Genomic DNA, 144,179 nt, shown 5'->3' with positions numbered 1-144,179 from the left:
AAATTGAACACTTAGGAAAACACTAATAAACTTAATTACTAGGCTTTTGCCAAGTAAATATAAAGAATTCAAGGAAGATAGGTGCATGCTCATTCATTCCTGAATCCTCTCTCCAATTTCCATGTAATATAGATTAACATTGTAGTTGGGGACACAAAAACCATGGCTGAGCTTCAGTCATTCAGGCCCTCACTGAGTATTCCAGCAAGAAAGAACACAACTCTACTCACTGTCTTTGATGCTCAGAGAGGGTGGAGAGGTCAGTTACTCCTAATGGAAACTGGCTTTCTTTTTCTTGAAAATACATTTCTGTGGAAAATAAATAGTTGCTGCTGTACCTAGGAGCCATCACTTTGAATTGCGCTAAGACTCTAGCAAGTTTTATGCACTATTTTTTTTCCTGCACGGTCTGTTCCAAAGTCAGCTCAATGCTTGCAGCAAGGTCCCGAAAACAATGAGATCTAACAGTGTCTCAAGACTGAATACTTAGTGCCTTCTGTTCTTGCTGTCAAGCATTCATATAAAACACAATCTGGGATGTGGCTTACTTGGTGCTGGTAACAGAGGAAAGCCATCAATTGAGCTAACCCAGCTGCACATAGAGTGCCATCAATTTGTAAGGAAAAAAAAAACAGTTCTGTAGATGAGATGCTATCTCACTCTTTATGTGGCAGGATTGTAAACATGTGCAGCCACTATGGAAAACAGTATGGAAGAGTCTAAAAAAATTGAAGGTAGAACTACCAGATGATATAGCTATGCTACTCCTGAACATGTGCCCAAAAGACCTTTATCCTACCACAGAGATACTCACCCATTCATGCTTATTGCTGCTGTATTTACAATAGTATCACAATAGGATTAGTGTACATGCCTTGAGTAGACGAAAGAATAATGAAATATGGTATAGAGCTAGGAGGAAGGTTCAGTTAATAAACTGCTTATAATACAAGTATGAGGACCTGCACCCTCATTCGATTACTAGCACCCATAAAATTTAGACACAGTGGGAAACACTTGTAATCCTTTGTAGGCACAGACAAGCAGAACCATGGAACTCCTTGGCTATCTGGCCTAACTGAATTGGTGAGTACCAGGTCCCATGGAGTGACTCTGTCTTATAAAATAAGATGGATGGGTACTGAGGAATGAGGTTGAACTCTGGGCTCCATATGGATACACAACCACATATACATTCATTCACATGAATGTGCATACACAAATGCAAAGAAAATGTGATATATACACATAAGAGGATTTTATTCAGCTGATAAGAAAAATGAAGTTGTAAGATTTCCAGGACAATGGGTGGAATTTGAAAATATTATATTAGAGGTATGGGGAGATGGGAAAGAAGAGTGTGCATGTGGAAAGGATCATACACAACTATGATTATGTAAAAAGATCATATGGAAACCTGTTGTTTTATATGCTAATTCAAAAGGAAATTAGTAAGGAAAACAGAAACATGTCAAAAACATATAACAAATATTTGTAATATGTCTATCTGCCAAAGGGTTTTTATGCACAGTCCAAAAAAATAGAATAAAATACAGAAATGATAATTTTTACTGACTTTACACAAAAAGATAAAGTAATGACTATGGACCAAGAAAATATTTTGACTCCACATCTTCAAGGAATGTACAAAAATGTAAACTATGCATACACTACTATACATGCATTTGGCTGTCTGAAATTGAAAATACTAAAAGGAACAAATTTGTGAAGATGAAGAGGAGTTCTTGTACACTGATAGCCAGTTTGGGGAAGTAATTTGCAATGTTAAAATGTTAGATATATGACTGACCTAACCTGTTTTCTACTCTTAAGTATTTACCTAAGAATAATGAAAATAGATATCTGAAAAACTTGTACGTGCATGTTCACAGCAGATTTAATTGCAATAAATTAAAACTAGAAATAACCCTGATGTCCATCAGCAGGTGCCAGATTAAAAACAAAATCATTACCACTTGGAATGAAGGAACTACTGATGCGTGCAACCGCATACATGAGTCGCCAAAGTTATTATTTCAAATGAGTAAGAGCAGACATGAAAGAGGATGTGCCGTGTAATCTGTTTGCACAAATACACACTCCTTTATGTTGACAGAAAACAGACCAAGAGTCGTCTGGAGTGGAAACAGAGGAAAGGAATGGCTGCAGAGGCACCTCAGGCATCCGCTGGAGGTGAAGAAAATGCTCTGCCCTTGGATTACATTGCTGCTTTCACGGTGTGTGCACCAATCAAAACTCATATAACTGTGTTCTCAAATACATTTACTTTGTTATACATTAACTACACTTTAATGTACTTGATAAAATAGAATGTAGTGTGTCCATCAAGATAGAAATTACCTTAGAGATCACATAGTGATCTGGTGTGATTTGTCCCGAAACTGTAAACAGTTTCTGCATCTAAAGAAGAAAGAGAGACAAGTTAGAATCTGGGTTAATTATTTTACTTTCTATTCTATGTTTTTTTTTTTTTTTTTTTTTTTTTTTTTTTTTTTTTTTTTTTTTTTTTTTTTTTTTTGGTTTTTCGAGACAGGGTTTCTCTGTGTAGTTTTGCGCCTTTCCTGGAGCTCACTTGGTAGCCCAGGCTGGCCTCGAACTCACAGCGATTCGCCTGGCTCTGCCTCCCGAGTGCTGGGATTAAAGGCGTGCGCCACCACCGCCCGGCTTCTATTCTATGTTTTAAGTAGCAAACACAACTACATTGATGTATACATGCACATACACATCCAGATGCAACTATTCAAGTTTAAGGGAGAATTCGGAATTTTGTGAGATTTTCTATAACACTTTTTCTGCTCTAATATTTTAAGTTCTGAAACTGACTTATTTTTTTAACAAGGCTGCCTAAACTGTCTGTTTTGTCTCTCATGCTAGAAAGGGAGTTGGGTTCTCAGAACATCTTGGTTTGCCTGGCTTTTCCAGAAATGATAGGAATTCCTATTCGGATATATTTCCAAGGCCTGGAAATGTTTTCAATAAGCCATCAGGAGTTTTGGCTCAAACTCCTGTTCAGTTCATGCTTTTTGGGCTTCACAGAACACTCAATCTACAACATGTGCTAGAAAGCTGGACGGCACTGAGATTGAAAACTTCTGCTGTCTGTCATCTGCCCCTCTGCTTTCTCTTTCATTCAGTAGTGCATTTCCACCTGCTTGGGAAAGTAAACCATTGAGCATCAGAAGAAATGGTAAGTGAAGCTCAATTTATCCATCTGTCCATGTTGGTGCTCACTGCCTTCCTGGTAATCAGCATGCTGCTCTCAGAATTGCCATCTTGTCCTTTGCAACACCACTAAGAAGGAAAAGTGTTTGAATGCTATTTTACTTGGCACACTCTAGCATTCAGCTAGTACAGAATGAGTTCAATCCAGTTCAAGCATGCAACAGGAGCAGTGGAAGTTGCTGAGGACTAGTGAACATTGATGGGGTGCGGAGGGCAGATGTAGGACTTGACCATTATCACTACATGCACCAACATATTAATATATGTTGAATATTCACAGAGTAAATTCTTATCTCTCACTGTCAGAACAAATGATGCAAAACAACAAAGAAATTTTGACAAAGAAAGTTGTTTTTCTCCTTTTTTTTTTTTTTTTTTGGTTTTTCGAGACAGGGTTTCTCTGTGTAGCTTTGTGCCTTTTCCTGGAACTCACTTGGTATCCCAGGCTGGCCTCTAACTCACAGAGATCTGCCTGGCTCTGCCTCCTGAGTGCTGGGATTAAAGGTGTGCGCCACCACCACCTGGAGACAAAGAAAGTTTTAAGCATCACCTTTAAAAAAAAACAACAAACAAACAAGCAACAAAAAAAACCCCACGAGTATGAATTGGTTGTGAGTTTCCTTATTTGTCAAGTGTTTGGATAGCCCTAGAAACAAAGCTGATCCTTTTGTGTCTGTTCAATCAGAAGCTGGAATGACTAGGTCCCCTTTGAAGGTCAAGTCTTGAAAATAACTCCATCTTTATCAGCCTTACATCCTGCTATCCTTCTTGAGGTCTCCAGGATCTAACAAGAGCACTTGGCTCTCCAGTCAGAACTTTCTATCATCTTGTGCATGGCGGTGTCCTTTCACAAATGTTTGGTCCATCCTGCCAGGTCTACTACAAAGATGCAGATGTTTCTTGAAAGTGGCAAAAAGATCAAAGAGACTGTTTGTGCCTGATGTGCTGGAACAAGCCTGAATTCTGCTAAATCTGATTTGAACATATTAAATAAAACCAGAAACCAATGTTTTGCAAAATGTTGCTGTGGAATTATGGAGCTTCATGGGTCAAAACTGTAGCAAAAAATGTAGACTTAATGACTTTAAAAATTCTTATCTAGAAATTAAAAAAAAAACTGAATAGGTGCTTCTACACATTATGACTGAACTGTTTCAGAACTTAATACTTCTGCATTAAATTAGTACAGGTCAATGAACAGTTGCTTGCTTCTTTTTTTTTAATTTTAAGCATTAACAAATAGTCTAATTATTAACTTTAATGACAGCTCTAAGCAAAATTTGATACACAAAAACAAAATGGGCATTTGTCTCATTAAACAACACACTGAATAGGAACTAGACACAAACAAAAATGTTACGTATTAACAAGTGACACTTGTTAAAGGATGGTGCTAAGCACTGGGATAAGTGCATTATAAGTAAGTCCTGCGAATGTGTACAAACAGTGATTCTCAAGAAGGAGCTAAAGGACAGTTGTCTTTGCTGTGTGTTTGGTACAAAGCTCTCAGATTGGGGTAAACGGATGATTAGTTGTTGGGGAATATTATTTTAAAGTGTGTTGCTTTTGTTTATGTTGCACTTGTTTAACTCTGTGCAACTGTGATACTTTACCTGTCTAGAACACATGATGGTCCAATAAAGAGCTAAATGACAATGGCAAGCCAGGACAAAGGATCGGTAGGGCTGACAGGCAGAGAGAATACATAGAAGGAGAAGTCTGGAGGAAAAAAAGAGGTGGAAGGAATAAGAGAGGAAGTAGGAAGACATCAGGGGGCCAGCCACCCAGCTAAATAGCCAGCCATGGAATAAGAGTGAAAGTAAGATCACAGAAGTAAGAGAAGGAAAAAGCCCAGAAGCAAACAGTAGAAGGAATAATTTAAAGTTAAGAAAAGCTGGCTAGAAACAAGCCAAGCTAAGGTTGGGCATTTATAATTAAGAATAAGCCTCTGTGTGTGATTTATTTGGGAGCTGGGTTGTGGGCCCCCAAAAGAACAAATAAACAAACACAACAACAATTAGTAATCATGATAAGGTGTCACATGATCATTCATGTAGTTGTATGTAGAACTTTTTAAAGTCTTTTGCATTTTAAAGCTTGTAAAAAAAAAAAGGAATGAAAACTAAGTGCAACTGACAAAGGCTGACATATTTGCCCGAACTCTTGGCTGTCAGGCTGACATCTCTTCAGATAGACCATGACAATTCAAGATAACAGCAGTAGGCTAAGCTAGGTGGCTTTCTAGATATGTACATAGTCCTCTATTTAAATACTTCTAGAATTATTTACTACCTATGATGCAAATATTTGGCTGAAATTTGCACATTCCTATTGCTTTGGAGCTATAATTGCTTTCATTGAGGATACTGAGTTTTTATGTTAAGTATGGAAATTAAGAACAGGAAGCAGTCCCTCACAAGAGGTGGTCATTCCCATGGGCGTCGTGTGGTCCCTCACCATAGATGGTAACTCCTGGATATCATCGGCAGTGTCTGGTAAGCAGACAGTGGTGTCATTCCAACAAGAAGAGAAGAGAGTCTGAATTTTAAAATTTCAAAAAAAAAATAAATGCACAGAAGTGAAAAAATAAGGCAATAGCTCACAGACTAGTTTTGATTCTTTTTGAGCGTATTTTGCTCCAAAACCTAAAACTATGGTAGATACTAAGGAAAAAAAACCTCATAAGTGTATTTGGACAAAATTTGCATATTTTTTGCCACCACATACAACTAAAGCACTGTATTTGAGAGAAAAAGAAACTATTATTTATTTGATTTGAGAAAGATTTATGAAGCCACTTTTGTGTTTCAGATAGGTGTCTAAGGCAGAAGACATGGAGTGTGTGGCCAGCTTAGCAGTTCATTCTCCTCAAACTCTGGTTACTTTAAGTATACATAGAAAAAGCAGAAAATATATTGTATATGACACACAGATAGGTATTTAATACCCACTGTATCATTTTACACAACAATTTTAATCTCTTTCTATTATTTAGAATAAAAATTTTATTCAGGAATTGAGTTTGCAGTTCAGTCTTTAAAGGATCTAAGATATTTTTAAATATGAAGACAATTTATTGATACCAGAATTATATTTCTTCTAAAATAGTGTCATTTTTTGTTTGCTTGGTATTTTTGAGACAGCATCTCACTGGGTAGCCCTTGACTGGCTTGCCTTGAACTCAAGGAGATCTTTCTGCCAATGCCTCCTGAGTGCTAGGATTAAAGGCTTGATCTAATTTTATATTTCCTCCTTCCTGAGGACTAACATTCATTGTACCAGATGGTGTCATGCAAGCTCCAAAAGAAGGGAAACAGCCGACAGTCCTACAGAGCTGTGATGCCTATGAACCACAGCAATGACCACCTGAACACTTATGGAGCATTAGTGGCGTGTATACCTTAGCTGTAACCAGCTGCTCTTTAACTGGACTTAAGACCAATTCAATAAGAGGGAAATCATATTTGGTACTGGAAACTTAGCCAAGTATCCAGGCTAGTTAAGTCATGACTCTTGGATAACCTACAAAGGCTACTTTACTAAATCAGCATCATTCATAAATACATTCTAAATATTTGTCCTTATACCCACAGATAGGTGTACTTACCCCTTATACAGAAAAATTACCTTTATAATAGATGGAGACAATTAACTAAAACAACAAGCAAACAAAATGCAGCTATGGAGTCCAGTTCCAATGGATATATCCAACTACAACACAACTCCTGAACCTAAGGCTCAGAGGACATTGCAGAAGAGGGGGAGGAAAGATTGCAGGAACCAGAGGACAGAGGAGATTGTCGTGAGATTGTGTCTTCTAGTAATGTCAGATGCTACGCCCATAAAGTCCCACCAACATGGCTGCATAGATGAGAGATGAACAAGAACAACCTTAGACAGGATAATGTAGATAGGATTGAGAGAGAAGTCCACAAGGCCTCAACCCTACACAAAAACTACATGGGACAAAGGAATGCTGAGAAAGATAGAAAATGTCTTCCTCAGGGAAGAGAACACAAATTGTTTATCCAATACGACACAATCAGCCATGAAAACAGACAAAGAAGAAGTAACAATATACAGGGTGAGCAGGTTGTATTTTGCATTTAGGAATATCTATCTATCTATCTATCTATCTATCTATCTATCTATCTACCTATAGATACAGATATATAGATATTTTATTTGTGCTGACATGTGATTTTATTTGCATGTTAATAAATAAAGTTACCTGGAGGTCAGAGCTAATAGTAAACCCAAGCCATTTAGCAGAAGTCTGGCAGTGGTAGCACATGCCCTTAATCCAATCACATGGCAGGCAGAATCTGTGTGTTTAAGGACATAGCCAGCTTGGAGACACATGCCCTTAAATTCAATACCAACCATAGAGACCTGGAGGTCTGTTTGAACAGTGACAAGGAGGTCATGTGGTTGGGTTTACAACCAATGAGAAGGCAGAACAGAAAGTCAATAAAAAGACAGACACACAGAGTAGGTCTCTTTCTGAGGGGAAGGACGACAGCATAAGTCTTAGCTCTTGGCTGCTGCTCTGACCTCTTGGGCTTTTAACTCTGCATTTGGCTCTGTGTTTCTTATTTAATAAAACCGTTCAGAATTACATCTACATATATATAGTTACAAGCATATATTAATTATTTAATTGTTTATATAATTAAACTATTTGTACATCGAATTGTTGGAAATTTATAAATTTAATAAAGATAAAGGACATGAATTTGAAAGAGAACAAAGAAGAGTGTATGGGAAGGTTTGAAAGGAGAGAATAGAAAGGAGATAAATTATATAATTATATTGGTAATGTAATTATATTTTATTGGTAAAATTCATGGTTAAATTTCTGAATGTTGCTTAATTTTTGTCTAAGTATGTCTTAAGAAATTGAGACATCTAGAGCCAAATACAGTAACACTTGCTTATAATCCTAGCAATTAGAAGATGGAGGCAGGAAAACAAATTATTCCTGATCATCCTCAGCTGCACCGTAAGTTATTTTCAATTAAAATCTTGTATAACTTCCTCCTTCTCTTGTCCTTTCTACAACCCCTTCTATGCCCCCTCCATCCATATCTTTCATGTACCATCTCAACTCCCTCTCAAACTGATATAATACACACACACACACACACACACACACACACACACACACACACACACTCTTATGCATCTGATTTCAAGGGAAATGCTTATACACTCACCTCGTTCTGCATTTGGACATTACTGAATTTCACAATTCCTGAATTGTGAAGTGTTGAGGGAAGAACATTGGAAGCAGATCCTAACTTTAATATTTGTTAGCTATATGTGTTTAGAAAAATTAATCACCTTTATTCTTCAGATTGTTCATCTATAACATGTAACTAATGACTTCACTCTTACGGTTTTTCTGATGATTAACTAGAGGGAATTTTTTTTTAATCTTAAAGTACAACCATGTGTTTTAATATACACTAGTGCATTTTCCCCTAATACCGTGTTCAATATTTTTATGTCCAAGAATTTTATTATATCTAACAAGACAGGACAGACATGAATCCTTCTACATCTCATTTCTCATTTTTTCTTTTATAATGAGTCTGATTCAACATATTCTTTTCTTCTTTTCTGTTTTCCTTTTTCTTTTTGTTATTTTCTACCTTTGTGGGACAGGAACTCATGAAGCACAGACTGATCTCACTTGAACTATGTAGTTCAGGCTGGCTTTGAAGCCCTGTGTCTCCTATCTCCACCAGATCCACCAGAGTGATAGAGTGCTGGGATTATCGGCTTGTGTCATCATGACCAGCTCAGATTCAGTAACGTCTTTTTTTTTTTTTTTTTGCTTAAAATTAGAGACATTTTGTATCATCATGAACTCTATAGACAATTATGTCACTGATAACCATGAACTTTAGCAAACAGGTGAGTCAGAAAACAGCAACCCTTCATGTAAGAGCCGTAGGCATAGCATTTTGATATTTGGAATGAACTCATCATCTCTTTGTGGTGCTTGCTCCGCATAAGCCCCTTTTATATTTAGCAGACTTTCTTTTGGCCACCAACCAGCTCCCAAATAAAGACACAGAGACTTATCATTAGTTATCAATGCTCATCCTTATCTTACTCTTATCCCACTAGCTCCTATAATTTAATTTAACCTGTTTCTCTTTATCTATGTTTTGCCTTGGGCCTTTTTACCTTTGTATATGTCCCGCTCCATGTCTGGCTGGTGGCTGCCTGGCTGCCTGGCCCTGGGTGTCTCCCTTTTTTTTCTCCTTCACTTTTTTTTCTCTCTCTCACCTAGATTCCTCCTCTTACTTATTATGTCTGCCTGCTAGCCCTGCGTACACATCCTCTCCCTAGCTATTGGTCAATCAGCTTTTTATTAGACCAATCAGGTGCCTTAGGCAGGCAAGGTAAAACAGTAACACATCTTTACATAATTAAACAAATGCAGCATAAACAAATGTAACACATCTTTGCCTAATAAAACAAATATTCCACAATATTTCCCCTTTTTGTCTAAATAAAAAGAAAGGTTTTAACTTTAACATAGTTAAACTATATACAATAAGAACTGTTATCAAATAAAAATTACATTTACAATATCCAGTCCAGTGCATTTGGCAAATTCTGAGAAATTGCTATATTTTCTGTCTAATCCTGATGACTCTAAAGCTCTGTACCTAATTTACCTTTTATCACAACTAAGGAAAACTGTAACAAAACTATTTAATATTTGACTCCATTAAAGACCCCAGAAGGATATAATATTACCTGACTAAATAGGAAGAGCAGAGCAAGCAACTTCTGAAATTATAGACATGACAGAGACATTTGACTGCCTGGATAGTTACCCAAAGTTCCTCTGCAGGGTTGGGCATCTATCTTCAGTCCACAGGCCTAGAATATCTGGCAGACTTTTCTATGAAGAAGGGATTTTGAAGGACTGTTCTGCCTTGTTTTGGCAAAGTGTTTGGCAGTTGTTTTCTTTGTGTCCTGCTGGTCCAGTTTGGACAGCATACTGTCAGCAGTTGAGGCAACGACAGTTCCTTGCCCAAATGGCTAGTTTCGCCATAATGAAAGCAAACTCCATATGGAGGTTTTTCAATGCCCATCATCCTTTTATGAGGTAGATTGGTGCTGCCAAGAGCAGATGTGTCTCACTGTCATGAAAAGCCCTATGTTAACAAAATATTTTAAATGCCATATTCTGTAGGTCTTTGAAGTATCTTAAGACCATCTATCTATCTAAAATATATCTGTGCTTAACCTTGAAAACAAGCCTGACATAACTATAAGTTTGACTATAATAGATGACTAACTACTAACCTGTATTTCTTAATTATACATCTTACTTTTAAATGAGCTGCATAGATATAATACCTTAAACAAGAGTAGAAACATACATGCAGCATAACAAAAATAACTTTAAATCTGTATCAATATATCAAAATCCATACCAATATAAAATATTTGACATTAATAGTTGTCTTATTATCCTACATTCCTATATCCCCACTAAATGATAGCAAACATATATAACCCACTGAATGACCAAACACTACTCACCCCACCTCTTGGGAATGTGGGTGTTGTGTTCTCTAGACTACTTCTTGTTGTCTGGGGGTGATGGCATATTTATGAGATCATGAGAAAATTGATATAATGGTCAAGTTCTGAGAAAACCAGTTGTAACATTTTTTGCCTGGTCTCAGAATTGTTTCCATGTAGAGAGACCAGTATATATATATCATATGTCTTGTAGTTTTATTTGTTTTTTTATTTATGTCTGTAGCCAAAATTTTCAGGTGGTATCCTCAAATCACACCTGATCTCTGTTAGCCTTGAAGGAACCCACAGTCTTTCATTTCCCATGGAATGAAAAGTATAACCTCTCTTTCAACAAAATAAGCATTCCATTTTAAAGTTAAGACATTCTTAAAGTATCTAGGCTGGCTGAATTCAGCAGTTCCTCTTACAATCCCATGTGTCACAGCACCTGTCATTCCTCAGCATTCAAAACATTCAAAGTCAGCACAACACCATACAGGATCCAGACTTCTTGTGTATTTCCCATCTTTATGTGGCTTTTCCCTTTATATTACTTTACTCTCTCTTTAAAGACTTTATTATTTTTAAGCTATTTATATTTTCCTATGACTGTCTGTATACATTTTCTTTTCTTTCTTAAGTGCCTATACATAGAGAGCTGAGCTCTACACCCTGAGAGCCTGGCCAAGAGCTGCATTCAGCTGGGAGCTGTATATAACCAGGAGCTGCATTCAACCACACCAGCTCTAGGGAGTTAGTGCCCCTACTGTGGCAGGTGTTCTTGTTGTTGTTGTTGTTTTGTCAATTTATTTTACATCTTGGCTATGGCTTCCCCTACATCCTCCCCTCCCAGTCCTTCTCCCTCATTCTTCCCCTACTCCCACCACAAATCCCTTCTTCCTTTGTCTGCATCCAGGGCAGGTCTCTTAGGAGTATCAATAAAACATGGCACATCAAGTTGTAGTAAAACTAAGCACCTCCCCATATATTAAGGAAGTGGAAGGTGACCCAGTATGATGAGTAGGGTCCCCAAAGCCAGAAGGGTCTCACAAAGAACACAGAAGAGTTGGAGAGAGCCCTTGTTCCCACTGTTAGGAGTTCCACAAGAGGACCAAGCTACAGTTATGGCAGGCATTTTTACTTAGCTTGCTGTTTCTACTTAATGTGTCATCTGCCCCAGTGCTTGCTGTATGGCAGAGACTCTTGAAGGAGTCATATCCACTTTCTTTTTTTTTTTCCAGCTTTCTTAGGCTCTATATGGAAATAAGGGCCTCACGTTGGAACACCAAATATAGCAGGCTTTCTTGGACAGCCAGACCCCAAATCATGACACAGAGACTAATTACTAGTTATGAATGCTCAACCTTATCTTATGTTTGTCCCACTAGCTCTTCTAACTTAATTTAACCAGTTTCTCTTCATCTATATTTTGCCTCATGGCTTTTTACCTTTCTTTCATTCTGTATGTCTTACTCCACGTCTGATTAGTGTTTGCCTGGCTGGCCCTGGGCATCTCCCTTTCTTTTTTTCTCTCTCTCTATGTCTCTAACTCTCTCTCCCTCACTGAGATTTCTCCTTCTCCTTATTCTCTCTGCCCACCAGCCCCACCTACCCCTCCTCTGCCTAGCTATTGGCCATTCAGCTTTTTATTAGACCAATCAGTTGCCTTAGGCAGGCAAGGTCAAACAGCATCACATCTTTAAATAATTAAACAAACAAATGCAGCATAAACAACTGTAACACATCTTTGCCTAGTTAAACAAAATTAGGCAACACTTATATTTCACAGGCATTTTCTAGATTACTTTGCTGTTCATATGTTTAAACTTTCATTAATAAGTAAATGCAAGCCACGATGTTTAGAGATGAGACTATCAGAATCAGTACGACAGTTTTCTCACTGAGATGATAATGGGTTTTTATGAGAAATCTCTGCTTTGCTGAGTTAACTGCTGAAAGTGGTTATGCCTCACTATTGGATTAGAGAGTTTACATGCCCAGAGACAACTCAATGCTGGAGAAAGTAAATGTCTTCCCCCATTGCACGGGTTGTTTTCAAAATGTCTCCAAAGTAGAAGGGGTAGATGCCTCCATATAAAGCTGAAAAGCTTCTTTGGGCCTATGTACACCAGGTGACCAGATTTGTTTTTATAAAGAAACAAGTCAAATATAACTTGCTTATTCTGGGTATAATAATGAAAGAGATAAATAAGTCATGTACTGCAAAGACATTTTTAGTTTTATGCTTTTTATTTATACTTGCAAAAGATGATAGAACTGTAAACAATGGGTAAAGCTGTTAGGTTAAAAATTTAGGCTGTAAATTTGTAAGCACATTTTTATTTTCTCTACTTATCTTATATAACAATTGATTTATTTCTATCCATTGAGAGAGATGAGCTGCATGTATACTTTGGAGGAATCCTACTGGGTATTTATGTTATGAACAATACCACATAGAAAATAAAGACATTCTAGTCCTTACAACCTTTCTAGTTAAATTTTTATAGAGTAGTTTGCAAAATAGGATTTTTGAGAAGGGGGCAGGGGTGAGAAATAAATGTTGTTATCTTTCTAGGTTTTCATTTACAATGCTGTGAGTGTTGTACCTCAGAACCTGAAATTACTCGAAAAGCATTGCAGAACAGCAGCTTAGAATACTGTATTATGATGGTTTCTATCTCCTCACTGTTCATAAACTTGTTGGCAAATTTGTTAGAGTCAAGATGGCTATCTATCTATCTATCTATCTATCTATCTATCTATCTACCTACCTACATATTTATCTATGTATCTGTCTCATCCCTTTATTTCTCTATCTCTCTTACACACAGAGGAGTTAGGAGTGGTATATATCTGTTTTTTGTTCTAAGTTGTTACTACTCCAAATTCAAGTACTGTAGCTTACTAGAGTGTTAATTCTAAGTCTGTTACTTTTTAAAAACTGGACTATGCAACTCAAAGAATTATAATATTTAAGTGTCACAGTTTCACTGGTAGTTATATTATTTCCCAATAATTGAATTCATTCACTTTCTCTTGAATTTAAACTTTCTTAGAAGATTTTTTTTAAAATTTATTTATTTATTTAAGAAAATTTTTTAGTCATTTTACATACCAACCACAGATCTACCTCTTATCCCTCCTCCCTCTTCTACCAGGCTCTCCCCTACCCCTATCCCAGCCTCCAAAAGTGTAAGGGCTCCCATGGGGAGTCAGCAAAGCCTGGTACATTAAGTTGAGTCAGGACCAAGCCCCTCCCCCCTGCATCAAGGCTGAACAAGGCATCCCACCATAGGTAATGGGCTCCAGAAAGCCAGCTCATGTACCAGGGATAGATCCTGATCCCACTGCCAGGGCCCCTCAAACAGACCAAGGTACACAACTGTCTCCCAAATGCAGAGGGACCTAGTTCGGGCACATATAGGTTCCACAGCTGTCTCTGTACATTTCTTCATGATCTTGACGCCCCTTGCTCATACAATCCCTCTTCCCTCTTTTCGATTGGACTCCTGGAGTTCGTGTCTGGTACTTGGCTGTGGATCTCTTCATCTTTTTATGTGTATGAGTGCCTGAAGGTCTATTTGTGCACTCATGCATGTAGTACACACAGGGGCCAGAAGAGGGCATTTTATCGCTTGGGACTATTCATAGACAATTGTTAGCTGCTAAGTTGATGCTGGGAACTGAACCAAATCCCTGTAGAAGAGCTGAGAGTGCTTTTGTTTGCTGAACCATCTCTCTCGCCCCTCTCTCAAATTTCGAACACCTCATTTCGATAACTGAGAACAGAGCCCTAGTCCCTGTGTTTTAGCAGTGTTTACCTCCCAAAGAGAAAGACATCCAATAAGCTGTGGTTTTATTATTATTTTTAGAGTCATGATTTATGATTTATTCTAATTTTTAGAGGAAGATTATAAAAAAGAAGAGTAAATAATGTCTCTGTGACTGGACTCCAAGAATCTTGAAAAACTTTGATGATAATCAAAGCCAAAGTTCACCACAGCTTCGTGAGTGTCTATTTGTAGTAATCCTTCTGATAGACATTTCATTTGTTTCTTTGTTGCATATGCAGGATACTTGTGGCTTCCCCTTTACATTTTTATAAATTGTGTGCTTAGTAATTTTCTCTGTGTCACAAAAAGTGCATTGCAATGGCAAAAGCCCAGGATTTACAATGAGGCAGTGACATGGTGAGTTCTCTAGTTTGTCCTGGTTCTTTGCCACTCTCATAGAATATATACATTTGGGATACAGCAATATCCATGCAAAGGGAGCAGTCACTGACTACTAGTAGCTACTTCAGTGTTTATACATTCAGTCATTTCCAATAAACCTTCACTACTGGAAGTTCTGCTTTAGGCAGCAGCTACTGATGCCACCTCCCACAGAGCTTGCTGACTGAACTGTGGAGTGGCATGCCAGGCTTGCTTTAGTTTAAATATAGAATGCCTCCCTGTATAGATGACTAAACCCTCCTCCCTTCAGTTAAGCTTTGGGCATGTACCTCTTTTCAGCCTGTCTGCTTTTTTTTAGTTAAAGGAAGGAGAAGGGTACTGTTGTACTCATTGAGTCTAACTTGAATCTATCAGAGTAAGGAAAACCAAAGTACTGTTGTAGCAGCAGATATTACTGTGATGGCACCAGATTTCACTACTGTTTGAGTCCATGAGAGGAGATCTTGCTGGATGTAGTTTGAGCTGATAGGCTGCAATTATCTATTCTAACCTATGGATTATGCAGCTGCACTTGCCAGTCTATGGACCCAACACAGACACGATATATGTGATGAGTGTAACTAGTTGCTACAAGATTAATACTGATGGATTTTGCTTTTTTTTTGTTTTGTTAAAGAACAACTGAATATACATTTCATGAGACTCTTAAAGTACAGGTGTGTCATCAGGATGATGTACTTGCTTTCACAACATTTCTAACATAAGTGCTTATCATTGTGGTGACTTGGTAATGATCACATCATATTCCATCAAATGGGCATGAGAATATTAGTCAGAATTTTCTTGAGGAACTGAACTTACAGAGTGCAGAAGTGATATGGAAAGGGATTTATTAGATGAGCTTATGCAATATAGCTGACTAGTCCAACAATGGTTACCTGTACATTAGAAAGCCTGAAAACGCAGTAGCTGCTCAGTCCACAAAGCTGTATGCCTTAGCAGCCCTAAACTGGTGCTGAAGGCCTGGAGGATGACTGGAGATCCATTGGTGAATCTCAGAAGGCTGAAGGAGGTGGACTCTGTTTTCAGTGAATGATAAGAACAAGAGCAACACTGAGTTGATATATTCAGCAAGAAGTGAAGGTGGGCAGGCGACCTGAATAGCTTTTTCCTCTGACATCTTTCTAGATGGGTTACCACAGGTGCTACCCATTCTGGTGGAGGGTCTTCTGTTCTCTGCTCTGTTGATCTTTCCTAGAAATTTGTTCACAGATTCACCAAGAGGCTGGTCACTTAGTTGATTCCAGATCTAAGCAATCAAGAATAACAACACACTAAATACTACAGCTAAAATTGACACCTCTATATCAGCTGCATGCTAAGTTATATTTCTAAGCACTTTCATCTTTTCCATCTCCCTCCAAAATCTGCTTTCTGGTTCTCTCTTCACAAGTTCTTGACAACCCAGGTGCTGACTATGGGACTCAGTCTATTACAGGCAAGGTGCTTGTGAAATGATGGGCACATTAGGTTGACAAGGCTGGAGGCTCAAGTTTTAATTGAATGGGTGTCAATAATCAATTGTGTTGCCTTGAGTAATTCATCTGATTTCTTCAGACAGTGTTCTCATCTAAAAAGAAAAAAAATGAGGTTCAGGTAGTTGACAGAATTCAATACAAATGGGGAGGAAATGCCTATGATTAATTCTCAAAACCCAGAGTAGAGAGATTACTCAGACATAATTTAGGAGTGAAAGAACAACTAAAGGAACGAACTCTCAAACAGGATGCCATGAAATACACTCTGAAGAATGAGAGGCGAGCAGGGCCCCTCCTATCCTTCCACCTCTGCCTGAAAAATCTCTGTCATCATCACTTCTTACTTCCATCCCCGTATTTTGACCTTCTTCCAATATCTTGCCTGGGATGCCCTTCCTACCTCTTTTCAACAAGGATACTCTGCTGCAGGCTGTTTTATGAGTCTTGTCCATGCAGCTTATATCTATAGGTCTGTATTTCCCAAGTCTGATATATTCTATAGACTTCTTTCAAAGCCAGGGTCAATGAATCAAAACTCATCCATTTCATCACTCTATCAAAACCAACCTGAGTAGAAGCATGGCGGGTGAACACCTACTGAAAGTAGAGATCTTCAAGTTAGACTACTTTCACAATTTAACTCAAATATTGTTTTCTAAAAATGACTACCATTAACTATTCAAGGGATAATTTTTAGAAAACTGGCTCTGTGGAGTTCTATATATGATGCACTGATAACATTAACATTTCTACCAAAGATTGTTTCTAGAATTTTGAACTGTATCTCTTGGAAATCTATGTCCACTATATTCCATAATATCCATACCCTAAGTACCAGATAGTTCTTTTAGAGTTGTCTGGAACTGTTCTTTGTATAATATGCTACCTCATACTCATTAAACTCATGTTTTCATTTTGCTCTTTTGACATTTAATTTTATATCTATGCATTTTTATGCTGAATCTGAACAGGATTCTCTTCATTCTTATATATTGCTTTAATTGTCATTGTTCTGCGTATACTTAACAAATAGATAGTCAGAGGTGAGCCATCTACTCAAACCATATAGTGATTCTAAATAAACTTGGAAGCAAAAGTCAGGAAGAATGTATTAGGATACTTGGAGATTTTAAATATCATGTTTTAAGTTTCTATTGTTTTGATGCATTGTGACCAAGGTAGTCAGCTATTTTTGAAACTCTTAACTAGACAGTTAGAATCTAAGAAGGAGTTTGGTGTATTTATGCAAATTATTTGCAGGCTTAGAAATTAAATGGGATTTGCTTTCAGATATGAAGCAGGCAAATGTCTCTTCTGTGAGGACTATCACCTGATCAAAAGCAACATAGGATTTCATTCTGCCTTGGATGAATGAAATTTTTGTCTTTCTGTGTATATGTAGCCAACTGTCTTATTAAATAAGAAACACAGAACCACTGTAAAAGAGAAAGCCAAGAGGTCAGAGCTCAGAGCTAAAACCTTATCCTTCCTCCTGCGGTGGTCCTTCCTCTCCGAAAGAGACCTACTTCCTGTGTGTATGTCTTTACATAGTCTTTCTGTTCTGCCTTCTCATTGGTTGTAAACCCAAACACGTGACTGCCTCGTCACTGCCTGTATGTACAACCCTCCAGGTCTTAAAGGCGTGTGTCTCCAATGCTGGTCGTATCCCTGAATATACAGAGATATACCTAGCTCTTCTACCAAGTGCTGGGATTAAAGGTGTGTGCCACCACCACCATGCTCTTGCTATGGCTCTAATAGCTCTGACCCCCGGGGAACTTTATTTATTAACATACAATTAAAATCACATTTCAGTACAAATAAAATACCACCATATTTCTGTAATCATAGTATGCTTTCTTTATCCACAGTTTTACTCTCTGAACTCTTATTTACTCTCATTCAACCACAGTCAAAAATATTAAATGGAAAATTCCAGAAATACATAATTTATTCATAAATTTGACATTGCAGGCTGTTGTGACTAGCTTAATGAAATCTTACACTGGCCACTCCATCTTGCGCAGGACATGAATCATCCTTTTGTCCAATGCATCCACTCTGTATTCTTCCTGGCCATTAATCACCTAATACCCATTTTGGTTCTCAGAGCCATTGCCATGGTGTCACAGTGCCTCTGTCCAAGATACCCCACTTAATATCGCTCAAGAGTGAGGCTGGCCATTCAGTTGTACTAGAAGAAGCCATAGAGTTTTCTTTAGGTGAGATGATAAATATAAAAAAAATTAAAGGGATAAAGTATATTTTATAACTTTGTTACAGAACACTGTTATATCTTTTCATTTTTTTGTTATTGTTACTAACCTCTTCTCAAATGTGCCAGAGTTATATATGTATAAGAAAACCCTAATTACTATATATAGAAGGTTTAACACTACTTGCATTTCATACATCACTAGGGGTCTTGGAATATATATGCCGTGGATAAAGGGAGACTATTATATGTTAACATATTCTGCCTAATATTCCAGAATGTAATGGTTTTATTCCCTTATTCCCTATTATATTTCTTTTTTATTCACCTTTTTCACCCATTAGCCTAAAATTCTTTGCACAGAGTAATATTGTAATTTATCAGTTTGCTTTATACATAAATACACACATATGTGTATACATTTGATTCACACATTATTTATTTTATTTCGTGTTTATGTGTCTTGCTTGTGGTTATGTATGTGTGCCATATGCATATCTGGTTCTAATGGAGGCCAGAAGAGGGCACTGGATCCCAAGAGACTAAAATTGATGTGAACTGTGTGACAGCTGAGAACTGAACCCAGACCCTCTGGAAGAGCCACAAGTGCTCTGAACTGCTGAGCTACCTCTCTAGCCCCATGACTTATACATTTTAAAAGAAGTTTAATTTGTTATCTTAAGACTTTGAGATCTTGATTAGATGTTGTAGCTTGAGAATTTCCCTTTGTTAATGAAAAATTATTTTACCACTAATTATTTCTGTCCAGCTGGATTGTCTTTTACATTTGTCTTCAGACAGCTCCTGTGTTTCTTATATGGTGTGTATTTCTATTTACAACTCAGTACACTGATTTGATTACCCAGTCCATATAGCTTATGTATAAATGATTCCATCCAAACTCATCTGTTACACTTGTGGTCTAGTTTAATGTTTCTTTATAAGCAAATAATCTATTACACATATCTGGTGGAGCTTCAGGATAAAGGTACAGATTTTTTAAATAGCTAACTTACATTTTAAAATTCTGTGACCAAGCCTCTTGTTTCATAATACCTCTAAAAATCATTCTTTGATATCATGACTTGCAAATCTGTTAGTTAAGACGAGACTCTATCAGATGCCACTTGTCTGAGCATGTCATTAACTCTGTTTCCTCAAAGGGTGATTCATTTTTTCCTAAGGAAATTTATTTTGTTTCTTTGCAATTAAAATTTTCTTGTTATGAGAACAATAAAAATGCACACCAGTTAAAAGGAAAGCTGTTACTAATATAAATTGTATTTAGAGACTAAAATGAGATTTAAAGTATTTTTAATGTAATTTTTTATTTAAAAAATTCAATATTTTTTAACCACATATTATTAGTGATTTCAAGTTTTATATAATAATTCCACTTGAATTGAAGAAAATTGTAAGGGAGAACTTTCTTTTAAACTTGACAAATGTATGTAATATTTTTCATGTTTTTCATGAATGGAACTGAGATCAAAATATCTGTAAAAGATTTGTTTCCTTGCTATTCATAAAGAAATACATGAAGATTGTATATATCATTTGTACCACTTATAAAATGGAAAAAATTGCATGTTTAAAATTTATTTCTATAACAACCACACCCTTTAGCAGAACACTCACATTTTATTTTACTCCACAGGTATTTGGTGGACTTTGCTTGGAGGTTTTCCGACCAACAGTATGCAGTATCTGTCATATTTGCCACCTCTGCCTCCAGAGCTTGTTGACTCTAAATTTGAAGTCTCCCCTTGGCATTGCTGATGATGCCTACTGTGAGAACAGTAAGATCCTTACCAATGTTACAGTGACTACATTTGCTTTGCAAACCACAGAAACTTCAGAATCTCTGTACCTCAGGAGGTCTTGTTTGCCATCTAGTCAGTTAGGTAGATGTTATGTTATGTGCAGGTAGTCATGGACTCCTGAATGATATCTGTTTCTAGATCTTAGCCTTTTGTCAGAATTCCAAAGTCTCTGTGTAAAGATTTCTTTCAGTCTTTGTTTTGTGCTTTTCCCTTTAGGATGAATTGTAGAAGATGGACCTGTTGCCGTACGGCACAGCCACGTGGACATCATGGCCCTGCAGGCTTTCCAACAGAGTAAGATTTGGAGGAAGAAGACAGGGATAGTGATGAACCTTGGCCTGTGCAGGGCTATGCCAATGTTTGTTTGTGTATTAGTTTTTAATAAACAATTTGAAACATGTTTTAATCATCTATTTGAAATGTGTAAAATAAAAACAATTAAAAATGCAGAAGAGGTCATAGAATAAAATGAAAAAGAAGATAGTTTATGGTGTTAATCTTTTAAGCTAAGTGCTATTGCAATAGTAAAAAGTTTAAAAATATACTTTCAAAAGTTTGTAAAGTAAAAGCTGCATTGACCTAAGATTAATTCATTATTAAGGAAACAAAATATCTTCCTATAAATTGTGCGTGGCTTAAGTATATATTATTTATAAAGAATACAGAAATAAACAATAAGGCCCTTACTTGCTTTCTACTTTACTAATACCATGGAGTAATTAACTGCCAGTCCTATAAGCTTCCTTCTTGGTACTGTATCTTCAGATACACTACTTCATAAATCATTTATAATACACTATTATTGTCCCTTTTGTATATTAGACTTGTTTACCTATACAAAGTAACATTAATTTTATATTAAATTTCCCAAAGTATTATATAAGGTCACATGCTATTTAGATTATAGCATAGTTGCAATAGGCTAGACCATACAGCCTAGATGTGTGGTGGTCTGTTCCACTAATATTCATGTGCATATGTTCTACGATATTTGCACAATGACAAAATTACCTGAAGATGTGTTCTATTTGTATTACTCTTCCCAGATATAAAATTATTTTCTTCCTTTTCTTTCCACATACCACACCAATCGAACAACTCATCAGTGTTTTCTAACCCTAAATCATGCTGTGGTGGTATTGTGTTCCCCAAAATATTGTGCACCCTAATAAACTTATCTGGGGTCAGAGACAGAACAGCTACTAGATACAAAGGCTAGAAAATGGTGGTACTCACACCTTTAATCTTAGCATTCCAGAGGCAGGAATCCATCTGTTCAAGGATACAGCCAGACATGGTGACACATGCCTTTAATCCCAGGGAGTGAACCTTTAATCCCAGAGAGTGATAGTAGAAAGCAGAAAGATATATAAGGCGGGGAGACCCGAAACTAGAAGCATTTGGCTGGTTAAGCATTTGGCTGGTTAAGCTTTTAGGTTTTGAGCAGCACAGTTCAGCTGAGAGTCATTCGGAGATGAGGACACAGAGGCTTCCAGTCTGAGGAAACAAGATCAGCTGAGAAGTTGGCCAGGTGAGGTTAGCTGTGGCTTGTTCTGTCTCTCTGATCTTCCAGTGTTCACCCCAATACCTGGCTCTGGGTTTGATTTAATTAATAAGACCTTCTAAGATTCATGCTACATCATGCCACTTATTTTTCTATTTAGAATGGACAACCACATGTGCTACTTGATTTAAATTCTATCTAAATAGAACTTCCCTTCACCATGAAGTTTCACATTCACCCTTAAGTAGATAACCTGTAATGTAGCCATTATGTCATGTCCAGATTCATTTAGAGAAAGTATTTTTAATTCCTGTAATCATATATAACTCCATATGAAGGTTTAGTTTGTGAGCTCATGAAAAGTCATCAACACTGTAAGTGTAGTTTTATAAGAATATCAATACATGCTTAAATAACATATTGTGCCTTTTGACCAATAAAATATAATATTATATGTCATTTCCACACATTAAGGAACTCAAAATGTGAATTCAGTCTCATGGCATCTTAGATCCACTAACCCTCACTTTAGTGTAAGAAGTTCAATTTATGTAGCCACATAGTGATTTTCCATCATGTTTTCAGTGTCTACAAGAGTTTAGTAGCAAAAAAACCCAGTGACTTCCCCAAGGACAGAACTTACTCATATAAAAGAAAATAGCTTCATTGCATATACTTTGAGATTTGTACTGATTCTTCAACAAAGGTTTTATGAGCAAGTAACTTTGCTTACTATAGGAATCTTGATTAGTTCTACCAGACTGCAAAACATAGGTGTGAAAACTAATCACATCATAAGTTAAACATTTTGCAAAGACATCCCCTGTTCTGGGGACAACTTAAAATGTTCTAACTTTTATGTTAAGTAAGACCATATCATCAAAATGTAGGTTGTGTTGCTTTCCAAGTTTAAAGAGGTCCACCATATGTTGCACACATTCTGGTAGATATTGTATGCAGAAACCAGATTATTCTTTAGAGTGATTATTTATCTCAGACCATCAAATCTCTTCAATTTCACATAAGTGCTAATATCTCTCTGGCATAAAACATGTAGGTATCTGGAACTTACTAGTCTCAGGCAGAATCATATACTTTCAGTGCTGTGGTTCATCACATCTCAGACAAGTAGAGTTTCTGTGAACCTTTTTATGATATACAGCAAAAGTAACCTAGCCCTGGGGTAGGACAATAAAGGTATATTGGTTTTCCTGCCAGGTAAACTCAATTGCTTCAAGTAAGCCCTACTAATGGAAAAAAAGTTTACTTGCCTGTGGTGATATTTTATTTGTGCTCTAACAAATAAAACTTACCTGGGGATCACAGGACAGAGCCAGCCATTAGATTAGTCATAGAGGCAAGATGGTGGTGACATACACCTTTAATCCTATCACTCAGGAGGCAGAGATTCATCTCGATCTCTGTGAGTTCGAGGCCACACTGGGAACAGAGCCAGGTATGGTGGCACACACCTTTAATCATAGCACTAGTTAACCACAGAGGTCTGTAGGTCTGTAGACAGACAGGAAGTGATAGAGCTGGGCAGAAAGAGGAAGTTATGTAGCTGGGCAGAGAGAGGAAGTAAGATGGCAGGGCATAGAAGGGTATATAAGGCATGAGTATACAGGAAGGAGCTCTCTCTTGGGCTGAGGATTTCCTAGTGGTAAGAACTTGTGGCTGGTTTGTTCTATGCCTCTGATCTTTGAACTTTCACCCCAATATCTGGCTCTGGGTTTTTATTTTATTTTATTTTTTATTAATAAGACCTTTTAAGATTCATGTTACACCAGTCAGACCAAGGCTGGATACCTGTGTGTTGACATGTGCCAATTCAGATGCCTAGCTCAAGCTAGACATAATGCCAGGATTGGGGGAGTAGGCATGAAATGTCACAACTAGCTGTGGAACCATTTACAGGGAGAGTCCATTTTCTTTAATGATATGATCCCTGGTAGCTGCACTACACTCCAAGACAGGCCCTACTCCCAAGAGTATATAGGGAACACAAACTAGAGGCATGGGTTGTAAAGAAAACTCAAAGTGGTTTGGGTACTCAGTTGAGGGTGGACATGAAAGAAGCTGTGTTTGTGTGACTAGGACCAAAATACATTGCATGAAATTCTCAAAGAACTAATAAAATATTATTTTAAAACTTGTACATATAAAAGGAGCAAATGCCCTTAGCCCTAGTTATTGTCTTTAAAATAGGCATCGTACCTTACAGGAACATGTTGTAGACATATTTATGCTATTTTTTTTTCTCTTGTTGGTGAGGCAAATCTCCACACACCTAACGATTTAAACCAACGTCAATGTACTGTCTTATATTTCTGGAGATTAGAAGTCTTATACACTAGGCTCAAGCCAAGGTGTACATGAAGCTGTTTTTTGTTTGTTTTGTTTTGTTTTTGTTTTTTAAGGGGAATATTTTCCCTTGTCTTTTCTGGTTCTACAGGACACTATCATCCCTAGACTCCCTCCCTGGACTATGGAGACAGCAACATTGTATCTCTATGACCTTTATTTTTTGACCAATTTCCCATTCCATTTCTTCCTCCCCTCTCCCTTCCTCTCTTTTTCTCTTCTTTCTTTCCTTTCCTAGAGGTGGCTGAGCTTCCTCTAGTCAGCTTTGTTTTCACTAGATTATTTTTGAGAACGTAGTTTAATTACAATTCTCTCTTCCCTCTCCTTTCTCTTTCCTCCCTGCAAGCCCTCCCATATATCCCTTCTTTCTCTCCTTCAAATTCATGGTCTCTGTAGATGTAACCAACCGTCTCATTAAATAAGAAACACAGAAACAATGTAAAAGAGAGAGCCGAGAAGTCAGAGCTCAGAGCTAAAATCTCACCCTTCCTCCTGCTGTCCCAGCTTCGTGAAAAAAGAGACCTACTTCCTGTCGGTTCGTTTTTTTATAGTATGTTGTTCTGCCTTCTCATTGGTTGTAAACCCAAACACATGACTGCCTCGTCACTGTCTGAATGTACAGCCCCCTAGGTCTTAAAGGCATATGTCTCCAATGCTGACTGTATCCCTGAACACACAGAGATCTGATGGGATTAAAGGCGTGTGCCACCACCGCCACACTCTTGCTATGGCTCTAATAGCTCTGACTCCCAGACAACTTTATTTATTAACATACAATCAAAATAATAATTCAGTACAATTAGATTACCACCACATTTCCCCTTTTCTATTTTAATAAAAAGAAAAAAAGCAAAAGGTTATAACTAACAAAAGAAAAACTATATACAAAAGTACAATAACTATATACAATATATACAAGTAATAAATACCTAAACAGGTATTTGACAAATCAGAGAAAATAATTCCATTATCTATCCTATTTTGGTAAATCCAAGATGTATCTAATGCACTTTCTATCCTAATTAATTTTCAACTATAACTAACTAATCTTCAACCATAACTAACTAATCTTCAACTCCCTCAGAGACCCAAGAAGGGAATAATATTAGCTAACAAAAATAAAAACAGGAAGTGCATGCAAGCAACTTCCAAAAAATTTTTGTGAGTTGACAGAAACAGCCAGCTGCCTGGGCAGTCACCTGAGGTTTCTCCGCAGTGTTGGGGCATCATCTTCAGCCTATAGGCTTAGTGTATCTGACAGACTCATTTGTGAAGTAGGATGTACACAAGGTCAACAGTTTAACCTCACATTGGGTGAGAGCAGTCCACGTACCAGAAACACCTGAATTCCACTAGTGTCCTGTCATGATTCAGGATTTTAAATTCTGGAAATTGTTGACAGTTTTTTAATTCAGCTGTCCATTCTTCTTGGCTGTGTATATATGGCTTCATCTCAGCATCCCCTTCTTCTCCACATCCCTCTATTAAATGCCAGTCTACTTTTGAGAGGCATGAGCTTTCAGCTGCTGTTCCATTGTACAACAGAATCCATCGGCCCTCTGCCTGTTAAGCTGCCTTGGAAGAAAAGGGCACCGTACCTTTTCCGGATGCGAAGGCCACTTCAGGGATGGGGCCATATTGTCCTGGCCTCAGAAGATGCCTTTTGATAAAGCCATAACCACACTTGTTTTGGCAAGAATCAGTAGTCCCTTGTTTCGTGATCTGTCTGTCCATTTTGTCCTGTTGATTCGAGGATACTTTGTTGTCCAGTGGCTAACTTTTGCCAGAATGAAAGTTGACTCCATATGCAGTTTCTTCAATGCCCATATTTTCTCTAAAGTAGATTGGTACTGCCAGGAGCCGACATGTCTCAAAAAGGAAAATTTTCTAAGTTATTAAAACATTGTAAATGCCATATTCTGTAGATCTCTGAAGGGTTTGAAGATGACCTGTCTAAAACATCTCTGCTCAATTTTTAAAACATATCTAATATGACTACAAGTTCTATTGTAATGTCTAACTATTAACTTTCATTTCTTTATATCCTAATAGTTGATAATAATAACATTCAAGGATCAGAAATTTGCATTACATTGTTAAATGAATGGTATAAATACAATTAGAAATATACATATAGCATTTTCTAACAATATCAATTTCAAATTTGTATACAATATAAAACAATCCAATCCAATGTAAAGTATTTAAAATTAGTAATTGTCTTTTTCTTTTCTTTCTTTCTTTTTCTTTCTTTTTTTTAAACAAGAACCTTAAATCTAATCTCCTTTGCTTAGCCTTTTTCCTAACCCTTGACAATAACTTGTAACCAACCCCCCTAAACACTGAAAATTATCCCAGACCCAAAACCCATTAAAAAGACCAAAAAACCACCCGCCCCACACCACCTCTTTGGGAATGTGGGCGTCGTATTCTTAAAATTGCTTCCTGCTGGGTATGGGCGAAGTTTTCTTTATCCTGAAAGAAAAATTTTAGGTTAATTGTCAAATTCTAGGAGAGGTAACTATATCCTTCATTATCCAGTCTGTGTATAATGCCAAAGTTCAGGGTTTATCTCAAGTCCTTATTCAAGTAGTCTTTGAGACTGGATCATCTCAGCTAGTCATCTCAAAATTGCTCTGAGCACCTTGTAGTTCAAAGCTGATCTATGGATGATGTTTGTCAGCTTAATGATATTATTATTGTCCAAGTGGAATTGTTGTTGTTGTGGGGCCCCATCTTCTTTCTGGAGACTTCAGTTGATGTTAGGCCTGGCCATGATTTCCTGCAGAAAACTGATAAGAGACTCGAACACAAAAACATATAAATGCAGCTAGCCTTTTTTCTAGAATTAGTTAGTACTCTATGTGACCATATATATCTTAACAAAGTTTAAAATGTATATATATATTAATCTTGTAAATTTTGATATAAAATTTATACTTTGAGAAAAGTTTAAAGAATCAGAATAGAATCAAAGAGTTGAGATTAGTAATAGAATAGTCCCTTAATTAATTTTGCTTTTGTCCTGTACCATAGCAGAAGATGGCTCTTATTCTGGCATGATACAGGGAGTTTGCATTTTCCTTTTAACAACATGCTTGAGTTTAAAGAAGGAGAGAGCCATTCTCCAACTCCAAAGTCAGCTTTAAATTTTAATTGAACTGGGACTATTAGAAAACCAATAGTGTTAAATCTTTAGAGAAAAGCAGAAACAAACATTTAGGAAGACATAAAATTTTTTAGATAATATATACCCATACACCGTTTCACTCTGTTACTTGGGATAGATGATTTGTCACTTTTCTTCAGTTGTCTCATTTGTCCAGTGTTCTTCAGATTCCTTAACCTTCATTCTCCTAAAAGACAAAAACAAAAACCTTTCCCCAAGACTAATTTTGGGGATGTTTCCTTTTGACAAGTTATTATCTGATTAAATGAAAAGGCATGTGTTATTGATACAAGTTAGTTTAAATTGGATGTTCATGCTGGTTAATGAACTATCACCTCCTCAATTAAGAGGTCTCTCTTGTTCAAATCGAACCTTTATCAATTTTGACGGTACCCACAGCTTATCTTCTCCTGTAGAAACAAAAGCAAAACCTCGTCCCCAATGTAATACATACCCTGGTTTCCATTCTGAGGTCAGCACATCCTTAAAGTATATAGGCTGATTTAATTCTGTAGTTTTTTCTATTATCCAATGTCTCTCTGCAGCTGTTGTTCCTTTCTCATTGGCATTCAGAAAATTCAAAGTTAGAAGAGCATTATGCAGTCTATTTCTGGGGGTTTATGTTACCCATTTCTGTTTATTTAGCATATCCTTTAGAGTTCTGTTTGATCTTTCTATAACTGTTTGACCTGTAGGATTATGTGGTATGCCTGTAATATGCTTTATATTGTAATAAGCAAAAAACTGTTTCATTTTAACAGAGACATATGATGGAGCATTGTCAGTTTTGATTTGTGCAGGTATACCCATGATGGCCATAACTTCTAGCAAATGAGTGATTACAGAATCAGCTTTTTCAGAACTCAAAGCAGTTGCCCATTGAAATCCTGAATAAGTATCGATAGTGTGGTGTACATATTTCAATTTTCCAAATTCTGCAAAGTGAAACACGTCCATCTGCCAGATTTCATTTCTCTGAGTACCCTTTGGGTTACATCCTGCTGGTAATGGCATTTGATTGTAGAAGGAACAAGTAGGACATTTCTTTATTATTTCTTTGGCTTGTTGCCAGGTTATGGAAAAATCCTTTTTTAAACCTTTACTATTGACGTGATGTTTTTTATGAAATTCTGAGGCCTCCAGCACATTTCCTATCAATAATTTATCAATCTCATCATTGCCTTGTGCTAGAGGGCCTGGCAGACCAGTATGGGATCGAATGTGAGTTATATATAAAGGATGATTCCTTTTCCTGATTGTATCTTGTAATTGAATAAATAGTGAAGTTAATTCTGAAGCATCAGGGATAAATTCTGCAGTCTCAATATGTAACACCACTCTTTCAGCATACTGAGAGTCAGTTACTATGTTGAGAGGTTCTAAAAAATCCATTAATACCAACAGAATAGCATACAATTCTGATTTTTGAACTGAATTATACGGACTTTGAACCACTTTACTTAAATTTTCTGATTTGTAACCTGCCTTTCCTTCTTTGTTGGCATCTGTATAAAATGTACGAACTCCAGATATGGGTTTTTGCCGTACAATTCGAGGCAAGATCCAATCAGCTCTCTTTATAAGATCAATTCTATTGCTTTTGGGATATTTGCTGTTAATTTCTCCCAAAAAATTACTGCAAGCTCTTTGCCAAGGTTCACTTTCTGTCCATAATTTTTCAATGTCCTCCTTAGTTAATGGTACGACAATTTCTGCTGGGTCTATGCCTGCTAATTGACGAAGTCTCAGTTTTCCTTTGTAAATCAAGTCAGAGATTTTTTCCACATAAGTTTTTAATTTTTATTTGGTTTATTTGGTAAAAATATCCATTCCAATATAATATCTTCCCTCTGCATTAATATTCCAGTAGGAGAACGCCTAGAAGGTAAAATAACCAAAATGCAATCCAGCTTTGGATCAATACGATTCATGTGTCCTTCATGCACTTTCTTTTCTACCAAGGCTAATTCTTTCTCAGCTTCAGGTGATAATTCTCTTGGACTATTTAAGTCCTTGTCACCTTCTAAGGTTTTGAACAAATTAGTCAGTTCATCATTTTTTACCCCAACAATAGTTCGTAGATGAGAAATATCTCCAAATAATCTTTGAAAGTCATTAAGAGTCTGTAGTCTATCTCTCCGAATTTGAACCTTTTGGGGTCTAATTTTTTGTAGCTCTATTTTATATCCTAAATAATTAATAGAATCTCCTCTTTGTATCTTTTCAGGAGCAATTTGTAATCCCCAGCAAGGCAAAATTTTCTTTACTTCTTCAAATATTATTTCTAAAGTATCTGCATTTGAGTCAGCTAGTAAAATATCATCCATATAATGATAAATTATAGATTTAGGAAATTTTTTACGTATCACTTCCAATGGTTGCTGTACAAAATATTGGCACAGAGTTGGGCTATTCAACATTCCCTGTGGGAGGATCCTCCATTGAAATCTTTTAACCGGTTGAGAATTATTATAAGTAGGCACTGTAAAAGCAAATCTTTCTCTGTCTTTTTCTTGTAAGGGTATTGAAAAGAAACAGTCTTTTAAATCAATAACTATGAGAGGCCATCCTTTTGGTAACAGAGTAGGCAAAGGCATCCCAGATTGTAGAGAACCCATTGGCTGAATTACTTTGTTAATTGCCCTAAGGTCTGTTACCATTCTCCATTTACCAGATTTCTTTTTAATAACAAATACAGGAGAATCCCAAGGGCTGGTTGATTCTTCAATATGCTGAGCATTTAACTGTTCTTCTACCAGCTCTTCTAAAGCCTGGAGTTTCTCTGTTGTTAAAGGCCATTGCTGGACCCATACAGGCTTGTCTGTTAACCATTTTAAAGGTAGAGCTGTTGGTGTCTTCGGAAGATCATCAGTTATTGTGCCCTGTTCTTGTATAATATGGATGGCTGGTGACCACTCATTAGAACAATATCTTCTAATATTTCTCTCAGTAACATGTGCTAGTTTATGATTTGTTTCTGAGATTGGAGGGATGTTAATCTGAGTATTCCATTGTTGCAACAAGTCTCGACCCCACAGGTTCATAGTTATGTTAGCCACATATGGTTTTAATTTTCCTCTCTGTCCTTCTGGACCTATACATTCCAGCCATCTTGCACTCTGTTTCACCTGAGATAATGTCCCAATTCCTAACAGTTGAACATTTACCTCCTGAAGAGGCCAAGTTGGATGCCAAAATTCTGGTGCAATTATGGTAACGTCCGCACCTGTGTCTACCAGACCAGACAACAAAACACCATTTATTTTTATTGTTAATTTTGGTCTTTGTTCATTAATAGAAGTTTGCCAAAAAATTTTCTTTATGTTTTCTCCTGAATTTTCTATTCTCTCTGTTTCATCATCCTGACCAGCATGATTTATTCCAATAGGCATTTGGTTATTTAATCGCTCTCCAGAGCAGGCATTTCCTCTATGGCTGCAGGAAAGGTTTGAACTGGATTTGCACTGGGGGCCTGCCTGAGGCCCCTCTGGGAGTTTCCCGAAGACTGAGGCAAAGGATTACCCTGTCTGTCCTTTGTTGATCTACATTCGTTGGTCCAGTGTTTTCCCTTACCACACCTTCTGCATACTCCAGAAGGAAGGGGCATTCTGTTGCCATTGTTCCTTGAAGAAACATTGTTTCTGGGAATGACCTGTCTATAGTCCCTTTTCAAATGTCCTTGCTTTCCACATCCAAAACATCTAACACTCCTCAAACCTTTTGAAATTACTTCTCCTACCCATGTATCATCATGCTCATCAGCTTCAACATTAATTGTTTCTCTAATCCAATCTTCCATAGGTGCAGATCTTGCCCTTAATGGCCTGATTATTCTTTTGCATGCTGCATTCGCATTCTCAAAGGCCAAAGATTCAATTATTGCCTTACTAGCTTCTGAATCCGAGACCATTCTCTTTACTGCTGAAGCCAGTCTTTGTAAAAAATCTGTAAAAGACTCTTTTGGGCCTTGCATCACCTTTGTAAATGACTCAGATTTTTTTCCTGGTTCCTCAACTCTGTCCCATGCATTCAAGGCTGCCGTTCGACATAAAATTAGGGTTTGGACATCATATAAACATTGTGTTTGTGCTGAAGCATATTGGCCTTCGCCCATAAGCTGATCCTGGCAAACTTGTATTCCTTTATCCCTCCATTGTTTTTCTATGTTTTTAGCCTCCTCCTTAAACCAAGTCAGAAATTGAAGTCTCTGGCTGGGTTCCAGAACACCTTGTGCAAGGTCCCGCCAGTCCTGTGGTACTATCCTATTATATGTTGACCAAGTGTTTAACATTTGCTTTACATATGGGGAATGCATGCCATAAGATACTATTGCCTCCTTAAACCTTTTTAAATCCAACATTTCAATTGGAGCCCAAGTATTTTGTGTAGCCATTTGATCAGGCATCTGCTGTACGGTTACAGGATAAATTAAGGGTGACTGCGTAAAAACAGGCTTTCTTTCTGCAACCTTATGATCCCGACTTGAAACAACTTCACTGTTAATTTCTTCTGTCTGAATTTTTACAGGTTTAACAAGTTCTTCTAAAGCTGTTATCCTGGCACTTAAATTGACTATCTTTTTAAATATTAAAATGTGGATTATTATAGTGATAAGGTGCATAATTCCACCAATACTAATATTATATAGTTGTTCCATTGCCAGACTGCCTAAAATTTCGAACAAAAACCAATTTTCTTCCAATGTACACATAAAACCCATTTGTTTTTTAATGTGGAAAAAAATTCTCTTTTAGATAGTTTCCTTTAAAATATCTGATATACTATGACTTACCAAATCTGCGTAGAACAGTAGAAATTCGAGGGGATTTTCAAAGCAGCCACCTAGTGTCCCAGGTGTAAATCCAAAGAGAAAGGGAGAGAGAGAGAGAGAGAGAGAGAGAGAGAGAGAGAGAGAGAGAACAAGAAAGCGTAGCTGGCTAAAGTTTAAATGCAGCCACGTGTTCCCTCTTGTGCCGAGTCAAGGCTTGGGTCTGACTTCCTTAAGCTCCGACCACGTGCATTGGCTTTACAGGCAGGGCCCTGTTCGGCAGGGCAGGTCTGAGTTGTTTGTAGCACCGGCTTTAAGCAAGCAGGATTTAAGCAAGCAGCTCACCGATAGTCCAGCCTGAGGTCAAGCAGAACTAGACCCAGGCTAAGAAGCCGCTGCTCGGACTAAGAAGCCGATCGCCGCCGGCCGCCGCGTGCCGCCGCCGCCGCCGCCGCCGCCGCCGCGGGCCGCCTGCCGCCCTCGCGGGAAAGCAGACCTGCCGCCAAGCCAAACAGTTTTTAATGGATTCTTGTCACGTTGGGCGCCAGATGTAGATGTAACCAACCGTCTTATTAAATAAGAAACACAGAAACAATGTAAAAGAGAGAGCCGAGAAGTCAGAGCTCAGAGCTAAAATCTCACCCTTCCTCCTGCTGTCCCAGCTTCGTGAAAAAAGAGACCTACTTCCTGTCGGTTCGTTTTTTTATAGTATGTTGTTCTGCCTTCTCATTGGTTGTAAACCCAAACACATGACTGCCTCGTCACTGTCTGAATGTACAGCCCCCTAGGTCTTAAAGGCATATGTCTCCAATGCTGACTGTATCCCTGAACACACAGAGATCTGATGGGATTAAAGGCGTGTGCCACCACCGCCACACTCTTGCTATGGCTCTAATAGCTCTGACTCCCAGACAACTTTATTTATTAACATACAATCAAAATAATAATTCAGTACAATTAGATTACCACCACAGGTCTCCTGTTTTTAATGAGTGTTACTGTATCCAGTAAAGTATGTGTTTATACATATATTATTTTATTTTGGGTTGTGAGCCAAGCTTTTAATGGCTAAGCCTTCTCTCTAGCCCTATGCATATATATTCTTAAATATAATCTGTAAAGTCTATATAGTGCTACCCGTATGTATGTTTTCAGGCTGACTGCCACTGGATAACCAATTGGTATACTTTTCCATAGGCAAGGCCACCTTTCCCACTCTCAGCTTTCCTCATTTGCCTGTAGCTGTTTGTGTAGGGTTGAGATCTAATGGGCTTTTCCCAATCCAGTTGGGCATGTTCATTGATATCACTCTTTAGCCTACATTTGGTCAGTCATGTTGGTGAGCCCTTATGCGGAATCTAGGCTTCACAACTCTGCATTACAGAAAACTACAACCAATCAAAATGCAGAATTGTGGAGTCTAGCCCTAGAAGACACATCTACAAACCACTCTTTGCACCTAAGACTCAGGGAGCACTTCCGAAGAAGGGGTGGAAAGAGTTTAAGAGAGAGAGGATCATAGAGTTTCTTGTGAGATTGCTTCTCCTAATAATATCTATTTCACTTTATGACTCTATAGTCTGTCTTCTCTTCAACTTTATGGGGTCTTATATTTCTATTCAATTCCTGTAGAGTATGAATTATTGAAAAGAATAAATAAATTAATGAAAACACAAGCAGAAACGTGTTCTTGCTTTAAGGTCAGCCAATGAGCCACTGTAATCCCATCTATAATCTTAATTTTATTTTTGTCATGTAACTGAACCCAGGTCTCATAGCCTAGAACAAGGACATGTTGGAGGAAAGCCATTTAGTAGCATGACCTCAGTGCAGAGCATTGCAGGAAGGTACATTCACCTCCAATAAAGGAGGAATATCTACATCAGATGCTGTGACTTGATGTTAACAATTCAGATAATGTGGCAGCTCATGCCTAGGAGTTTAGAGTTATACAGGTGATGCCACATTTTAGTAAAGAGATCATATGTTGAAGATGGCAGTAGACAGTGGCAGCAGAGCACAGAGACCCATGGAGACTTTGAGGGGAGACATGGAGGCTGAGGAGGAGTCTGCAGAACATTGAATATCTCCAGAACAACTGAAAAAAAAGCAGGTCTTATGGAAAGATGCTTTTAAAAAGTGGACTCATGAATTTGGCAGGAAAGATGGTATAGCAGAGTGGAGAATGGTGAAATTAGAGGGACAGCAGAGAAGGGTAAGGGATGGGAGTGCAGCCACAGTGGATGAGGATAAAGAATGTCATTGCTGAACTGGACCAGTCCTCAGCCCACTAGGCCAGTGGGGCCCAGCCTGAAGCATGAAGCCATTGCTGCTGCAGTCTGCCCTGCTCCCCCTGCTTGGAGGAGAAGAGCCCTGACCCACAGTGCGGTCCATGCTGCAAGCACAATCAGGCAGCCTGAACAAAGGGCAGGGAGCTGTGTAGCCCGGAGCTAGCAAGGATCCTGTTTCCATATGCCCTGTGCAGCCCCAAGATCACTCTGACTCTGGGCAACAACAGGATATCCTAGAGGAATCTCAGCAATAGTCCAGTATTTGCAGTGCTTCAAAAACCAGAAACCTTGAACCCGACCAATGACTCAGTGCAATAAGTGTTTGCATGTAAAGCTATTTGGTCAATATATATCTCTACCTATATATATCTATATATATCATCTATATCTACATCTATCTATCTGTCTGTCTGTCTGTCTGTATACTGTATGACACACTGTGGTTTGCCTTGCCACTTCAATGAATAAATGTGCAATGGAGAGGTGGGAAAGATGGCTGGAAGAATGGAGTGAAGCAGAGAAGGGTGGAACTAGAGACACAACAGCTGAGACAGGTGTGAGAGCACAGATAGAGTGGACAGGGGAGCATGTCTTTGCTGAATAGGGCCAGATGGTGGTGTGCAGCAGCCTGGAGCTCAAGCAGGCTCTGCCCCTGAACATGCTGCCTAGTTGGGCGATTATCCTGGATCTGAACAACAAGATATCCAAGATGGAGAATGGTTTATTATCTGGATCAGGCCTTCTCAAAATTCCTCTATGGTCCACCAGAGGCTGTGTCTATGTCCCTGGTTCATGCTGCTGCTGGAGGTCATGTTGATGTTCCTGGTCCATATTACCACCAGAGACCACATTGGTGCCTGTGGTCCATGTTGCCACCAGGGGCCACGTAGATGTTTGTGATCCATACTGCCACCTCAGTCCATGTTGATGTCCATGTTGAGTGCTGCTGCCTGAGGCTGTGTTGAGGTCTGTAGTCTGTATTACCACAGGAGGACATATGGATGTCTGTGATCTGTGCTCCTGCTAGAGGCCATGTTGAGGTCCAAGATCTGTCCTGCCGTTGGGGATCATGTTGTAGTCTATGTTCTATGCTGCCTCTGGAGGCCTTGTAAATATCCATGGTCTTTGCTGCCCCACAGGAAATCATGTGGAAGTTTATGATCTGTGCTGCTGCTTCTTGTTATGACCAAGAAAGCTTCTTTAGCAGTGGTATTGGTAACTGCAGACTCACAGCTGAGAATGAGAGACATTGAAGGCTTCTGTGACAACCTTCCCCTCCCCCCAAAAAGAAACAGTCTAGATCGGAAGTCATTGCAGAGAACCCTTAAAACTTGTGATAGGGATGCTCAAGTGTAGCTCTCCACAGCCAGTGGCTTCTGTCAGAGGACTGGGGTGGGAAATGGCTCAGTTATCTTTAAGGGGGTGGCCACTGGGAGTTTGACCATACTCCCATGAGTATAATGACAACAGGAATTGGACTTGGTGTATTTTTCCTAAGCTTTTTGGGGGAGGGTACAAGGGTTGGGAGGCTGGACCTGGGATGAATGGGAAGCAAGTATGATCATAGTACATTATGTGAAATTCCCAATTAGTCAAAAAAATATTTTGTTGGAACAAAAGGAAGAAATAAGAGATCATATGATTAATTCCTTCTCTCGCTATAAAAGTATTCTCCCCAACTCCATAGTTCAATTGCTCTGATTTCCGTTCCATCTGAGACACTTGCTGTGGTGCTGTAATTTATTTAACAATCTCTGATGATTGGTCACTTGTCATCTATATTTCTTCACTCCAAAATGTTATCATTTCTATTCAATTCAGGGAGCCCAATCTTAAAAGCAGAATATCTAACCATTTTTCCTCACTTACAAATGGTATTCATTGTGAAGACTTCATAGAAATTTATCCATCTTTTATCATTTATTTTTCTTAATTCTTGAGAAGGAAGTTTCAGTTAGGTCACCTTGATGGCGATAGTCAAATATTGGAGCATGCATTTTTACAAAATAGCTACATTTTCTCTCTCTCTCTCTCTCTCTCTCTCTCTCTCTCTCTCTCTCTCTCTCTCTCTTCTCAACCTTCAGTTTCCTATAAACCATAGCAAGTGTGTTCAATAATCTAAATTGCATTTAATGAAAGTCACTATTGAAACCAAGTTTCATCCTACTAACGTAAAAACATGTAAAGTCACATTCAGCCATGCATATTAATATATCAAATCAAGAATTGTAACTATATTGAAAAATTTAATCTTTTCCTTTGGTATAACAGTCTGACTGCACCAACTTTTTACATTCCAGCTTCTACAAATCAGAAAATATCAAAAAACATTCGGTTTATCTCTTTCAAGATTAGATTACGAACTTCTCCCCCTGGAACACACTAACCAGTGGGATGCTAAGAGAATAGGCTAATGCATTTGGCTCAGGTAAAGACACTGAAGACAGGGCTTTCAGAATGGAGAGTCTGACCATTTATACCAAAGAGGAGAATCCTCTGTGGGCAAGAGAGCTCAGACTCCTTAAGAGGTTCAAATTTCACCATCATCTGTAAAATATTGATTACAAAACTCAAAGTTTCATTCATTACAAATATTGTCCTGAATTCAGGAAAAATAGGTTCAGTTTTAATTGCCAATTGTGTATATTAAATATTAAAAAATATAATCTTAAACCACAAAATTTCAGATGGACCACTAAAGAACAGTTAGACATTAAAATAGTTCAAATGAAGAAAAATTAAAAAGGAGTATATATGATGAGGAAGTATATAGCCTGTAGGTCCTCTTTCATTTATTATCTGATACTTTATAGGAAAATAGGTTTTCAAACACTCTGTTAGAAAAAAATGATTATTTTAGATTTATATAAATTATATTACATATTCCATAAGGCTGGTAATGGTTTAATATGTGAGTAACAAATTCAGTGATTTTTCTGTAAACTGTCACAGTTGCAAATATTCCTTTCAATATCATGATTTTATAGTCATTATTACATTGTTTGTAATTGTTTTTATACCCAAATGAAGACTTAAATCCAAGTATTGATAGTTTATCAAGCTATAAAGCCACACATCACAACTCCATTTCACCAGAAAAATTATCATGCAAATGTTTAATGAAATTAATAAAATAGATTTAAATGCAGTTGTTGAACTGAACAAGTCAATCCCAAATGCCATACCAAGTCTCAGTACCAAGTACTGTCAATAAGAATCTGGCTAGAAAATGGAAATCACTGTATATATTCAAAACATAAGAAATTGATCACTTGCATATTATGAGGATAGAAAAACCAAACATGAGGTAACTCAGGAAATCTCCACAATGGGAATGTAGGGCTTGAAATTAAAATGGAAGACATGGTGTTACTAGAGCCTGGGAACACATCTGCCACACAGAAGCTGGACTGTATAGGTACATACAGTGCATAGATCTGGGTGACTGACAGTGGAGGATGGAAGGAGGGTTTTAGTTGCACCCACAGGGGCTGCTTCAAATAGGTCTCTCACTTCCGTCTGTTGTGCAATCTGTGGCTGTACCTTCATAGAATAAAGCTAAAGGCAAATAAATCTGCTATATACATCAAAATAAGAAAGCACAGATATTGAACATGCACAATAAGAACAAAAACATTCTTCTTAGATATTCAGAAATAGGCTAATCTAGGTACTTACTTCTAAAAATTTATCTGTAATTTTTATTATGAATGTGTAACATACCAGTGGTTAATACTTATTTCCAATGCATATAGGATTATTTCTTTCTCTTTACTCACTGTATATTTTAAAACAAACCATAAATATTAAATAAAAATACTAGCAATGGACACTCTCATAATTTCTCTCTTGTAAAGGGAATGTTTTAAGCATTTCATCAGTAAGCACAATGTTCACACTGGGTTCCCTGTAGGCTCTCAGTGCCTTCATGGCTAAACACAGCAGAGACTTTTCAGGTCACGATTCACTTCACTGACATCTGTCATTACTACTGCTATTGATGTTCTTCAGTGTTCTTTAAAAATTATTTGACTGAGGCTTGATTTACATATTAAAATCTATTAAGTATATAATAGTTTGCATAATTTCACAAGTTTGGAAACAAGTGTACAGCCTTGAATGTATCAATACCATCTATGCCATGGTGATTCACACATCTCCAAGAGCACACTCATCACTTGTGGACTAGGAAGGAAGTGCCACTCAGAGGAGGCTGTGAGAGTTTACACCAGTGGTTCTCAACCTTCCTACTGCTTTGACCCTTGAATACAGTTCCTCATGTTGTGGTGACCCCCAACCATAAAATTATTTTTGCTGTTACTTCACAATTGTAATTTTGTTACTGTTATGAATCATAATATAGATATATTTGGAGATGGAAGTTTGCTGAAAGAGTCATGACCTACAGATGGAGAACTGCTAGTTTGTAGCCTTACCCTGCTTCCAGTTGGCTCTCTCTGCTTCATGTTTGAGTTTAGAATATGATCTTTCATCTTACTACTTCTGTAGCTGTGCTTCCCTGAAACGATGAACTCTTTCCCTCTGGAATAATAAGCCAAAATAAACTCTTCAATATGTTACTTCCACATGTTACTTATATGGCTATGGTGTTTTATCACAGTAATTGAAAAACAGTACATACATCAATTCCTACTAATACGTGAGAGAACATTTAATTTGTTCTTATTTAAAGCACTTTAACACAAAAATATCAATTTCTAATCAATCTTAAGTTTATACATGCATATACATTACTTTGTGTTCCAGTAATGTAGGAAAAATGCTCATACTAGCTACAAAACAGAACATGGTTTGGAAATAAGTTGAAAAAAATTCTTTGATTTGCAATAAAATTGACAGACAAAGAATACTTTGTGCTAAATAAACTAGGCCAGACATAAAATACAGCAGGAATTTACTTACATGTGGAATTTAAAAAAGTGATCTCATAAATGAGATTGGGGATAGGGTGGGAGTAACCATGGAAGGGTGTTGATTGACTGAATTAAGTAACAATCATAAGAAGGCACAGCTTTTGTTCTATAAAAAACTAGTTTTTCTAGTTCTTAGTAAGATGACTAACTATACATGTTGTGTAGTTTATGTATTTTGAATGTGCAATCAGACAAATAATGCATGGTTTTAGTGTAATAAATCACTATTTACTCTGGTTTGATCATTAAAAAAATATATGTATTAAATTTTTCACTCTACCTCACAAATTAGCATAATTTCTATCAATTAATGAATGCTCATAAGGATAGCTACCCATTTTTATTTCTAGAACTTTTTGTTAATATTGTTAGCATACCATCTTGTATAAACCTTTTCCTGTCTTACCAGTCACCTCCCAAAAATGTGACATGGAGACTTCTTATTAATTATGTAAGTTTGGCCTGTTGCTTAGACTTGTTTCTAACTAGCTCTTATAACTTAAATTAACACATTTATATTAATCGATGTTCTATCATGTGGCATTACCTCTCTTTCATCTTGAATCTCCTGTTTCCTATCCATCTGTTGGTGACTCCCCTGTGCCTGGATTCATCTTCTTTTCCTCTCTCTCTCTGCCTGGAAGACCTGCCTAATTTCTTCCTGCCTAGCTCTTGCCATTTCAGCTCTTTATTAAACCAATCATAAGGCGCCTTGGCAAAGATACGTCTTCATAGTGTACAAAAAGATTATCTACAATACCATTTTGTTAAAGTACGCAATAAGAAAAGATAATAAATATATAGCACAATTAAAAATACTCATTTACACAAAACTGACCACATTTTTCTCACACAAGTTTTATTATTTTATTTTCAAATGCACCTGGCTTACTACTCACAAGATTTTTGGAGAAATGTTAAGGTAGAGAGCTGAGAAAGCCCTTGGTGTATGTGTAAAGAGCAGATAAAGTCCTGGGAATCTCATCTGACATGGGCACAACCATGTCAAGGATGCAATGATCAGGTTCATGGCAATGGTAAAGCCTTCCCAACCCTAGAGTAAGGCTCAGAGGGATGGCAAAGCCTTCTTCTGGTCTGAGTGCAAATGTTGGCTTTGTGTGTGTAAAAACTAGCATCTGCAGCTCCCACCCTGCTCTCAGATGTTTACAGTCAGAGGCTGCTCAACTACAAACACCTCCTACCAAGACCAGCTAACTCCTTTCCTCTGTGCTGTACACAATAAATGCCCTGAGGTTCCAGGTCGTGGTATAGTAAGTGGAGCTCCATCAGAGTGTGCACGATCCCAGCTTTTCTGTGTACTTGTCCTTGTGTCTATTCTTTCTTTGTTCCCTCATCATCCCAGTCAGGTTTCCTGAACCAAGTGGTGCAGCATGAGGGATACTATAAAGACTTCTTCAGAAGTCTATGTTATAGATTGCTGCAGGCATAGCTGGAAGAAAGATGAAGGACTTTGTTGCCAGTCCTCTTTGTATATCATCTAATTCTCTGCTATACAACCTTAAGTATGTTGGAATCAATGTAACATATAAACATACTGAGAGTCAGCCAGAGAAAAACAAAAACTCTTTGCCTCGAGGTTTTTGCTACATGAATACAAGTTTGATTATGTCTGAAAGGTCAGTAGGAAAGTCTTCTCTACGCTTGAACGGTTGAATGCCTGTCAGTTTTCTTGCTGAGCTATGACCTGATTTTCTCTTCTACCGAGGCTAGGGAACTGTTCAGCTTACCTGGAAATAAGTGTTAAAGAAGATAAGAGAGTTAAAAAAATGAAACTCAAAATTTATTCATTAGTTTCATGAAAAGATTATTGCTTACGGTGAGTCAGACATTGTGGTATTCTCTGAGAGATCTAAGGGTGTCTGTAGACCTCTTTAAATTCATGATGCTTCCAGCCCTTGGGTGAAGAAAATATAGTTCTTAGTACAGGTGCATAAATATCAACTATGTGTCTTCTAATTACTTCAGTCAAATTTACAAAAAGGAACGTCCAAGAAAAGTGAGTAAAATAATACGATTTTAACTTTGTAATGAAATTATATTATTTCTTTCCCCTTTCATTCTCCCCCATTTTTTATATCTCCCTATAAAATCAAACTAACAGATAAGCCAAGAAAAAGGATTAACTTATTATATTCTACATCATTTGAAGAGATAACTGTCTTATATAGACACTGAGATAATATTAGAAGCCTATTGAAGTTCTTTTTTTAATTTAATTTTATTTTATTTTACAATACTATTCAGTTCTACATAACAGCCACAGATTCCCTTGTTCTTCCCCTTCCTGCCCCCTCCCCTTCCCCCCCAGTCCACCTCCCATTCCCACCTCCTCTAGATCAAGGCCTCCCCCGAGGACTGAGATCCACCTGGTAGACTCAGTCCAGGCAGGTCCAGTCCCCTCCTCCCAGATTGAGCCAAGCATCCCTGCATAAGTCCCAGGTTTCAAACAGCTTACTCATGCAATGAGCCCAGGGCCTGGTGCCACTGCCTAGATGCCTCCCAAACAGATCAAGCCAATCATACACTTCATCAAGTAAATAGGAAGTGCTACTTTGCCAAGTACAGTAATTTTGCATTAAGGTCAAGTCTGATCTAAAAAGAATTCAAATACAAAAAAAAAGAAGCAAAATAAGAGCAAATTAAATTTAGTTTAAATTTCCCTGAAAAAAATGTGGGAAATGGGTAAAAATATAAGGTGTCTCATTTTTTGTCTCTCTAATCTTTCTTGCCTGTATTAAAGTGAATTTTTAGTCATCTTGGAAACACAATGAATGTCTTCAAAAATTATTTTGAATTCATAAAGCAGATAACTGTATTTTATCCGATGAACCATGAAATGAGCGCTGGAAGAGCACACACACTCTGCAGGATCACATCTGTTTTATTTCAGCATGAGTTGGTTCCTCTCCCTAAAAGTCACCATTGAGAGTAACATTTGATTATCCATGTCCAGTTTCAGAGACATTTTCTTCATGACATGTGATTCATGTATCATTATTATGTAGTTCATGTATTAAATGAGCACTTAAATTTGGATGATGCATTGCATATTGGGATTTACCTTCACAAATGTAACACCGTTTTTAATAGCACTCAACTAAGTTCTTTTGAGGTCCACTTAAGCAGAAGGTACTTTTGTACAGCAGACAGAGCAAGCTCTTCCCGTAAGTGGCTTTGTGTAGAAGTGATTCCAACCACAGGTAACAATTGTCATTAGAGACTATAACATAATATTTAAAAATAAGGATTAGTGAGCATTTGAAAATAGAAGAATGAGAAACTGTAAAATGTTTATGTTTGAGAAAACTGCTGTATGAGCTAAGAACTTAAAATGCATGGCTTCTTACCAGAGGGTGCCCCTTCTCTCATTTAGACAGTGATACTATGCAACCTCATTGGTTGAAGAGGAGGATGGTAGAGCTGATGAGAGAAAATACGGTTCATTTATGAGACACCTCAGGAAGCACCCCACACAAATACACAGAAATTAAAGAGTGCCTGCCTTTGAGAGAGAATTGGTCCATGTGACACTCATTTGTGCACTTTAAAAGTGTGCACAGCTTGAGAGGATCATGGATATAACTTGGGGCTCATATTGAGATTTTAAGACAAGTTCAAAGTAAGCTATATATAAATTCTAATCAATCCTTAAATTGTCAATCCATGGACAAAGAGAAGAGTCCACCAGGATCAACATGATAAATAAAACCAGCCAGCAGTGATGCAGAAAACAAAAAGCAGGTAAAACTATCAGAAGACACCTTAGAAAGATTTCTGAGTTTATGGTTTAGAAAGGTGAGTGTTTTCTATAACAGGATCAGTAAAACTCAGTAGAAAAAAAACATAATTAAAAACTATTAAAAATTACCAGTTGAAGATGAAATGAGTAGATAAAGAGAATGTGGTGTGTAAACTGAAATTCCTAGAACAAAATTCCCCACAGGGTTCCGCAAGTGTTATTTTTAGCTGGGAGGACAGACACCCTGATCCAAGGTAGTTTTTCCAAGGTAAGGATTGTCCTTTACACCTTGGCTTTGCTAACACCTACAGCATCCTACATATGGGAAACCCAGATTCAGAATTTGTGGTAGTGAGAGAAGGGTGGTGCTCATGCTTCTTACTGGGCAGGGCAGGAGTTTGCAGGGAGGATTTTGCAAGGCTAATTAGCTGATTAGAACTTTCTGTTTGTGTACAGTGGAAACACTACCAGCCCATAGCCAAATTTCCTCGGACGGTCTTTAATCACTTAAATAACTATGAATTGCTACTCTGTGATACTTTTCCTGCGGAGAAGATGAACAAGTATCTGCTAGCTCCATATAGGCAACTAATAACAGACTGAAGTATAATTTGGTGAACCAATGAGTTTATTGGTGTTGCATGCAGAGGTATAGGTGAGTTAGTGAGAGAGGCGGGGACAGTTCAAAGGCATTTGCATTACTCCCAATCCCGTTCTACCCTAGATGATGGCTCACTTCAAGGCAGCAGTCCTTGAGCTTCCTGAACCATTTCTAGGAAGTGAACTAGTGGGTGACTTTTCTCAGCCACTGCTTACAGTTTCTGTCATTTATGGAGGAGGCCCACGGATCTTAGCGGATCTTACCAGTATCAGCATTTCCAGACTGGTCGTGTTTGTTTACTTTCAGAATCTCTTCCTTCTGGGGCGGAAAGAGTTTCAATTCAATGCTCACCTCTGTGTATTGCCTAACATGGTTTTGACTATGAGATAAACATTTCAGAGATAAGCTTTGTAGAATACTAACTCCCACCAATCCAAAAGCTAAGAATGTGATCAGACAACATCTGAGACTAATGACAGAGATATTTTTTTTTTCTATAACCCTCTTGCTTGCTTATTGTTCCTGCCAATAAAATTGGAAAACGTCCTGATTTGTTTTTTTCCTTTGTTCTTTAACTATGCAAGTTTGTGCAAGCACTTCCAAGTTGGAATATATTGTTGGGAAGAAACAGAACCAATGTCCTTATGGCATGGTCACATATTTGGCAAATAATAAATTATCTCTTATTCCTTTTGAGGTGAGACTGCTTTTCGTGTTGGCTGTGTTACAGCTCCAAGGAGGAGACATTTTCAGCAGAGGTGTCACCCGGATCAGCACCAAGTTCCAGCTTGGGTCTTTAGTGTTCAACATTCTCAGTTACTGTTGGTGGGTTATGAAGCCTGACTCTCCTTTGCTTTGCTTGATGGTCTGGTGGTTCATTCTAAACTAGTTGTTTTGACATTCTGCTTTGTTTCAGAGCATTTATTTAGAACATTTGTTTAGTTTGTTGTATGCATGTTTCCAGAACATTCTTTGAAAGAATTGGTTTGCCAGCAGTTGGGCTTCCTACTGTGCTTCTGATGTCTAATTCTGCCTCCTCTGTAGATGGCTGCAAGCTGGCTCCTGTTAAGTGAGTGCCTCACATAATGGTGCTGAGTAGTGTGAGGGTCCTGGAGAAGTCCCACCAAAGACCATCATTCATGTAGGCAATCAGCAAGAACATTTTTTATTCTAGCATGCTGGGGCCTGCCACCCCACACAAAGGCAAAATGGCGAAGACCTTGTGAGGGAAGTGGGATCCTCTTAAGCACAGCCAAGGGGAGGTCCTAAGGCAGTTAGATCATCTTAGGTAGGATTTGGCTCAAGCATCTGGCAATCATATTAATATATTTTAATTGGCCAGGGCTAGTCAGGGACTGGTAAAGGCTACAGTTTTGTATTTTGGGGCAGGCCTGGACAAGTCCCAGGCTTTGTCCTTATTTGATTATCATCTTGAGTTGTTTATGGCTTAGACAACCAGGCCTCCTTGTCCTTGCTGTCGGGGGTACTGGACATTGATGGTTCTTTTTTTTTTTTTTTCTCCTGGCTCTTCCTCAAAATTTACTTGCTCCGTTCCAAAAAGCAGGGACCAAGGCCTAGTTATTAACTGAGTTATTAGGGCAGGTTGTCATGATATTTGCCTGGCCCTTTCAAGTAGAAGAGTCACTTCTTTCCTCATCTCAGCAGGGGTACCACTGTCAGTGGGGCTCTCCCCAGGCCCTGCAATGTCCTCACAGGGACTGCTTATTTGGAAGATTCACAAAGGAATAATCATGCAGTGTCTGAACCACTTTATATTTCTGTAAATTGAAGAATAAACTTAAGAGATGATGGGAATGGATCTTGGCATCAGAGCCAACGGGGCCCCCTGCTCATAAGCTACAAATACATCTGATCCAAAGTATCAGGTCCTCTAGCTCATATATTAATAGAAGATTGAACTTTTCAGGAAAAATCCAAGACTTCTTTTTTTTTTGTGAAAGCACTGACATGATATGATAGCTGGCTTTATGTTCAGTAATATGGTGATTTAACTTGTTAAAAAATAAGGAATATTTCATATTCCTTGTGTGTGTGCATGTGGGTGTGCTCATGCTAAAAGTCCTAAGTACAATACTAAAAGTCATGAAAGAAAAATCTACTTTAATTGAAATTTTAAAACTACCAAGGAAAAAATGAATTTTTTTGACAAAAATGTAAGCTTTAGAAGTGCATCATTTCTTTTAAAAATATGTTTATTTTATAATTAGTTTAATTTTACATATCAGCCACGGATTCCCCTGTCCATAAAATAAATAATTAAAATGTACTGTATTCAGCTTTCTAAGGTGTATACACCTTAGAAAGCTGTAAAACAGGTAAATTACATCCAAAGATAAATGACTAAAATAATAATGATCAAAGCATAAATTGGTGAAAGTAAAAGCAAACAATATAGAAAATTCAAGGAAACTAAGTGTATTTGTAAAGACTGTAAAATTGGAAAAGCCTCTCAGATGATCAGAAAAGGAGAGTGTAAACGCACCAATCCAGAGTCATTTCTAAAAGAGAAGCCATCACTGTGGAGCTGTCAACCAATAATGAGAAAGTGAACACTACAAATCTACTTCCATAAATTTGACAACTTAGATCTAGCGTTTGAGACACATGGTTAAGGAAATAATGTACAATCTAAAAAATTCCTAAGATTATTTCCAAAAAAGCATTTCTGTTGCTAGAGTTTTCCTGCCTGGCCCACAGTCAGGACAAATCTTTGTCACTTGCCAGTCCCAGAGCCGCTCAGACCCAACCAAGTAAACACAGAGACTTATATTGCTTGCAAACTGTATGGCCGTGGCAGGCTTTTTGCTAACTGTTCTTTTATCTTAAATTAACCATTTCCATAAATCTATACCTTGTCACATGGCTGGTGGCTTACCGGCGTCTTCACATGCTGCTGGTCATGGCGGCGGCTGCAGTGTCTCTCCGCCTCAGCCTTCTGCTTCCCATAATTCTCCTCTTTCCTTGTCCCACCTACTTCCTGCCTGGCCACTGGCCAATCAGTGTTTTATTTATTGACCAATCAGAGCAATTTGACATACAGACCGTCCCACAGCACATTTCTAAGTAAATATCAATATGTAGTTAATTCCTATGGGTCAGTGATCAGAAGTGTTTGTGAAAAGACATGAAGAGAAAGCCCACAAAGGAGCCATAATGAACTCCATACTTACGTCGTTCTTCAAAGAGAAGTGAGCAATGTAACATCCATTGATTACTACTACATGTAGGTAGGCTAGAAAAGCCGGAGTGCTCTGTTTCAAGAGAGACAGCATGGGAGTGGGCTTCTGAGATGGGTGGAGAGAAAGGGAGATAATGGAGGGAAATATACGAATAACAGATATCACATGTTTTCTCTCATGCAGAAAATAGATACCCATATCCTACATGGAGGCAGAAGAGGGACTATTTCAGAGGAGAATGAGAAAACAAATGCTGAGGGAAAAGAGAAAAGGTAATGGTGAGTAAATGCACTGTGTACTAGCACACCACATACTGAACTGTCACAATGAAACTCATTATTCTGTAAGTTAATTAGAGGGGAATAATAATGGCTTAGATTTTGAACTATTATTTTTCCCTTTGCCTTGTATCATATGGTATGAATTAATATTTTTATTTTGACTCATTTTGATTTTGTTTAACATTACTTTAATAAGTGAGTCTTAGTTTCCTTCTTTCTTAAATTGTGCACTAGTAAAAATCATGTAATTAATTAAAACATACAGTTCTGCTTAACACATAGAAAAGTATTTAAATTTTAATAAACATTGATATCTCCAACTCAATACATCCTAAAACATTAAATACTGTAGAAATAACCACCATCATTTTCATCTAGCATAAGACCAAATTGTTTTCAGTTTTCAACCAGCATGACTTTTTCTGTATACTGAGAGTCAGGTAAGCAAAGGTCTCTACTCACTGGAGCTACAGCAATGACCATTCACTCTGATTCCAGTCCACTGCTACTGCAGTACCTGTATCTTAGTTTTCTGTTGAATTATTTAATTCGCTATTATTTTTCTAGTATAATCTTTTCCTCTTATTCTTTAAATAATCTTTCCATAATTTGATGTCTGTCTTATTTATTATATTCCGTTAAGGGGATTTTATTTTCTGATTTTTATTTCCTAGTTCCATCATATACAATTATTTTCTTCCCCAAAATTGTGGTTGATATTTCTCTGATTATACCCAAAGTACTGTCTATAACTTTAGTACTTATGTATCAAAATTGTTTGATTTCAGCCCTCTCAATGAACCTTCTTCTGCAATTGCATATGGTGATGAACATCTCTGTTTTAGCCTTTGTACTTTTTGTTTTATGAAGCTTGAGGAGAGAGACATAAGAAGCCAGGAGTATAAGTTAGAGTCATGATTGGAGGTTCATTTTCTTCAGCTTTTAGAACCCAGCAGTGAAGCCATAGCCAAACCATTTGGTGATTGCGAAGATCAAACACCCAAGTTTATGTAGCAACCCATTGAGAAGTGTGGAAGTCTTAATACAACAATCATAACTTAGTGTTCAATGTGTGGTATAGTCATCTTTGCACCCTATGATTACCTCACTCCTGAAGAACAGCCAGCACATTCAACAAGTGTGGCCGGTAAATAAATACCTTAGAAGCCATTCTTAGAGATGGAGCTTGATTCAAGTGTGTGTGTGTGTGTGTGTGTGTGTGTGTGTGTGTGTGTGTGTGTGTGTATAAGGATAAAATTTCATTATGATATCAAGATGGCATTTATAATTCCCACTATACCATTATATGCCACTATAATATTAATATGTAGATGAAAATTTCAAGATGTCTTCATTTTGTATTTCAAACATAAATTTTACTTATGCAGATTACATTTTTATAAATGTAACTGTTAATGTTTTGGTGCAACACATGAATTGTTTTTATGAGCTCATGAACAATATTTGTCTTTTATCAAATGTATTAGCTTCTATATTTTAACTGAATTTTCTGTCTTCTAATGAGCTAAAAATAAGAGCCAGGGCCACAGGGGCTTCCACACAGATCTATCAAAGCTCACCCTGCTTTTTTCCCCTTTGTTATCAATGATCATAAAATGAAGGTCAAAATCTCTGTTGGTAATGTTTTTCTGTTACTAATTAAAATGTGACCCACATACAGCTCTACATATAACACCATAGCAACATGATAGGATCTATATTTCACTGTCCAGCTGCATGCACTTTGCATGTGTGATTTATCTTAATCCACATTCAATGTTATGAAATAATTGCTTTTTAAAAAATTGATAAATGAGGAAGTTCTAGCAGCAAGAACTACAAACTTTCTAAGGTCATATGCTTAATTCATATTGGAGCCAATTCTTAGCCCAGACACTCTGAGCATATGATTAGCATCATTAGGGAAAGCAGCTTATTATGGAAGATTCAATAGGTCACATATACACCTAAGATATTAAACCATATACTCCCATCTTTCTGAGTATGGCATAAGGAAGAAGTAGTGGTTAAAAATGTGGTTTGAAAGGGTTAGATGTTTGTGCCAGGCTGAAAAATTATTTCCATATATATATATATATATATTGGGAAATAATTTTTATATTATATATATATTTTATATTATATATATATTATATATATATGTGTGTGTGTGTGTGTGTGTGTGTGTGTGTGTGTGTGTGTTCCCATTCTGATCATCTGTGAGGGTTTCACTGTATTATAAAAATTGTAGATGTGATTAAGCAATCTTGAGACAGCATAATATTATAAATTTTTCAAGAGATCACTAAATTCCAATATTACTGTTTTTATTTCTATAAAAAATATGGGAAGGGGGATTTGACACATGAGAGGAGGGGGCAACTTGTCACAGTAGCTGAGGCTAGAGTGGTGTAGCTTGCTGAATCTTGTCTTTTTAGCTTATTCTTTGTCGTTGATGAGTCATATGAATCCACTGCAGTTGATTCTCATATCCTGAAAGTTAAATGCCACATGTTGTTTATCTGATGCAAACAGTGCTGCTGTTGAGCATTATACATATTGACAGGAACGCATACACACACACACACACACACACACACACACACACACACATATACACAGAGAGAGACATTTTACAAGCACGTACAGCCTATACTGCAAGATTATGTTCCACTTTTCTAGTTACATTATTACTGAACTACTTTCCAACATACTTGTGCAGATTTACAAGCCAATAAGTGTGAGAAAACATTTATTGTGCTATTACTTCATTTATAGTACTACTGTGGGACTTAAATCTTCCCACAAATAGATATACACCATCTCCTGTAGCTTCTGTCTGTTTTCTCATTACTAGTGAGGTTGAGCAGCTGTTTGTGCATATTGATTGCCTTTATGTCTTCTTCTCTGAAATTGTATTGACCTTAGTTTTCTGCAAGTAGTAGGTTTTTGTTAAGTATTCTGTAGCAGCAAACTTGGAGAGTCTCGCCAGTTCCTCAGCTGATACTGGACTGGAAGCTTCTGTGTCCTCAGCCCAATAGCATGAATCTTAAAAGTTCTTATTAATAAAATCAAACCTGAGCCAGGTATTGGGGTGAACTGGAAGAACAGAGAACCAGAACAAGCCATAGCTGCCTCACCTCGCCAGATCCTCAGCTGGTCTTGTTTCCTCAGACTGGAGGCCTCTGAGTCCTCATCCAGAATGGGTCTCAGCTGAACTGCTTTAAAGCCTGAAGCTTAACCAGCTAAATGCTTCTAGTTTCTGGTCCTCATGCCCTATATACCTTTCTGCTTTCTACCACTACTCCCTGGGGTTAAAGGCTCGCTTTCTGGGATTAAAGGCGTGAGTCACCATGCTTGCCTGTATCCTTGAACACATGGATTTCTGCCTCTGGAATGCTAGGATTAAAGTTGTGTACTACCACTGCCTATTCTAAGTATCTAGTGGCTTTTCTGTTCTCTAACCCCAGATAAGTTTATTATGGTACACAATATTTTGGGGAACACAAGACCACCACAGTATTCTGCTTACCCTTTCTTTATATGCAATAATTTTCAAGTAAAATTTTCATGCCTTTTGGCATGGATGTTTTAAATTTAGCATAGCAAATTTATTTCCTTTTTCTCTTAATTTGAGCCCTTTTATCTTTTTCAGGCATATTTATATTAGTTACTATATTAGTCTTGTCACTGTGACCACATATCAGACAAGAAGCAACGTAATGGGGAGAGGTTTATTCTGCCTCGCAGTTTGAGAGGACAAGAGTCCATTCTGGTTTGGTAGGTATAGAAGCTGTGGTATCTTGTGGCTGTGTAGCAGGGAGAAAAAAGATTATACCACTTCTGTAGTCAGGAAGCAGGGTGCTGCCTTTCTTGTTTCCCTGTTTTTTGTTTTGTTTTTGAAAATGTCTTTTATGAATAAGTACTGCAATTACATAATTTCTCACTCTCTCTTTCATCCCTCCAACTCCTCCCATGTTTATCCCATACTCTCACTCTCATGAATTAATGAACACTCTTGTTTAATCATTGTTGTTTTTACGGCACACACACATCTACTGAGTCCTATTAATGTTGTTTATATGCACATCTGTTTTAGCGATTGAGTGAATAACCTATCAGCAAACTTATCTTTAAAGAAAAGTGATTCTCTATGTTACAGCAGCCATTGATTTCCTGTGGCTCTACAAATTAATATGGGGCTTTGTGAAATTCCACATTCCCAATTGCCATGTCAACTGGTGTGGTCATTATGGAAATCTTGTTTATGCAACTTTTCGTGTTTCAAAGGGACTCTCACATAGTCGGCATGCTGGTCCTCTGGCTCCTTTTGTACAAATTCAGGCTAGTCTTTCCCACAGCCATTTATTCTGGATATTTGACCAGTTTTGGCTATGTATAGTGGCCTCTGTCTGCTTCAAAAAGAAGCTTCTTTGGTGAGAGATGAAAGCTATACTTACCATTTTGGTATAAGGATAACAGTTTAGAATATAGGAACAAACCATTCTGATATTTGAAAAATGGCAGTAATAGTTTCTCCTCTAGAGCCCCTGATTTCTCTGGCCATGGGCATTTGGCTAGGTTTACAGTGCCAGGAACAAATTCCCAGGTTGTAAGTCCAATCAGATAGTGATTGGTTAGCCCCCAAGCTATAAGTCACTATTGCACCAATGAGGATATCTTGCCAGGCCAGTCTTTGCTGTGGCTCACAGGCTGTATAGCTGGGTAGTACTACAATTGCATTTTTCTCTTGGTAGATCATTTAGAACTTTCCTATATTTATCAGTGATTGTCCTTTAGGAAGAGATTTTAAATTCAGTTCCAGCTCAGTTTCTCCCAGTCCTATGTCTGAAGTATCTTCAGCAATAATGTTTTATGCTTAAGTTCCAGGAAGGGGTGGCAACCAAGGTCGATGGCAAGGAAATAACCTTTATTGCTCAGGGACACTCTTAAACCTTCCTCTGACCGACAATCGTAGGGAGGTTTTGCTTGCATGGCACCTGGACTTTTAGACAGTCTATGGATCTTAGGGGATCATAGTCCTCAAGTTTGGGAGACAGTAAAAATTTTCACCCAACAGAATTTGGCTAGAAAGTCATATCAGACACATAGCAGTGAAAAAAGACCACATGCTGATGTCATATCACAAAACCACAAATAATATGAAAGGTCAAGACAATAACCCCTCCCACATACAAAAACCCATAAAGTCATCCTGTAGAATTGTGTTCCAATAAGAAACAGGTAGATGAGACACAGGGCATAGACTTTTAAATAATTATGTACATGATTGAAGAATACAATTAATTCAAAGAGGATACAAATAAATATCTGAAAGATCATAAAAAGGCTAGGAATGAACTATTAATTGAAGTCCAGTAAAACATGAAATGATGAAGACAATTCAGGATTTTGAATAGAATAAAGAGATATAAATACTGAAGAAAACTCAGCTTGAAATAAAGATGAATTTGAAAAAGTCAACAACCCAAATAAATCTCAGGGGAAAGCCTTACCAGTAGAATGAGATGGTAAAACAGGAAAGAGTTGGGAAGCGGTGACTATTATATATGTATCACACACACACACACACACACACACACACACACACACACACACGTTTGAAAAAAGTATACATTACAAAAAGAATACATAGGAACTTTGGAACATCATGATAGAACCAAATATACTAATTATAGTAGAAGAATCCTAGGTCAATGACATAGACCAGCTCTTCTACAAGATCATAGAAGAAACTTTCCCCAGATTAGGGAAAGTCTTATACAAAACCACACAAGACTTCAACTAGACAGGGCCAGAAAAGAAACTCCCCACAGCATATTATAGATAAACACTAAATATGCAGAACAAAGAAAAGGTATTGGAAGCTAAAAGAGAAATGTCACATGTCATGTATAAAGTCAAACAGGTCAAAATAATGGGTAACTTCTCAGTGGAAATTTAGTAGCCAGAAGAGTCTGGAGCAATGTATTCTGATTATACTCTAAAAGACCATAGATGCCAATTTAAGCCATGGTTCTCAAGAAAACAATCTAGTAATTGAATGGGGGAAGAAAAGACTACATGACATAAACAAGCTAAAAGAAGTCATGCCAGTCCAACCAGACCTACAGAGAAGACAGGAGGCAATATTTCAAATTGAAAAGAACAAGTGCAATCAAGAGACTATAGAAAGAAAACCAATGAAGCCATAACTACAGAATCAGCCAAAATGAGCCTAAGAACACAAACACCAAAGATAACAATACAGTAGAGCAATCAATACACACCTTTCTATAACAACTGTAAACACTGATGTCCTCAGTTTCCCATTCAAAAGATACAACTTTGGTTGAGTGGATTAAGAGACAAAATGCAATGTTTCTGTTGTCTTCAAAAGACTCATCTTATCTTCTTGAATAGGTACTACCTTAGAGTTGATGAGATAGAAAATAATTTCCCAAGCAATTGGAGCAGGAAACAAGCAGACATCAATAGCCCATTATCTGTCAAAATAGACTTCAAATCAAAATGAATAAGGAAAGATAGAGAAGGGCACTTCATGGTTAGCAAGGAACAGTTAACCAAGACGACATTATAAACCTATAGATGCACACACCAAATTCTGGCAGACCAAATTTCACACAGCTTTTACTATTGTGTTTCTTTTTATTTTTGGTATTTTCACTATTATTTTGCTCATAATTTCTTCTCTAGTCATATCTTTTGGGATCCCATGTGTCCTTTGTGTTTGAGTATCTATTTTGTTTGCCTACTTTTGGGGGAATTTTAGTCTATAATTCCTTTTCATAGATTATTTATGCTATGAGTGTTTACCATAGCTCATCCCTTTGGTTCTCCTTGTTTCTTGATCATATCCCAGAGTTCTATGATGGTGTGGTCATGTTCACTTAGTAAATCTTATTTTCATGGGGCAGTCTGCTGTTTTAGGCTTGTACTCAACTAGCACTGAGTGCGGAGAAAATAAACTGTGATAGCAGAAACAAGGTGCAGAAATACACTTAAAATCAGATCAAAATAATAATTTTACAATAACCTCATCTCTCCAGTTAATTTTTATCTAATAATTTCATAAAAGACAAAATGGTGCTTCCTAATCAAAGTTGAAATTCCATACACTGCATTTGACTGAGAAACTTTCCCTGACTTTGCCTTCTATTCATCAGACTCCTCAGTGTTTTCTCCTTGCTCTGATTTTCACACACCCATGCTAGTCAGGATACCTAAAGTGTTCTAACTGTCACATAGTATACTTACCCTTTTGCAGTTCAGGTTTTTGAATAGTCTTCCTTAATTTGCTAACTCATTCTTCCACTCTGGTAAAGAATCTCATTTTGTAGCAATGAGTATTTCCTGGGAATTTCTTTCCTTTTTAAAAGGTTTACTTCTTTCTTTCTTTCTTTCTTTCTTTCTTTCTTTCTTTCTTTCTTTCTTTCTTTCTTTCTTTCTTTCTTTCTTTCTTTCTCTCTCTCTCTCTCTCTCTCTCTCTCTTTCTTTCCTTCTTTCTTTCTTTCCTTACTTTCCTTACTTACGTACTTCTTTCTTTCTTTCTCTTTCTTCCTTCCTTCCTTCCTTCCTTCCTTCCTTCCTTCCTTCCTTCCTTCCTTCCTTCCTTCCTTTCTTTCTTTCTTTCTTTCTTTCTTTCTTTCTTTCTTTCTTTATTATGCATACAGTGTTCTGCCTACATGTGTCCCTGCAAGTCAGAAGAGGGTACCAGATCTCATTATAGATTGTTGTGAGCCACCATGTGGTTGCTGGGAATTGAACTCAGGACCTCTGGAAGAGCAGTCAGTGCTCTTAACTGTTGAGCCATCTCTCCAGCTCTTCTGAGAATTTCTATTTTTCTGCATCTAAGGTCTACTAGATACTATTGCTTGCCCAAGTGAAGCTTCTTTTGCTGCATTTGGGTTGGTCTGGCCTGTTTGGACTACAGGGTTCCTGGAGATAGTCTTCTCGGAAGACATTCTTTTTGTTCTAAGCATTCTATCCTCCTTTTTTTTTTTTTTTGAAATATTGTGAAAGTTACATGAATGTGTTGGTGTTAGCATTAATCTTGCATTCCAACTAACTAAATTCAAAGCAAACAACAGTAATTAAATGTAACAAATCACATACAACATAATTAAACATTACAATACAGAAGAATGATTTTAAAAGTTCCTTTGGACAAACAATGCACAGATCACAAAGGAAGCTGTGAAATTTTAAGTGAAAAAAAAAATAGAACAATTTTCTTGTTTGAAAGATGTGTAGCATCACAGTCCAGAAGTACAGTTGTGGAGAACGTGGGAAATCTTGGAGATACTTATTAAAAATGAAAGGTAAGAGTTGTAGCTGCTCCATCTATGACCTGCTGGAGTACATGAAGAAAGGGTCCTGAGGAATGATAGCCACAGAATCTCCATGACTCAGGGCAACAGAGGGATATTAGAGAGGGGTTTCCATGAGGGCCCAGTGATGATGGTGAGCCAGAGGCCTTGAGCCAGACAAATGACTCATTGCAGTGAACATTTTGGGGATGGAGCTGATTATACAAACAAGTACTCTTCCTGACACCCTGCAGCTCCCACTGCCACTAGGATGAATGAATGAAGAGGTGTTGGAAAGATGGAGGAGTAAGGTTTTTGTTTGTTTGTTTGTTTGTTTCCTTGTTTGTTTTGTTTTGTTTTGTTTTGTTTTTAATTCATTTGGGAGGGATTACTCCAGGAGTGTGGGGCAGATGTGGAGGGACTGGAAGGTGAGCAGGATTGGGGTGCATGATGTGAAATTTCCAAATAAGGAATTATGTTTTTTAAAAAAGGAAAGTTAAGAGTTTCTAGTCAAAAGTAGCAAGGCAGCAATCTTAGGTTGAAGGAATAGCAGATGCTAGAAGTGTAGTACACACAATAAGAACATTTCCATGATAGTAGAGTATATAAATTAAAATTCATGATATTAAAACAGTCTGTCAAAATCCAATGCCTAAATGAACCTGAAAGTTGTTAGTATGTGAGTAATTCTCTTAGTCTCAAATTCTATATGTCGATCCTGTTGTGTCTATGTCTCTGCAGTGAGGTCAGGCATTCTCACGTCTATGCTTTTGTAAGGCCCATGTCCAGAAAAGGAAAGCAACTTCCATATAACTGGTATTGAAACTGTCCTGTTATGAGCTGCATACCTCTGGTGGCTGCTCCTGTCACTGGTTTGTGGAGATTTCACCTAGGTTTGTATTTCTGTGCTTCTTTAGATCAGAAAATTATTGTGAGGTTTATTTTGGTTTTGTCATTTTTAAAGTAATCTTCAAATAATTGCTAAAATTCATACTTGCATACAGTGCATTTTGTTAACACACACACACCCTACTTCCCCTCTCCAACTTTGCCCAAGATCCTTAGGCCATCTCTCTCCCAACTTAATGGTCTTTTTTATTGTTAATTTGATATATCACTATTATTATTTTAAAAAAACCCTGAATATAATTATTTTACATGGTGTGGGGCAATCTGTCCACTGCCACTGTGGCATGGACAACCTAACATGGACATATTCCTAAAGAAAAGTGACTCCTCCTCCCTCAGCAGCCATTAAACTGCCAATAGTTACTCCTCTAGAGATGGACTGTTGAGAGCCTTCTCATACAACATTGATGGAATATTTTTACTGGCTTGATTTTGTGAAGCTTTTGTGCAGTCAACCACAGCTGCTATGAGCTGATATGTTCAATAGCCATGTCAAGTCCAGAAAACAGAGTTTCACAACTTTTCTCCCCATGCCCTAGCTCTTACATTGTTTCTATCCCCTTTATCATGATATTCCATGAACCTTAAATGAGATGGGGTAGGGGATTGCTATAGATATCGCACTGAGGGTTAAGTACTCACAATTATTTATTTTCAGGATTTTTATCAACGTTCAGTCTCTGTACTAATCATTACCTGCTGCAGAAAGAAACTTCTCTGACCAAAATTAAAAGAAGCACAAGTCTGTGTATAATCACAAATATTTAGAACAACATTTGACAATATAACCATTGAATGAAAGAACTACTTTATGTTCTCTCCTAGGGCCTACGATAATTGAAATCATGGGATTTGACCAGGTTTATCATAACAGGCCTTATATATCTCCTATAGAGCAGCTTCAAATCCAATCAAAATTGCTGATAACTCCTATAACTGTCCTGCCACTATTGAACCAGTGACCACAGCTTGTTATTGTTTAGGTATTGTAGCAGGCAAAACCAAGTGAAAAATAAGACAGTTGATGTTTGTTTATCCTAAGCAGCCTGCATAGCATGATCCAGGGCTATGAAAGCTAATTATCAGGGAGAGTGTTTCCTAGTCAGTTTGAGATATATTTATTTAGGTCCTATGACAAAAGAGAGTGATATTTTCAGCAATAAGGTCTTACCACTAGTTAGGGTTGACAGTAAGAGCAATTACAGCAGCATGAATTATTTAGTGGCCTCTTGAATTTCTTGACCAATAACTAGTAGGGAAGTATCCTATGCTTTTCACTGAGATTTTCCTTTAATAACCCGTGTCTTCTGGAAACAGCATTGTCCACCTCTGCAAGGTGGACACCTCTTTAAGCCCTGTTTTTATATTACGTTTATTAAATTAGTTTATATGCCAATGGATTTTCATAAGGCTTCTTCATCCATCCTTAGTTTTTAAGATACCTCTTCCTCCCTTCTCACTGCTATGCCCTTATTGAAATTTTCAGTTAAACAATGAACCTCAAGTAAATTCTCATCCTGTCCTTTTATGTCACCTATGTTCTACAATTACCTCTCATTAAAGATTTACTTGGGTTTCAACATCAGAGATTTTTACAGGACTTTTTCATACAAACTTTATTTTGTTAAGTCTTCCCCACTCTTGTTTTCCCTGACATCTCTTTGTATGAGGTTACTTAAAGATAGTTTCTATTCTGCTATCCTACCCAGAAGTTCACAGCTCATAAATGTCTTCATCTTCTTAACACATTCCCCAATGCTGTCTACACAAGTCGTCTTCATAAATCTCATCGTATTTATTGGAGCTGATAAGGAGCAAAGGAATTCACTTTAGATGCCTCAACAAAACTTACTCAGACTAGATGGTGGAAGATAAATCCATAGAAGTCAATGGACTTTCTCTGTCAGAGCAAATGTTCAAAAGAATGTCGAGACAATCTTCTAAATGTCAATGAACTTTGCACCATCTGCCCATGTCAGAGATTCACGCATCTAAAAGTCACTGTAGAGCAGCAGTTTCTGCTGAGAAACAGAACAAGAAAACCTTTTTAGGATGTTCATACTTCATTACAAATCCCTGCTATTTGGCCCTGAGCTACAGCATGTCCAAGCATAAAAATGTCATCGTAGAAACTAGGGATGCTGCATGATGTTTGTCACTTAATAAAACCAAACCACAGGGCAAATCAGTTTGGGAGAAAATCAATGACATCCTCCAAACTTACACAGCTTCCTTTTGGGGAACATTTTCTGACTTGCAACTAAGCCCCAGAGAAGTCTCTGATGACCACAGAATCCAAAACTACTGCTGCAAACCGAGTGATGCCTGGCTCATTCTGCTATAGATTTTATGTATCCAGGAAAACATATCATTATGTAGAAATGGTATCTAGAACCAGTTTAAGTAGGCTCCAAAATTATAAGGTGTATGATTAGGAGACTCAGATTGATTTTATTCAGATTGTTCTTAAATCATCTCCTCTCTCCAAGTCTATGTCTATGGCTCTTGCAATGTCCTTCACAATCAGTTGCTAATGAAGAAAAAAGTAACTGTTAGTCTTGTTCATGTATATGCTCATAATATTCTGTTTCTCTTTACATGTTCATCTATGTGGCTTAAACCCTATCTGCAGGATGGTCTGAAGGAGTGTGAGACAGGAAAGTATTACTAGAAGTCACAACTTCAAGCAAAATGTTTGGTTGCCTCCTGTATTTGGAATAAGTGATGACCCAAATTGATGCTATCAGTTAATGGAATATAGATACATAGAGACTTGCAACAGTGCAGATTGGAGGAATTCTGACAAAAATTTTACACAAGAGAATGTATATGAGTCATTTCATATGGATAGACCTGTTTGTGTCTGATGTGAAAGCTCATCTAAGGATCCATAACAATCATCAATCTTATTTATGAAATCAGGCAAAATGAAACACTCTGTGGGTGTGTTGCTTTATTTCTTCAGCCAACATAGTTCTTCTTCCAAGATCATATGACAGAATCCAACCGTGAGTATAAGGATCAGATTAGTGCATTGGCTCAGTTACATGGGATTCCCTTCACTTAGTGTGGCGTGGATAATGATGCTGCTGGGTGCTCAGTAGTGACCCATACCAAGCCCTAATTATGGTATCATTCCACGAGAGACACAGACAGATACCTGGTTAATTACACTGGACCTTTTCCATTATGGAAAGGCATAGATCTTTCTCTAATAGAGCTGAGACTTATTCTACTTATAGATTTTCCTTCCTTGCCTGTGACATATCATTAAACACCAAGATATATGAACTCACTGGCTGCCTTAATAGCTGCTGTGAAAGTCCCTATATAGCTGTGGATTTGTGGGAGCATATTCTTGTTGAAAGGGTTACATAGGACCAAGGGAAAGCTCTCATCCATGCTTGAGCAAGAAACTCTAATTAAGCTGAGAGCTTTGCACACAAACAGAAGGCCTGAGGGTAGGCAGGGGATGTAGTGGGAAGAAGCTTTTCAGTGTGAGAGGGAAGCAGACAGCGGAGCAGAGTGTGTTAAAATGATTACATTCACTATGAGAATCCTGACATTGTCAAGCAATAAAAAATGTAGCTATTAATGTATTGGAGAATGATGTTTCAAAGCCAATTAGAGATTATTTCCATTTAAAAACATCAGGGCTTAAAGCCAGGTATGGTGGTATCCACATTTAATCCCAGTGTTCAGGAGGCAGAGGCTGGTGGATTCCTGAGTTTGAGGTGAGCCTGGTCTATAGAGTGGGTACCAGAACAGTCAGGGCTACACAGAGAAACTCCATCTTGAAAAAACAAAAATAAATAAATAAGTAAAAAATCAGGGCTGTATAATATTATTGAGTTTTATGACAGCGAATCAAAGTTGGAATTCTTGTTAAAATATAAATGTCACTAATAGATTTTTTTTCTCATTGTTAGAAAATGACCCATCGATATATTAGGTTTGCAAAGAGAAGTAAGGATCCTTGGAATAACATCAAGACAGCATTCATTCAACTCTGTGTTGGTGTTCTGAGAAGACAGGGAGAACTGAATAGGAAATCTCACAGATATTAAGAACACTTTGATTCCTGCCGGTTTACAGTTAGATCACTGCCATCAATTACAGTCATCAACATCACTGCCATCACACCCAGCTGGGTGAAGTTTTACATCACAATGATGCTGGGTGCATCAGTAATAATGACAGCTGACTTTTCCTAAATCCATCAAGTCATAGAATGAGGGAGGCTCCTAGAACCCATGAGAAGGAGGCGTGGAATGTCAAGTTGAAATATTTTAAATACGCTGCATTTACAAGTAGACGAAACCAATGAGAACATTCCACTAAGGCAGTAAGAAGCTTGACTCTTTCCTGGTCCTGGTCTCAGTTCCTCTGCTTCCGGTATTTATGAAAGTAACAGAAAGAAAATAAAGTGCATGAGGCGCTGTAAAATCAGTGTATCCTGGCCACTTATCTCACAGTGTCACCACTACGGTGTGACTTTAAGTGAACCATGTGTCGTGATCATCTATGATCATTGTAACTGAATGATTTCAAACACCTAAACTTGGTCAACTAAAATTGACCAAGTCAATCTATAAATAACAACAACAACAACAAAAATCATATTCAAGTGTCCATCCAGGACAACACCTGAAGGTGAGAATAGAGAAATTCATACAGTAGTTGCCATCACAACAATTTGTCTGTGATCTTGAAAATGTCATTTACTCTATGGAAACTAATTCTCATGTTGTTTGATGAAGCAAATGGACAACTTAGTGGTAATCATTTATTTGGGCTTTGGTGCTTACTAGGCATTGTAGCCAAGATCTCTGACTGTATTATGTAATTTAAACCCTATCATGGAACTCTGGAAAAGATAACATTCTCATTTTAGAGAAAAAAATATTTATATGAAGAGAAACAATAAATTAATTTACCAAAATCAAATACAGATACACGGCAGAGCTAAGGCTGAAGCCTAGGGGACTCCATCACAGTGTAGAAGTTCAGAACACTGCTCTCCCTCCTCCCTGACTTCCTCAGAGTCACTCTCAGCTCTCACACTAAATTTACATGAAAAGGAGACAGTCCTTAGGCCTGAGTTTTGTTTTGTCGCTTGGAGTCAAGTTATTATCTTGTCCATTCTAAATTTTTCATCTTCCACCTCCACATATTTCAAGTTCTATTTGTAGTTTCCCTGTCCTCTTTTGCTCCCAAACATTAAACACTGCTTTTAATCTTGGGGCATGTGTTTCAGCTTCATTCTGTTGGCTATCTCCCCTGAAATCTGTAGCGATACAATAGTGCCACAGATCAGTTGACAGCTTTATGTAGAAATTTCATGTTTGGCAGGTTTTAATCTAGAAAAGCCTGGAGGATATTTGTCATCTGCCAAGTGACGTCCTTACAGCATCTCTCCCACATTCACAAGTGACATGCTGTGACCTTCCACACACCCACACTGCTGGGTGTACAATTTCAATGAGATGCACATTCTATTTCCCCGAGGGCTATTGCTAATCTTGAGATTATAATAAGGGTTTTCAAATGTAATTTTTTCTGTCTGTTTCTTAGTTATTTTTAAATATTTGTTTTCACCCTGCATTCACATCCCCAAGGCCTTGCCATGAGAACATCTGTAACTCATGTATCTGAATGGGGTTTAAGTAAAACTGAGCCATGCAAAGGGAATTATTTATCTGTCATGTTAAGAATGAAGGTCCTGGGAGTACAAACTTGAACAGCCCCTTTGGAAATCAATACGGCAATTTCTCAGAAAATTGGGAAAATCTACCTCAAGACCCAGCTATACCACTCTTGGGCATATACCCAAAGGATGCTCAATCATAACACAAGGACTGTTGCTCAACTATGTTTATAGCAGCTTTATTTGTAATAGCCAGAACTTGGAAACAGCTAGATGCCCCTCCATGAAGAATAAAGATAATGTGGTACATTTACACAATAGAGTACTACTCAGCTGTTAAAAACAATGACATCAGGAAATTTGCAGACAAATGGATGGAACTAGAAAAAAAATCATTCCGAGTGAGGTAACCCAGACCAAGAAAGACAAACATGGTATATACTCACTTATAAGTGGATATTAGATGTAAAGTAAAGAATAATCATGCTAAATCCACAAACACAGAGAGGCTAGGTAACAAAGAAGACCCAAGTAGGGATGCATAGATCTACCTGGGAAGGGGAAATAGAAGAGATTTTGTGAGTGGGCTGGGGGCAAGTAAGGATGGAAACATGGGGGATCAGGTAGTGGGTGGGGAGTGGGGGAAGAGTACTGAAAAAGATGACTGGAAATGGAGGTAGGAGTATCTCAGGGTCAGGTAGAAACCTGGTGCAAAGGAAACTACCAGAAATCTATAAGGATGACTCCTAGCAATAGGGGATACATAGCATGAACAGGCCATCTCCTGTGACCAGATAACACTTTCAGTGAAGAGATTGGAACACCAACCCAGCCACATAAGTTTTGACCTACAATGTGTCCTACCTATGGGATGTGCTAGGTAAGTGTGTAGACCAGGCTGGCCTTGAACTCACAGAGATCCACCTGCCTCTGCTTCCAGAGCACTAGGATTAAAGGTTACACCACCACTGCCCCACCTAATACAAATTTTTAAATAAAATAATTTGTAAATGACACAGAGGTATGAGAAGGACATATCAGTTCAAATGTGGAAATGGAGCAGAGATGTTTAGGGTCAAGATACATTGTATACTCTTCTGCCTATATGTTATAGATGTTAGCTTGGTGTTTTTGTGGGACCCCTTACTGTGGGAGTTGGTGTGTCTTTAACTCTTTTGCCTGCTCTTGAGACCTCTTTTCCTCCTATTGTGGAGTGGCCAACCAATGACTGGTCCAGCCTCAGATTCATGCCATGAGAGTGAGCCCACCACTGACAATTCCTGGAGTACCAGCACCCAGAGGCTGGATGGCTCAGAGACTTAGGATGGAGCCAAATAAGATTAGAGGAAAAAAAATTCAATGTAATAATGTCTAACAATATTCTGCTATACTCACAGATTGGTGTCTAGCCCAATTATCACCAGGGAGTCTTCATCCAGTTACTGCTGGAAACAGAGGCAGAGCTCAGGGAATCCTGCTGAAGAGAGGGAGAAAGGATTGTAGGAGGCAGAGGGGTCAAGGACATTACAAGAAAACCCACAGAATCAACTAATCTGGGCTCATAGGAGCCCACAGAGACTGAACCAACAACCAGGAAGTCTGTGTGGGACTGACCTAGGCTCTCTGAATATTTGTGATAGTTGTGTAGTTTCCTCTTCTAGTGGGACTCCTAACAGTGGAAGCAGGGTCTGTCTTTGACTCTTTTGCTGACTTTTGGGACCCTATTCCTCATATTGGGTTGCCTTGCTCAGCCTTACTACAAGGGGAGGTGCTTAGTCTTACTGCAACTTGATATGCCTGCCATGTTTTGTTGATAACCATGGGAGGCCTGTCCCTTTCTGAAGAGAAACAGAGGAGGAATGGAAGGGGGTGGAGTAGGGGGAGGGAGAAGGGGCTAGGAGGAGAGGAGGGAGGGGGAATTGTAGTAGGGATGTAAAATAAATAAATACATATAAAAATTACATAAAGTGAAAAAATCAAGGTCCTTATGTAATACTTCTACTTTACTTGTTTTGTTGTTGTTATTGTTTGTTTGTTTTTTAGTTTTCTGAGACTGTGTTTTTGTTTTGTATTTTGAGAGTTCTACATAGCCCTGGTTGTCCTGGAATTCACTATATAGAGTAGGTTGGCCTCAAAATCACAGAGATCTACCCACTTTTGCCTCCTAGTGCTGGGTTTTGGGATTGAAAGTGTGTGCCACCAAGACTTATATCCACTTTGTATTTTTAAATAGAGTTACCTGAGCATGACATATTAAAATAAAACAAAATAAAGCCCTTAGTATAGGAATAGTTATACTTTGTAAAGGGCTTCTGAATTTTAAGTAGTATTTTTATTTTATTGACTTTATACATGTATACAATGCATTTTAAAATTTTTCAGTAAAAGGATTCTTCCCTCATACAATAAATCCTGTCCACAGTTTCCCCTTCCTCCTCTCTTCTCACCCCTCCCTAGATCACTCCCTTTTCATTTCCTCTTTAGAAAAGGACAGGCTTCCAAGAGATAACAGCCAAACAGAACAAAATAAGATAAAATAAGACAAAGCAAAATTCCTCCAACTGAGGCTAGACAATGCAACCCAATAGGAGGAAAAGAGATCTCGAGAGCAGGCAAAAGAGTTAGAGACACACCAACTCCCATAGTAAGGGGTCCCACAAAAACACCAAGCTAACATCTATAACATATAGGCAGAAGAGTATACAATGTATCTTGACCCTAAACATCTCTGCTCCCTCTCCAATTTGAACTGATATGTCCTTCTCGTACCTCTGTGTCATTTACAAATTATTTTATTTAAAAATTTGTATTAGGTGGGGCAGTGGTGGTGTAAACCTTTAATCCCAGTGCTCTGGAAGCAGAGGCAGGTGGATCTCTGTGAGTTCAAGGCCAGCCTGGTCTACAAAGCGAGTTCCTGGACAGCCGAACTATACAGAAAAACCCATTCTGGAAAATCCCCCCAAATGTTAAAAATGTGCTAATTACCACCTACTGCACCAGGTTTCTCTGATGGGGCTGAACTATGCTCTGATCCTCTAGAAGATATATAACTGGTAAAGATTTTTCTCCCCCATTTTGTAGGCTGCCACTTTGCTGTTAAAGTTTTTAGCTTCATGAGGTCCCGTATAGCACTTGTTGGTACAATTCATGTCCTGTTCAGAAAATATTTCCCTATTTCAGAAGTTCAAGCTTATCCTTTACTTTCTTTTCTGATAGATGGAGAGGCTCACAACTAGACCACATGCAGAGAGACTTTGGGGCTTTCAGTTCTAAATAAGAAGTCTTTATCCAACCCTTCCCCTCAAGAACTTATGTGGAAGAGCAGGCTGAAAGACTGTAAGAGCCAAGAGGTGGTGGATGATTCCAAAGAAACAGCATCTTCCAGACACAAGAGGACTGATAAACACGAACTTGAAGACTGTGACAGCACACATAAGACCTGCAGAAGTTCAAACATTCAAATTACCAGAACCGAAGAAGGAGAAGTGGACACAAATTCCCACCTGTAACCAAAAAGGTATTTGTAATTGATAGCTGCTAGGAAAGGGAAAATCAGCTTTCTCCATTGAAATGACACTGAGTACATCAACTACTCTGAAAGGCATGAATGAATTCATGTTTTCTTTGTGCACTTTTGTATTTTTTGTCTTATTGATTTTTTTTAGCTTGTTTTGGTTGTTTTAAATTCTATCAAAATACATTGTATGAGACCTTGAAGTAAAATTTTAATTAACTTTTAACCAGTAAGACCAATTAGAGCACACTGGGTGTGTGATTATCCAGAGAAATTCCATGAAAAAATATTGAGTAGTTTAATATGTGGCAGTTTTGTATAGGTAACCACACCTGCTGTGTGGTCATGAGGGCAACACCCATGCCATGTCTATCATAAAGCACTTCTCAGCCGGCTTTCTCACTCATATATACTTCCTGACCCTTCTTCCGTGATGGTCCCTGAGCCTTAGGCTGCTGAAAATGTGGATGTTCTATTAGGGCTGATCACTTGAGCAGTTTTTATTCACTGTGCTTTGACCACAGCTCTTTGGTCACAGAAACGTCTCTGAGCAAGGTTGGAAGTGGTATAAATCTATGATGAAAAAATAGAAGGCAATTTGACACCATAGCCATTAAAAAAAAAAAAACAGTAGTAGGCTCCCTGTAGGGTCTCTGAGATGTCTTTTGCTATGAGAAATTTTTGTTTGTTTGTTTGATTGTTTTGATGGTATTGATTCCTACATTCCATGAAGTTGGGGTGCCTTTCCATTTTTGTAGTTATATTTAATATAATTATATATAATATATATATATGTAGTTATATATTTATTTAATCAAACTTACATAATTTTCATTTCAAAATGTTTCATCCACTTGCCTAGATTTATTTTAGCTATTTTCTAGCTCTGATGAAAAGGATTACAATCTCATCCATTTCATTTACCAAAGATATTTGCTTTTAGCATGCAGCAATGCCATAGGAGTGTGTGTGTGTGTGTGTGTGTGTGTGTGTGTGTGTGTGTGTGTGTGTGTGTGTTGACTTTGTATTCTGCTATGTCATTCAACTAACTTACTGTTTATAATGGATTTATTTTGTTGTTGTTTGTTTGTTTTTGTTTTAAAACAGATTTTGACTCATTTGTAAAACAGAAAACGACAGCAACCATCTGCAAATAGCATGGAGGGTCACACCAGTCCATCTGCCTTCACTCTGTCAGATAGAAGTCTTTTCTATGGGGTCTTACAGGGCCATGGGTACATTTGGAAGCCTGAGTAGTATCTGAGGCCTAGGCCTGAGCTAGAGCTGTGGCCTCAGCCTTGATTTGAGCCTTGGGCTTTAAGCCTGTGACCCTTGGCCATGTAGCCACAAATCTGATTCCCAAGCTTGGGGTGAGCCATGAAAATAAGTGCATGGAATTTTCAGTTGGGGCATGCTCTTTGGCATCTTGGGCTTTAGCATCTTATGCTTCATGAGTATCTTGATGGTGGCTGTGTGTGCACTCATCATCTTTACACTGTTTGCCTGCAGCTTCTTCAGATCTTTCTCATTGTACCTCTTGGCAAAGCCCATGTTCCTCAGTAACTTGAAGTTGATCCCCTCAAGTGATTCATATCTTTTTGAAGGTTTTTTTATGGATGCTATTTTTGTGCCATTTTCAAGACTGGTTGTGTATGGTGTGGTTCTTTGACATGGCCATGTCTGCACTGTAACCCATGGTTCCCAAAGCTACTCTATCAGAGAGAACACTGGCTGGAATGGTTTTTAGTAACACCTTTGGTGATTTCTATTGACCAGAGCATCTGCACCTAGAAACAACATGACTTTTCCATTTTGATGTCTTTTATATAAATGTTGAAGAATTTTCTTATTTCTTTTGGTCTATCAAATTAGCTGGCAAGTATTGTTCATGAAAATATTGAGCAATCCTTTGCAATTTTGTGATATCAATTGCAATGTCTTTCTTTTCATCTCTGAATTTATTCATTTGATTTTTTCCTCTTGTGTATTTGGCTAACAGTTTGCCATTTTGTTTATAGTTTAGAAGAGTCAGCACTTAGGTTTGTTAATTTTTTTGTTATTATTTACATTCTTGTTTCCACTTATTTGACTTGGTTTTGTTTTGTAGTTACTTGACACAAAGCAACATGTCATTCAATGTCTTTGCTTTTTTGACATAGGTGCCAAATATAATCAAACTGTGTGCCATTGGCTGCATTCCTTATGTTTTGGTAAAGCATATCTATATTTGCAGTGATTTCAAGACTTTTGATATTTCCTTCTTGATTTCTTCTTCAATCCATTGGTTATTGAAATGTGATTTGATTAATTTCTATTCAATTTTATAGTTTCCACTGGATTCCTTGCTAGTGATTTTGAATTTTCTTGCCTTGCACTTTAGACTTGTTTTGTGACTTATCTGATTATGTACAATGGAGAACGTTCCATGTGGTAATGAAAAGAATGTGTGTTCTTGAACTGTTGCATGTAATGTGTGCAACCATTTGCTGTGATTACTTTGAATAATCATGCTGTCCCTTGCCATTCTCAAGTCCTGTTGAACTCCAACAACAAATATTTGACCTTTCTATATTGTCCCAAGATTCCTGAGTTCTTGTGGGCTTCCTTCATTCTTTCTGATTATTTTTCCTTTCTTCTCCAAATGTCTCTCTTCACACAGCTTGTCTTTCCACTCAGTATTCTCATATTTTTTTTTGGTCTAGCATGTTGATGTCATCTATCATTACTTTAGTTTCCTTACGCTAATTTTTCTCTTAATGTTTTACACTTTAATTTTTAAATTGATTCTATTTCCCCATTAAAATTTTGAATTACTTGTCAATATTTTCCTAAAGATTATAATTTTCCTTACAACAGTGGATTAAACTCTTCACCATGTATTGGTTACATTTTGGATGCTTTTAGACACTTATTTTGAGGAGAGGTAATGTAAAGATATTCTGAATACATTTAATGCTTGGTAAGTGATGTGATCTTGATATGGAGGGGATATTCTAGTTTTCTTGAGCATGTTGACTTGTGCCTGTACTTCTACTAATTCTAAACAGGCTGTTTAGTGTGTGTTTTTTCTTCTCTCTCTACCTTCAGTCCCTAATGCTGTTATTGAATGAAATAATACCACTACTGACATGTTAGTGTTTCAGCACTAAAAAATGACACAAGCCCAGGTTTGTCCTAAACCCACAGTTGGTTTGTGGTGCAGCATGACTCAGGGAGTACCTAGAAGTGTAGTCCTTGCCTCCAAACCTCTTCTTGGAATCACAGTGGAACAGTTGTTTCCTACACAGTTCCCTATTGTTGGGCAATGTAGGGCTCTGTATGTATCTAGACTACCCACTCTGATCAGTGGGGTACTGGGATGAGATTTTTACCCTACAATGACTATTGTGAGCTGCTTGCTCCTGAAATCAACTCATGGACCAAGAAGGCTTCAACCTGTTATGCTTAACTGAATGACTATGATAAATTAGGTATGCATGTTTCCACATGGCAATGGATTGGTCCTGAAGTTCCATACAGAAGCACTGATTAGGAGTTGGAAATTGTTTTGATATGTCCAATATTAGGTTTCTTTGAATTCCAAGTCACAGTTTTGTGATAGCTACCTTTTCATAACTCTGGTGAATGCAGTGTTGCTCTTTGCTTCCCAAAGTTAGAGTAGTGTTGGTGGAGGGTGCTTGTTTGATTTTCCACACTGCTGATGCTGAGCTGGGGGCATGCCTGAATCTCATAGCTGCAAGGTCCTGGAGTGCTTACTTAAGAGTATAAAGAGGCCTAATAGCATTTGATGGAGGTTATGAAGGCCAAAATGTGAGCCAGTCCTGTAACGATACAAGTTTCTGCTTGATGCTGTGGTGCCAGTGTAGAGACTCCATCTGCAAACGCTGGTCTGATGATAGCTGCAATGCCTGACATTGAGGAGTGTTGTTTGGGACAGTCATTGGGTCACAAAACTGACGCTAGGGTGGTTCCTAGCAGAGCCCCACATCTACAGACTGGTGCAATCTCAGGATGGGGTGGCTCCTCAAGATTTTTTCTAAGGTATCTTCCTTCCAGATGATGCAGGCTGGAAGTCAAGTATATCTGCTAATAATATGTGCAGGTTTCATTTATGCCATATCAGGTCTAGAGTGTCTGCCTATGAGCTGTGCTAAAGACCTTTTATTTATGCCTGATGCCTGGTCTCACCACAGCAGTCCTATCTCTCAGCCCTAAGACAAAGTCCACAGTAGCTTTGTGAAGCCCTCCCAGTCAGTAGAGTCTTGTCTCTTCTGTGCTGTCCAAATCTGGGAAAACAGTTGAGGGAGAAAGGCAGGCAGCTGCCTAATGCAATTCAACAGCTGTTGGTGAGTATGCGCTGAGGACTACAGTGGGAAGGCTGTGTTTCTTTGTGACAGAACTTCTAGGTTTCAAGAATAGGAAGTGGGCTTCATTCTGTCTCCCATTCCCAAGCAGAATGCATCTCCATCACTCCGTATCCCTTCTGGAGTTGAGGGAGGAGCAACTCTTTCCTTCCTGCCTTCTTTAATGCTTGTCATAGTAATATTAGGCACTGTGTTCTCTTGTAAGTAATCTGGTATTTCATATGAAACAAATATGAGCATGGTAACCTTTGCTATGAGTACAATACTTTTCATCTTTAGTATTCTAAGCATTTGTATTTTCTTTTGGTTAGATTGTATCTGTGTGGCATGTATCCATCATAACTGTGCTTTGGAGAAGATAGTAAATGCAACAGACACAATTTCTGTCTAATTTTTGTTTTTACATGTAAATCAAGTCAGTTTTAAATGTTTAATCTAGTTTTAAATGACAAATGTTGCAGGAAATATTCATTTAAAAGTTTCTGTGATTTGCCAAGTGGTGGTGGTGTGTTATTTCATTATCTAAACTGGAACATTTTTTTTAGTATGAAAATAGTATTTCTTAGAGCAGTAGTTCTCAACTGTTCTATTACTGCGGCCCTTTAATACAATTCCTCATGTTGTAGTGGTCCCCAACTATAAAATTATTTGTGTTGCCTACTCCATAACTGTAATTTTGCTGCTGTTATGAATCATCATGTAAATATCTGATATGCAGGATATCTGATATGCAATCCCTGTGTACCTTGTGACCCACAGGTTGAGAACCACTGACTTAGAGCAATAACCAACTGACATGGGTTCACTCTAAAGGTGAGAGCAGATGCCAAGGACAAAGTCTTGATGTGGTTGGCTAATTAATATATGTCTAGCCCAATCTCTCCTTAACATGTTTGGCTATATCTAGCATCCTTTTCACCTGCTACTAATTGAATATCAGTATTACCCCCGCCTTTAAGCTTACACATAGAGTAATGCAATCATTTCCTAGCTTTAGGTTAATTTAGCCACTTATATGAGGCCTTACTAGGATAAGTCTGAGCCTCTGGGAAAACAAGCACCTATCTAAGAAAATCCTACAGTGTGTGCCAAGATATATTCTACTCTTCTAGCCTGGAAACATGACTTTATCTCTAGATTGCCTTTTATAAGTCCTATGGAACAATATATTAAAACATATCTCTTAATCTCAAATCTCTATGAAGAATAGTATATATACTCACTAAAATGTTTGCAAATGTTAGAGAAGCAGGTAATGTTAATTATCACACACACACACACACACACACACACATATATATATATATATATAAAACAGCAATTATGATAAAAGAGGGGATGAACTTGAAAGACAGCAAGGAGTGATGTATGAGAGGTTTTTGAGGGAGAAAAGGGAAGGAAAAAGTGATGTAACAATATTATTATCTCTAAAATATATGAAATAATCTAAAAATTATGGAAATTATTTGCTAAGCATATTCTACTGATTTTGTGAATTGAATGTTTCCTTGTCTCCTATAAGGCAGCCTTGTTTCCCTGCCCATTGAATGTATGATGGCATTTTGATATGGTACTTTCCCAGTGTCACAGACACTCTCTGGAGGAGATTAGAATCCAAGCAGTCAGATCTGGACACATGCTTAGTGAGATGTGCTTGCTTTTCCTCATGCACAAGAGAACAAAATAGTAAAAAAAGGTATTCTAATGTATTGGGCTTGATGCATTTTTATCTAAGAGGATATTAGAATTACTGATGAATACTAATATGGAGAAATCAATTTCTTTCATAATAGTTTCAGCTTCACAGTAAAGCTATGAGGCTAGTAAGAGTTATAATCTTACATTCAGTTCCTCATAATGACAGCAACTCTAATAAATATAATACATATGTCACAACTAATGAACCATCATTGATATTATTATCTATTATTTCTTTAATTTTGCTTTTATTCAAAGATACAATTTTCTATAAATTGTACTGTGTTGCTTTAAGTAGCATAAACAAATGAAAAGCAAATGTGAATTTTCAAGTGATACTGACTAATTGTGTCTCTCTATATAATAATCTTATCTTGCTACAGTGACTTTCCTTTAGTGAAAGAAATTTAATATAAATACATTTATCTTTCAAGTTTATAGAAACTGTCACACTGTACATGCTGCCAGAATTTAGCCAGTGTTTAATATGTTAAAACATCTTATTAATGTATAATTTTGATACTAAACAAGTAGAAGTTTAATTCACAATAAATTTCTGGAGTACACCAAGATATATTTAGAATTGTTTAAACCAAGGTTGGATAAAGCACAGGGACAAATAGCCAAACAAATGGAAACACATGAACTATGAACCAAAGGCTGAGGGGCCCCCAACTGGATCAGGCCCTCTGAATAGGTGAGACAGTTGATCGGCTTGATCTGTTTGGGGGGCATCCAGGCAGTGTACCAGGTCCTGTGCTCAGTGCATGAGTTGGCTGTTTGAAACCTGGGGCTTATGCAGGGATGCTTGGTTCAGTCTGGAAGAAGAGGACTGGACCTGCCTTGACTGAGTCTACCAGCTTGATCTCAGTCCTCGGGGGAGGCTTTGCCCTGGAGGAGGTGGGAATGGGGGTTAGGCTGGGGGGAAGTGGAGGGGGGCAGGAGAGGGGAGAACAAGGGAATCCGAGGCTGATATGTAGAACTGAATGGTATTGTAAAATAAAATAAAAGGAAAAAACAAAAAACAAAAACAAAAACAAAAAAACAAACCCATGTTGGTAGCCCCAAAGCCCTGTCTTGAGTCATTGTGTCTCTTCATGAAGACTTTCAGTTAAGAGATATCAGAACAGCATGGCCGAGAGGCCACTCAGTTTCATAACAACAACAAAAGCAGAAAGCACCATGAAACATCTGTGTTAAGTAACTTTTATGGATGCACCTATTTTTCTTTTGGGAGTTATTTCTTAATTCTCCTATTTTGTAGTATAGCTCTTTGAGACTGAAAGGACAAGAATACTTTCACCCATGCTTTTACTGTTATTATGGGTGAGTCATTAAACTTTTCTATTCTTTACAGGCAGGCTTGGGATAATCACATTGATTATAGTTTGTTGATAGAAATAATACGCTAATTGTCTAGCCAAATTACCTGCTGGAGAGTAAAGGCTGATAATAATAACAGCAATAATAACCACTATAGTTAGATTCACAATTATTGTGTGTTTACCAGAGGATGTCCTGGCAGATAAGTTTTAAGTCAATTAAATCTCATTTTACTTTTCTACCTCATTTTGGCTTTTCCTTTTCATTAACTTGCAGAAACATTTCATTATAATATGTATGCAATAAATATATTACATTATAAGCATTATTATTGCAAGTTATCACAATCATTGCTGTATGATAAAGTAACAAAGGATAATAATAGAATACATGGAATAAATACTAGAATCTTCTTATATGCAATTTATTTTCAAATTCCTAGTAAGAGGACCTGTATCTATTAAGTCCTTGTTTCTACTATCTTTTCCCTCTTTAGCATCCACTGATAGTCATCTTCTCTCATGGACAGAATTGTATCCCCACTGAACTTCCATGGAGAGCGTTCACTCTCAACCTAACTGCATTTGGGAATATGGGCCATTAAGAAATAGATTAAATGAGGGATCAAAGTGGTCCTCTGACCCAATAAGGCTGTGTCTTTATAAGAAGAGGTACAGACAGAGGAAAGGACTTGTGAGGCACAGTGGGAGTTCAATAGTCTCCAAGCCAGGAAGAATCGACCCAGCAGAAACCAGCTTTCTAAACTGAAAAATTCATTTGGATTATTTAAGTAGATATTCTATTCTATGTGTTATATTAGGGCACCCAGAAAAAACTAATATAAACTCTGTGCTCTTCACTCAGTTTTACATTCACTATCATCCATAGTAATCATGTCATGGTAACTCTTGAACTTCCTGGTCATTTTTCTGCCTCACTGGACTTGAAGGAGAAATACAAGACCAATCTATGGTTTTTTACTATCTGCTGATCATCTTCAGACTAAGCTTAACTAGAGAAATGGCAAACACATGACATTCATGGAGACACAAGTCAAATAAATGTAGGAGCTTCCCAGGAATGAAATCATTTTCCCAGTCTATTCACTCTCTGTAGTTTTTTTTCGTGTTTTTTTTTTTTTTTTTTTTTTTTACCTCTGCGGGGGCCTGCCACCCAGCTCCCAAATGAATGCTCAGCCTTAGCTTGGCTTATTTCTAGCCAGCTTTTCTAACTTAAATTATCCTATTTCTCTTTAACTATGTTTAGCTTCTGGGCTTTTTTGTTTGTTTGTTTGTTTGCTTGTTTTTGAGACAGGGTTTCTCTGTGTAGCTTTGGCACCTTTCTTGGAACTCACTCTATAGCCCAGGCTGTCCTCGAACTCACAGAGATCCACCTGGCTCTGCCTCCCGAGTGCTGGGATTAAAGGCATGCATGACCCCTACCCAGCTCTCTGGGCTTTTTACCTTTCTTTATTCTATATATCCTTCTGTCGTTATTACTCAGTGGCTGTGTGGCTGTGTGGCTGTGTGGCTGTGTCGCTGTGTGGCTGGCCCCTGGCATCCTTCTCTCCTTTTCCTTCTCACTTCTAGCATTCTTTCTTATTTATTCTTTCTACCCACCAGCCCTGCCTATTTTTCACTGCTGCCTTGCTATTGATCATTCAGCTCTTTATTAGACCAATCAGGAGTTTTAGGCAGGTAACGTAACACAGCTCCACACAGTTAAACAAATACAACACAAAAGAATGCACCGCATCTTTGCATTATTAAACAAATATTGCACAGCATAGACACATATCACACATCTTAAATTAATAGTCCACAATAATTCTCCTCCTCTTCTCAGCGTGGCTTTGTCCTTCTCCATGATCCCACTGAATCTCTTCTGTTCTCTCAATATTTACATGAATTGTCCTGCTTCCAGCAGTGATGGCAAGAAACAGCAGGACTCTTCCACCTTCAGGTGTGCTTAAGGATTCTGCTTCCCCCATGACCACACAAATGGTCCAGCACCTCCTTGTGTGTGCTTATCCCCTCTTGCCCTACACATGTATAGACATTTCTTCCTTCCTTCCTTTTTTTTTTTTTTTGATTTTTTTGGAGACAGGGTTTCTCTGTGTAGTTTTGGTGCTTATCCTGGATCTCACTCTGTAGACCAGACTAGCCTCGAAGCCAAAGAGATCTGCCTGGCTCTGCCTCCCGAGTGCTGGGTGATGTGTGCCACTACTACGCAGCAGAATAGATATTTCTTTACAGTCCTCCCTTTCCAGCACTGGACACCTCTGCTCTCTACCCTATAACGTGATGGCCTCTTGGTTCAAAACTCCTAGTTAACTTTCTTTTCTTTTTTGGAAAATATTGTTGGACATTGCTTTGCCCTCCAGTGACAATCTATTTTTACTTAATCAAGATATAATTTTAATACTATTTGCCTAAAAACATCTGAAAAATATTATGACTGAATATGTGTGTGCATTCTGCTAAATGTAATTAAAATGGAAACCAAGTATTGTTCTTTCTGAAAAAATGAAAGAGAGAGAGAGAGAGAGAGAGAGAGAGAGAGAGAGAGAGAGAGAGGGAGAGAAAATGTTTGTAGCACAGGGAGTGGCACAATTTATTTGTAAAATGCCCAAAATTCACTGATTCACTTTTAGGAGTACTCCTCAAGGAAAAAAAGATACTTGAACAAAGATTTGAAATGGAGAATTAATTGCAATCACATAAAAGGCATAACAATTTAATTGTGCATTAATATTGAATGTTCACAATTTCAGAGATAGGAAATAATCAGAAAATATTAGATAAAAATGCTGTGGATATCACTCTGTATAAATAAACACTGATTGGCCAGTAGCCAGACAGGAAGTATAGGCAGGACTAACAGAGAGGAGAATGGAGAGAACAGGAAGGGAGAGGGAGAGACTGCCTGGAGCTGCTGCCAGGACAAGGAAGATGTAAGATACCAATAAGCCACGAGCCATGTGGCAAAGTATAGATTAGTAGAAATGGGCTAAATATAGGAGTAAGAGCTAGACAATGATAGGCCTGAGCTAATGGTCAAGCAGTTTAAATAATGTAAGATTCTGTGTGTTTATTTTATAAGTGGGCTCTGGGACTAGTGGGACTTGGCGGGAGCTGGAGAGAAATTCTCCAGCTACAAATGGTGCCCAACATGTGGCCAAGAGTTTCAACCTAAAACCTGAGTAAAAAGATTCTAAAACGGAGCTAAAAACAGTTCCTCATTGTCTCTTTCAAGTTAGCGGCAGCTTATGTGTTTGAGCTACTATCTACTATGGCGGGTTCCTGGCAGGCAAGCTTGACCTGCAGTATGGTGGGAATGAGGCCTCTGCAAGTTGGCACATTAAGCTGCATGGTGGATTTAGCCTTTGCTAGTATAAAACAAAAAGAGTTTTCTGGGCTACATGCTGCTTTTATAGAAGCATAGATTCACTATTTCTGAGAGTTGATGGCTCCCAGAACTGGCAGAATACATACCACTACCATGTTGGGAAGCTGAAGTGGGCAGAGCCAGCAGCCACAGCACCGTTTCAGTCTTAGAATGCTGCAGTTTAAAGCATTAGGTTCAATGTAATATAAAAAATAAGCCACGTTAAGATGGCTATCACACAGAGAATCAGAGAATCTGGATTATGTTGTCTTTGATATTCATAACTGAAGAAAAACATTTGATTGTAAAAGTTGTTGAGTTATGCCAAAATGTATATTTTAAAGGTACCTTGACTTCAAAATTTGGATATTTCTTTGGAAAAGAGGCTCTGATTTTGTTTCCACAGAAAGCCAGAGGCTATGGATTTGTTCCAGATTAAGATACATCAGGTTTGATCAGCCAAGACCCCCTGAATGATCTGCAATGACACCACGGCCCAGATGATCCAACATCCAAAACAGTTTCAAGACAACTGGCTAAGATGATACACCTTCATGGACTACTCCATAATCCTAAAACTTTCGTGTCCCCATAAGATACAGCATCCCCCTTCCAGCACGAAGTAGTAAGAGATTCTATGCCCAAATTCCCAAATATACCAAGCTGGCTTTGGAGATGGAATTGGCTCACTCCCCTTCTAAACCCAGGCATAGTTCTAAAATAAATTTTAAGAGATTCTTGTGTCTCAAATCAGAAAAGCCCTCCGGTGTGGGACAGAGAAAAACCAATATTTTTATTTAATAGAGATTGATTATAAATGCAATCTCTTTCTAAAAAAGAAAAGGGGATATGATATGGATATATAGGATATAGAGATGATAGGATAAAAGGGTAGATTAATAAACCTACTTTTAAAGATCATCAACTTGTTTAAAATGTTTTACATTGGTATAGATTTTAGTTTATGTTTAAAATGTTTTACATTGGTATAAATTTTAGTTTATTGATACAAACTTAAAATTGATTTTGTTATACTTTATGTATATTTCTACTCTTGTTTAAAGTGTTATGTTGGCACAGCTCATTTAAAATTATAATGGATAATTAAAAATAGATTAATAATTAGCCATCTATGATAATCATGCTCATAGCCATGTTAGTTAAGTCTTCTAGGTATACATAGATATATTTCAGATAGTTAGGTAATCTTCAAATACTTCAAAGACCTACAGAATATGACATTAAAAATATTTTTAAAAATTTAGACTTTCTGGACAGTAAGACATGTCTGGTCCTGGCAGCACTGATTTACTTCAGAGAGAAGGATGGGCATCAAAAACACTCCATATGGAGTTTATCTTCGCCTTGGCAAAAATAGACATTTGGACAAGAAACTGTTCTTGCCTGAACTACTTGATTGACTGGACATGCAAGACCCATGAAAAGGTGACCACTAAACTTTGCTTGACAAAATGGTCCTTTGGGTTCCTGCTTCACAGAAAAATAATGCCAGACATTCTACAGGACACAGAAAAAAATGACTGAAAAACTCTAGCCCTGTGGGCTGAAGACAGATGCCCCAACTTTACAAGAGAACTTTGAATGACTGTCTAGGCTGTCAGCTGTCTCTGTCTACCCTGCAAGACTACCGAAAGTTGCTTGCATCATTCTCCCATTTCTCAGGTAATATTATATCCTTCTGAGGTCTTTGATGTAGTTGAAGCTAGACAGTTATAATTTTCCTTAGTTATGATAAAAGATTAGTTAGATATGAAACCTTAGACTTACAAATATAAGATAGATAGGATATCTTCTTTAATTTTGCCAAATAGAATAGTTATTATAAATAGACTAGATATTATAACTGTAATTCTTGCTTGATAATTGTTTTGTTATATGTAATTTTACCATATTAAAGTTAAAACCTTCCTTTTTGAAAAAAAAAGAAAAGGGGAAATGCTGTGGATATCGCTCTGTATAAATAAACACTGATTGGCCAGTAACCAGACAGGAAGTATAGGTGGAACTAACAGAGGAGAATGGAGAGAACAGGAAGGGAGAGGGAGAGACTGCCTGGAGCTGCTGCCAGGACAAGGAAGATGTAAGATACCAATAAGCCACGAGCCATGTGGCAAAGTATAGATTAGTAGAAATGGGCTAAATATAAGAGTAAGAGCTAGACAATGATAGGCCTAAGCTAATGGCCAAGCAGTTTAAATAATGTAAGATTCTGTGTGTTTATTTTATAAGTGGGCTCTGGGACTGGTGGGAGCTGGAGAGAAATTCTCCAGCTACATAAAAATATTTCTACAAAAAGAGAAAAATGGAGGACAACACCTAGAACATATTGCTATGAATTATTTATAAATATGTATATAATAAACTTATGGTAAATATAATGGAGGGTTATCCTAAAGGTAAGATAGTTGTTCCCTCTAGGTAATTGGAAAGTAAGTAGCATTGAAGGAGACTGGAGGTAAATTTCTAAGGCTAGCTTCACAGTAGGGAACTAATGCATGGTACTATAAGACAGAATGAGAACCTGTAGCTTGAGACAATGTAGGCCCTAGGGGACAACAAACTACTATTCCTTTTCTAAATAGACAAGGTATCAAACTGACTTCTCTGTGTTTGTTTTTATATCTATCCATTGGTCTGATCTTAGCCTTCATCAGAGAAGCTTAACTGGTCAAAATGTGAAAAAAAAGTGACTAGAGATGTTCATCCTTAAATAGGACATCTATACCAACGTCCCCACCTTCACCAAGGTTCAGAGACAGGGAACACAAAAGAAGAAGGGACAAAAATAATGCATGAGCCGAAAGTTGGAGGAGTACTGAAAAATAGTTTCTTCTGGACATGAAAGGGCCAGTGCACTCACAAATTTAATGCCCAGATGGCTCTGTCCCTCACTGAGGGACTATGGGCACTTAATGGCAATGGGGAGGGGCTGCCATTTTCCTCAATAAAGTAACCACTAGTAAGTTGTCCACATTTCATTAGTGAAAGTCCTAATCATATTCATGCAAGAAACTACAATTAAATTCAGTCAATAGATATCAAAGTAGGTAGGGATTGTTGGAAGGAAGATAAGTTTCATTGAGGGAGAGGAAGGTAATGGGGGATGAAAATAACCCAAATGTGTGTGTATACACGTACACACACACACATACACACACACACGTATGTATGTATGTATGTATATATGTATGTATGTATGTATATGTTTACACACACATACACATATCCTAAAATATCAAAGAATAAAAATATAGGAATAAGGGCTGGAGAAGTAGCTTAGAAAGCAATGTCTTTACCTTATAAGCCTGAAGACCCGCGTTCCAACACCAGAACCCATGTAGAAAAGCACATATATATGCAGCTGCATACATCTGAACATCACATACAGATGCAAACTCAGAATGAAACCCAAATACCACAAAGCATCAGCTGTAGGAATTGTATGTGGTGGGAATGTGTTATGTTTTTTTAATGTATTTTCAAATTATATATATACATATATATAATCATCTTGAATATATTCTAAAAAGCACCCCATTTCTATACCTGAAATTGGGTTCACACCACTTGTTATGAACAAATATTTGTAGCTACTGTTGATGCTTTTCAAAATCACATATTGTAAAATGTTTTCTAGCTTTATTACTACATACTTTAGAAATATATTTAGGGGTATAATGTGTTTAGATTCATATTGTGAAATGATTACCTTAATTAAGCTAATCAACAGCTATATTAACTGGTATAGTTATAATTGCATGTTTGTGCAAACATAAGAATGTATTAAAATATTGAACTATACATTTAACTCTAGTCATTATACTGTAACCACATATTGAGAACATATTGACTCCACAGAACTGAAATTTTGTACCTTTTAATGTAGCAGGAATCTTAAAAAGTTATTAGTAAAATCAAACCTGAGGCCACTTATTGGGATGAAGGATGGAAGATCAGAGAAGCAGAACAAGCCACAGCTACCTCACCTCGCTAGTTCCTCAGCTGATCCTGTTTCCTTAGACTGGAAGCCTCTGAGACCTTATCCAAATGAATCTCAGCTGACCTGTTTCTCGAAAGCCTGAATGCTTAACCAGCCTAGTTCCTGGTTTTCACCCCTTATATACCTTTCTGCTTTCTGCCATCACTTCTTGGGATTAAAGGCTCACTTTCTCAGATTAAAGGTGTGTGTTACCATGCCTGGCTGTTTCCAATGTGGCCTTGAACTCACAGAGATCCAGAGGGATTTCTGCCTCTGGAATGCTAGGATTAAAGGTGTGAGTGCCACCATTTTCTTGCCTCTGTATCTAGTGGCTGTTCTGTTCTTTGACCCCAGATAAGTTTATTAGGGTGCACAATATTTTGGGGAACACAATACCACCACATTTTGGCCAATATTTCTCTGTTTCCTGTATTGACTTTATGCAGCATCTGGATTATTCCCATTAGCATGTTGCTTCTCAGTTCCTCCATGATGTTATGAAAGATTGAGTTCACATAATTTTGTATGTGTTTTTTATACATCTGAAAGTTTGTACTATAAGTAACCAGCAATATTGGCTGTGAAAATTGTCAAGTTCACCAAATACAAAGGGTAAACTAATTTTATAGAGTAAAAGTGTAATTGTTATATAATAAATTTTAATTAAATCCAAGCTACATTTTTATAATTGTTTTTGTTGTTCTTTGTTAGACCTGTTTCATAATATAGAGCTTCCCAGGACATGTGACAGTTGAGGGTCACTTATTAAAGGAAAATTGTAACGTAATTTAATCAAAGCATTTTTTTTTCTTTTTTTTTTTTCCGAGACAGGGTTTCTCTGTATAGCTTTGCACCTTTCCTGGAACTCGCTTTGGAGATCAGGCTGGCCTCAAACTCATAGAGATCCGCCTGCCTCTGCCTCCCGAGTGCTGGGATTAAAGGCGTGTGCCACCATCGCCCAGCCTCAATCAAAGCATTTTTATATTAGAGTGATAATTCATATTTAATAATGAAAGCTTAGACTTCAACTCAAACATGTAAAGGCAAACTATTGAAAAGGAATCCAATTTGAGTCTGGGTTAATATATTTACCTTAGTTGATACTAATGGAATTTGATTTGCTCTGATATGGTACATTTCAAATATAGAGGAGCACAAATGTGAAGGAATGACGTATACACACACCGTCTTTCACTCTGTATGCTCCTCAGAACTAATCCTGAACAGGCTCTGTCCTTCCAGTCAACCCACAATCCCACAGTCCTAGGTGCGCAACTGAATCATTTAACAACATGTGAGGGATCTCTGGTACTTGGTACTGGTTGTGAAGGTTTCTGATGTGGAGTTTGACTGCATATTTAGAAAATAACATTTATTTATTCTGCCCATTCCTGGTGTTAGTGGGTGAAACACTTGCCATGTTCTTATAAATTTGAAAGTAGAAAGGCTGCTGCTTTGTTTCAACTTTGGACAGTGTCAAAAAAAACCCAACCCTGATTGTGGTGGTATTGTGTTCCTCAAAATATTGTGCACCCTAATAAACTTATCTGGGGTCAGAGAACAGAATAGTCCCTACATATAGAGGCCAGAAAATAGTGGCACACATGCCTTTACTCCTAGGATTCCAGAGGCAGAGATCCGCCTGGATCTCTGTGAGTTCAAGGCCACACTGGAAACAGCCAGGTGTGGTAACAAGAGCCTTTAATCCCAGGAAGTGATGGCAGAAAGCAGAAAGGTATATAAGGCATGAGGACCAGGAACTAGAGCCTGGTTATGCATTCAGGCTTTCAAGAAGCAGGTCACCTGAGATTCATTTGGATAAGGACTCAGAGCCTTCCAGTCTGAGGAAACAGGATCAGCTGAGGAGCTGGCAAGGGGAGGTAGCTGTGGCTTGTTCTGCTTCTCTGATCTTCCAGTGTTCACCCCAATACCTGGCTCCAGATTTGATTTTATTATTAAGACCTTTAAGATTCATGCTATACCCCGATCTCATTTAATGTCCGTTCATCACCCTCTAATAGCAATTATATAATAACCCAAAGTAAGCCATCATATGAGGGAATTACTGTGTAATCAAATTAACCCAGCTACATAAACAACGTTCTGAGCTTTCCTTAGTATTATAAGCCATTCCAGAAGGCATAGAGCAGAGAAAGAAAGGAACAAACACACTTTAAACCAAAAAACTCTGTTGTGCCTTGGTAGCTGTCAATCTAAGGGGACTGATTTCAACAGTCAGATCTCATATTTTGATAATGTTTCTGCAAAGTGAAGTATTTGTACCAATTCTGCTGTTGTACACTATCCATGAAAACATCAGCTTAACCTTAAATTGCTACTGTTTACTACAGATATCAACAGGTGAAAACATTTTTGATCTTTCAAACAATTTCACTGAGACAATGTGCCACATGGGGAATTCACCATTATGTTTTATAGAGATAGCAGTAAATGCAGTCAAAATACATTTCAAGCACTGTTACTTCTCAAATGCTTTATTAGCTTTCCTAAGCTCTGGGCTGTTGGCACACATCTCCCCTTCTGGCCTTTGGAGAACCTGTGTTGAGAAGACTGTACCATAGGGTAAGTAAAACTTCTGAATCGAGTGCAGGGCAAACACTCGCTCTGTGTTAGTCTTAGTCTTTTCTCCCATTCACCGCATGATTCTTTTCATCTGCTTTTACAGAGTGGTTTAAAGATGTCTTTGCTAGAGTTCTAGCTCGATCAAAGTTACTGGAAGACTTTCTGCACTCAGCCATCATGTAATTAAGCTTCAGTGATTCATAATTGTGCATCTCTAACAATAGAACAAACTAATTAGCAATAATTAAGCAGATAAAAGCAAGCTGGCAACTGTACTGAGAGAATATCCTAACCTATGATGTAATCAGTAAATATAATTTTTTTCATGGATGAGGCTAGAATTCATACAGCTTTTACTTTTCAAAGTTACCATTCACCAGAGGGGTTATTGGGCTGACACTTGAGCTGCTTGCTCTCTCATGGTGGTTTTAACCAGGCAATAGAAATCATCATCTTTTATACCTGAATGCTTTTTTTTTCAGTGATGTACATGGATTTAGAGAAAACACACTATGTTTATCATATTTAAAAGAACATAAAATTACTTAAGAAGAATTATTTGGACATGGTCATAAAGTGACATACTGGTCTAAGTGAGTGTTACAATAAAGACACTTTCTTCCTTTTCCTGTTTGAATAGAAATATTTTAAATATATTAGATTCTGTCTGCCATCAACGGGTCATGGAAAGGAACACTCTGAACATTTTCAAGTTTCAATGTCACCATGAAAAGCATGCTTTTACTGTTTGTGCTGCAGCAAAAAAGATACATAAATGGATAATCAAGCATCTAGGACATGTTACCATTACAGTTTCTAACTGTGCTTTGTACCATTGCTTCCCAGTGTTTCACATTTAAGCAATTAATCATATTTTCTCATTGGTACTTGTGTTTTTGGTACCTATTATTAAAATCCTCTCATCCATTATGATATTTTTTAAACATGCTTATCTGTGAGCTGAAAAAAGAGACCATCAATTTTGCTATAATTAGGCCAAATATAGAGAATGAATGTTAATTAAATATAAAGGTGCTTATGAACAATGAGGGTGAGAGCCTGACAGGCATACTATTTTTTTTTTGGCATTTCTCAGGTTTCATTTTATATGTATATATTTATATAAAATTTATTGGTATATATTTAACAATATTGTTTATACTTGAAATGTGTGTGCTAGGTGCATGTTTATGAGGTATGTGTGTGTCCATATGTGTGTATGAAATTGAATTCAACAGTCTTTTTATGTCAAACACATTTTGAAAACATATTTCGTCAAGTCTATGAATGATAAAACATGACAAAAAGCAGTCAATGAAGTCTATAATTAGTGGAGGGACAGGCCTTCTGTACAATCAAACATGTATTAATATAACACATAATGCCCTCTTTGAGGAGGTCACAATGTGATGTGTCTTGTCTCATCTACAATAGAAAGATATTATAATAGACACAGAATTTAATTACTGTGAGGAGGACAGATACAAGTAAAATAAGAAGACATTTGAAATTCAAGATATCTGATTACTTTAGAATTCAATAGAAGAAATGAGGGCAATTTCACTCAGGAATTAATTGAGAAATTCATAAAACTCTTCTCATCGGTATAAAAATGAGTGATGTTTATATCTTGTCTTTAAATATTGGAAGTTGACAACCTTTTCTTTAAGACTTTTGACTATTTAAATGTAAGACTGATGTTAAATAATTCAATGGTTAGGGTTTTGAATCGTGGTCAGTATAAAACCTGTGTATATAGATCATCAATATCCATAAACTTATTTCCTAAAGTTTATGGCTAACTAAAAGTATTCTAAGTAACATAAAGTCAATTTACACACATTTAGCTCTATTGTTTGTATTATATGTGGTGGGAAATACATGAAAATCACAAAAGATCAATTTTGTTGTGGTCTGCAGTTTGGAAGAGACAAACTTCCCACAGGAAGCTGATAAGCATCATAAGCACTGAGCCTCTCAGAGCTGGGCTCCCACAGCAGGGACAGGAAGAGGGTGTGGGATCATGATGAGTATGGTGTTTGTGCAGTCAGTTTCATGGAGTTGTACTTAGTGCAATGTATTTGCATTTGTTTATATTTAAATTGAGAATGGTTCTGCATGTAGTCTGGAAAGGTATATATTTGCTTAATTTTAAGTCTGTAAAATAAAGTTTTGTATGTTTTATCATAACAAATGATAAAACACACACGTTACAAATTCCCGATGTTGTTCACTTTTTCAAATGTAAGATTTTTGGGAGTTTAGGACATCACAAGAAAATTCACAGAAACAAATAATCTGGCTCATAGGACCTCAAAGACTCTGGACCAAAAAACACAAGGGAGCCTGCGTGGGACTGACCTAAGCCCACTGCATATATGTGACAGTTTAGTAGGTCTCCAAGAGCCAGTCTAAACCTTAGGGACAGGCCCTGCTATTCTCCATGATAGATTGGCCTGTCCAGCCTAAATACAAGGGGAGATGCTTAGTCTGATGGCAACTTGATATGCCAGGCTTTGCTGAGACTCATGGGAAGCATGGCCCTTTCTGAAGAAAAACAGAGAAGTAGATTTAGAGGAAACAAGGGGAGGTAAAGGGGGGGGGATGGGAGAGTAAACTGAGGTCAAGATGTAGAATAAATAAATTAATTATATAAAATGATTTTCAGAGTTTTCAAATTTCTACAAATCTTTAAAAAATAAATCAACTGTGCAAAAGGGTATGTGCATAGTTTAAACTCATCCTGTTTGAAGATCAAATGTGTTTGATTTTCATGAGGGATATATAAATTCATTATATTTATTTTATTTTCTGATAAAATTTCTTATTTTTTCTTTTGTTATGTTATTTTGTTCAGTTGAGCTTATTTCTTTTCTATCATTCATATCTCCATTGATATGGAGTTTCTATCATGTCTATTTGTCCATTATCATCACTATCTTTAAGAAGAAGATATTAAACTTGTGTTTCAAAACTGTTTTGCTAAATCTGGAAGAATACCCATGGAATATATTGTTCATTGACTTTTATTTCTTTTCTCTGGTAGGATGATTCTGTTATATTACTTTAGTCTCCAGATGAAGTTTAGTTATTAAAAATAAAATTGGGTGTCTAAGTTATTGTATCTTCCCTTAACTATGTGGTGTGAAATCTTTAACATATTTTATGTATCTCCAATTGTATTTTTATAGATATAGTCATATATATGGGTCTATCTTCTATATAACATTTATTATTTATGATGGTATTCTTTCCAGATTTTTTCTGGTTCAATTGCTATCCCTAAGGTAGATTACTGAGAAACCATCTATGTTGAAAATTTCATATTAGACTGTTGGTGCAAAATACTTACATCATGCTTTTCTTTTTCATTAAGATCCCACAAGTGATAGTCTTTTAGATCTAATGTTCTGCAGATAGTAAACTAAAACCATGATTTGATATTGACTTTTTTCCAAGACAAGGTTTCTCTGTGTATCCCTGTCTGTCCTGGAACTCACTCTGTAGCCCAAGCCCTGAAGAATGTTTCACACTAATATTAGGAGAACTGCTAGAAGGTGTTAATAGCAGCATTCTTTGTAGTAATCAAAATAGGAAAAGTGAGAGAGACAAACAGGTAAATAAAATGTACTAGTTTGACTCAACATAAAATTGGGTTATAGTATCATAGACTGAAAATACTAGATGTTGATGTTGACGATTCATAGATCACACAATTTACCTAACACTAAAGGTTAGAATATAATGATAACACTACTAAGAATTGGCTATTTATATTTGTGATCAAATAGGTGACTGGGAGCTGTGAATCACTTACTTCTATCCAGAATCATGAGGTATCACTGTGCAAAACATCAGTAGTCAGAGAGAAAACAAAAATTCAAGCTTCAAGATATGATTGTCTATCACTTTCTATTGTAAAAATGACAAATTCAAATTAAGTAATGGAAGTCAGAGACTGAGGAAATATTCAGTTTTATCTCTTAGAACAAAATACTTCACAGAAATGCAAATGAGTTTGAATAGCATCCATAGAACATGGATTTCTCTCTCACTTCAAGTTAGGGTGTCTGCCTTCTCAATACAGAATTCCAGGTGGTAGTGTCTCTTTGCTAGAGTTAGATAGAATGACTGGAAATTGGAGATGAGAACATTTCCAGAAAATCAATAATTTTGTGAGGCCACTCTACTATCAGATACAAAACATATAGATTTTTCTCAGACAGGACTCTAATTTCCTTATAGTGCTCTGTCCCTGTTAACAACTGGCTTCCAAAATGTCATAGGAGATGTGCCCACATTCTTGTTCCAAATTAAGGTTCAGGCAGATTAACATTTTCTCTTCACCTTCATCAATATAATGGCTCCACCTATCACCTTTGTTTTAGATTGTGCTAGAAATAATAGAGTTGTCTTAAAAGTATCATGTTTATTTCTCCATGATATCTACAAAAGGCATTTTATCGTCAATGTTCCCAGCTCTTTGCAAGTTTTTCTTCAGGCTCCAGCAGCCAGCCATATTGAATGATTCAAGGGAATGGTGAGTGACAGGTCATCAAGTTCTCCTCATAGCTGTTGTCCTCCTGTGTTTGCAGCTGTATGACTCAGTCTAATTAGAGGTCATACTGGAAAAAAATCATAAACTCTCTTAAGATATTATAAATAGTATTTGAATCCTACCAAGTCTCAGGAGGAATTATTAATTTTATAGTATTAATGCTATTTAAGGTCCTGGCTCTCTTAAGTCCTATCTTAATGTCCACATTATTTTTGCTATATCTTTACCTAATGATCAAAACCTTATCAATTTTACCCTTCTTGCAAAACCACTGGAGAGTCAGCTTCAATGGTCAAATATACACATCTATTTCATCTATAGTGCTATATTTCACTCAGATCATTACATTAAGAATAGATTTCATTAAACAAAATAAAAATAAATAAATAAAACCGCTGAAAGTACAAATAGCCTTCCAAAACAATTCTAACATTACACAAGAAGGCTTTATCCTGCCTACATACTAAGGTTATATCTGTTTTTTTCATTACTCAATGATATTGGAATTGTTAAAGAAATAAGCCAAAACATTTTTGAGAAAGAACACCCACTGGCATTAGCAAACCTGAATCTACTCTTGAAATTTCAAATCAAGCAAGTGAAAATAATAATCCAGATGAGCTGGCAAATAAAAATTAGTCGGTATGTCTGTTTTTAGCATTGATGCCTCCCAATAATTCCTATCATCTTCATAATTTATATCACAAATGTGCTAAAAAAGAAGGACTTCTGAAAAACAGCCTCTTATATTTGCACAAATTTATTTCTGAAGGGAAGACATTTTTATGTAAGCTACCTGGAGTACAACTTGATTCTGAGTTATATGGAATACTTCATTGTGAAAGGTCCTCATATTTTGAATATCCCATGATTATAAATGAAAGCCTGTGCTAATGTAGAAGCACATTTTAACACAGGAGTATTCAGATTCTGCCTCATCTTGCTACATCTAGGGTAGGTTAACACACCCACACCCATATCCTATTCCATGCTGAGTGCACCACAGGACAGGGAAGGTGATGCAAGCATGAGCAGCTTTAGAGATTTCCCACATGGTACAAGCAAACAGTGAAGTCTGGGGACTATTGATTTCATAACTCAGATCATACAATAGTTTCAATGAATGACACTTTATTTACTTCAGATTTTCACTCATATTCTAACTTCAAATTCTAAAAGATTTTCAATGAATTATTTGGAGATAGGAAAGATCTATGCATTAGTATTTCCCAAAAGTTCTGCAGATTAGTCTAAATGAATGTGGGTCTAAATATTGTTGCCCTCCGTAATAGCAGAGAGCCTAGTTTTGCCTTACAGTTTAGATAACAAAATTCAACTAAAACACCAGAGAAAACTCCTTTACTTGGGTAACTTTCATATAATCAGAGCAGCATTTTGTTTTAATTATTTAAAAATTTTAATTGAAGTATAATTACATGACTTCCCCTCTTTTTCTTTTCTTCTTTTCTTTTCTTCTTTTTTTTCTTTTTTTTTCTTTTTTTTCTTTTCTTCCTCCAGCCTCTTTCATGTCCTCTCACTCCATCCCCTCCCATGATCCTTCCCTCCACTTTCAAACTGATAGCTTCTTTGTTACACAAATATATATAGTGGAGGTTTGAATGAGAACTACCCCTTTTGGCTTACATGTTTTATTACCTGGTGCCCTGTCAGTGGTTACGTCAAAGGAGCAACAGGTGGCACCTGAGCTTGAGTAGTTTGACCCACCATAATGCAAGGCACTGACCTGACGAGTGAATCCTAGATAGACAAGGCCCCAAGGGCGTTGGCCCCAGAATATCTCTTCCTACTGCTGTGCCTTTATATGTTTGCTGCTGTCATTTTTCACTGGCATCTGGCATGGTGTGAATGGGTGTATGTGTGTGTGTGTGTGTGTGTGTGTGTGTGTGTGTGTGTGTATGAATTCCCCACTGCCTTTAATGCAGTGTGATCTAATGGAAATATCCCATTCTACTAGGCACTTTTTATCTATGGATTATTATGAAGATTATTTGATTATTTCCCCTTAAGCTGTACAGTTAAACTGAAGCAATGATTTTATACAATAATAGTGTAAGTTTAAATAGTATTTTGGTGATTAAGGGTTTTTAAGAAATGTAGTAAAAGATTATGATAGAGGTTATTTAGTGGGAAAATTAATATAGGTAAAGGTAGAATATAGTGTTGCCCCAGTTCCTGATCAAGCAAGGACTGCAGAGGATAGAAAATAGGCCAAAGAAGTGTCATGCAGCTAGGACTGATGAGTTCCTTTTGAGGAGCCATATAGACTATGGTTTAGGTTGATGATGAAGAAAAACAGTAGAGTCCCAGGAGTTAGCTCAAGTTCTTTTCAATATTGGGAAATGTCTTCAGGGGTTTCAGTGTGCATCATAGCAAAAACAAAGCTTCAAACATTTGACTTCTTTTTTTTTTTTTTTTTTTTTTTTTACTCTTTGAATTTTAAAATTCTTGTTTTTTATTATTATTATTATTATTTTACAACACCATTCAGTTCAACATAATAGCCACAGAATCCCCTGTTCTCCCCCTCTCGTCCACCCCTCCCCCCAGCCCACCCCCCATTCCCACCTCCTCCAGATCAAGGTCTCCCCCGAGGACCGGGGTTGACCTGGTAGACTCAGTCCAGGCAGGTCCATTCCCCCCTCCCAGACCGAGCCAAGTGTCCCTGCATAAGTCCCAGGATTCAAACAGCCAACTCATGCAACGAGCCCAGGACCTGGCACCAATGCGCAGCTGCCTCCCAAATAGATCAAGCCAAATGACTGTCTCACCCGTTCAGGTGGCCTGATCCAGTTGGGGGCCCCTCAGCCTTTGGCTCCTAGATCCTGTGCTTCCATTCATTTGGTTATTTGTCCCGGTGCTTTATCCAACCTTGGCTTCAACAATTCTCGCTCATATAAACCCTCTTCTTACTCACTAATTAGACTCCCAGTGCTCCACCAGGGGCCCAGCCGTGGGTGTCTGCCTTCAGATTCCTCAGTCCTTGGATGGGGTTTATGGCACCACTATCTGGGTGTCTGGCCATCCCATCACCAGAGTAGGTCGGTTCCTGCCGTCTCGCGACCATTGCCAGCAGTCTTTTGAGGGGGTATCTTTGTGGATCTCCGTGGGCCTCCCTAGCTCTCTGCTTCCTCCCCTTCTCACCTTCTCATGTGGTCTTCATTTACCATGGTCTCCTATTCCTTGTTCTCCCTCTCTTTTCTTGATCCAGCTAGGATCTCCCACTCTTTCCCTCGACTGTCGCCCTTCATTGTTCCCACTCATGACCAGGCTATTCATGTAGATCTCGTCCATTTCTCCGTGTCTTTTTTGGGGGTCCCGTTTTCCAGGTAGCCTCACTGGTGATGTGAGTAGCAATCTAGTCATCCGTGTTCCACATCTAGCATCTTCCAATGAGTGAGTACATACCATATTTGTCTTTCTGAGTCTGGGTTACCTCACTCAGGATGATTTTTTCTAGATCCATCCATTTGCCTGCAAACCGTGTGATGTCATTGTTTTTCTCTGCTGAGTAGTATTCCATTGTGTATATGTGCCACAATTTATTTATCCATTCTTCAGTTACAAACAAAAAACCCAGGATAGCTAAAAGAAACCTGTACAATAAAACAACTTCTGGAGGCATCACAATCCCCGACTTCAAGCTCTACTATAGAGCTACAGTAATAAAAACAGCCTGGTATTGGCATAAAAACCGACATGTGGACCAATGGAATCGAATTGAAGACCCTGACATTAACCCACACACCTATGGACATATAATTTTTGACAAAGAAGCCAAAAGTGTACAATGGAAAAAAGAAAGCATCTTCAACAAATGGTGCTGGCATAACTGGATATCAGCGTGTAGAAGGCTGCAAATAGATCCATATCTGTCACCGTGCACAAAACGTAAGTCCAAGTGGATCAAAGACCTCAACATAAATCCAGCTACTCTGAACCTGCTAGAAGAGAAAGTAGGAAATAGTCTTGAACGCCTTGGCATAGGAGATCACTTCCTAAATATAACACCAGTAGCGCAGACACTGAGACAAACAATCAATCAATGGGACCTCTTGAAACTGAGAAGCTTTTGTAGAGCAAAGGATACGGTCAACAAGGCAAAGCGTCAGCCTACAGAATGGGAAAAGATCTTCACCAACCCCACATCTGACAGAGGACTGATATCCAGAATATATAAGGAACTCAAGAAATTAGACATCAAAAGGACCAACAGTCCAATTGAGAAATGGGCTTTAGAACTAAACAGAGAATTCTCAACAGAGGAATCCCAAATGGCTGAAAGACATTTAAGGAATTGCTCAACTTCCCTAATCATCAGGGAAATGCAAATCAAGACAACTCTGAGATACCACCTTACGCCTGTCAGAGTGGCTAAGATCAAAAACACTGAAGACACTTTATGCTGGAGAGGATGTGGAACTAGGGGAACTCTCCTCCACTGCTGGTGGGAATGCAAGCTTGTACAACCACTTTGGAAATCAATATGGCGCTTTCTTAGAAAATTGGGAATCAATCTCCCCCAAGATCCAGCTATACCACTCCTGGGCATATACCCAAGAAATGCTCAATCATACCACAAGAGCACTTGCTCAGCTATGTTCATATCAGCATTGTTTGTAATAGCCAAAACCTGGAAACAAACATTTGACTTCTTGTAACTAGAAAACAAAGAATTAGATTGTTAGCTAAAACAATTAGACAGGACTCTAAACAATGAAAAGTAAAACTAGTAGTCTGCTTTTCTGGCAGTTACAAAAAACTACTGCTTATGTAAACAGTTATGGCTGAAAGGCTCCTGATCTATAAAAAGTCTAAAAAATAAATGTTTAACTGTCTGTGAGTTCTTGAGGATAATCTGTCTTTCACGTGTAACTTGTGAAATATATAATTATGTAAGGGAAATGGGAAACATGTTGTTTTTTACTTGTATTCATTGTAATCATTTATTTAAAAAATAGAATGTAACCACATTATAATTTTTATATTGCTTAAAGTATTTTTCTGGAGTATATAAGCCACAAGGGAAAAAATAAAGAAGTAAGAAGGAAGACATCAGGAAGAAGAGAAACATCAGGGTAGAAGAACAGAACAGAAAAGGAATAGAGTAGAACAATCAACAAAGAGTAATAAAATTATAATAAATAATATAATAAAATTATAAAAATAATAAAAAACTAAGCTTTGTCACTCAGTAAAGAAGTCTGTGTCTTTTTCTAATTGACTCTGCATCTTGTTCTTGGTCTCTGTGATTGGCAGAAGGCTGGACCTTCTACAGTATCCAATTGGTGGAACTGTTTGGGAAGGATTAGGAGGTGTGGCCTTGTTGAAGGAGGTGTACCACTGAAGGTAGGCTTTGAAGTTTCAAAAGACTCACACTATTTGGAGTTAGTTTTTTCTGTTTCCTGCTTGCTATTTGAAATGTAAGTTGTTAGCTGCTGCTGTGGCTGTCTCCTGCCTGTTATATCTGCTTAATACCACAGACTATGAAACCACCAGCCCCAAATAAACATTCTTCTATAAATTGCCTTGGCCCAGGTTTCTTTTAACAGTAACAGAAAGTAACTAAGACAAAAGTTGGTACCAGAGAGTGAGCTATTGTTGTAACAGACCTGACCACATGGTTTTATGTGGAAAAAATGGGACTTTGTGCTTGCTTAATGGGGGGCCATCCTAGTAGGATCCTGGAAGAGAGTAGTGCTGAGCACTGTGTGGAGGCCCAACTCAGGAGGCTTCAAAGGGGAATAATATTACCTAGCCATTTAGAAAATATTCTTGTGATATTTTGGCAATGGATGTGGTTGCTTCCATCTTCCAAAGAACTTGCCTGGGGCTAAATTTGAAAATATTAGGCTAATTTCTTTGGTTAAGAGGATTTCAAGACAGCCTAACATAGACTCTGTTGTGTGATTATTAGTATTCATTAAGATCAAGCGAGACCAGCCAAACACTAGGCAGAGCTCCAGGAGTCCAATAGGAGAGAGAGAGCAGGGATTCTATGAGCAAGTGTATCAGGATCATGACGGGGAACTCTGCAAACATGACCAAACCAAACTAGTGGGAACTCATGAAAGTTGGATCAATGGCTATGGAGCCTGCATGGGACTGGACTAGGCCCACTACATGGCAAGACAACTGTGTAGCTTGATCTACTTGCGGGGGTGGGGGGGGCTGGTGGTAGAATCAGAATCCGTCCCTGGTACATGAGGGGGCTTTTTGGAGCCCACTTCCTATGATGTGACACCTCGTGCAGCCTTGAGGCAGAGGGAAGAGCTTGGACTTGCCTCTACTGGATGTACCTCCCCATGGGAGGCCTTGCCTTCTTGTGGGTGGGAGTGGGGGTGGGTTGGGAGGGGGAGGCTGGGAAATGGGAGGAGGGAAGAGGGGGATATCTGATTGGTGTATAAAATGAATGAAAAAAATTTCTTAATTAAAAAAGATCAAGTGAGACAAAAAGAAATACAAAATGTACAGTTTAAAGAGGAAAGGAGCGCTGGAAAATTTAATGCTGGCATCAAGAAATGGATGAGACAGAGAGTGGAACCAACAAAAGGCAGAAAATCCAGAAGTATGCATCCATGTAAGCCCTCTGATATCAGAGATGGAGCTTCAGGACTTGGACTTTTCCTTGCTGGATTTAAATCTTGTTACAGACCAGTATTGCCTCACTGTGGACCAATTCCTCCCTTTTAGAATTGATATGTAAATATTTGGTGCCATTGTGTGTTGGAAATTTCGATTTTTCAGGGGATTATAGTTAAGAGATTACTTGGATTATCCTAAGTGATTTTGAAATTTGGACTTTTGCAATATTATGACAAAAAGAGTACAAGGTATTTTGAGGTTGGACAAAATGCATTTCATGTTAAGATGTGACCATTGGAGCTGGGGAGTGGAATGTGGTGGTTTGAATAAAAATGGCCCCTATAGGCTCATATATTTGAATACTTGGTGCCCTGTTTGCAGAAATGTTTGGAGATTTTATGAGACCCTTCTCCATGTTAGCCTGTCTACTGATAATGTTCTCATGCAAGTCTTGTTTATAAAGCCATTTAAAAGACACACAGTCACTTAGCAGACTTCCTGGAATTCTGACTCTTAACAATCTTTCCACCTACTCTCCATGATGCTCTCTGAAGTGTTGGTGCAGGAGCTGTGCTGCTAATTAGGGGTTGGTTCCTCATAATCCATTTATCTTTGTATTGTATCTAGTTGTGGATTTCTGTAATGGCCTCCATTTTATGCAGCAAATCTTCTTTGATAAATCATGGTAGCTAAACTTATCTGTGGGTAAAAAGAGAAGATTTACAATGTAGTTAAAGAAGTAGAATGGTTTAGCAATGTGGTGGTTTTTGGTTCTCTTCTAAGATCCATGACTTCCTTAACCCTGAGAAGTTGGCTAGGTTCCTAGTACCAGGCATGGTTTCCTTTTGTTGAGAGGCCTTAAAGTCCACTTAGACAGCAGCTGCTTACCACCACCATATGAATGCCACTATTTCCTCTTTACAGATATCTTTGACATGCTGGCCATTGTTGTGGTTTACAGTTATTGCATTTTGGTAGGACTATTAATTGCTTCCCTCACTTGGCAACTTGCATAGAACTTTATGGTACTATGGAAGCTAAATATAGGAAAGGGTATTTTAGGTTAGCCCCAATTCAAATAATAAGGCTACTGTGTCCTTATAGTGCTATGTCTTCAATAATAGGATCTTATTTTCAACTTCTGAAAGGTATCCAAAACAACAGCAATGCCTTATACTGGTTTTGGAGTCATTTGAACTGCCTTCAATGACCACTTGAAAGGAGGTTTCTTGTGACTAGTAATGGGGTTTTTATTAGTTTATGGCTCTGTTGAGGAGTTCCGACAGACCAAATAGTATAATTTCATTTAAGACAGACAGACAGACAGACAGACAGACACACACACACACACACACACACACACACACACACACACACACACACACACTGTGTATAACTTTAGGTAAATATAAAATAATATGATCCCTTGAAGCGTTATAAAACAACCATGTTGTTACATGTCCCTCCTCTATCTTTCTTGAATATTTTCAAGTCTTTTGACTTACATGATTAGCTCCTATACTCACATTGCTGTAATTAAAATATTTAGATCCAGGCATTCTCAAGAAACATAAATGTAAATTTCAAATCAGCATAAGAGAAGTTATCACAAGTTAATGATGGATTGTACTGAGACAGAAAATGGATTGTGTTGCGGAAAATGGATGATCTTCTTACGACTATAAAATGTATGTTTATTGCACCAGTTCTTCTTGTCTCCTGGAAGTACAAAAACTAATATCAAAACACTAAGAAAAAATAAGGCCTAATATTATTCTACAAGCAAAGGATTTGATGGGCAGAAGTTTCAAGTCAGCTAAAGCTGTGAGTTTTCTTATTGTGACCAAAAATTACTCTAGAAAATTGGCTTTAGGACAGCTAATATCTTAAGCATAATACAAGCTGATGGAGTACAGTGCCTTCCAAATGATACATAATAGCCTTATAATGTAAAAAAGGCCTGAAATTATTCAAGAGTCCTGCTGAATTCAACCAGAATGAGTCAAAGAACCAGAAGTAAACAATAAGTCACCAAATTATTTCTTTATAGTGGATTCTAAAATATTAAGAGATTGATATTCTGCTATGGACATTGGGAAACATGTTTTTTGTGATTGTGCTTCTTGGGACCAATATCAGAATGGAGCACTTCAGAACAAAGGTGATGTTGCTGTCAAACACATGGGCTCCTCATGACAGGGACTGTTCTCCTGACTGGATTAGTGATTTCTTAATAAATATTTGTTCACCATTCTTGCTAACGTGTCTATTAAAGCACATAAGTGCAAAAAATCCTTTATGAAGATACCATTACATTACATTACTAAGGCAAAGCAATAAGGACAGAGGCTGATTTGACACTGGAATTATATCATTAAATTATAATCATTTTCTGAGTCTTGGAGAAGTAAAGTTGTTAGTAGTTAAGATTCACGATGCATGCTTTGATGTATATTAGAAATGTTTTAAGGAAAAAGCAAAATGAACCATAAAGGTTACTTGGATCGTTTTATGGTAGGATGGTTTTATAATACACACAGTATTAAAATACATGCAGTTTTTTTTCTATCTCCATACAGTTTTAGAAGCTTCTGAATCTGTAAAATGTAATGATCTTCTTTGATCATTAATGAGAAATGATTTAGTAAGAAAGCAAATGCTGCTGTTTGAATGAGATTGTCCCCATGGGCTCAAATATTTAAAAGCTTGGTCTCTAGTTGGTGAAACTGTTTTAGAAGGAACTGTATTAGGAGGTGTGGCCTGTTGGAGTAGGTGTGTCACTGGGGGTGGCCTTTGAGGTTTCAAAATCCTACATCAAGCTCAGTTGTACTCTGTCTGTCTTCCACTGTGGATCAATACATATGCTTTAACAAACTGCTGTAGTGGTAATCTTGCCTCTCTGCTGCCAACTTACTCCCTGCCATGATGATCATGGACTAACCCTCTGCAACCATAAGCAAGCCCTCAATTAAATGCTTTCTTTAATAAGTTGCCTTGCTCATGGTGTTTCTTTACAGCAATAGAAAAGTAACTAAGAGAGCATACATGCATATGTATGGCATGAATAGACCACTGATGTACCTAGAATGTTTCTAGTTCATTAAAAGGCAGCTCATTTTGTAATTTAGAAATTAATTTTGACTTCATAGCCTTAAATATATGGTTGAGAATCCTATCCAATAAGTGGTCGATGGGACAATCATAATGTCAAGAAAACATTCTCTGAATGTGGATGATAGTTATGTGGCTTGATCTGTTTGTGAGGACCCTGGCAGAGGCACCAAGACTTATCCCAGGTATGTGAACAGGCTTTTTAGAGCACATTCCCTATGGTGGGATGTCTTGCTCAGCCAGGATCCAGGAGGGAGGGGCTTGGTCCCACCCCAACTTGGTATGCTGGCCTGTGTTGACTACCCAAGGGAGGCCTTAACCCCTATGAGGAGTGGATGGGGGGGGGGTGGAGAGATGTGAAGGGAGTGAAAAAAGGGGAGGGAGAGGTAACTGTGGTTGGTATGTAAAATGAAAAAATGTAAATAACAGAAAATATTTTAAAAAGAAAACATCAAACATGAATTTGGTGTCACTCAATCAATTCCACAGCTAAGTGGGAGTGGATAAGAGTTTTTAGTTTGAAGTCTTTTTAAAAATTATTCCTAATATAATTGTTTGACATAAGTGCAGTGTTTAAAAACTGTGAAATACCAGTCCCACTGATAAGTATTCTCAGACAGTGAAGATTAAAGAAATAATATTGATGCTCAACCGATAGACCTTAGCTGACATTTCCTTTTAGTTTTCAGTCAATTAATTTTATGATCACTATGTAAAAGTAAACAAGAATCATTGATTCCAAACAAGTAACATGGAGTAATTGTGCACCTCTACAAAATCCTCCTCGGCTGTGGAATAATGCTTCTGTACACTGTGAAAATATGCTGTTTTCATTGTTAATAAAAAGCTGATTGGCCAAGAGCTAGGCAGGATTTTGGGGGCAGAGAGAATGCTGGGAAGAAGTAGGTCAAAGTCAGAGGAGTCACGAGCCATACAGAAAGGAAGCAGGACATATAGGAGAGGTAAAAGCTAGGAACCATGAGGCATATACATAGATGAATAGGAATGGGTTAAATTAAGTTGTACGAGCTAGTTAGATAAGTCTAAGCTATCAGCTGATCATTTATAAAAATTAATAATAAGTCTCTGAGAATTTATTCAGAAAGTGAGTTCCGGGACACAGGAAAACTCCAAGTACACATGGTGCCCAAACATCTGGCACCTACATCCACATAAGACCCGAGAAAGCTTTAAAAAGCTTCCATACATACAAAAATAGAGCCAAAAATGGCTTCCTAGTCTCATGTCTTTCATGCCAGCTGCAGTACAGAGATGCATCTCCTAGCAGCTGCCAGCACACCATGAGCTAATTGCATGATGGGTTCCTGCAGTCTCTGACATGGTCCATGGTACAGGGAGGCTTCTTCCAGGGAGGTTTCTCCCAGCCACTGATGTGGGCTTGAGTCTCCAAAGTGAGCTCTGTCAGTGTACTGCATGGCAGGTTTGGAGTTATGCTCATGCAGACAGAAAAGGTTACAGATACTCAGTAAAGACAGATACAAACAGAAAAAAACCCCTCTAAATGGGTTACAGTGTGTTTAAAAATATAAAAAGGCTTGGGAGAGAAAAGAAAAAGGATATAGACAGAAAAAAACATATATAGTTTTAAAATAATGAAGTTCTTAAAAAGGGAGTAAAGTAATATAAAAGAAAAAAGCCATGTAAAGATGGGAACTACACAGAGCATCTGAATCCTGTATGTTATTGTGTTGTCTCTAAATTTTTTGTCTGCTAATGAATGAGCAATAACTGCAAGAAACATAGGATTATGAAAACTACTAGATTAAACCAACCTATATATTTTAAAAATATCTTGACTTCAAAATGGAAATCAAAAGGTGTGTTTCTTTGGGAGAGAGGTTTTGCTTTAATTTCCACAGAAAACAAGAGGCTATGGATGCATTCCAGTTTAATGGTGATCAGGTTTGATTGAGGAAGACCCCTGAAAATCCTGACTACACACATAAAAAATCTAAAAATAACTACAAAACACATTATGTATATTTTATGCTCAAACATAAAAAACAAATCTTTGGCTAATTTGTATACAACACACAATCTATACTGTACTAATATAGATATGTACATTACCTTTAAAAGTTTATGTATTTTCAGAGTAAGGGGACAAGACACCAATGAAAACAAATGGCCCACATGATCCAGCCTGTCAGAATGCCTTTGTTGGAGTTTTCTCAGAGTTCTACACCCAGAACAGCTTCAAGGTTGCGACTGAGATGGTCCAGCTTCACAAACTACTCCAACCAAGACTTAACCATTTCTTGAATCATCCCAGGGTCCTCTAAAGATGGCAAAGGCCCCAAAGAACAGGAAATAGTCTAGATAACGATACCCGCATTTTTAAAGGATGGATTATTGATGTTTATTATCATTTAAGGTGGATAGGTTACAAATTGTTATTGATCTTAGTTAAAAAAAAAGGCTAAACAAAAGAGTTAAATTCTAAGATCTTTTTCTAAAGGAAAAAAAAGGGAAGATGATATGATATAGGAGTGATAGAAAAATGATAGATTATTTAACCTACTTTAATGCAAAAAAACAAGTGTTAATCTCAAAATATTTTACATTGGCATGGATTTTGGTTCATTGATACAAATTATTTCTGTTATACTGTATGTATGTTTCTGCTCTTGTTTGAGGTGTTGTGCTTATGTAACTCATTTAAAAATGCAATGTATAATTAAGAAATAGAGGTTTGTAGTTAGTCATTTGTAATAATCAAACTTGTAGTCATATTAGGTATGTTTTCAAGGTTAAACAGATATATTTAGATAATTATATGGTCTTCAAACACTTAAAAGACCTATAAAATATGGCATTTAATATGCTTAGTAACCTAAGGCTTTTCTTGACAGTGAGACATATCTGCTCCTGGCACCACCAATTTACTTTGGAGAAGATAATGGACATTAAAGAAACTCTTTATGAACTTTGCTTTCTTTATAGCAAAACCCAGTTATTTTAGCAAAGAAATTGCCCTTGCCTCAAATTTCTGTCAGTAGAGTGTCCAAACTGGACCAGTAGGACACAAAAAGAGTGACTGCCAAACTTTGCCAAGGCAAGGTAGGACAGCCATTCAACATTCCCTGCTTCTCCGAAAAGTCTGTCAGGTATACTAGGTCTGTATGCCAAAGGTGGGTGCCTCAATGTTGCAGAAGAACTTTGGTGACTGTCCAGGCATCCAGATGTCCCTGCTGTTAGGTAACATTTCACCCTCCTAGGTTCTTGGATGGAATTGAAGACTAGATAGTCATAGTTAAAGTTTTCCTAAGTGGTGATACAAGGTAAATTATGTATAAAACTATAGACTCAGAAAGATAAATAATAGAATATTTTCTCTAAATTTCTCAAATGCAAATAGAATGGCTATTGTAACTATAACTTTTACTTGATAACTGTTTTGTTGTATATAATTTTATTATGTTAAAGTTAAAACCTTACTTTTATTTAGACAAAAAAGGGAAATGCTGAGGAATAATCTTTTGTACATTGTGAAAATGTGTTGCTCTCACTATTAATGAAAAGCTGTTTGGCTGATAGGTAGGCAGGATTTTTGAGGCAGAGAGAATGCTGAGAAGGAGGGTGGAGTCAGAAGAGTCTCCAGACAGATAGCAAGGAAGCAGGACTTATAGGAGAGGTAAAAACCAGGAGCCTCAGAGCAGCATGTAAATTAATAGAAATAGATTAGTTTAAGTTGTAAGAACTAATTAAACAATCCTAAGCTATCAGCTGAGCATTTATAATTAATGATTAGTCTCTGAGTAGCTATTTAGGAAGTGACTACTGGGACTGAGGAAAACTTTGCCTACACTTCTCCAGTACAATAATGTGGTGCCTAAGTGCATTGTCTAGTCTTCTCATTCCTCTTCATTGGGTGGTTTAATGCACTCTGTTTGTGATGGCCAGTCCCTGAACTAAACAAAAACTAAAATGAAATGTTCCTCCTGGGTAGAGTGTTGTTGATAGATGCAGAGCTAGTGATGAGTGAGAAGAATAAATGAGACTTGTCTTCATATCTGAATGAAAATTGTGAATACTTGCTGGAACTATGCAGTGTAAGAGTTCCCAGAAACAAAAGTAGAATCTTAAAACAATTTTTTGACAGATTTCGCCTGCTAACTAACTGAGAAAGACTCAATAGAGATAAATGCCATGATGATGAGAAATTAGGCTTAGAATAAAGCAATGGTTTCCCAGTCAATTTTGTTACTATTAAGCCCTTCTTTCAAATAGAAATATATCAGTTCTAAACTGAGAAAACCCAGGCTCAACTATCTTACTGGACAGTAAGAAAATCCAAGTCTGTTACCAACCAGAAATGCAAAAACTCAGAGTACCTCCAAGGATGCACTTCCCAAATCTGCAAACATCACCACATACTTCAAAATCTAGGTATCATTCCAAGTAGGGTCAAGGTAGGACAGCACCTGGATAAGAGAAGAGGATTCTGTGGGTTTTAGAAGCAGTGACTCAAGCAAAAGCCCAGACATCATGCAGCAGAAAGTGCTTCTGGAAAATGAAACTCAATTCAGTGTGCTAAAATGGTAGAATTTTATGGTTGGGAAAATAACAAATCAGGGTTTTTAATTTTTGCTTTGAGCATTTCATAGAAGAATAGTATGTTTACATCATTTCCACCCACCCTTCCTTCTCCAATTCCTTACATGCCCCCTCCCTTTCAAGTTATTTAAAGACATAACTTTAACTTATTCATATATTTAATATACATAAATAATACTACTGGTTAAAATATAACATTATTTATGTAACATGAGGCATTTAAAAAGATTACATAAAACATCATATATCTTTAGTCTTATTGCAATTTGATATGCCATGTTTTGTTGATATTCATGGGAGGCCTGCCCTTTTCCAAATAGAAATGGAGGAGAGGATGGAGAGGAGTGAGAAAGGGAAATTGGGGGGGTGTCCTTGAAGGAGAGGAGGGAGGAGAGACTGTGGTCAGGATGTCAAAAAATAGTGTCATTTAAAAAAGCATTGTATAGCTGGGCGGTGGTGGCGCACACCTTTAATCCCAGTACTCAGGAGGCAGAGCCAGGTGGAGCTCACAGAGAAACCCTGTCTCGAACAAACCAAAAAAAAAAAAGCATTGTATGCATATTTGGGAACAATTAGTGAACTTTTTAACATCCAATCCCCATTTGCTTATAGCAGAGAGATCAAGTTTTGAGAATTCATGAAATGAACATCTATCATGTGTTCAGGTCATATCACACCTTTTGATAAGTAATTTAGCCCATCTGAATCAGTTTAAAATGAGCGCCCGAGGATAACAAATGGTATTGCAGCTAACTTGGCTGGGTCTCTGCACACATGTTTGGGATCTCTGGTATGCAACTGCTGCCTTTTTATCTCCTTGGCCAGTTTTAGAACGCTTGAATACTTCTAAGAAAGTAGAGGTGGCAGGAAGGAAGTCAGAAGATCCTGTGGGAATAGGAGTGGGGTGGAGCAGAGACTGCATTTCTCTCATGCTTTTCCTCTATACATTTCTTCTGAAAGCTCAGACTGAAGGAAATGAAGATGCCTTACAGTTTTCTTTCCTTCCCTTCTAAATATTGTCATCACTGCAGACTCCTGTACATTTTATTATTTTACTTTATTTACAATTTTATTCAAAGAAGATATATTTTGGATGATAAACAATGAAAGGACTGAGGAGCTGGCTCAGCTGATAAATTCCCTTCTGTGCAAATGTGTGGATCTGAATTCAGACCCAGTCACCGGTGTAAAGCTGTTTGCAGTGGTGTGTGTCTGTAAGGCTACTGCCGGGGAGATGGGGACAAGTGGATTCCTGGAGCTCTCTGGACAGCCAGTCAAGCTAATTGGTGAGCTCTAGAGGTTGGTGTTAGGTTCTATCTCAAGAACAGTGTGCAGAATGGTAGAGAAAGCCATCACATATAAAGACTTAACCTCCACATGTATGTGAACAGATAGGTACACACATGAACATGCATACACACACATCATGCATATGCTACACATATGTACAAACATACATAAATTAAAAAAAATTAAAGACACTCAGAACTTTGATGCTTACCAAGATTTAGATGGAACCAAATTTCATGTGCCTTATTAATCATCTGCAGTTGGGAAATTTGGTGATGTGATAATCTCAATGAAATCTATCTATGTCAGCAAAGAAATCTGCAAACTCAAGAACAAAAGCATCTTGTGATTTCTATAAAAGAGACAAATGCAATGTTTTGCTGAAGAGCTTTATATAAAAAAGTAACATGGTCCCAGATCAGAGGTGGTCAGTGGCTATTTTAAACACTAGTTAACATCTGATCCTTTCCACAAAACTATGCTCCCAATAAACTGTAGATGCAAAAATCAGAGAATATTAGGTTTATGTGCCAACACTCCAAAGGGATTAACATTTTGAAGGAAGGAGGTAGTTTAGGTTTTCTGTCCTAATGCATTAAGGTTGTAGTAGCCTGCTATAATTTAATGCCATTATTTAAATGTTCATAGCATCAGATCACTCCTTTTGTATCTTTGAAAGCCTTGCTATATAATGCAGCTTATGTCCCAACACTTTCTGACAATGATGAAGTCATTCACAGAGTGTGTAGCCTAGAAATAGGTTCCATTGTTACCAATACTTCTTATGTAACTAAAATGGGCAATTTGGCATCTGTTTGAGTTGAGCACAGCTGAAAGAATGAATAGGTTTAACAAAAATACACAAAACAAACCTAATCTAGTGGTACTGCACTGTGTACCACACTCTGCTGTTAATGAGAGAGCATTTTACTGCAGTCATTACAAAAAGTATAATGGCAGTTTACAAATTTTCTTGAAAAACATCTTTTGATAACAACTCATTGGAACTTTGAAACTAGTACACCCACTCCATGCCAGTACCTCTGCTCTGAAGGAGTCATCAATTTCAGAATGGCAGACAGCTCACAGCTCTAAGTAACAATAGAGAATCACATCGGCAGACCATAAAATACCTCAGTTGTTACCATTTAATGTGATTTGAAGCATGCCTTCTGTCTGTTAGTATTCCAGTTAGAAAGATGATACAGACAAAACAAGTTCATTTGAAGCATACTCCAAGAATACTTATTTATAATATGTCAAGTGTATAACCCACAAGAAGGCAGTGACCCAGATAAATAGCATCTAGGCTCTCATTACCCTTGCATTGAGCTGAAGGCACACCCTCCATCAAAGACCATTTCATGCCCAAATGCTTGTCAGGTTGAGCCTCTACTTCAGAAGTCACTTCAGTTGATGTTCAGCTTTGCTCTTTAATCTAAGAGTAGTTAAGGTAGGGGGCCAAAAGTAAAAATGCCTGGACTCCATCCTTTGCTATCTTTCACATCTGATGTAACATTATGGAATCCAACAGATCCAGGAGGCAGGGGATCCTTCTGATATGATCAAAGAAAGCCAGACTTCTAGGGCAGGGAACAAAGGGGAGAAGGTAGAAAGGGCATTTGTAAGGGCACAGAAAACAAAGAAACCATTTGTTTATATGTTCTAAATTAAAATATAAGTACAACACACCCCTTTTCTCTTTCCTTCCATGTTCCCTTCTTCCAACTTCTCCCATGTCCCTATCACCTCACTATCAAATTGATGACCTCCTTTTCTTTGATATTATTACATATATGTGTATATAGATGAACAAATATATAAATATAGCTTGTTGAGTTCATTTTGTCATTGGTGTGCATATGGTTTCAGGACTGACCACTTGTTATTAGATAACTAATTAGGGAGTTCATCCCTGGGAGATGTGGCGAGCTCCTCGGCCAGCGAGGAAGAATGACCACCACTCGAGGATTCTTCTCAGATCACACTTTATTGGAGCGCCTCTTGATTAAGGAAGACCTGGAGGTGAGGGGCCCCGAGGACTGAAATGCAGCTGCTTATATGAGGATTCAAGCAAACGAGTCAGTCCGTGATTGGATCCCGCCAGAATGCGAGCACGGGGAGCCACGGGATAGGCTGAGGACATAGAGCCAATTACCATATACTCGCATATGTGGGCCTTGGGACACGTAGGACGGGACACGTATGCTCCTAGGACACTAGGAGCATAGCCAAATATGGAGTTGTTTACAGCTAGGCTACCAGGAAGTCGGCGCCATCTTAGAATGGCAGCTCCGTACAGGGAGAGGACAATTTTCCTTCTTTCAGTAGTCATTAATTGCTTGTAGTTCTTTGACTAGGGATGATACTCCTGAGATTTCCCTTTCCATGTGTTAGTATGTCTATTGACATTGACATTCTTCAGGGCTTTTTATGCAGCTATTTTTTGGAGAGACTACTTAAGAGCAGAATTCTTAATATTATGGATCTTACAACAAAAATGGACTCAGCAGACTGTATTTATATATTTTACCTACATATAAACATATACTTATATATTATATAGATATTATATATGTTACAATAATAATAAAATAAAAAAAGCCTATCAACTTGAGAGTGAGGTAGAGCATGGGAGGGGTTGGAGAGAGTGTACTTGGGAAAGGCTGGAGGTAGGAAAGGGAAGGGGAAAGTGATGCAATTCTGTTTCAATTAAATATATTAAAAATAAGCCGGCTGGTCGTGGCGCACGCCTTTTATCCCAGCACTCTGGAGGCAGAGGCAGGCAGATCTTTGTGAGTTCGAGGCCAGCTTGGTCTACAGAGCGAGTTCCAGGAAAGGCGCAAAGCTACACAGAGAAACGCTGTCTCGAAAAATCAAAAAATAAAATAAAATAAAAACAAATTCTATAAAAAAGCTCACAGCCATAAAAATCCCAGGATCAGATAATTTCAGCACAGATCCTAATACAACATCAGAGAAAATGAACACCAATACCCCTTAAATTATTCCATATAATAGAAAAGGAAGGGGCACATTGAAATTCTTTTTTTTTTTCATTTTTCTTTCTTTCTTTCTTTTTTTTTTTTGTGGTTTTTCGAGACAGGGTTTCTCTGCGTAGCTTTGTGCCTTTCCTGGAGCTCACTTGGTAGCCCAAGCTGGCCTCAAATTCACAGAGATCTGCCTGGCTCTGCCTCCCGAGTGCTGGGATTAAAGGCGTGCGCCACCACCGCCCGGCTCATTTTTCTTTATTAAGAAATTTTCTACTCACTTTACATACCACCCACAGCTCTCACCTCCTCCCTCATCCCAGCCCCCAGCCCTCTCTCACAAGCTACCCCACAGCTCCCAAATCAAGGTCTGCCATGGGGAGTCAACAGAGCCTGGCACACTGAGCCTAGGCAGGTCTAAGCCCCTTCCCACTGCACCAAGGCTGCGCAAGGCGCGACACCACAGGTACCGGATTCCCCAAAGCCTGCCCGTGCACCAGGGACGGATCGGATCCCCCTGCCTGGGTGCCCCCCAAACAGTTCGAGCCACAGCCACTAGTCTACAGTTCGTGGGCTTCCACTATTGTGGCCCGTCATCTCAAATTCTTTTTTTTTTGTTTTGCTTTGTTTTTTTCAAGACAGAGTTTCTCCATGTAGCTTTGGTGATTTTCCTGGAACTCACTCTGTAGCCCAGGCTGGCCTCAAACTCATGGAGATCCGCCTGTCTCTTCCTCCCGAGTGCTGGGATTAAAGGCGTGCGCCACCACCACTTGGCTCAATTTCTTTTTATGAAGCCAACATTACCTTGATAGCAAAGGCTGTTTCAAAAAGTAAATCATAGGCCAATCTCTCTAATCAACATGAGCTCAAAAAAATGTCAATAAAATGCTTGCACTCTGAATTCAGGAACACATTTAAAAAAAGATTATCAACCATGATTAAGTTAGCTTTATTCCAGAGATGTAAGGATATATAAAATGAACAAGGTAAGTATGTGTACTCAAAATTTCCTTGCAAGAGCCAGGGGATTAAGGCTGAACAGAAATGTGCACTATAAAATCTGAGAGGGTTAATTTATTCATAAAATATGTAATAGGAAACTCAATTCATAAAGCAACCTTTTCAAGAAGGAGCCATCAGAGTTTTAAGATACCCTATGAATTATCAAATGTTCTTTTATATTACCAAAAAAACTCTTAATTTTGCTTTTAGGCAGGGTATAGTTTCAAGGTTTCATTTATCTCTTATTTACTTTAGGTTGACAAAGGAAGTTAAAACTAATTACTGTGTTTGTGTGAATGCTACAATTTATTGAAAGACTGTAAATGAATAACATTCAGTTGATCACGACTCAGAGGGAAAAAATACCTTTCTCAAATGGTCATATTTCTTTTGGGGAGTTGAACAAAAGGAAAATTGTTTTGCAAACCCCTAGTCATGTTTCAGAATTAGCTATACTGCAGTCTAGAAATAAGCTTGTCAAGGATCACTTAACACAGGCAGACTTCCTCAATACTCCACAAGTCTGTCCTATAGACTTACTGGTTAAGATGAGTGGGTTGCACAGGTGCAGGTGTACAGGCTTGGTTTCAGAGTGGGACTGAAGGTGGTACAATACTCAGGATACAGGGCCCTCAAAAGGACTATGGATGCCCATCCTCCTGTCCATTCTGTATATCACATGTTCTGGCTGAGATGCCCAGCCTCCTCTTCCTCTGTATATCATGCTGTTGTCTCACAAGACACCACTGGATTTGGGGCAGGAACTTCCAGAATCACAAGGCAAAATAGACTTGTTATTATTAGAAGTTTATTGATAAAGTAAATAAAAACTTCTCCCTTTTTTTCTAATTCCAGCTGGCTCTTCAAGAACTAGCTACATGAATTTTGTCTAGTTGGTTTTCTGTCATTAATTCTCTCTTCTGAAAGTGGGGAATGATCACATTTTCATAAAAATATTAGGAGCCATGCAAGCTCTCAAGGGAGGGAAGCAACCAACATTGCTACTGAGCTGTGATACCTATGAACTACAAGACTAACAAGGCATGTTAACCCTAAGGGTGAAGTAGTGGCACCCCACACCTTGGAGGTAACCAACAACTCTTAGTTGAACTTAGGACCCAGTCAACAAGAGGGAAATCATGCCTGGTACTGGAAACCTAGACGACTTCTCAGGGATAATGAATTCAGGGTTATTTGTGGGAGTCTGCTGGAGTCCAGCTCTGATCTGCTCCCACCTTTTGAAGGGTTCTTGGGTGAAGGAGAAAGGAATGAGGAAATATTAGATAGAAAGATAGAATGTTGATAAGAAAGACAGAGAATGGCTTTGGGAGGGCCCTGGGTCAATACCCAGCCACCCAGAGCTTTATTCAAAAGGACTTTTTATAATACGCTAAGGGGAGAGGCAAAAGACCTCCCCTTTGCAAGATCAAAGCACACCTTACAGCCAAGTGTAGACCTTTCCAAACACCTGGTCACTACGCCCGTGGCCAAATCATCCCATTATGTAGCCCTGCTGGGTAAAGCAAGCTCAGATTCTCTGACCCTGGGTGAAGTCTCACTAGGAAGCCTCTGTGGGCCCCCACAGTTATTAGAGGAGAACCTACAACCACTATTTTACTAAATGATGATGATTCCTAACTAAATTTTAAGTATTTCTCCTTACACCCACAGATAAATGGAGTACTCAATCCTCATTAAGGAAACCTATCTTTGTAACAGAGGTCTTTACAGAAAACCACAACCAATCAAAGTGCAAAGTCATGAAGTCCAGTCCTAATGGATACATTTGCAAAACAAACCCCATACCTAAAACTAAGGAAACAGTGAGGAAGATGGGGTAGAACCACTGTAAGAGCCAGAGGCTAGCGGAATTTGCCCTGAGATTGTATCTCTGAGTTATGTCAGAAGTTACACCCATAAAGTCTCACCAATATGACTGAATAAACATGAGCTGAACAAGAACAAAAATAGGTATGCTAAAGTGGCTGGAGGTCTCAACCCTATACAAAGATTTATAAGCAACTAAATAACACTGAAAGCAGCAGAAACAGCCTTCTCCAGAAAAGAGCACAATTGGTTATCTAATACCAGCCCCGAAAAATGTACATATAAGTAGTACCATATGAACTGATCATGTTGTATTGATATATTTTGGAATATATAAGTATATATGCTTATTTTATATTATATAATGTTTATTATATATGTATATTATATATTAAAGTATATAACAACAAATAGTGAAGAATAGGCCATAAATTTGAAAGAGAACAAGCAAGAGTGTGTGTTGGAGCTTGGGGGGAGGAAAAGGAAGGGAGAAATGATGTAATTATAATCTCAAAAATATAAGAAATATGTTTAAAAATAAAACAAGAGTGATTTAAAAATATTAGGAGAAATGATGTCCAACCCATAGCAGAAAAATGATTATGGATATATTATAAACAAAGTAATAGTTTTCAAAATAGCATAAAATATTATCTTTCAGTCTTTATTAACATTCTCAAGTATAATGTGTGGTATATAATGGATATTTAGTAAATAGTGACAGAGTAAACATTTAAGACAATAAAACCCATACACTGAGAAAAGGTTGGGGATAGGGTTAGGACAGAAGTTGTAGTGTAGGTAGGCAAAATAAATATTTCCATATTCCTCCCTGTCTACTGTATTGCCATCTCTATACTTCAGACTGATGAAAGGGAAATTCACTGAGACCTTGACTCATTTGAGCAGCATACATTCATAAGATTCTAGACAATGGTCTCTGTGCTGTGCTTAGTAAACTCAATGTCTCACCCTCATGGAGAGAGCTGTTGGAACTGGAAGGTAAGAGCTAACCACAGAATATCATTTTCTCATACTTTTTTTCTAAGAAAGTCAATTTTAAAAATATCTGTCAAAGGAAAAGAGCTGAGCATTTTTTCCCTATTACCTGGTACCTGGAGAAAGAAGCAGTTACCTTCTCCTCATATTTATTTGTGCCTGGACCATTGGTGGTAGTGAAGTAATGGGAAAATGTTTCCCTGAGTGTTAGGAAAGCTGTGTACAAAATTTAGAAATGTGGTAGTCACTGCAAATATTTGGAGCTTTTCTGGCATAAGATATATTTCCTCTTCACTTTTTCCTTTTCTAATTGTGAGCTATTACCAATAATTAGGAGCAGGGTTGTTGATTTGTGGTACCCCAGTGTTTCTAGAATGGTGTTATCTCATGGGTTCCTACTAAATGAATAATCATTCATTTATGAATGGAATGTTAGTGAAAACTGGAAGTCATACAAACTCACTCTTTTACTTGGCGTGCGCTAATACAGATTGTGTATAAAGTTAAACACATTCCTTCTTTAAAATGTGCATACACCACCATTTGACTATTCATGGTCTTGGCTTTATAGTATAGTTGCCTGGATTACATTTTAGTAGAAAATAATTTTAACTTCTACGATCGCCCACATTGTTGATTGAGGTTAAGCACTAACTCCTTCGGAAAAGGTCTGGACACTGAAGATACTGAACTCAATGTTTTGTTTTTTTTTTAACCTTTAATTGAGATTTTATTACAGTCTTTAAAAAGCTATTCCACATGGAAATATCCTTCTAGCCTCTTTCCTTCTCTGCAATCGCCAGTCCAAGGAAAGGGGATTAAAACTCACTGTCCAGAATATACAGAAAGCACTAGGACACAGTAGGATCTGGCACTTTCACCTTAAAAGCCCACAGTGCCTCTGCTGACTTGTCGCAAGGTATACAATAATAACTTTGCATGCTAAATGACACACACACACACACACACACACACACACACACACACACACACACACACACGTTTCATTTGTGCTTCATCACTTGGTGTTCAGTAAATCATTTAGAGAGGTTCAACATTCTTTGGAAACTAACACTACTGCACAGGTCAGAGCTCTGGAGCCTGATCAGCAAAAGAATACAGGCCATAAAGGTGGCCTTTGTAAGACTGGGCTGCTCACTGGTGTTTGTTAACTGACCTGGCCAGCTCACTGCTTCCCATAGTGTCTGCTCTTGAATGCTGAACTTGACTGTTGCAAAGCAGGACTGGAGAAACAAGGTTTTTAGGGCATCCAAACCCTTCGCTACAGAATGAGGATCAGTTTCACATACATGGGTGAAATCTCTCCTAGAAGGGGCCTGCTCAATGATGGTGTGCAGTGGGTTTAGGTGAGAGCCCACTCTGATTTATTTTGTGGGATGAATAATTCCCAAGGTTCAAGTGACTGTTAGAATGGCAGGGGCCTTGCTGTTTTCTAGAAGAGTTCTGAGTGCTCCTACTGGCGTTTTCTTTTAGTCGTGGGTGGTTTTACCAAAAGGATGGCCATAGCACTTTACACTTAGTTTGATTTTTCTTGGGGATTTTTAAAAAACGAGTCACTTTGAATTTCTGTAAATTACATTAAAAGTGATTTTATTAGTGCTTGAAATATGTTTTCCTTGAAAAACAATCTTAGGGCTTTACACCTTATCTAATTACCACATTGAATTCTCTTTTCCAGCTCTACCACAGGGTGGGAACCCTGCCAACTTCAGCCCTAGGCCCTTGAGGGAGCTAAGCTGTCACACCTGAATTAAATAAGGGTCTAATTCCAGTGACAGGGTAACCTGACTCGACTCCCACTGCCCCCCCCCTTTCCCTCTCCCATTTGTCTCTTTTCCCCCTCTCCTTACTTCCCTTCTGTCTTTTCATAAGCCAATGTTATGGTGCCATTTTAGTTCATTTGTTTTTACTTTTATTATTAATACATTTTATTCTATATAACAATGTTAATAGGTGTTGAATGCATTTTGATTAGTTGCTCACACGTATCTGTCTCTTGGTGCTCTCCTTTAGTTATTTTTATCCTTTCCATTTTTTTCCTCTCAACTGATAATTATTATTGATTCTCAGCCTTTGAGTAACATCAGGTTCACTATTGATTTATGACTACATTTATTGGTGGAATCTGCAGGAACGTTTAGTGTTAGAATTAAAAGACAGCAAATATCTCTAGAACCTGATTGGAAGGCACAAGATCACTTATTCCCTTGCTTTACTAAATCTCATCCTTGTCTGTAGGTGAAGAGAGAATAAATTAAGCTTTTCAAGCCAGGATAGATAATGGAATCAATACGCATCATTCTGCCTTGCAGTTCCAAAGGGAAGTCAGCATTTTCTAACAGAATCCCAGTTTGGTTCTCTTTTTCTCTTGTGTGTCACCACATGGAGTCCATGTCTTGGTTTTCTTCCAGATGTGTGCCCACATTCAACATAGTCTATGTTGAACGTCTTTGTGGCGGTGGGCTCCCCAGCCAACATACATGTGGGACTGTGCACTTATTCAGTAAATCACACTTGCTCTTTACTCTCTCCCTAGGGGTCAGGTGACTTACCAAGGTGCCAGCACTCTGCTAAGGAAGAGTAAAGCCACAGTAGCTGCTTCTGGTTTTAAAGTCTCTGCATTTTGATCCTTCACAGATTCCTTTTGTTTTCAGTAACAGCACACTTTTTTTTGTATAGTTCATTCTTTTTTTTCTCTTAATTTTTTTTCACTCTATATACCATCCCCAGTTCCCCCTCCCTCCCTGTCTTCTGCCCCTGCCACGTCCTCCCATCCCACGCCCCCCCTCCACTCCTTAGAGGGGGTAAGGCCTCTCTTGAGGAGTCAACAAACTCTGATATATCATGTCGAGGCAGAGCCTAGACCCTCCCCCTTGCTCAAGGGCTCCACAAAGCCAGTTAGCTAATCCTGGTCCCACAGCCAGGGGCCCCACAAACAGATCAAGCCTCACAAATGTCACCCACATTCAGAGGGCCTAGTTCGATCTCATGCAGGTTTCCCAACTGTCAGTCCAGAGTCCATGAGCTTCCACTAGCTCGGGTCAGCTGTCTCTGTGGTTTCCCCCATCATGATCTTGACTCCTCTTGCTCATATGATCCCTCCTCTCTCTCTCTTCAACTGCTCTCCTGGAGTTCAGCCCAGGACTCAGCTGTGGGTCACTGCATCTGCTTCCATCAGTTACTGGATGTAGGTGTTACTGGATGTAGGTTCTATGATAACAATTAAGGTAATCACTAATCTGATTACAGAGGAAGGTTAGTTCAGGCACCCTCTTCACTGTTGCTACGAGTCTTAGCTGGGGCCATTCTTGTGGAATCCTGGGAGTTTCCCAAGCATCAGGCTTTTCTCCCTTGCCCATAATGGCTCCCTCTATCAAGATAACGCTTCATGATTCATAATAGTCAGTACCTGGAAACAACCTAGATGTCCCTCAACCAAAGAATGGATAAAGAAAATGTGGTACATTTACACAATGGAGTATAACTCAGCTGTTAAATAAAATGACATCATGAAATTTTTAGACAAATAGATGGAACTTGAAGAAATCATCCTGAGTGAGATAACCCAGACCCAGAAAGACAAATATGGTATGTACTCACTAATATGTGGATATTAGATACAAAGCAAAGGATAACCAGGATACAATCCACAACCCCAGAGAAGCTAAATAAAAAGGACGACTCTAAGAGGGACAGGCATGGAGGGCTCCAGGAAGGGACAATAGTTATGATCTCTTGGGTAAACTGGGAGCAGGTAGAAGGTAGGGAATGGGGTTGGGAAACATGAGAAATCAAGATGGCTGAGTTGGGGGAGGGACAGATGGAGAGAGTATATTCCATTCTTAAGAATTTTGTGCAAGTGACTACTGAATGTCAGCTAGTAGGATGTCTCATCTGTCCTCCCATGTGGTACATCTGCCTACACAGAACTAACTTTTCCTTGTTTTTAAGGAAGATATATATGCACACAATTAATTAGACATAGGTATCTCTATCAACTTCTATGAAAGAATGTAATTTCGGATGGAATGAGATAGTTGGAAATCCCAAAGATCAGAAAGCCAACGTGAATCTCACTTAATAAATGAAAGTGGAAAAATTTTAACAGTAAATAAAATAGAAAGAAATTCTTGCTTTAGCTCACTAGTATTTGACTTAAAATATCAGAGAAACAAAAAAATTTCTGTCTTGTCTGTGAAAGTTAGGTAACACTAATGTCGTAGGCTTCCATATAGGTAGACTTTATCTATATGAGTATAGTATAGCACCATATGAGTAGACTATTTCTTTATATGGGTAGACTATATCTCTTCATGAATAGACTATATCTCTATATGGGAATAGTCTAGCTCTATATGGATAGAGTTAATAACTCTTTATAAGTAAATTATACTCTATGTAGTAGACTATCATTTATATTCTACTTATGGATTTGTTTAATTACCAGCTTTCTGTGATAGAGGCAATAAAATCATATTGAATTTGAGGCCATTTTGACCTGTTATGAGACCCTTGTGAGACAGAGAGTTTTCTTTGTCAACTATTTAATTATATTGAGAGATTATATAGAAAAGACAAATAAATGCCTATGTCTAAACTTTTCAAATAATAATTGATTTGTTATATTTTTCTACTTGTTTTGTTTTGTGTTTTAAGACATCACATTATATAGGATTCACTGGCCTGGAATTTGCTAGTTCAGGCTTTTCCTGCTTCTGCTTTCTAAGTGCTGGGATTGATTTGATTAATAAAATAAAAGTCTCCGTCTTTTTGTCTCTCTATTTCTGTCTCTCTCTGGATGTGTCTCTTTGTCTCTGTCTCTGTCTCTGTTTTTCTCTCTTTCTATGTCACACAAGGGTCCAAACTGGCTCCAAATTCACAATGATCCTCCTGCCTCCATCATAGAAAGCTGGAAATTCTGTTTTGCATCACCAAGTATGGCTGGCCATTTTCTCTTTTAAGAAGTTTTCCAATTATTCAGCATAAGGGGAATAAACATATAATATCCATTTTGAAAATGTTAATGAATTAACACACTGGACAATGACCAATATTTTCAAATACCAAAGATAAGTCCCAGCATCATGTAGCTACATAATTATCAGATACACATTGAAATTCAGCCTTATTAAGTCTCATTTCTCAGTCTAGAGCTAATCAGAATACAGAAATACAGCAGTAGCATGGATGGGAGTTAAAAATAATTACTAACTATATCACAGTGTGGTGTTAAGCCTAGGAGAATTCTAAAGATCATAAAATGATGGACACAGAAAGTAGCTACTGCTTCTAAGATAGGCAGAACATTTAATGGGGGAAGCATATATAGAAGAGACATTCAGTTTTCTCTTACTGTCAGAAAACACCTAAGAAATCAACTTTAGAAAAGAAATATTTACTTGGCTTTTGGCCTTAGAGATTTTAGCTCATGTTTCCCTATCTTGGGATTTAGAACCTGTGTGAGTTATTGATTGCATCATGGTAGAAGACTGTGGTTGAGCAAAGATATGTTAATGCACCCAGGATGCAGAGAACAAGGAAAGGTCCTGGGACAAGAACCATTCTCTGAAATTACATACCTAATGACCTGCTTCCTCCAAAAGCCCTACATCCTAAGGGTCCATCAGGAGCTACTGTCAGCTACCAACTCATAAATTGATTAATTCACTGATGAGCTTAGTGCCTTTATGATCCAATTGCTCTTGAATGGCAACAGCAACTAAAGACTAGACCTTCAACTTATATGTTTGGGGGATCCTTTATACATAAACCATAGCATCAACCACCCAAGGATGAATGCCCAACCTCACCAGAGAGAAAATGATGGGGGCACACAAAGTTTCTTTTTCACTATGGTGCCTTGTTGTAGGACATGCTGAAAATACTTTCTCTGTGATGTGAGGAAAGCTGTGGAAGAGGAGAGTCCATAGCAGTGGAACACAGAGGGAAATCACACTCTTGGGTGACTGAAGAAATTCCTAAAGAAGAAATTATGTCCATGGAACTCACTACAAAACTACCTGGAGGTACTATGAGGCTGCCCATGGATGTCTACTGTGTGCTGCTGGCCCTATGTACTGCTGCAGAAGACACTAAGAGAGCCACTAGGGTGAGGAAACAGGGTTCTGTTTCTCCTTTAGGAATTTAAAAGAAAACTAAATGAGCCTACAAAAAAGAGCTAAATATTTACAGTCTAAGTGTATGACTAAATAATGTAGAATCAAAGTCTGTTTTAGTATGTGAGACTATACAATAAAGTTAAATAAATAGCAAGAATTAGGCAGTAGTGAACAAATTCTCCATGCCCAAAGTTTCCTGGTTCCTTTTTACCATTTCTTTACCACATGCATCATATGAAATTCCTTTGAGATTGATCCATGTTCTAGTATGTACCTAAAATTCATTGTTATTTATTTCTGTGAAGTAGCCCTGCCCTTTATGTAGCTAAGTTATTCTGTCTTATTTATCAGAAATAGATATTTAGGGGGGGTGCTAATTTCCTTTTATTTTTACTTTTAATTAGAATATAATTATATCACCTGTCTTCTTCCATGTCCATCTGCTATCTCCTCCAAGGTACTTTTTTTCTTCATGAGGGATTTTGATCTGCTGAGGCTTTTCATTTCATGTATAATATTCATGTGATTTTTGTCATTAGTGTAGCACTGATCTCATTGAATGATTGACAATATGCTTTCTTCAAACTTCTGAAGGATTTTCCATAATATTGGCAATAGTTCTTTAAATATTTGGTAGAATTTATCAACTTTTCTCTCTTTTATATATTTTGAGACAGGGTTACATGTAATTGAGCCTGGTCTTAAATGCACTATATAGTCAAGAATGGCCTTGAACACATTTGTCTTCCTGCTACCTGCCAGGTACAGAGATGATAGATGTGTGCAACCGTGGCTGCATTTTACAGTGCTAGAGATTGAAGCCAGGGCTTTGTGCATGCCGGGAAAGTACTTTCCCATCTGAGCTATGCCCTCCATCCTCAAGTTTTCTTCATAAGAAGGAGTTTATTATAAATTTGATGTCTTTAGTAGAGAAAAAAACTGCACACAGTATTTGTCCCTGGCTTCTTCTACAGTTGTTGTGTTTCAAGAGATTTTCTTCCATTCTAAGTCACTTTTTGTATTTGTATAACATTAAGCATTATTTTGGGGATCGTTACTTTGTGACTGTATTACCTTTAGTTGAGCTTTTTTCTCTTCCTACTCTTCCTTGTCTTCTCTCCTTTATTTCCGTCTTGAATAACAGCAGCAATCATGTATCTATGTACTTTATGTTCCTTCTACTGATAGGATTTTCCCCTGATATCATGAGATAATTTTCACATCTATTTTTAATGCAGTCACCTTGTTTCTACATTTTCTTCTTTCTGTTCTTCTTTCACATTGGAAATAGTTATCTCCAACTCTTTAAGTCCTTACATGATAGCATGATTTTCATGTTTTAAATGCATGATTTTAGAACAAGCAATTCTAGCTATAGAGCTGGTCTTTTATTATATTATTAATGATAGCTTTTTAGTATTTTTATTTTTAAACAGTTTGTAGTTAGCATATAAAGTAAGGGGTTTTCATTGTGATATCTTCTTGCATATACATACTTTGTCTTAATCTCTTCACTGCCCTCTACTGCCCACCCTACTTTTTGTCATAAGAACTTTACATGGAATACAAATTACAACTCCGTAGTGTTTGTGTGTTGAAATTGTTTTACTTCATTCTTAGAAATCAGATAGGGTGGTATCTTTCAATTGCAGGATTGGAAACATGCGTTTCCTGTTGTTGGATCTGTGTATGAATTTTTCCTTCATTGATTCCTCTTTCTGCTTTCATGTGGCCTTTCTCATTCAGTTGTCTTTAGTGACTCTCCTAATTCAATTTGGAATCCATGTCCATCTGTTTCTCCACCGTGGGACTTTGTTCTAAATTGAGCTGTGCTGGTTTACCTGTGTTTACTTGGCTCGGATTCTCTGATCTTCTTGGGATATTTTTATGCGCTTACTCTGAAAACTGTAGCATTTCCTCTCAACTTTGCAAGCTATTTTCATACTGGCTGATTAGACGTTTCATGTTCTTCCTTTTTGGTGGAATGTGTCTATTTTCAATCTCAGGGTGTTCACAAGTGAAAAAAGTTGCCCCTGCTTCCTTTCTTTCTGCTTCTTGGAACAGTTGCTAGTATCACTTGGGTAATGTGCAAACCCATTTCTTCCTGCCTGTAAGCAAACTGAAGAACAGATTTTTTTTGCTGTTCTTAGTTATGGGAGCAGCAACAGAGAAGACTAAGAGTATCCCCTGATGCGAACACCCTTGTGGAGTAAAGAACATCTTAAATTACACAAGTAATATGATTTTAGGTAGCATTAGTCCTCAGAGGAAAAGTGAAGTGAATTGGAAGACCATAGGCAACTAGGGCAGTGTCACTAGGGTTCTGAATTGTCAGGCAGGACTTCTCTCAGGCAGATATATTCTAGAGATTACTGAGTAGAGCAGAAATCTGAAGAAAAAAAAATCTAAGACACAGGGAGAGATGCAGCCTAAGAACTGTGAGGCAGAACTGTGTCTGCCAGGCAGGAGTCCAGATTGCCTGGAGCTCAGAAACTAAATACAACTCACATGGTGCTTGTGAGTTAGGGTCACATCCACCAAGTCCGGAACGATGGATTATCTTTGAATGTACTAACCACATCCAATTTCCAACTGTCTTGAGCAGAGGAATAGATTTTTGGTTACTGATACTCAATTAAAGCATTATCCCTAGAAAACCCGAAGCAGCCAGCCAAACATCTGTAAGCACATTCTTCCATGAGTCCATTTCACAAACCCAGACTTATGAGTAGCAATAGTTGATTTGTGGATTGTGAACTGTTTAAACAGACAGGCAGCCATGGTGTCAAATGCTGTGGTTGCCACCTCCCACAAGTTTTTAGAGGGAAAATGGGCTCTTTATTGTGACAATAGCATGGATTCCAATGAAGTGTGGGTATTCCCTTCAGAGATTAGAACTTGGCGCTGTGTTTCTGATCCTCTGAGTGAAAGGTTACTGGGCTCTTTGACCCTCTCACACCTCTTAAGATTTAAGGCTAATTCAAACTGAATTAAAATATATTTTTAAAGTTTAAGACAAGGCCAAAACAACAGCAATAAAACCCAAAGCCCACTGTATTTGATTAAAATTGCAAGCAGAGGATAATTTGCATGTGTTATTTGGTTGGTTTTTTTTTTTTTTTTTTTTTTTTTTTGTGTGTGTGTGTGTGTGTGTGTGTGTGTGTGTGGTATTTTTGAGACAGGGTTTCTCTGTAACAGCCTTTGCTGTCCTGGAACTCACTTTGGAGACCAGGCTACCCTCACACTCATAGTTTCCCCTGCCTCTGCCTCCCGAATGCTGGGATTAAAAGTGTGCGCCATTATGCCCAGCTGTTGGTTTTTTTTTTCTTTCTGCTGATGTAATGGACAAATTTATTTTCAAACATATCTTAAAGGCTGTTGCTGTGTGGTTGTTGTCAGAAAAAAAAATTAAAAGAAAACTAAATGAATTAAAAATTCACTTTTCCATTTAATGTAGGAAAGAAAAAAATATGTCAAAAATGGCAAATATCTTTGGCTTCTTAGTCATGATTTTTATTACTTAAGATATAATGATATAGAAAGTATTTACTTAATGGAAACCTTACCTTAATATCTAATCTAAGACTGCCCATAAGAACATCAGACACACTTTTATGGGTGTTACTTCTATAGTTTAAAGATACTATGTTTCTGTATTACTTTAATTCATTATATTTAAATATATGTTTGAAATTTTATCTTTTGATTAAGCACTTAAAAACAGGGAAAATAATTCAAATAAATTCTACTGACATCATAAGTTTTATCAGTCTATAAAGGCTAAAAAGATTGAGATGGAATAGAATATAATTTAAGAACTTGGAAAGTGCATGAGCAAAATAATTGCTTGACATATAAAATCTGAAATAATCTTTTCCTTGCCAAAAGAATAATAGGTAAAATTTGATTTATAGTATTTTTTTTGCCATGGTAATTAAGAACTGTCTATCCATATTTTTTCTTCTGCATGACCTCCTTCCCTTCATGATTACAGGTTGTCATGCAGGTATATGAGGCTTAGAGAATGAGGTTCAAGGCTACAAACTTCACGTGCCTCTACTAAAGGGATTTGCATTTTTATTAACTTTTAAAATGAAATCCCTCACAGATCTTACAAAAGTGAATAAGAGAGCATTAAGTACACCTTTCTTTCTTCAATAATTTAACACTTGGAGGTAGTTTCAAAAGATTGATTGAGGGACAGCTGCTAGAGACTGAAAATCAAATTGATCTACGGGACAACCCAGGAGAAATGAATATCTGGAAACACTGGTGGACTGGATAATTTTTTTCTCAGAAAATTTTCATTGTATGTCAACATTTATATGAGGTTCCGAGACCAGGGAAAACTACACAAAGCAACCCCATGCTCCCCTGCCTTTTCAACTCCCACCCTCCCTGGCTATTTGTACTTCCAAAGGAACTTCTTGTTCCCATCAAATGAGTCAGAGACCAGATGGGAACAGTAATTTCCTTTTAATGAATGTGTGTCCATCCACAAGCGAAGGGACTTTGTCATTCGGGAAGCTTATCTCCTAGTGGGCTTAGCATTTTGGCAGAGTTGTTTCTGCCTGTTGATCCTTCTACCTACTTTGTGTTACTGAATTATTTTGCTCAGAAACAGCATCTTTCAATGTAGCATTACATCAAAAGTCTATCATCTAGATTTTTTTTCTGGAAAAATAACATATTAAGGTTGCATAACCACCATGGTAGTTAATCAACGTGATGAATGCTGATGCTTTAGAGGGTGAGAAAAGGGCGCTCAAGACATCACAGATACAGTCAGCATGCTGAATAGGCATGGTGCTTCCCCCCCTCTTAACTGTATCCTGGGATTTCCATTAGGTCAAGGAAGAAGTAAATATCAGCCTTCTACATACTATTATTAGACATAGTTCATAGGGTTTCTTCAAGTCTGTACTGTTAAGTTCCATGGAGAAAAGGTTGAAATTAGAGCTGCAACTTTCATTTCAGATCCCTTGACCTCCTCTCACCCTTAATACTCAAGATAGTTAGTCATTTAAATAGTTTATGTTCCTCACCAATAGGAGTCTCAATTCAACCTTCAGTCCCATAGAGAAGCAAAATAGGCTCAACTTGCACTTGACTTACTTCTTATCAATCAAACCAGGAGAGACACTGGCTGGCTGTGACTTTTCTAATTGACCCTTTCCCCATTTCAACAAATTGTGAGCTGTAACCTATGTATAATCTGTCCTTGTTTGATATATGTTGAGATTACACACACACACACACACACACACACACACACACATATATATATATATATATATATGGATGTATGCATATAGCAGTTATTTTAAAATAAAACACAATTATTTAGACATTTTAAATGCAAAACAGTGGTTAGAAAAAAAATGTTTCCTTGGAAAGATTCTGAAACACTGAGAGGTTAAACTTGGAATCATCTCGACAAATTGAATCCAAACAGTCTTGTGTACAGGATATAAAAAAGTCCATCTGGCTACATTATTATTATTTTTTAAGGCGCTTAAAAGTCTGGAATGGAGCAAAGAGGAGGCTGCACTTCAATCCCCATCACAATTTGGAAGATATGTTCTTGACCTGACCTTGGATCCTTTGGCCTGCCAAGCAGAAACAAGGAGGGAAAGAGCTAGGCTTACTCAGACATAATTCACTTGGAGACAATTTGACCTTATTATTTGTGTTAAGGCATAGCAAAGCTAAGGGGTATTATAAACTACTCTAGTCTGGATACTCTTACGAATGCTGTCAAAATGTATGCCATTGATCTTAAATATGGGAGGACTGCCTGAATTTAAAATACAAGGAAAACTCATTTTGGGAAGAAGATGATGAAAGGGAGTTATGTAAGTCACTTGAAAATATATTACACTCATGAGGCTAGGGTTGGAGGAGACTTTAGTGTATATCCTAGCAGGTTATAAGGGGTCTTTTACTTCATGTGCTTTATGTAAGGCCATTTGGATATATGCCCCATTAATTCACAGAGAGAGAAAAGGTAAAAAGGATCTGGGAAGTACAGAAGCAATATGACTACCTCTGGAGAAATGTAATTGGAATGTTAGAGAAATCATTATAAATTTTCTTCAGCTCTAAAACTGCCTTTAGGAAGGGGAGATGGTTCTATTATCTTTACTGCCCAGCAATTTCAATGCTTCCCACTCCAACAGCTTATGCTTCTTAGATAATCACATTTCATATTATGTAATCTGTGTGCTATTGGCCCAGAGTTATTCAGCTGAAAGTTGTGGAATCATCAATATAGATTAGAATGAGAACTCTACAACAACAGTTATGTCAACCAGTCATAACACTTGCCTCAAGCAAGGGAAACATTGAGATGGTGTTTCATATACACAAGTCATAGACAAATAAACAAGAATAAGCCTTGAAGTGAGACAAGAGGATCAAGAAAAAGGGAAAAATCAGTGATCAGAGAGGAAAAAGCAGGGAACTGCTGGAGGTAAATAGTATTTTAATGTAAAGAATAAAATTTCTCTTTGGTGGGTAAAATAAAATACAATATTAATGCTTGTATGGTTCTAAAATTTTTAAGCATAAATTAGCAGTATCAATGTAATATGAAGAAGACTGCTAGAGTTGCTAGTGGGCTAACGGAGTTCCTGGTACTGGGTGTGCACTGTATTATAATCCAAGGGACGCAGCAGTCCTCCGTGAGTTCATTTCAACAACCTCAAAAAGACCAGCCTAGAATGAGGCTAGGTGCTCCTCTCTGGAGCCAGGCCAAGAGTAGCTCAGCAGGAATGAAGCCACAGAGTCCTTAACTCTGAGCTGAAATTTTCCTAGAATATTCCAATAAAACTTAGTTTACACTTTTGACAGTGTTTAGTTATGCTTATTACTATGGTCATCATCATCACCACCACCACCACCATAATTTTATCATCATCACTATCATCACCACCATCATCATCATCATCATCATCACCATCATCATCATCTTTTATTCTTTCATAATTTTGTGCATGTCTAGTATAGTTTGATCATAATTCCCGTTGTTATCCTCTCTTACCTCTTCCCACTCTTATCAATCCCTTTCTTCTTTCTATTAAGTCCTCCCTTTCATGTTTGTGTGTGTGCCCCCATTATATTTGATCAGTGCTGACTACATGGGTATAGGTAGGGTTATTTACTTGAGCACCAGCAAATGACTGGTACATCACTGAGGAATAAACACTTATTATTTTACATAAATCTTGTTTTGCCAGTTTTGTGACAGTTCTTCACCATGCCCCCTCTTACTTTCTGGGCAATCCTTTTTGGACTTGGAAGATTATCCTGTATCAGCACACTGGGATCCACTATTGTCATTTTTAAGGCACAATAGGTGATTTGGTTGCTTACTTCTTAGATTTTGTCAGCATTTCCTGACCCATTTCTATATATTTTATTGGCAATTCCCATTCTTGCTAAGAGTTAGTAAACCACTTGAAAAAAACCCTAGATATTTATGGTTTAATCTACTTATGTAAGTTAATATATTATGTACATTGCTTGAAATGTTATATAGATATACTTTAATGATGTAACATAATTTCCCCTAATATCTATAGTACTTCTAAGTAACAGGAAGAGATAAATAGTGATTTTATTCCTTCTTTCCACACTCATGGCTGCCATAAGTCTATTTACAGTAAGCAAGTGCACAAAAATATGAAATTTGTTAGCAATGCCTAAAACAGTACTTTTGAAAGACCTGCATGACTCACAAAGGGTCTAGTTTTATTAGCACTTCTCAAACACACACACACACACACACACACACACACACACACACACACACACACACACACACAAATTGTCATTTGATTAATTAGACTGTTACAATTGGGCCTGGGGTAATGTAGTATACCATAATTGTTTCAGGTCATTATGTAACAGACATGCCAAAGAATTACTTATACATTATTATGGCAAGGTGACTATTTCTTTTTGAAGTTATAGGGCACCAAGTAATTTCTCATGTGCAAGAAGAGTGTGTATGAAACACATAAATGTAGATGAAAGTCTCAGAAATATCACAGCAAAATTGCTAAGCAAAATTTTCATAGAAAACAATGTAGAAATATGTTAAGAAGTAGAAGATTATATCATCTTTGAATTTCAGGCAGGGCTGTCTAGGAAAATCTTGAGCAGTTGCTGCATAGCAGCCTATGGCATTTCTGAAAGTGGAAAGGAAGGGGTAATAAGTTGGCTTGGCCAAAGCACAACCAGGTGGCCAATTAATTCATTGTTCAAACTCCATGTGGTTAAAGCCAAAATAGATACTACCATTTGAGATAATATGGAACGTAGTCAAGTCAGATTTTTTCTTTCTCTTTTTTATTTAGAATAGGAAATCGCTTATATTTTTACTTTTAAAAATTTTATATGCTTTTTAAATAAAATGCTGCAAATAAATAGGACAAAATTAACCAGACCCGAAGTCTATAAAATGGAAGATCCACAGCTTCCATCCAGAATGCTTATTCTAACTATATAAAAGTTCAAGTCAACATTTTTAGGGGAAAAATCATCCAGTTTAAAAAAAAAATGACACAACGGGGTATGGCAGCACATGCCTTTAACCCCAGCACTCAGGAAATGGAGATTGGTGGATCTCTGTGAGTTTGAGGACAGCCTAGTCTACGAAACAAGTTCCAAGATACCGAGAGCTGTTACACAGAGAAACCTTGTCTCAAAAAACCAAAAAGAAGAAGCAGAAGTAGTTTGGCACAATAAGACAGATGCACACATAAAACTCACACTATGTGACACCATGTACATGACCTGTGTAATCTCTGGCCACATGAAAGTCCCAGTATAGAGAGGGGAAGGTAGACATGTAACCTCACCACTAGCAGAGAGGCCATAGGCATAGGTGAGCTGCTGAGAGAGTGAGAGTCAGTTTTCTGTGAGGCTGATGATACATCACAGCAGGCCACAGTCCCAAAACAGGCTGGGCAACACCAACTGGAGTTGATGGGCACAGTAGAAAAACGAAAAGGAATTTCCAAGTCGAGTGTGAAGGGACAGGACAGGAGGGTGGAGGATCGATACGATGTTAAGGGGAGGTGTTGAGGTGGGTGGAAATGCTCAAAATATACTGTACATAATTGCCAAAGAACTCATATAAGTATTTAATTTTAAAATTTGATGTTATGACTAAGAATTGGGAATGGGGACACCTATTAGAAATAAATGGGAAAGATGATGAGCAACATTATACACAACTGTTGTTCAGTTTGTGGCTGGCATTTGCTTACCTGTTAATTAATTGGGGTTGACTTGAAATGCAAATGACTACAAACAGCATTGCAATAAAATACTAAATTTAAATGGGTCTACCTCAAACCAGCTGTGGTCTCTGTTTCTGTGGAACCCTGGGTCTTTCACCTGTTGCCAGGAAACCAGTTCCCTGTGCTCCTCGTCTGAAGTACAAGGCACAGCAACAAAGACAGCAGCATGGGAAAGGTGCTCTGTGATTGCTGCTCATAGATGATAAATACAGCTTTTGTCTCCTGGCCCTTCGTGACCTCTAACTCACTAATGATGTCTTTGTATTCATCTCTCACGTAATGCTTCAATCAAAGAATTCAAATGAAAAGCCAACCGCAATTTGATATTTTACTTAAATGGCTAATTTTCTGCCCAATTTGTGTATATGTTGATGGCCTCTTGGTTTTTGTTTTTTCTTTCATCATAGAAATCTGCATTCATCTAAGAAGATTGTAAAAGCTTAGTGTCCTAGACTCTGCATTTCAATCATAAATAAACCCATTTTGTGCCAATGTAGACATGAACTAATATTGAGAATTTTCCTGTTTGTTCTAATGAATATAAGCAAAAAGAAGCAGTGTATAGGATTCTAAGTAGGTTTTCAATCAAGTAAAATAGGATGAGAATAATTAACATATTTAATATTAATGATTTTGTCAAAGTCAAATTTTAATGATTCTAAAATTGATGAACTATTTCATATACTTTCATTTATTCTGAACTTTTCCTCCTAAACTACATGATATGTTTTTACTAATTAATTTAAAATAATTTGTGCATGAGAAAATAATTGCTCTATTACCTAGAAATAAAGTTGGAGGAACTGTCATTCAGAATTACAGAAACCTTGTTCAATTCAAGTCTACCATAGCCATGCTTGTTAGAAGGGCCTGTGGTCTCAGGAGTTCAGCTGTTGGCTTTCATGAAGGAAATGTCAGTAGAATGGTAATTGGAAGGAGAAACACAAGAGATAATCTTCACAGAGCCAGCCGTCACAGCTGTGTTAGATCCCATTCTTCCCCACCAATGTATCAATTGTGATACCCATCCTTAACTCCCCAGACTCTCATGATAACTGCAAAGCTATCAATCATAAGAGAAGAATCAGTCTGAATCTGGTATTACACACATAAAACTACAGCTCAACTATGAAATGGATAAAAAACATATTACACTTCATTTGCATGTTAGATTTCATTTTCATTCCTCTATAATTTACAGGGCTTTTGCCATGTATTTTGGAAGATGTTCTTCCTCTCAAGACCTCCACACACTCTTTGCATGCCTCTATAGTCTCAAAAGCTGCATGCTGAAAGCATCTATTTAATTTCAAGAAAGGAAGTTACAGAGGGGTGACATACCTTGCTCAGGAGTAGATTATTTACTTTACTAGAACACATGCTTCTTCCACAGAGCTGAACATCAGATTAAGGATCTCGAACTTGTTTTCTGTGCAACAAATTGTTGCAAGACTCTAACCGAAATTAAAGCTTTCAAGTTGCCAAACAAAAAGCCTTTGGGAACTTTTCACAAGGGAACTGCTCTATCTCCAACATGATAAGCATGAGCTGTGTTGTAAGACAAATGGAATCTATCACGCCAGAGTGTGACTTTGGCAGAAGTATGCTGTACTTTGTTTCTAAAGCTTACACCAGGAGCTCCGACCTAGACCTAGTTGACATAAAATATCTTAGCCTGGTAAATTTTTTGATGCAGATCTTTACAATAATACCAAATGATGGGCAGAAGAGCAAGGAAGTGACAGGTTACATGCTATCAGTCAAGTAATTTTTTAAAAAGTATTTTTACTCAGGCTATTTCCAAAAGCTTTTGAAATAGTTTGGTGTTCAACACACTACTGCACTTCTACTGAGGAGGGTTTCTGGCTCAATGTCAAGGACAGTTTCACATATCAAAAAGAGTCCTTTGTGGATAATCTGAAGAAATAACCCTAGGAATATTACCTCAATGTCAAAATAGAAACATCATTCTATTCCTATACAGTGTAAAGGGTTTTCCATCAGGGAAGACAATTATAAGCCACCATAAGGGTGTCTTAATTATGAAGAGCATGCAAGCATTTCATAAATGTTCCATATAGGAAACAGGAAACCATCCTGTGGAGAATAGTAAAAACAAGATGGTTGTTAGTCTGGTTGTTTTTCTAACTCTTAAGGTTGGAATACCATCCGTTTTTCAATATGAGATATTTCCTGTCTCATTCAGTCATCTCTCTTACTTTTTTATAACCAAAAAATATGCTTCTTAGAATGGTTGGTTTGTCAGCTTGACACACTCTGGAGTCACCTTGGAAGAGAGGCTTAATAAGATATTAAGCTGTGAGCAACATCATTCCCAGGCAGAGGGTCCTGAATTGTGTAAGAGTGGAGAACTGAATGTGAGCACAAGCAAGGGAGAAATCAAGGGTGAATGTATGCATTTAGTAATCTCTGGACCCTCCAGCTGTAATATGACCCAACCTCCTGTTACTGTGGCTTCCCCATGGGAACAAACTGTAACCTGGAACTGTGAGGTGAAATGAACCTCTTTCTCCTCTAAGTTGCTTTTTCTCAGTATGTTTTATCACAGCAAGAGGAATGAAACTAGAACACTTCTCTTCTAATTCAAATTAGAAATTGTAAATTACAAATAGTTACATAGACTATGAATTTTTCTCCATGATAGACATCATTCTTACCACCCTCAATACCTATACCAAATGCCCCTGTTTTCTTTAAGTAAAATCACCTCCTTTAAGTGTTTTACCTCTCCTTGCTGATGTTTTCACAATCAAGGGATCACCATTAAGTTAGAATATAGACAGTATAACTTATGGAACAATATGTCCCCACCTGCTTTTAACAACCTTGTCTTTTCATCCAAAATTCTAACCTGCTTCTTTGCTGTCATTGGCCACATACTCTGTGTTTTTGCAAATGTATCACGCCATTCTTCCTGTTACGCCATGCCACCATTTCAGGTGACCGCCAGACTTCCTGGAGATTCTCAGTGTCAAATTTTTCCCTGAGTGATATTCATTCATATGCCATCTTAGTCACTCACTTCTCTTGGTCTGTAAGTGCTCCAGTTCTTTTTAACCGATTTAAATACACCAATAATAATCAGAGTTACTATTATTTATTTAATTATTCTTTCTCTATGTATCTACCACATTTTGAAGAGGGACATGGTAATTTCTCTCCATTTTCCCATCAGATACCTCCTACTATGCTTTCTCACCCAGCTCATATCTCTGTTAATGACTGACCTTTAAGAATCCCGAGTCACCCTTTATTTATTCCTTCTCCTTACTTCCCATACCCAATGAAGCAGGTTATTGACCCTCCATCTAGGCTTCATTTTGAATCTATCCAGTGCTTCTAATTGCTACCATTACCATCTCACAGTATACCTTGCATTCATCCTCCCATAACTTCCTATATAGACACTTGTTGACTGCAAAAAATAAACCCATTCTAACTTAAGTATAACATGTAAAATGCATATAGTATCAAATCTAGCAAACATAGTTTAGAAACAGAGGACATTGTAGATGATTGCTTATGCTTGTCCTTTGGTTGGCCAGGATCTGTAGCTCAATGGTCACCAGAGAGTGTCTGAACTGTATTGCTAGTCTTAGCAAAGATAAAAATTCAAAATCTGAAGAACAGCTGCCACTAAGCAAGTGTCAGTTCTGCACCACATAAAATGAAAAATTCTGTTTAATTAGCGTGAAATAAAGACTACCTGTACTGTATTTTAATGAATCCTCCTCATTTCTTATTTTTCTTTCCACTTATCAGTTCATTTTCCATTCAGCAGACACAATTAATTATTCATTAATTTAAATGAAGTATTTTCTTTTGAGAGAAATGTATATTTAAATGAAATTGTAAAGAAAAATACAGACCTCAAGAGTTTTAGTTTTTTTGTTCTCTTTTGATTAGTAGAGTTCTAAGAAAGAAAAGAAAAACAACAACAAAGAAAGAAACATCACTGGCAAAACTGTGTACTCCTTACCCAGCTTTTGCAATACTATAGAATAACGTCATAAATCCTTGTAGAACAGTCCAGATTTCACACTCACCCTTCAAATACTTGAAAACACTTACCTGCTTCACGTTTCTCTCATTTTGTGTTTATAAAGAAATATCAATGGAATAATGCAAAATGTGACCATTCTGTATTGGCTTTTCACAGAGCGTCTTTCTCTGGACGGTCATGAGTTATTACGTAGGTCTGCACTTCCTTTTAAATATGACTAATGCTCTCTGTACAGATACACAATAGCAATCACCTTTTTCAAGGATATCTGAGTTAGTTCTGTGCTCTAGTGCCATGGAAGAAAAGTTGCTATAAAATTTTGATAGGATTTCGTGCAAAGAGGAGCCCATCAAAGTCTTTTATTTAAGTTTACTTTAACACACATACAAACATAAAATTGCACATATTTTGATACCATGTGACATTCCAATACATGTACACATTATTTTCAACTAAGAGTAAATATATTTGCCCTCATGAACACAAGAAAATAAAATTTATTTCTCTAGAGTAAGGATTCAAGAAAACAGGCCAGGTCGCAAGGTGGAATATGTTTACTGTTTAAAGAATTCTTTCTGGTTTCTATATGATTCTGTGACATTATTCTATAATATTGCAAGAATTAGATAAGGATACACAAGTCCTGTCTATGATGATTTTTTCCTTTGTGCTTTCATTTTTTTTATTCTCTCTGAGGCACTGCACTATTTTACATTTCCATCATTATTTTATGTGGGATCTATTAATTTGCATGGGATTTATTTGTTGTATATCTTAATCAGAATTTGATGTTTTCTGGTTTGTATTTTTTTAGATTTATTTATTATTATTATTATGTATACAGTGTTCTGTCTGCGTGCATGCCTGCAGACCCGAAGAAGGCAACAGATCTCATTAAGGATGGTTGTGAGCCACCATGTGGTTGCTGGGAATTGAACTCAGGACCTTTGGAAGAGCAAGCAGTGATCTTAACCACTAAGCCATCTCTCCAGCCCCTCTCATTTGTATTTTAATTACCACATGTGGTACTTGTATTTTGAAAAGTATGTAGTAATGTATCACTAGAGTTTAATGCATATTTATCAGATGTCTAATGTTTTATATATTTTGATATATTTATGTATTATGTATATATATTCTCAGGTTTACACCATTGTACACTTGACTCTTACTCATACTCACTTTGAACTATTCATTTTGTTTAATGTTGTCTTGAAAGATTTTTATACATTCACTCTGTATACTAGACTTTAATTTTTTAAAAAATAATGATCCCTCCATGGATATAAAAATTCTATTTATTTAGGCCTTTGTTTTCTTTTATCAGAATTGGTAAAAAAAAAAACATTTAGTTTTCAAAAGTGTTTTATTTGTGGTTATACATTTTTATCTTTTTTTTTGAGTAGTTGACATTTTAGTTTACTTTTAATTTTGGAATTTATGTCTGCAGTCCTATAAGACATAAAGTTCTTGTGATTTATGCAATTTATTTTGTGTTTTAATGTTATTTTTTCTTTGTATCTTCCTTTTTCTGGTTCCTTGTTTTGAAGGTTATTCAGATATTCTGGTATCTGGACAGAGAGACATTATTTTTTACCTCTTTTGAGATATGTGTGAGTGCTTAATGGGAATGAGATCATTCCTCATTCCTCAACACTCATACTATAAGGAAAAAAAAACAAACAAGAACAAACAAAAACCAAACAACTAAATGAAGTTACCTTGGTATTTCCCCCTGAGTTTTCAAAGAATTGAGGCCTCATGTCAGATCACCCTTCCATATCTGTTAATAAAGGCATTAAAGAACATCAAGACTGAGAAAAGCTTCTTGGAAGATGTTGCTGAGGCCATGAGCTGATAGGTAGACTTAATTGGTAAATTTGGTCAGTCACTGGAAACAATGTGCATTTGTGTGAGAGAAGAGAAACTTTTTTTAAATTAAAAAAAAATTTTTTTTTTAAGTTTAACTCCAGCAGCCCTAGCAGGCTCTCACAATGAAGAGCCAAGAAAAATCCTTGTACTTCTGGCAAGCATAGGGAGAATGCAATTTTGAAATATTTCTAGATTGTTCTCCATCAGTAAGGCCAATACTCCAAGTTAATGTCTTTAATAGAGCCTCATATGATACAGGACAGTAGGGACTCCCCATCTGCAGTGATCTCCAGACTCCGTGTCTCACATAGGAGCAGAAGCAAATTCTCAGGAGCAGCCATGAAGGCCAAAGCCTAGAAACATGTGTTCACAAAAGACTGTAACCTATTCGTAGAGTTGTAGAATGCTTCTCCCAAGCCTGTCTTATCAGTGGGCTGCAGCATAACAACACTGAGCTAGAGCTCAAGGAACTGGGAGATTCTAGCTCTAAGAAGAAAGTTTGGTGTGGTGTAGGGCATGTGCCTATAATCCCAGAATTTGGAAACTGAGACTCAAGGAGTGGCCATTCCTTATTTGTTAAAAAAATAAATTAAAAAGATTAAAAACTTAGGAGGATTTGCAACTTTTAAGGAAACTTTCAGAAATGAAAGAGAAGCAAAATTAAGACCATTAGAAGGATTTATAACCTCTTTTACCTTCAGTGTGGGAAATACACAGCCCAGTCAAACTCCTAGCCAGGTGAGCACGACACTGTACATGTGTTGTTTAGTGGAGGTACTATTATTTGATAGGTCAGATCTGGCTTTTTGCAGAGAATTTCTGTGTATGACAAGAGAATAAAAAGCACCTTGAAAAGAAAAACCAAACAGAACCAGATCGGGAAAACGGCAAAGATGTTAGGAATTACCAGACTGGAAATGTGCAATATGTATGCATAAAATATTAATGGATCCAGTGGTTAAGGGAAATGGCATGCAAGAATGGATGGCTAATTCAAGCAGAGATTGAATTTCTCCTACTGGGAGAAAGAATGAGATGGAAATGCTAGAAATATACTCTAACAGAAATGAAGAATACTTGGGTGAATTCAGGAGTAGACTGGTTGTGGCCAAGGAAATAGCAATTTCTTTTGAGTATTTCTCAATAGAAGTAATTAGAAAACAGAAATAACATAAAATGATATATTAAAAAGGTGTGGGGAAATTTTAAAAATTATAACAAATTAATTGGAATACCTGGTTAAGAACAAAGAAAGAATGAAAAACATAAAAAAATTGAAGTAATAAAATCAATAACTTTCTAGAATTTTCAGACATTAAAGCAGATCATCTGTATGCTCAAAGAATATCAGACAGTATAAATCTGAACTAATTTCCAGATTGACTAAGTTTGCCATCCCAAATCAATGAACAAATGTTCCTTTTGATTTCTTGATAAGATGAAAAATGTCACCCATAGGCTCAGGCATCTGAATACTTGGGCCCCAATTAATGGTATTGTTTGGAGAGGTTTGGGAAGTGTGGCCTTGCTACAGGAAGAATATGTAACTGGTTGTGGGTTCTTAGAATTTGTATCTATACCCTACTTCCAGTTGGCTTCCTCTGGATTGTATTTGTTGTTGAAGATATGAACTCTCCACATCTTACTCTGGCCAGCGTAGTCACGCTTCCCCATCATGATGGACTCTTATCCCCCTGGAGGCCTAAGTCAATATACCTCTTTCTTCCTTAGGAAGCCATGTTTTTTGTCATAATATTGTATTGTAGGGATAGAAAAGTGACTGACACATAGTCATTCTGGCTGGAGGGAGGTGGTATCTAAAAGTACTTTTAATTTCTGTTCTCCTGGTGACCCTGGTGACTAAAAGCATGAGATACATTTAAAAATAATTGTTTGCCATTTGTTTTACCTTTAAGAACTGTCTGTTCATTTCATAAGCTCATTTGTTGATTGGAAGTTTTGTTTCCTTAGTGTCTTTTTTTTTTTTTTTTTTTTAGGGATAGCTTCTTTTATTCAGCATTTTTTTTTAGGGTTTTTATTATTATTATTATTATTATTATTATTATTATTATTATTATTATTTTACAACACCATTCAGTTCAACATAATAGCCACAGAATCCCCTGTTCTCCCCCTCTCGCCCACCCCTCCCCCCAGCCCACCCCCCATTCCCACCTCCTCCAGATCAAGGTCTCCCCCGAGGACCGGGGTTGACCTGGTAGACTCAGTCCAGGCAGGTCCATTCCCCCCTCCCAGACCGAGCCAAGTGTCCCTGCATAAGTCCCAGGATTCAAAGAGCCAACTCATGCAACGAGCCCAGGACCTGGCACCAATGCACAGCTGCCTCCCAAACAGATCAAGCCAAATGACTGTCTCACCCGTTCAGGTGGCCTGATCCAGTTGGGGGCCCCTCAGCCTTTGGTTCATAGATCCTGTGCTTCCATTCATTTGGTTATTTGTCCCGGTGCTTTATCCAACCTTGGCTTCAACAATTCTCGCTGAGGAATCTGAAGGCAGACATCCACGGCTGGGCCCCTGGTGGAGCACTGGGAGTCTAATTAGTGAGTAGTGTCTTTTTTTTTTCTCTTAGTAAATTCTTTTTTTTTAGTTTCTTTTTTTAAATTTAATTTTTTTCATTTTATATATCAACCACAGTCCCCCCTCCCTCCCTTTCTCCTGTTCCCCCCACCTCCCCTGACCCCAGCCCCCATCCACTCCTCATAGGGGAAAGGCCTCTTGGGGAGTCAACAAAGTCTGACCAACCCAGTTAAGGAAGGACCAAGCCCCTCCCGCTGTGTCAAGGCTGAATTCTTGATGTTAGCTTCTTTCTGAAATTTAACCAGTAAAGATTTCCACCATTCTGTGAGATACCTGTTTTGCTTAAAGATTGTGTGTGTGTGTGTGTGTGTGTGTGTGTGTGTGTGTGTGTGTGTGTGTGTGTAAACTTTTAGATATTCTGCTCAACAAATGACGCTATCAAAACACACACTGGATATTCTCCTGCATAAGAATTAGGTCCACATCTCCCACCTTGTATGGAAGTCAATTCAAAATGGATCAAAGATCTTAGCGTAAAACCTGAAACCGTGAATTTGCTACCAGGAAACATAAAGAATATTCTTCAAGGCAAGAACTCTTGAATCAGATTTCAAAAGCACAGGGACTAGTTCCAAGTATCAACAAGTGGGACTGCTTTTTACATTTTAAAAGGGAGGGGCACATTCTAGCCAATGTATCATTATAGATTGTCAAGGTAACATTGGTAGAATCGTTCATTGTCTGTATGTATTACCCTCTTGTTAGCTAATAGGTCTGTAAAAGGTATTTAATTTCATTTCTGGTATTATTGATTTTTACTTTCATTGTGCATCTTGTTAGACATGTCATCCTTCTTAATACTTTTTTAGAAAATTACCTCATTGATTTGTTGATTTTTCTCTATTTTTCTAGGTTCAATTAGATTTATTTTGATTCTTCTCTTTTCAGGTTATTGAAATGTCATTTAAAATCATTAATTCAATACTTTTCTTTTTCAGACATGTTCACTTAAGACTTTAGATACTTCTCAGCACTGCTTCAGTTTTGTACACAAATTCTGGTTTTGTGGTTTTTGTTTTTATTTCAATTAGTTCACTGTGGTTCTTTAATCTTCTTTAAGGTCTCTGTGTAGGTGTGTGTGTGTTTTTTTTTTTTGTGTGTGTGTGTGTGTGTGTGTGTGTGTGTGTTTGCATGAAACTGCTGAACAGCCAGGTGGTGGTGGCTTGCGTCTTTAATCCCAGCACTCGGGAGGCAGAGGCAGGTGGATCTCTGTGAGTTCGAGACTAGCCTGGTCTATAGAGCTAGTCCAGGACAGGCTCCAAAGCTACAGAGAAACCCTGTCTCAGGGGAAAAAAAAACATACAAACAACAACAAAAGAAACTGCTGAACAACATCCTCAGTTTGTGAGATGTTTATTTATAGATTACTTATAATTGGGTTGCTTAGTACCCATTTCTTTGCAGAATATATTGCATTTATTTCAATATTGGGAATGGAGACCTTACTTTTTCTGATTACAGTTCTTTTTGTGTGTTGACATTTGTTAAATGACTTAGAATAAGAACCACATTCTATGTGTAACTACTATCACAAGTTCTATGGTTACTTGAGAAGAATGGGTATCTTATTGCCGTAGGAGTATTTTTTTTATAAATGATAATTGTTGTGCAGTGTTCTGTCTTCTTGCTTCTTTTCTTGTCTAATTATCAGTGGCTGAAAGAGAGGTTCTGAAGTCTGCAATTATATTGTCAATCTATTGTGTTTTAGTTCCTTTTATTGTCACGTCACAGATATCAGAGGAAAATATCAAATTCCTAATTACAAATTCATTGTTATATCTATAGATACTCTTTGCTAGCTATAGACATATATAAAGTAATTAATTTGCAAAACTATCAAGTTAAGAACTATGCTCAATATGAAAAAGGTATTTGTCAAAGAGTGCAGAAAAGAATACAATTTAATGTAACATGCATTTGCTGATCAGGTAACTTTTTCTTTTCTTGATTTTTTACTGGACAACAATGTTATTTTTTTTACAACTACCATGTGACAAATGGTATGATATTAATTATGAAAAATACATCATATTATAGACTAAGTTATCACTATCCATTTAACATAATGATTTCATCAAAAATAATAAGCAAAAACATAGAAAAGCCATCTTTTCCATAATCATTCACTTAAGGTTCAAATGTGCTCATTTTATAATGCATTCAGTACAGATTAATGTAAGTATCAAAAATATGCATTAGGGTGTTTGCTTTCTAATTATACATAATAAACTCAAATCCACAGAGGTATATAATCATAAACCAAGAATAGCTTGTCTGTAGAACCACCACTTTAGATATGGTATCATTGGGTGGAAAAGTACAAATGAAGACAAATTTCCACAGGTGTTTCTTGTTTTAGAAAGACTATCATCACAGATAATAATCTTAGATCAAGTCTGACATTTGGTTGAGTGAATATATTCATAAAATTTTATTCAAGTTATAACTAGAAAAAAGTTAATGGATTTTATAGTAATGCCCATATAATCACAAGCTAGACTCTCTTATTATATTTCATTATTTTTACTTCATGTTATCTAGCCTCTTAATACATATTCAGAAAGATTTTGAGTATGACTAAGATGGGAAAATGAAAAACCTTGGTTCTCAGGGTGTTTAAGGGGGAATAAAACTGACTAGTCTTAGGTAGTGACAATTGGAACTTTTGTCCCTTTCAGAGACATAATTAACACGTACCTCACATTTTGTCCCTGCTTTATAGTTAATAGCAAAAAGGTAGGTTTTCTCTTCATGAATAATAGAACTTGTTTAGTACTCAAAAACATCTAGATACATATGGTGACTCCACAGTACATGAGAAAATAGAAAAGCAAAGAAAGATAGAAAAGCAAGATGGCTTTGTGGGTAAAATGCTTGCAGCAAGAGCCTGGCAACCTGAGTTGTCATTGGGAGCCCCTATAAAGATAGAGAAAACCATCTCTACTAGGTTGTCCTCTGACTCTGACCTCTATGTGTCCTTGCAAAACATATGCATCCCACACCCACATCATGCACATTAATAAATAAATACTTTTTTAAAGATTTATTTTTATATTATAGGTATGGACATTTGGCCTGCATGTATGTCTATGCATCATGTGAGTTCCTGGTGCCTGAAGAAGTCAAGAGTCAGATCCCCTGGAACTGGAGTTACAGATGGTTGTGAGTTGCCCTGTGCATGCTGGGAATTGAACTCAGGTACTCTATCTAGTCAAGTAGCCTGTGCTCTTAACTACAGAGACATTTCTACATCTTCAGTAAATACATTTTTAAAAGAAGATCACTGTGTAACAAGGAACTTTTTAAAAGGCAGCTACCAAGAAGAAGAAATATTGGGAGATAAGAATGTCAAGAGAGGGCTGAGATTTATGGAAAGTCCTTTTCAACAGTATGATGAAAAGAATAGTATTCTAAGAGTCAGAAATTATCTCCCACGGTTTAGATAATTTACTACAGGTTTACAATGAATAAATTTGGCCAAATAAATGTTCTTAATTGTCCTATATATATGGAAACATTTACAAGTAGGTATCAAAAGCTTTATAGATAATACACTTCGATAGGAAAAGCAATTCATACATGGAGGCAAAGCTTTTCCATGTTTTTGCAAACATGTTATTCAGGCTTTTTAAAGAGTTTTGAGGTTTATAGCAGGAAAAATACATTTTAATAAGTATGAAATTTAAACTAAAATTTAATTTTTTTAAATTTTGCATTAATTTATTCTTTGGCAATTTTATACATGTATATCATACATTCTAGTTACACATGCACTCTCACACTATTACCCACCTGCTCCTTATCAACTTCCCACAACTATACCATCCCTATGTTTTATTTTTGTTTTTATTTTGTGACCCACTGAGCTTAACAATTTTTTTTAATTTTATAATTAACTTAATTTTACATATCAGCCACGGATTCCCCTGTCCTCCCTTCTCCCACCCCACACCCCACCCTCCTCCAATCTACCCCCTATTCCCACCTCCTCCAAGGCAAGGACACCCTGGGGATTCAGCTCAGCCTGGTAGATTCAGTTGAGGCAGGTCCTGTCCCCTCCTCCCTTCACCCAGGCTGAGCAAAGTGTCTCAGCACAGGCCCTAGGTTCCAAACAGGACAGGTCCCAGTCTCACTGACTGCGGGCCTCCCAAACAGCTCAAGCTAATCGACTGTCTCACTTATCTAGAGGGCCTGATCCAGTTTCATGGGGGCTCCTCAGCTATTGGTTCATAGTTCATGTGTTTCCACTAGTTTGGCTATTTGTCACTGTGCTTTTTCCAATCATGGTCTCTATATCTCTTGTTCCCCAAGACCCAGCTATACCACTCTTGGGCATATACTCAAGGAATGCCCAATCATACCACAAGGGCACATGCTCATCTATGTTCATAGCAGCATTGTTTGTAATACCTAGAACCTGGAAACAACCTAGATGCCCTTTAACTGAAGAATAGATAAATGAAATGTGGTACATATACACAATGGAGTACTACTCAGCAGAGAAAAACAATGACATCATGAGGTTTGTAGGCAAATGGATGGATCTAGAAAAAAAATCATCCTGAGTGAGGTAACCCAGACTCAGAAAGACAAACATGGTATGTACTCACTCATAGGTGGATACTAGATGTAAAACAAAGGATGACCAGACTGCTACTCACAACACCAGGGAGGCTACCTAGTAAAGAGGACCCTAAGAAAGACACAGGGTTTCCCCAACGACAGAGACGTGGATGATATCTACATGAGCACACTGGACTTGAGGGGGGTGGTAATGAAGGGCAAGGGTCGGGGGAAAAGAGAGCTTAGGGGAGCGGGAGATCCCAGCCGGATCAAGAACAGAGTGGGAGAACAAAGATGGAAATACCATGATAAGTGAAGACCCCAGGGGAATAGGTAGAAGCAGAGTGCTAGAGAAGTCCCCAGAAATCCACAAAGACCCCTCCACAATAGACTACTGGCAATGGTCGAGAGAAAGCCTTAACTGACCTACTCTGGTGATCGGATGGCTGAACACCCTAACTGTCGTAACAGAACTCTCATCCAGTGAGTGATGGAAACAGATGCAGAGATCCACCGCCAAGCCCCAGGTGGAGCTAAAATTTAAATTTTATAATTGTATTTATATTTGAAAATAATTAACATATGATAAAACATTTTAAATGATGCTATCATATACACTACTTATAATACCACTGATAAATAATAAAATTCAATAATGGTATTTTATATTTATTTTACTAAATAATGACAATACTTTGAGGCTAGGAAATGGTTGAATGGGTGAAAGTGCTTGGTCCGATCCTCAGAATCTATGTATAAATGCCAGGTGTGGCAGCGTGTGGCTGAAATCCCAGCACTGTGGAAGTGAAAACAAGATATATTATATCTATATTCAAATCTATACCATCCAGATGTATCTATATATAAAATCTACTGAAGCTCAATTTTTGTGCTGCCCATACCCATGGGTATGTGGGCTGCCCACTGGGGCTTATTCAAGCTACCAGGTGACATACCCTTAAAAAATATTTTTATAATATATACATCCATCCCCCAGCATCTCAGAAATGAGGCATCACACGGCTCTCCTCTCTCCAGGATAAGATGTTGAAAGACTTGATCTTATGCAGATCCTATAGAGGCAGCCACAGCAGTACAGCAGTCCTGTTATATCCAGAACATACTGTTTTACTCTGGTCCTCCCCAAATTCTGGCTCTTACAACTTTTTTGTCCTCACATCCATTATGGTCCCTAAGCTTTAGAATGAAGGAACGTGTCATACGCGTCTCATTTGTGCCTGAGTACTCAATAGATGCGTATTCTTTGCACTTTTATCAGCTGTGAGTTTCTGCATTAATTGCTTTCCATTACACAAAGAAACTTCTCTGACGAAGTCTGAGAGCTGAACTTATTTGTGGGTACAGAGATACAAAGTTGGAGGGCAATTTGATACTATCTCCATTTAGTGAAATAATGATAGTAGGTAATCCCATGGGACCCATAGACTCCGGGGACATAAATTCTTGGCCAGAGTTACAGGATCAGGAACGTGCATTCTCCTGTGGAGTAGACATTAAATCTCTCTGATATTCATGTTACTATTGCACCCATAAGCACCATGTCAGACTGGACCTTACTATAGCTCAATAAATAAGACGATTGATACCCTTTGGTTTAATATCCCCACCATAAACCCTGAGATAAATATTGTCTCCTGATTTTTCCACCATGGATTTTGCATGTTCATATAAGTTGAATTGTATCATATGTATTATGTATTATTTTATTATTGTGTTTCATTATTTTTATCATATATACATATTTGTGAATATATATCTTTCCACCAAACAAAGATAGTTGCATTTTTAACACATAAATACTTTCATCAACACTTTTGAATTGAAGATAAGCACCAAACATATTTTTCTGAAAATAAGTCATGTTGAACTGTTTTTAAAGGTTGTCATTATACACTATATCAAGCTTGGGCAAATTCAGTGGTTTGGGGACTAAGTGATTATAGACCAGATTCAGATATTCTTAGAGACTAATGGTTGTAGAATGCTGGTACAATATGTGCCAGTTAGTGCATGAGTAAATAAGGAAGTGAGTGAATGGACAGAAGCCTCCTCAGAGTCCACCTAGGGCAACAGCCAATGTTACTGAAGCTCTGGGGATGCTGCAGGAATTCTGTTGTATGTCCAGGCTGCACCCATACAGAGACAGAAACCAATGACTGGATAGTAGTCCATCTTTTAGCTTCTAATAGAAACTGTAAATCCTTCGCCTACTTTTTCTTTTTCATCTAATGACTTATTAATAAAACAAAACACAGTAACTAATGGGTTCCCGAATTCCATCTCACCTTCCCCCAGTGCTTTGCAATCAGTTTCTACCACTGAAAGATTTAAAAGTTGGCCGATTATGAGCAGGAGAAAAAAAAATCTCTCTCCTGTGAAACCGTGTCTGTAAAGTCTGGCTTCCACCCAAGCCACAGGAACTTTAAACAGTCTGCTCGCTCAGCGGCCACAGACAGGTTCAAGCCGAGTCGGACGAAAGTCGTTACCAGGCATTGAATCTCAGAGGTCGCAAACACGCCTGATGTTTCCTGTCTGTTCTCGCGAAGGTAGTGTGCACACGCGTGGCAGTGCAGTAGAAAACTGTTCGAACTTACTTTATGGGAAATAAAAACAAAGGGAAGCCAGATAAATTGTTCTGAATGTGAGTGCTTTTTCAGATGAATGTGTTAACAGTCACCACCCTGAGTTGTGCTTAATTCAACTCCGTATTTATTCCAATACCGAGGTATAAAAAAGACATCAGCTCCTGAAGCTGCCTCTGTGAGTTCCTCAGAGTCTCTGAAAATTGTTACATTAATCCGAACAATTCGTTTATATTTATTACACCTGCAGATGAAATGCATGGGAAAAGAAAATCAAACATATGAGTAGGTGAAGTACCAGGCACATACTGTAAGTGACCAGGTATATTAGGTTTAGTAAAATGTGTTCCTTGTCATTGTATCTGTATACATACTAATACCTTATCAAAATGTTTAGCTGAATGTATAAAATGTCATTTATACTACAGTGTACTTGACTGATAACCATGGAAAATATTGAACTACAGATAAGATTTTTAAGCTCCAACATTAATCTACTTATATCTAAAAATGTTCTGCTCAAGGCTAGAATTAGTATCTAGTGAGAACAAGCTTCAACTGTCTAGGAGTTGTGTTTTAGAAATAAAGATTTGTTTTCCCTGGGTGCTTAGAGGAAGCCACAGGAAAAGGAAAGAAACCACAATATGACATGTGGGATGATGATTCATTCTGATAAACTAAGTAGCTCTTCAAGGAGGCTTCATTGTGTATCCTGTCTAAACATTTCCTCACCAAGATAGGGTTGTTTCATTCTTGAATGTGTGTTATTCACTACTGCTTTTACTTAGAACTCACTAAAAGACAAAATGAGAAATCAAACCAACCCCAAAGTTTACTGGCATCCATTATGCTCTCTTTTTTCTAATTTTGAACCAATTGGTTGGCCTATTACACTATTTGAGGCACTATATATATATGTCACAATAATATGATATTATTATATAATCACACACATAATAATAAATTAGTGAGGAAGTGATTAGGAAAAGCACTTTATTGTCAACCTCTAGCCTTCATATGTATCCACATGTGTGAGCACACCTGCACATATATGTGCACACATGTATATAACAAAGGACACATAGAAACGCATGCAGTATAATTCAGGGGGTTCAGATGTTAGAACTACTACTCCTAACACAGCTATGAAAAACCCAGTTCTGCCTTACTTTATAGTGTTGTGCTTGTTATTCTTCTAACATCTTTGTAGTAGTTGTTAATAACAGATGCTGTTTGGAAAAGCCATTTCCTTCTATTTAGATACCTGTCTTCCTCACACAGCTTCTCAGTTCCGTCCATGTAGCATAGTACGTAGTATCTGATTGTGTTCTCACTCTGCAACAGTTCCTTGTAACTGATGGCTTCTCAGGTAGAATGGAAAAGCTGTCATCTCATTGTTTATTAAAAGTTAAACAAAACAAAATGGAAGAGTGACGCACAGTCTGAATATACTTGAGTGCTCACATTCACTTTCCAGGATGTACATGGCAGGTGAGAAAATTGAGGAGAGGTCAGAATGAAGAAAGGGTACTCCAGAGACACCCAACCAAGTTATCAGTTACAGCAATTCATTTTTCTCTAAATCACCCTCAAGTGAAAAGAAAAAAGCAAATTTAAACAAAAAACAAAACAAAGAAATAGACATGGGCTAGCAGGATAAGGAGGAGAAAGGCTTCATCAATTTTAGGATGTGAGTAAAATGGGTTATACTAAAAGGACCACTGGTATTATCATTTATTTTGTTTATGATTTAAGAATTTATTGTTGGCTATTGCTTTAAAAATCTAACTAGAGGCACCCTAGTGAATGGTATGTATACAACAACTCTTCTGAAATGTTAAGTATGGAGAAGTTTATGACATGACATGCTTCCTTTTCTAGACACTGAACAAACACCAACAGTCAGTAGCAAGGTGGGAACTTCACCACAGTAGGACACAGCTGACATGGGGAAGAGATAAAAACCCAAAATCATACTCTGGATTTTCAAAAGAAATTTTCTTTCCATCCCAATGTCTCCCTTGAACCATTAGACCTAGGAGGAAAAAAACCATTAGATACTGCAGAGAATACCATAATCCATTAATGGATTTTATTAAAAATTGTGTAAGCATTTCAGGGTTTAATGAAGAACATAACACTGAGTTGTATTACACCCTCTGCCCACAGATGTGAATTAATCCCAGTTATTATGTTTGTAAAGGAATTGGGAAGTACTGACTTTTCACTGGGAAGGGTACTGTGTTTGGCCACTGTGTGTCCTTACTCAACTCAATATGATGTCTTCCAAATAGGAGAAGGATGCTTTGAGGCGGAGGTTTGCTGTGTCTTAAACCACAAGCTCTTGAAATTACCCCTAGGTGAGATACTGAATAAAAATAAGGCAAGATGCTTAAATAGTGACAAGTTTGAATTCAGACAATAGGACTGGGCATTTAGGTCACTCATTATGATTAACATCTCGTCTTTCTACAGGAAGGAATAGTTTTAAGTTATACGGTCTGGATTAAGAGATCATATATAAATGCATATAAATCGATGGGTAAATATTCAGAAAGGTAGGAATTTATATGCATTATTTGATATTTTAAATATATTAAGTGATTTGAATGAATTATGTTCACTCCTTTTTCCTGAAATCTCAAAGTAGTTAGACATCAGTTATTTCGTGTATGCTGGACATACTTCTGTGGAATATAAGAGTATTTTTTATGTTGACTTCATTTTAATAGCTGAAGTATTACAAAGCAATACAAAAGTTCTTGCAAATTCAAGCTGAACTGTGAAGTAAGTTAAATGGGCTATGGTCCTTTTTGGGGAGATGTAGTCATTCGTGAGGAGGGTCTAGTGTTTTTTTCTAAGATAGTATGGTCCTGTTTTCACTTTGCCTTCCTTAATTATTTGGCCCCTATCTCTAAGATTAAAACATGAACAGTAA

This window comes from Peromyscus maniculatus, chromosome 7 (genome assembly GCF_049852395.1).
Source record: "Peromyscus maniculatus bairdii isolate BWxNUB_F1_BW_parent chromosome 7, HU_Pman_BW_mat_3.1, whole genome shotgun sequence".
NCBI lineage: Eukaryota > Metazoa > Chordata > Mammalia > Rodentia > Cricetidae > Peromyscus > Peromyscus maniculatus.
The sequence above is the reverse complement of the archived record's forward strand: the minus strand, read 5'-3'. Positions refer to the sequence as shown.